General features: G+C 37.5%; 1 protein-coding gene across 4 annotated transcripts; it reads right to left on the bottom strand.

Moving 5' to 3' along the window:
- Positions 1-45,288: 45,288 nt before the first annotated feature.
- Positions 45,289-110,878, bottom strand: LOC131042698 (uncharacterized). 4 transcript variants are annotated; one of them, XM_057976021.2, is made up of 3 exons: positions 110,465-110,877; positions 109,556-109,714; positions 45,289-45,530 (listed from the first exon to the last, which is right to left on the bottom strand). In XM_057976021.2, exons 1-3 carry the CDS (start codon positions 110,696-110,698, stop codon positions 45,492-45,494), a joined length of 432 nt encoding a protein of 143 aa, XP_057832004.2. In that variant the 5' UTR covers positions 110,699-110,877; the 3' UTR covers positions 45,289-45,491. The 4 variants fall into 4 exon arrangements, with proteins under 4 accessions (XP_057832004.2, XP_057832007.2, XP_057832002.2 ...); XM_057976024.2 differs by lacking the exon at positions 45,289-45,530 and adding an exon at positions 75,247-75,609 and having other exon boundaries at positions 110,465-110,875; XM_057976019.2 differs by lacking the exon at positions 45,289-45,530 and adding an exon at positions 109,103-109,210 and having other exon boundaries at positions 110,465-110,878.
- Positions 110,879-144,179: the final 33,301 nt, after the last annotated feature.

Consider the following 144,179-nt stretch of genomic DNA (forward strand, 5'->3'; position numbering starts at 1 on the left):
TCGAACTTAGTAGCTTAGAGTTACCTTGTTAAAGGATTTCCAACAAGCCGGTTAAAGCTACCCTGTTAAGGGATTTTCCAACTGTTGAGGTGGTTAGAGATCAATAGGTATTACAATGATCTGGTAACATCACTCAATGCCAATGTAGATCCACTTAAGCTCCTCTTTTCCTTCTGCAGGTATCACTTTTCTCCTTTTGGTCTGGCAAGAATCACGTATCCCTTCTCTTGGATACTCACACACAACTTTTTCCAACAACCCTAGAAAGAGTCACAACATCGACCTTATAGAAAACAGTTAGGTCGGTAGCATAAACCCTAAACCCTAAACCTACTAGGTTAAGGAATTCAAACGGTTCAATCCTGACCATTGAGCATGCTGCATTAATCTCCATCGTTCGTTTTCTACCGTTTTCATGGTGGCTGATAACCCATCACATGTTATCACCTTTTTACAGTCTTCTCATTTTCCCGAGGTAGATAGGCAAGATCTTCTTCATGCACGATCCTTCATGTACACAGGGCTTATGTGGCAACATGATCTTGTTCTTTGTTTTCATGCTAACTCATCGCACAAAGTCACCAGTTGAGCCACACAGGCTTGAAGCACTTCAACCGAAAACCCTAAAGTTGAGACTATGAACCAGTAGTCATTTAATGCTTCCATGTGCCGGTTCCCATAACCATATATCGGTTCACCTTTGAACAAGCACATCGCTTCACTTTGGCACAAATGCCGGTTCACAGTGTTATACCAGTTCTCACATATGCCGGTTCACACCTCTACAACATATTGACATCAATGACAACATACAATGTCATTATGTCCTCATACCGGTTCACATAATGCCAACAATCTCCCCCTTTGGCATTGATGGCAATATATAAAGATATCTCTCTGCTTCACTTCTTCTCCCCAAATTTCTACACATATCTTCGTTTTGTAGATATCTTCTCTACTTCACATCTTCTCCCCCTTTGATAACAATGCCAAAGTGGAGGCACAAGCTTCCCTGTTCCATTATACTGCTCCCCCTGAGGAGTAACATCCTTCAACACATCAATCCAAAATAAATTTGACTATGCAATACCTGACCGATGTGGATCATATGCTTTTAGTTCACCTCTTGAAGGGGCAGTACCCCTTATTCACCTCTTAAGTATGTAAATGTAGTCTTTGGGAGAGGCTTGGTGAATATGTCTGCTAACTGCTCCTTACTGGACACATGCTCCAGTGCAATCTCTTTGTTCTAAACCTTTTCCCTCAAGAAATGATACTTAAGCTCAAAGTTCTTGGTTCTAGAATGTAAAACTGGATTCTTGGAGATATTAATTGCACTAGTATTGTCACAAAATATACTTACCGGTTCAGATACAGGAACTTTGAAGCCATTCAATACATGCTTCATCCAAATTGTCTGAGTGCAGTTTATGAAAGCTACAACATACTCCGCTTCCGCTGTAGACTGAGAGATACAACTCTGCTTTTTATTCATCCAGGAGACTAGTCTACCACCAAGGAAGAATGCACCACTAGTTATGCTCTTCCGGTCATCTACATTACCAGCCCAATCAGCATCTGTGAACACTTTCAAGTTGAAATCCTTTCTATATGGATACCACAATCCATAGTCAACAATTCCGTTCAGATACCTAAGAATCTGCTTGACTGCAACCAAGTGGGATTCTCTTGGACTTTTCTAGAACCTTGTAGTAACGCCAACTGCATGTGCAATATCCAGTCTGCTATGCACTACATACTGTAATTTACAAATCATTGATCGGTATTCCTTCTCATCAACCAATACTGAGTCATCCTCTTTGGACAGTTTACAACCGGTCACCATCGGTGTACCAACCGGTTTTCTATCTTCCATGCCAAAGGTCTTCAACACCTCTTTGACATACTTGGACTGAGTGATAAAGATTCCATCTCTCATCTGCTGGATCTGCAGTCCAATGAAGAACTTAATCTCCCCTATGAGTGACATCTCAAACTCTTTCTTCATCTTATCTGCAAACTCATGACTCATCTTGTCATCTCCACCAAAGATAATGTCATCAACAAATACCTCACAGATCAAGATCTGATCTCCTTCAGACTTCAAGTAGATATTGTTATCTTCACTTGTTCTCTCAAATCTAATCTTCAAAAGATGGGAATGCAGGCGTTCATACCATGCTCTAGGTGCTTGTTTTAGATCATATAAGGCTTTATGTAGCCTACACACCATGTCACTATCTTCAGATAGGGCAAACCCATCTGGTTGCTCTATATACACTTCCTCTTCAAGTACACCATTGAGGAATGCAAATTTTACATCCATTTGATATACTTTGAAGCCTTTAAAAGCTGCATATGCTAGAAGCATATGAACTCCTTCCAGTCTGGCTACAAGAGCAAAGGTTTCACCATAGTCTTCTCCTTCTTCTTGAGCATATCCTTTGCACACCAGTTTGGCTTTGTTTCTAATCACTGTGCCATCCTCATTCAGCTTATTTCTGAAGACCCATTTGGTACCAATGACATTTTTGTGCTCTGGTCTGGGTACCAAGGACCATGTACCATTTTTCTCTATCTGGTCAAGTTCCTCTTCCATTGCCTTGATCCAGTCTTCATCTTTATGTGCCTCTTTGAATGTTTTAGGCTCAAATTCAGAGATCATGCATGAGTTTTCTTTGACTTTTCTTCTTGTAAGGATTCCTGCATCCTTATCTCCTATGATCTTCTTAGGATCATGATTCAGCTTGACATACCGAGGAATGGTCTTGATAGATTCCTCTTGCTTTTTTTCTTCATCCTCATCTCCATTAGTATCAGCATCTACATCTGCCGGTGTAGGAACACTGTTACTGGTACTCAGTTGACTGACAACCGGTTCCCAGAAGGTTACAACCGGTTCACTTACCGCTTGCTCATTATCGATTTCCTCAGTTTTCTCAGAGGTTTCATCAACTCTTACATTGATGCTTTCCACAATTCTCTGAGTCCTGTTGTTGAAACACTTGAGAGCTTTGCTCTTGGTGGAATATCCTAGGAATATTCCCTCATCACATTTTGCATCAAATTTTCTCTGGTGTTCACTTCTCTTGATGTAACATTTGCTACCAAACATTCTAAAGTAGCTAACCACAGGTGACTTATTGGTCCAATACTCATAAGGAGTTTTATCCTTACCTTTCTTGATGAGTACCCGGTTCATTGTGTAGACTGCAGTGCTCACCGCTACTCTCCAAAAGGTGTGAGCTACCCTTCCTTGAATCAACATGGTTCTAACTGCTTCAACCACAGTTTGGTTATTCCTCTCTGCTAGGCCATTCTGCTATGGAGTCCGGGGGGCAGACAATGGCCTCTTGATGCCATGTTCTTCACAATACTTGTTGAATTCACCGGAAGTGAATTCCCCTCCTTGATTAGTTTTCAGGGACTTGATCCTTTTACTGCTTTCCTTCTCCACTAGTGCTCTGAAAGCTTTAAACTTTACAAAGGCTTTAGACTTGTCTGTCAAGAATGTGACCCACATCATTCTTGAGTAGTCATCAGTGAGAATCATGAAGTACCTATCACCCTACACATTTCTAGTTTTCATAGGACCACACAAATCAATATGCACAAGATCAAGCAAGTTGTTAGCATTGAAAGATTTACCTTTAAAGGTTGAGGAAGACATTTTCCCCAATTGACACTCTTTGCATAAGGTATTATCCGGTTTTCTTAGCACCAGCAACCCTCTAACTGCCTTGATCTTACTGGCCTTTACAATGTTATCAAAGTTTACATGGTAGAGTCTCCTATGCCATATCCAGCTATCATCAAATTTAGCCATAAGACATGTACTTATATTTGCATTCAGATAAAATAGGTTACCTTTGGTCTTCATGCCGGTCTGCATGCCGGTGGCCACCAACTCACCATCTTTTCCTTTGATTCTGTAGACTCCATTCTTGAATTCTAGAGTGAGGCCACTGTCATTTAGCTGGGCAACACTCAGAAGGTTGTGTCTGAGACCATCAACCTAATACACATTGTCAGCACTACTCTTTCCATTCAGAGAGATGGACCCTCTGCCTTTGACCATGCATGGTGCATCATACTCCTCCAAGGATAGAAACTTTCTCTGGTCACCAGTCATATGGTGAGAGTAGTCACTGTCAATGATCCACTCATTGGAACTATCAAACCGGGAGACAAGAGCCTTCTTGTCTGACACATCTTCTTTGACAACAACAAACACAATATCTTCATTTTCTTCATCCTCTGACTCTTCGTCTGTGACACCTTCATCAACTGCCACAAAATAATTTCTCTAGTTTCCTCCTTTGAATTTCTTGAACCTTTCTGGTTTGTCCTTGTTGTCGCCATTAAGACAGTTTACAGCAATATGTCCTATCCGGTTGCAAGAAAAGCATTTCAAAGGAAGCTTACCTTTGTATTTGTTGGTTCCTTTAGGAAGTTTCCTAGCAAGGAGAGCTTCAAATGCCATCAAAATCTCCTCATCATCCATTTCTCTGATCTGTCTTGGTTCACCACTAGTGATAGCTTCTTTTCCTTTTTTGGATGGTATAGTAGAGGCTTTAAAAGCTGATTCAGTCTTTTGAACACTACCATCAAAACTATTTAACTCATAGGCTGTCAACTTGGCTATGATGGAGTCCAAGGATACCTTAGTCTTGTTTATTGATCTCAGCTCCTGAATAGCAGCAACCCTTATTGCATAGACCGACAATAGGGATCTCAGGACTTTGCTTACCACAGTGGAATCTTCTGTTTTACCACCTGCACTCTTGATATCTCCAACAACGGTTTTGATTCTTATTCCATACTGTTGAATGGTCTCACCTTCAACCATTCACATATCTTCAAACTTCCCTCTCAAGCTTTCTTCCTTAGCCTATTTTACATGTTCATCACCGCCATAGATATTTTCAAGAGCATCCCATACCTCTTTGGGATTTACCTTGTCCTGAACATTAATAAACTCAATGTCAGATAAACTACTAATTAGGGCTTCCATGACTTGCCCATTTTCTTGTATCTCTCTCTTTTGGTCATCGGTGAGAGTACCGATAGGGGCAACATAGACATTCTCAACATAGCTCTAGTGTTGAGAACCCATGCTTCTGATGAATATCTTCATCTTGTCTTTCCAAATATTGAAATTTTCCCTGTTAAACTTTGGACCTTCCCTCTTCATCATTTGACTGGGATCTTCACCTCAAGCGGTTAAGCTTATAACATAGAGGACCTAGAGGATGCTCTGATACCAATTGATAACTCAATGATGAGCAGATAGTACCAAACCGGTACTGAGAGGGGGGGGGGGGGTGAATCAGTACAGGCAAAAAAAATAGTCTTAAGCCGGTTTGACAACAAACACTTCAAAAGACTGGCAGACAGAGATACCGGTTTGAAATAGAGTGCAACCAGTAAAGCTAAGAATGTTTGAGATAAACATTAACCAGTTACTCACTTAGCCTTTCACTCAACTTGATGCTACACTACCATTTCATCCTTATGCATAAACAGGTGATCTATCATCAGATCATAATAACAGCTAGTTTAACATGTTTTATTGACAGGCATAAAACACAGAACCATCATATGCTTGACAAACAATAGCAAAGCATCACAAAATAAAAGCATCACACATGACACACATATTTTTCATGTGGAAACTCAACTGGGAAAAACCACGGTGGGGATGAAAACCCACAAGCTGTTTTTGAACTCTTTGGAAGTTCACTTTGTTAGGAGCCTTGTCCGGTTAGAGACATTACAATAGGTTCTGCTAGGAACCGATCCTGTTAGAGATCACCCGGTTAAGGGATGGCTACAATACCCGATTAAGGGTTAAACCCTATTAAAGGTTACCTTATTAGAGGATTTCAAGAACTCAATAGCTAAAGGACTTCGAACTCCGTAGCTTAGAGTTACCCTATTAAAGGATTTTCAGCAAGCCAGTTAAAGCTACCCTATTAAGGGATTTTCCAACTGTTGAGGTGGTTAGAGATCAACAGGTATTACAATAATCTGGTAACATCACTCAATGCCAATGCAGATCCAATTAAGCTCCTCTTTTCCTTCTGCACTTTCACTCTGCAGGTATCACTTTTCTCCTTTTGGTCTTGCAAGAATCACATATCCCTTCTCTTGGATACTCACACACAACTTTTGCCAACAACCCTAGAAAGAGTCACAACATCGACCTTATAGAAAATAGTTAGGTTGGTAGCATAAACCCTAAACCCTAAACCTACTAGGTTAAGGAATTCCAACGGTTCAATCATGACCGTTGAGCATGCTGCATTAATCTCCATCGTTCATTTTCCGCCATTTTCATGGCGGCTGATAACCCATCACACGTTATCACTATTTTACAGTCTTCTCATATTCCCGAGGTAGATAGGCAAGATCTTCTTCATGCATGATCTTTCATGTACACAGGGCTTACGTGGCAATATGATCTTGTTCTTTGTTTTCATGCTAACTCATCGCACAAAGTCACCAGTTGAGCTACACATGCTTGAAGCACTTCAACTGGAAACTCTAAAGTTGAGACTACGAACTGGTAGTCATTCAATGCTTCCATGTGCCAGTTCCCATAACCATATGCCGGTTCACCTTTGAACCAGCACACCGCTTCACTTTGGCACAAATATCAGTTCACAGTGTTATACCAGTTCTCACATATGCCGGTTCACACCTCTGCGACATATTGACATCAATGACAACATACAATGTCATTATGTCTTCATACCGATTCACATAATGCCAACAATAAATTTAGTGGGGTGGTGAATAAATGGGTAGAAAAGAATACAAATTTCTTCATTTTCTGATAGTGGTTTTTCAGTAGCAAAGAAGATGGTGTTTTAATAGGATCGTGCACAGAGTTTCTTCATATTTTTTGACACTGGATGTATGTTCTTTCTCTGGTATGAGGTTGCTCATTGTCAGAGGGGTGGTGAAAGTTTGTAGGATTGTTAGAGGGGGCGTGAAAGCCTTTTATTATCAGAAAAAGCCACCCATGACACATTTTGTGCTCTTACTCTACCAATAGCTGGCAGGGTGTTTGAGGAAGGAGCCCGCAGGGAACTAAAAGAAGGATTTGTTCGAGTAAGGAGTGGTAGCCAACCGTCTCTGCAATGACATGGAAGATGCAACGCCTTCTCAACATATTATGTTTTCCCTTAAGCTCCTCTTTCCACTTCCTTTGGTCATGGGCATAAAGGTTGGAGATCTCCCTCTAGCTTGGGGGCGATTTTACTTCTTGCCAGGATCCAGTTTCCTTTCCGAGAAGAGAAACACTGTGTAGAATAGAATGGGTATCTCAAGGTCCATCCAGAGACATTAGGGTGATAAAGGCAAGACTCAAGCACTTTTTTTTTCTACCAATGATTAGTTGAAGATTATGATTCCACTTCATCACGGGTATTGACATATGGATAAGGAATATTTTGTAACAGAATTGCGTATGGCCTCCTTGGCTTAATTTTTCTGGTGACATGTGTCCTTAGGCTTGAAGCTTGTTGCTCCCTTATTTTCTATAAAAGGAAAATCAAGGCCATAAGAAGGGGTTCCAATCTTTGAATAGGGTCTCTTTATGTAGGATTAGGTTCTAGTTTTGGAAAGTCATGAGTAAATAACAAAAATTGTAATGTCATTTTGTAGAGCAAAAATACAAGATAGTTACCAGTTTCAGATTTCAAATGGGTTATTTCGTAAATGAAATTTACTCTGTTATCTGATAGAAGATAGTATTTGAAATTAATACAAATACAATTTCAAGTCCTTACTCTCCTATGTGTGACTTCATTTTCTTTTGAGTTAATGGAATCAAGGGTTTCATTTACTTGTTGCATTGCTATCATGTATGTAATTTTCCATTCCATGCTTTAATCCAAGGGGTTAATTAAAATGCTTGAATGAAATTACAGAGAGATAATGCTTGTACTAGGATTTGATCAGTTGTTCGAGTAAAAAAAAACAAATAGAATGATATTGTAAGGCAATATCGTTTAAGATTCAATCAGATGTTAGATAAAATTTCTGTCAAGTTTCAGTGATATTTAAGAGACTCTGTAGCCCAATGGAATTAGGCACTTGTATATGCTAGCGGGTGTCGTTAGGTTATCAATTTCTTGAAAATTTCATTTATGGTTTGTCATAAATCATTTAAAATCAAGACATATTTCCAATATTTATGTATGTTTGAATTGTCCCACCCATCTCATGCTCCAGTTAGGTTGAGGATGACTGAAGGATTTTCCATCCTTGAGCATTCTCCTTATTGTTTAGCCGGCTTATGAGATCATTTGGTTTGTTTTACTGAATCTTTGAGTGTGGTGCAAAGATCAAGAAATTCACCAAAGGGATTACCCTCTTGAGTTTTGCAGAGCCCGAAGTGCAGAAGTTGGTCCAAGTTCTTGAAGATTTTAATAGTTGGAGTTGGCATCTCCATGAGTATTTGAATAATCAACTTGGTTTCTGCCTCTCACATTGTAAACCCATTTTCAAGAACCAATAGTTTGCACCTAGATTGAAGTTTTATCTTACCTACCTATAAAAGCACAAAACATCAATAGGATTACCCAAAGCATGCACATGATCCTATCCTAATTAGCTTCCTAAGTGAAGAGTGAAGGTTAGAATTCTTGTAAGATGGCAAGAGGAACTGAGATTAGGTCACAAATGACATCCAAAGAGGCTTTAACACAATCACCTACACTAAGAAAAAACCAATGAAGATGTATTCAAACAAAAAGGTAAGCAAATTACACAATTTGTCCAAACTGAATGAAGGAAAATTAGGTAAATTCTATTCATGTAAAGGCAAGACAATTTTTTACCATTGTAGAAAACATGTATCTTGTAATAGAAAAAGAAAAGAAGATCCCTGTAACAGGGATGCAAAATTGCCTTCATATTTTAGACAAAACTCTAATTGAATTACAATTAAGAAACCCTAACCCTAGCTAGGGTTAGGTTAAAAAATATCAGAGAAGGTATCATCAAGATGATTTGATCTTCATTTATTATAGTCTTTGAGAATGTCCCTATTCACTAGGAAGAAGCAAAAATATATGCAGAAAAGTGTAAATCTTTGCATTCAATGCATCTCTATGGCGTTTGTAGGTCAAGAAACTCCCCATTCTACATTAAATAGGCACAATTGCCATCTGGAACCAACCCTAGGGTCACTTCTAGAGTAATGGTAGAATTTCTTGATAGTTGGACTAAAATTTTGATCGAATTTGGGGCCCCGACTAGGTAAAAAATTGATTTCAACTATCTAGTCCATAGAGAATTTAAATTTTCACCCGCCTGTCAAGTTTGAATTTTGGTCATTGGATTGTCCCTGGTGTGTGTAGATGGACGCCTTAGATCATTCCACGAAGCCCTCTAAAGGGCTCAAAAAGAGTTTAAAACACCACCAATCAATCAAGCTCTTATGAAATCTGATGGCTAAAAAATGCGCCACGTATCAAGCAGAGTCCACCCTCCATATAACCTTTATCATAATAAATCTGGGAGAAAATGACCTCTCCACCTAATCACCGTGGTAGCATGGTCAACAACAAAGTGATCATTGCCATAGGGTGGGGAGGGAAATAAAATGGACCCTAACCACTGTGGTAGTGTGGTGAACAAAACACTGTTACCGCAGTGCCACAAGGGGAAACGAAGCCTTCATTCATGTAGCTGCGGTAACTTGGTAACCGAAATGATTCAAGTGACTACAGAAAAAGGGGGGAATCGGCCCCACCATGACTTAAGATCCTCTAGCCGGTGGAAAGTTAAGTGATTTGACTGGTGCAGCTGGTCGACTTCAAAATAGATTTTAAAGCCCCAAATGGATTGTAAAGGCATGAAATCCCCTTAGGGTTTAGGGTTTTATGGCTTTAATATGAGGTTTATAGTAGGGTTTTAGCCAGTGAAATGATCTCAGACTAGATTTCTTCAAGGCTGAAGTTGACACAGAAAATGTCAATAGTATCATTGTACAAAGCCTTCATAAAGATATCTACAACTTGCTCTTTTGTAGGTACATATTCAAGTTTTACTTTATTTTCCAACACTTTCTCCCTTAATAAATGATACCGAATAGAAACATGCTTTGTTCTGGAATGCAGTATCAGATTCTTAGAGATATTGATTGCACTTGTATTGTCACACATGATTGAGATTTGTTCATCAAATATCACACCAATATCCTTCAATATCTGTTTCATCCAAAGTACCTGAGTGCAACATTAAGTAGATGCAATAGAATCAAATTATGTGGTTGATAAAGATACAAAATCCCGCTTCTTGCTTAACCATGCAACTAATGGGGAGCTAAGGAAAAATGTTCCACCACTGATACTCTTTCTATCATCAACATTTCCTGCCCAATCTGCATCAATATAAGCTTTCCAAGTAAAGTCCTATCCTTTGGGATACCACAATCCAAAATCTTTTCTTCCTTTCAAATATCTGAATATCCTTTTTACTACAATAATATGAGATTCCTTCGATTCTTTTTGAAATATGGCTGCAAGACAAATAATGTGCACGATACCTGATCTAGTAGCATTTAGGTATAACAATCCTCCAATCATGGATTTGTACTTGCTTGCATAAGCTTTAAGATATCTATCATCATTAGTCAACTTACATACGGTAGTCATAGGAGCACATACTAGTTGGGAGTTCTCCAATCCAAACTTCTTCAATAGCTCTCTAACATAGTTTGAAAGAGAAATGAAATACCTTTAAAGTTATGATTCACTTGCAATCCAAGAAATAAATTTAACTCACCGATCATAGACATTTCAAATTCCTTTTGCATTTCACTAGAAAATTTCTTGCACATGTCATCATTATCTCCAATGATTATATCGTCCACATACACAATAACAATTAAACTCTTACTTGGTTCAACTTTAAAGTAAAGATTGTTGTCAGCATACCCTTTTTGAAAACCTTGATTTAATAGATATGTGTCTAACCTTCCATACCAAGATCTAGGTGCTTGTTTGAACCCATACACTGCCTTCTTCAATCCACAAACAACATCCATATCATTTGGTAACTTGAATCCATTCAAAAATGCCAATTTGATATCCATTTGATAAAATTTGAAATTCTTAAATGTTGCAAAAACTTAAAATATCCTGATAGATTCTATTCTAGAAACATGAGTGTATGTTTCTTCAAAATCAATTCTTTCAGCCCATGTGTATCCTTTGCATACCAACCTTGCTTTATTTCTCACTACATGACCATATTCATCTAGCTTATATCAGAACATCCATTTTGTTCCAATAACATTCTTATCTGTCGGTCTAGGGACTAGTTCCCAAGTTTGATTCTTCTCAATTTGATCTAGCTCTTCCTTCATAGCCTTCATCCAATTTTGATCTTTACAAGCTTGTTCAGCTGTCTTAGGTTCAACTTCAGAAAGTAAATATAAAAGAACTTGTTCTTCAACTGCTTTGCTTCTTGTGATAACTCCTCTTTTATCTCCTATAATTTGAATCAGAATAATTTTTTTCACACACCTCGTGGTTTTTGATATAGTTTCTAGAGCAACTTGAGTTTCTTTCTGCTTATCTTCATCCATGTTCTTCTCTTCTTGCAGACTCATCAGATTCATAACCTGTTTGAATACTAGTTTCTTTTGAAATATTTTCATCAACCTTCACATTTTCACTTTCAATGATTTTGTTCAACCTCTTCTTATAACATTTGTAAGCTTTGATCTTTGTAGAGTATCCATAAATATACCTTCATCATCTCTTCTATCAAACTTTCCAAGATTTCCTTCATCGCTCCGGATATAGCACTTCCAAAAAACTTTGTGAAATACTTTACTAAGGGAATTCTTCGATGCCATAACTCATATGATGTCTTCTCATAGTTCTTCCTATATAGAACTCTATTAAGGGTATATAAACAGTATGTATTTCTTCTCTCTAGTAAGCTTTCGATATATTTGGTTCTTTGATCATAGTTCTTGCCGCCTTTTGAATAGTTGTATTCATTCTTTCAACTACTCCATTTTTTTGAGGTGTCCTTGGAGCAGATAAATGTCTTCTAATTCCATATTTCTCATACAAAGTATCAAACTCATCAAAAATAAATTCTCCCCCTCTATCAAATCTTAAACATTTAATCCTTATATCAATTTCATTCTCAACTCTAGCTTTGAATATCTTAACTTTTCCAGTGCCTCTGAATTTTCTCTTAGAAATGCAACTCAAGTCATTCTAGAATGATCATCAATTAAGAGAATGAAATACCTCTCACCTTCTAAACTCATTGTTTTGGTCAGACTGCAAATATTTGTGTGTACCAAATCCAATAATCCAATAGAAGATTGTTCTTTTCCTTTGTATATTCCTTTTGTTTGCTTTCCCACTTGACATTCTTTAAAAATACTATTATTTGATTTAGTCAGTTTTGATAAATCTCTCATATCTCCTGTCATGCTAACCTTCACAAAATTATCAAATTTATGTGTCACATCCTCTGGTGCTATAGGCAACTTTCATTAATTTGAGACAATAGGCAATGTCTAGTAGAAGCTTCCAATTGATACATGTTTCCACCCGTCTTTTTCCTCGCAACAATAACAATTTTGAATATCTTTTGGATCTCATAAATACCATCCTAAAAAATAACATTGTAACCATTTTCACATATCTTCCCAACACTCAAGATATTATTGTGTGCGGGGAAAAGTGGTGCAAAGAAATGGAAATTTTGGTTTCAAAAAGGTCCACACACCAATGGGACTCTTGGTGCAAGTTACAGAGCTATATTGAATAGCTCAACTCCCCAAGGAACGTTCCATTGTTCTCTATCTCACAGGATCCCTCAAGTCAATGACTTTTCTCTAGATCACTGAGCAAAGTCACTTCAGGAATGACAACTCCAAGAGTGAGGGATGCTTAATCAACTTAATATGAATGCATTCCTAGTTATGCATGATATTAAATCTAATATGATTTTAACTAGCATGGATATGATGATAAGATAAAAGATTAGTAAAACCTATCCTAACATGATATACTAGTCTAATATGAGAGTTCTATGATAATGGAAATGCTTCTTAAAATGCTTATTAAGATGATTTCTATTCAAAGAGAGGCTAAATGCTTGATTTAAAAATGATTATGGATTAGATGCATGAAACTTAAACACTTAATAAAATGTCTATAAGTTTGATACTAAAGACTTGGATATAAAAATGAGAGAATGAGAGCTCTATTTATAGGAAAAATAGGGCAATGGATGGTCAAGATTGGATAATCATAACAAGGGCCAGGATTGAAAGTTATCAAATCCATGTTCACAATTTTCACCAATGAAATAGTGAAAATTGTCAACAAAAGACTGCTTGAGAGGAGATGTAAGAAGCATTAAATGCTTGAGAAGACATGATGGTTACCCTAGGAGGTAAGGGTTAAGGTTAGGTTAGGTTAGGGTTATCCATTGGATAAAGCTTTTACCCAAAGGATAAACTCTTGTGCAAGGGTTAAAGGAATAACCATGGTCAAAGCAATGAATGCTTGATGAGACCCTTGGGCTAAATGAAATATGAGTTAGAGAGAAAGTCTCTAATCATGCAAGAGGGTTGAGTTAACCATTAATGGTTATGAAGACTTAAAAGGTTAACTTGTTGAGGACATAAAGCCTTTAATGGTTTTCAAATACTTTGAGGGTTTGAGAAGTGGCTTCCCTTTGCTTAGGGATGTGACAATATTTAGGAGATGGATTAGGCTAAATTAGAAGTGATTAGAAGAATCTAGAAGGGGTTTTAGAGAGGCAAGTGGGAGATGTAGGATTTTGCAAGTGGATGGAGGGGAATTTTAATTAAAATAAATTACTTTATTTCAACAAAAATAGATGCAACTTGCATAAATACAAATGTGGGGATTTAAATAAATAAATTAGATTTATTTTCTTGCAAGGATTAATTTAATTAAATGTAAATTTAATCAAAAAGGGGAGAAGGGGAAATTAATTAAATAAAGTGATTTATTTAATTAAAGGCTATGAAAGGCTTAGGTGAACTTAATCAAATAAATTGAGTAGTTCATTTAATTAAATAGATGAATGTGAATAATTTAATAAATATAATTTAATTAAATAGAAGAATGAGGTTAAAATGAATATTAAATATTCATGTAGGAAAGTGGTCATTTTTATACGTCTACATTTTACCACTCTTTGAAGTGACGTGTGTGCATATGTTGATTCAAAGAAAATTTTGCCGGATATGATTTTGTGTTGAGATGTTGATATGATGCCCCAGATTTGATGAATGATATTGATGATGCCCCCTCGGGAGATGAATCAAAGATTTTGAAAATTTTGTTGAGTTGATGCGCACTGCTGATTTAATTGCATTTTGAATTTTTGACTGTGTTGAGTGTAGTGTAATTGATTCATCTCTCGAAAATGATGTTTGATAAGGTTAAAAGTGAGAAAATGAGCAAAATACATGCCCCACCTACTAGCCCTTTTTGACTTTTACCCTATAAAAAGGTAAAAAGTGATCTATTATTATAATTTGCACATTTGTCTCCTTGTGATTGTGACACCTTAGCTTTGCCGTAAATGTCGGTTCCTTATGCTTCCACCAATTTGAGCATGTTTGTCGATACTCAAGGCCTGCCGCGTATGGTCCACTTGTAAGTCACCTAAATTTTGTCACTTTTTTATTTATTTTGTTTATTTTAGTCACGTTTTTCATTTTTTGCTTTTAATTTCATCATTTTAGTGCCTAGGGAGTCTAGAATAGCGTATACGATAAGAATCATAGTGCGTAGGGTAACCTAGTTAGGTCAACATCTTAGGTGCATTCTGCAGCACATCATAGGTGTAAGATAGCGCGTTTAGTCTTTTAGCGCATCGGGTTGACATGTAAGTGCGTAGAGGGTGTAGTATAGTGTGTAGGGTGAACTAGCGCATAGGGTAAGTAGGTTAGCATGATGGCAACCACAGTTAGCACATAGGTTAGTTTAGCACATAGAATAAAGATTATAGCGCATAGGTGCGAAAAGATAGCACTTAGTTAACAGTTTAGCACATGGGAGGGATGTTATGGTGCCTGGGTAAGAAAAATGGGTAGAAAAGACTTGGAAGAATGTACTGCAGGGGAATAGATGAGGTAGATGACTTAGGAGTGGATAGGTGCCTGCTGAGTGTTTTTGGGATGGGTTTTTAGCCAATGTTTTGCCTGTTGTGATGATATCCGAGTCTTGATATGATGATTGAAAGTCTACTCAAATTGCTTTCATTTATGAAGTGCCAAGCTGATTGAGTGTTTGAATGAGGATCCTGATTTTCTGTTGATGTGGATCTTTGATTTTTGCTTTGCAAATGAATTTGATGTCCGATATGAGTTTCGATTCTTGATTTCCGATATGATTCCCGATATGATGCTTGCGATATGGATTTTTGAGTTACTTGCGTTATGGGTCTTTGATGTGATTTCTCGATATGATGCTTGCGTTATGGGTCTTTGATTTGATTTCTTGATATGATGCTTGCGTTATGGGTCATTGATTTGATTTCTCGATATGATGCTTGCATTATGGGTCTTTAATTTTTGATATGGTGCTTGTTTTGATTGGATATATCAGATAGATGTGGGAACTGATGATGAACATTTGTTGTGTTGCAGGGACAACTTGGTGTACTTTAGTCACGACAGTGATTTCCGCGACCGTGGTCATTGATTCTGTGATTATCACAGGCTGATAGAGATGTGATTGAGAGATGTAGTTTGAATTCATTATTAGACATGCCTCGATATATCATTAACTAGGGTTTGTTGACAACTTTGGTGGAGAGGTGGCACAATGACACGAACACCTTCCATTTGGCTATTGGCGAGATAACAGTCACACCTGAGGACTGTTACCATATTCTGCAAATTCTGATTGTGGGGGCCTTGCTGCCATATGAGCAGATTAAGGAGGGTGGGACAGAGGCTCTCTATCGCATCTTCTAGATGATCAGATTTGCAGATATGAGATCCCATGGTAGGAGTTTGTGAATCTTGATTATGCTCCTTTATTCTCTGTTTTAGCAGGCTTCATTGGTGGATTCTTGTGTCCCAACCGCAGGTCGAAGGGACTAGCTGTGGGATGGGGATCGGTGTTGGAGGACATGGTTACACAGGGATGCAGGTTTGCATGGGGGTCTTGCATGTTAGCACACCTTTACAAGGAGTTACACAAGGTAGTGTGTCTAGGATACATGAGTTTGTCAACGGGGGTGACCTTATTATAGGTGTGGGCCTGGGAGCACATTCCTGCAACGAGGCCACTTGCAGATAGGGATAGGTCGATTGGACGAGCACATGCATATGGGTATATAGGTATAGTTGTCCAGCGTAAGCTGGGCAAACTAGAGCACTGGCAGAGAGTATTGGATGATATTGATACGATCATCTAGACACCGTATATGGATTGTGAGGTGTGGGCTGAGGACGGGCTAGAGATGCCCTATGTTTATATGTCTAGATATTTGATCTGGCAGATGCCCTTTATTATCGAGTGAATTTTGCATAGCCGTGTGCAGCGACAGTATGAGAGACAATAGGGGATACCACATAGAGCATATTTATATGCTTGCCAGAGACAGGATGTGCCCGAGTGGGGGCACACAATGGATAGTGTAGTGGCAGTAAATGAGTATATGACATTGGCAGGCCAGATCCGGGATTACGGAGATGGGGTTGTTGATGTGAGGATGACAGAGGAGTTCTCAACCTACTTCATGGCACATGCAGTGGCACAGATATCAGATCCAACAAAGATGTTACCTGTGTTTGACGATGAGGAGGATGAGGAACTAGAGAGGTGAGGGGGAGTTAGACAGAGAAATGAGGAGGGAGAGGAGGTCGGATAGGGAGGTGGGGATGATGGAGGAGGTGATGGAGGAGGAGGAGGAGGAGGTGATGGAGGAGGAGATGAGGGAGGAGGATTTGGAGGAGGTAGAGGTGATAGAGGACGTTTGCAGAGAGATAGCGGATGGGGGGGTGATGGAGGGAGAGGAGGACGAGGAGGGGATGGAGGGAGAGTAGGAATTCTCCTTGGTGTTGGTGGTATTGGTAGGGTAGGTGCAGTGTTAGTGGTGACGGGGGGTATAGAGGATGATAGGCAACCTGCCCAGAGGAGAAGATCAGATGTTCTACCTCCACCGATGCCTCAGATAGGGATAGGTATAGGTGGGACCATGACACAAGTACCCATTTATATTAGGGTACCCACCCATTGACAAGACTCACAAATTAGATCCCTACAGGTCATAGTGCAACAACTACAGGCACAAGTGCTAGCACAACAGTGCCAGATTACACATATTACGACAGAGTGGGATACAGAGAGAGAGCGTCGGGGTCGGGCAGAGGAGCTTATAGGGAGATTGCAGAGAGTGACAGGTGGTGCTGCAATGCGGGACACATTGAGGGAGATACGGTACATGACCATGGCAGCTGAGTACTATAGGCGGTTATATGATGATCTATTCCCTAGAGAGTAGAGAGATCCTAGCTATGCAACCAGTCGATCTGCTCGGAGTCAAACGAGGATAGAGAGAAAGGGTGTTACAGGGCCTATCTCGATGTGATCCACCTGGGGGAGATCTAGGAGCTGGGACATCTGCTGTAAGACCTTCAGCCTCAGGAGATAGTCATACCTTAGAGACTTATCTCTGTTATATTTTGAACATTTTGTTGTATTTTGATAGACATTATACCCCTTGTACATTTTTACCATTTTGAGATGTATATATATATATATATATATATATATATATATATATATATATATATATATATATATATATATATATATATATATATATATATATATATATATATATATATATATATATATATATATATATATATATATATAGCACCGATTTCTCTAATTCACATGTGATTTGTTATGGATGATGATTTATGATATGCATTGATATGATGTTTCTATGATAATGATGTAATGCTTAGATAGTGATGCTTTTGATTTTGATTATGATGTATGAGCGACAATGATAAAAATATGACGATGCTTTGTTTATCTTGATTTCGTTGATGTATGATATGATATGTTGTGAGATATATCTTGAAAATGAGATGTATGATAATGACAATGATGTGAGATGTATCTTGAAAATGAGATGTATGATAATGATAATGACGTGAGATGTATCTTGAAAATGAGATGTATGATAATGATAATGATGTGTAACTAAATGCAAGATGATATGCAACTAATGCAATATTAAGATGATAATGATGTGTAGCTAAAATGCAAGTGTAAAATGATATGCAACTAATTGATCACCCTCTTTTTCTTGTTGTCATTCCTGTGTAGTCACTTGTTTTTGCTCTGTTTTTGTTTGTCATCATTGAGCTTTCAAAATGTTGGAAGTTTATACAAGCATAATGGTATATTTGAACCATAATGACCTAAGTAAAACGTACATAGATTTTGATATTGCAAGATGACACAAGCGTCGAGGTATAATTAGACCAAGACGACCTGAGTGTTGCTTGCGTAAAATAGACAAGATTTAACCATTTGTATGTCCAAAGTGGAACAATATCTTCAATGATATGTTTCCAATCATGTCTCAAGACAAAATTTGAACCAAAAAGGGATCGCCTCACAAACAAAATCAAAAAAATATCACTCCCCCGCTACTTTCTCTAGCTCGATGCATCGTTGAGAAATTTAGGAGATCCAATGATTCAAAATTTTGAAGTGCAAAATAGTCAACTTCATGTGAGATGTAAACAAATTATAATTCAGAAAATCATCCATCGTGTGTGTGTTGAAGTTGTTAATTCCAGATCAGTGTCTTGCTTTCTCAGTTGATGAGTTGTTGTTGACATGATTTCCTTAGCGTGTTGCGATTCTTGTTTACTCGTTGTTGGAATGTTTGAAGTCAGAGGAATGCTGCCCCTATCTATAGATACCGATCGATATGGATATTTATAGTGATTACCAAGCCTTGTTGGGATATGATGAACTGATCTTTAGATAATCTAGGACAATGACTACGCTAAGTATGTCTGGGATAATGTTGCGTAAAAAGTGTTGGGTGATGGCCATTAGCTTTGAATTTGGATGCAAAAGATGTGAGTAATGATAGATAGAGGAGCTATTCCCTCACAAATAGCATCTGTTGCTAGGTTTTCACCACTTGTTTTTATTGCACCTTTTTGTTGTTTTCTGATTTTATTGTATTTTTTACTTTTTGTGTGGATTAGACTACTCAAGTGTAGAATTTTTTCAAATGGATGTTGTTGGTTGGTTCGTCAAGCACATCGCCCTCTGAAGTTGTTAGCTGATAGGTGCCTGATCGATAGGCTGATATGATAACATAGGGACCTAACCAGTTAGGTTCAAACTTCCCCTTCTTTTCTTGATCCTATTGATTTCTGGGATTTTTTTTGAGTACAAGATCATAGACTTTAAAAATCCTAGGGATGACTCTGTGGTTGTAGCTTCTGCACATGCGCTATTGGTATGCTTTGAGATGATCATAGGCATGTCATCGTTTTTCATCCAGAAGCTCTAGTTCTTGCAATCTGTTGACCTGATACTCCTCATCTGGTATGAGACCTTTTAAAGATACTCTGAGGGATGGAATTTCTATCTCAAGAGGTAAAATTGCATCTAATCCATACACCAATGAATATGGCATAGCCCCTGTAGGTGTCCTGATGCTATTCCTGTATGTCCAGAGTGTCAGATTGAGTTGTATATGCCAATCCTTACCTGCATCATTTATTGTCTTCTTTAGGATTTTCAAGATTGTTTTATTTGATGCCTCTGCTTGACCATTCCCTTGTGGGTAGTAATGTAAAGAAACAATGTTGGATTTTGAATCGTTCACATAGTTCTTGTACATCCTAATTTTTGAAGGGATGCTTGTTGTCTGTGATGATGAAACTGGGAATGTCGTATCTACAAATTAGATAATTGAGAATAAATGAGGCAATTTGCTTGCCAGTTACTGTGGTCATTAGGACTGCTTCAATCCATTTTGTGAAATACTCTATAGCAGTGATAATGAACTTGGGTCCATTTGAAGAGGAAGGATGGATTTTCCCTACTAAATCAAGTCCCCACTAACACAAAGGCCATGATGTTGTAAATGGCTGCAACTCCTGTGCTAGTGCATGGATAAGATTGCCATGAATTTGGCACTTAGGATATTTCTTTGCAAATTGATAAGAGTCTTTTTCCATTGTCGGCCAGTAATATCCCAGTCTCAAAAGTTTTTTAGTAAGAGTAGGACCACTTAAATGCGTGCCACAGATACCCTCATGAAGCTCATGTAAAGAAAGTCGGATTCATTACGATCAAGGCAATGAGAAGAGTACCATCTAGACCTCGACGGTAAAGTGTGTCAGCGATTAAGGTATAACGGACGGCTTGCCAGATAAAGTTGCGTTTTTAATTACGAGACAGGTCAATGGGTAGGGTATTGGTTTTAAGATATTCATAGATTGTCTCATATAGAGGAGAGTTTGAACCGGTTAAGGCATAGATGACGTGGGGAGCAGAATTGTCATAGGTTGGGCAAAACAGTTGCTCTACCAGGAACTCATAACGACTTTGTTGCTCTGGAATTTATAGCAGTGAAGTGATAGTGGTCATTGCATTGGCCACTCTATTGTCCAACCTTGGTATTTTCTCAAAGGTGATGTGTACAAAGTACTATTTGAAGTCATCTACCATTCTTTTGTATGGCAGCAACTTGTCATCTTTTGTCTGATATTCATTGTTGATCTGATTTATAACCAGTTGGGAATCTCCATAGACTTTCAATTCCATGATTCTCTATTCCACGGCCATTTTGATTCTTGTGACCAGGGCTTCATACTCGACGATGTTATTGGTGCAGGGAAACATGAATCTATACGATCTTGAAATGGTGTGTCCTTCAGGGGTGATGAACAAGATGCTGACACCTGAGCCATGTTGAGTGTAGGAACCATCAAAGTACAGGGTCCATTGCTTGAGTGTAATAGTAAGGACATCCATGTCTGGAAACTCCACCTGTATTGGTTGCTTATCTGGTAGTGGTGCTTCAGCTAATTGATCTGCAATTACTTGTCCCTTGATAGCTCAAGGCTTTGTGTATTGGATATCAAACTCATTGAGAATCATGACCCATTTAGCCAGTCAGCTTGTAAGAGCTGCTTTGGTGAGTAAATAATTGAGAGGATCAATTTTTTTAACTAGCTTGATTGTGTGAGCCACCATGTAATGACATAACTTTTGAGAAGCGAATACCACAGCTAAACAAGCCTTCTCTATGAATGTGTAATTTAGCTCATATCCGTTTAATGTTTGACCGATGTAATATAAAGCTCATTCCTTGCCTTCTTGATCTTCTTATGATAACAATGCCCCCAATAATACTTTCATTGTTGATATGTAGAGAATGAGCGGCTTTCCTGCTATTGGTGGTACCCGAACTAGTGGATTCATTAGATATTGCTTGATTTGATAGAATGGTTCCGCACACTTGGCTTCCCATCTGAATGGTATGTTCTTATGTAGCAGATGATTGAATGGTATACTTTTATTTGCTAGTTGGGCTATGATCGCTCAATTGACCGCAATCATCCCTGTAGAGATCTGAGTTGGCTAATGTTCTTGGGAGGTGGCATCTCCATGATGGCCTATACCTTTGCTGGATCTACTTCAATGCCCTTCGCTGACACAATGTAGCCTAATAATTTGCCCGATGTTACCCCGAAGACACACTTCTTAGGGTTTAGTATGACTTGGAATTTCTCCAATCTTTGAAAGATTTTATCTAATATGCCCAGATGTTTTGCTCGGGTGAATGACTTAGCCAATAAATCATCCACATAGTCTTCCATGAAGGTATGCATCATATCATGAAAGATTGTCATCATTGCTCTTTGATAAGTTGCCCCAGCATTCTTCAAGCCAAAAGGCATGACGTTCCAACAATACGTTCCCCAGGGACAAGTGAATGCAGTTTTATCTTGAACCTCTGGAGCTATTTTGATTTGATTATATCCAGAGAAACCGTCCATTAATGATAGCATTGCATGGCCTGCTGTGAGGTCCACAATTATGTCGATGCTGGGCAAAGGAAAGTCATCCTTTGGACAAGCTTTGTTGACATCTCTAAAATCTGTGCATATTCTGATGCTTCCATCTGGTTTTGAAATTTGTACAATGTTTGAAATACATTCAGCATAGTCTATAGGTCGAATGAATCCAATGTCTAATAACTTCTTTAGTTCAACTTTGACCATTAATGCTACATGCAGATTCATCTTTCTTAACTTCTGTTTGACTGGCTTACCTCCTGGAGCAATAGATAAATGATGTATGATTAAGTTTGGATCTATTCCGGGCATATCAGCATAGGACCAAGCAAATTTGATTTGCTTTTCTTTGAAGAACTTGATAAACTCTGGTTTTTCCTCTTTTGTCAGTGATTCTGCTAGATGTATGTTTTTAGCTATTGCTTCCGTACCAATGTTGATTGATTGAGTCAACTCAATCATTATGGGTGATCTCTCTTGATAGTGTTCAGGAAGAGTGTCAAGTCTCCCATCCTTAGGTGCCTTAAAAAAGTTTTCACCCTCAGATGTGTCCTTTATTTTGACTTTTTTATGATCTAGTGTTGCCATTGTTTAGTTTTCAGCATTAGATCCTTTGTTCTTTCATTTTTGCGACTGAGAGACTTGACACCCTCCCGATTGCAGATATCATTATTTTGTTCACTGGTAGAGCCTGTTTTCAAGTTAATTATACATAGGTAATGGACAATGGATTCATCATTTGGGAAAATAGGTATATCATGGTGTTCAGGTTTGTCCTAGTCTATCAAATCAGGAAATATGAGTGGTAAAGAGTCATTTGGTGGGTCAAGGTCGGCTGTGGTAAGTGTCATGATAAAGGTATTGTTAAGGTTGTCTGGGATGTTGGTTAGGTTAATGATATTGTCAAGGTCTTTGATGGTATCATCTTCCATGTAGACTTGTTCGTAGTGCCACTGCTTGTTTTCCTTATCTTCGTAGTCGAGACTCTATGCCTTGTCCCTCCTAAGAAAGGGGTGTGTGTAAATGTATAGAAACTTCGGGGACATCCTCAGTAATATTTGAACAACTACCCCATTTGTAGTCATTAGAATCAGTTTCAAAAGTACTGTCCTAGACTCTTTCAGTGCTGCTGATAGGTACGTTGTAGGGTGAAAAGAGATCTCTAATAATTGCTGCCAGTCTTGTAGTTTTTTCTGATTCTGAATCAGAGCTTGTTTGTACCCTTTGCATTTGTTCATACATTGTTCCTCCTTGCGGAGTAGTGATGTCCTCAAGAGGTGACTCTGCCTTGTTTTGAATAGGTTCCTGAACATGGTGTACTTTCTCATAAGATGCTTCTTCCCTTTGAATGGCTAGTTCCTCTTGCCATTTCTCTTTGTCCTGGTGTTCTCGCTCTTTCCTTGTTGTTTATGCTGCTTGGTGTAGTGCCTCGTTCCATGAGTCCTTGTTGTATTTCTTCTTTGCTTTCCATAGAGGTTTTTGATACATATATTTTTTTTGCCTTGGGGGTATGCTGTGTCCATATCCCAGTCCTGTTTTGTCTCGAGAAAATTGTGAAGGAGGGTCTAGTGGTTCTGTAATGCCTTCTTGACGCTTCCCTATGGGTCCTTTGCCGTTGTATCCCATCTGTTGCATGATCAGGAATCATTTTCCATACTGTTGTGTTGGTATGGCTACCTCCAAAGTAGTAGCTTTGACTTCTTCCTCATCCTTGTATAGCCAACTAAGGATGTCTTTCTCTTCTGATTCATGTGCTAGTGTGCCCAATTGGATAAATTTGCCATCAAACTTGGTGATGGGTTGCGTTGCTTGATGTGTTGATGCAAAAGGTTGTCCATGAGATTTTGGTGATGTTGGAAATTTGGATAGACACATGGGTTCGAAAGAGTATTCGCCCATGCCTTTCTCTTTGATTTTCATCTTTTGTTTGAAATCCATGGATAAAGATTTGAGCTTTTCTTGATGATGATGTAGTGTTGAAGAAGTTGGAGCTTCCCTGTTGTGTGGAACCAGGTTATCTTTAGCTGCCCCCATAGCATTGCAATGTTGAAAGGGATTATTGTCAGCAGAGATGGACATCTCCTGTCCATTATATGAGAATTTGATACACTGATGGTAGGTTGACGATACTGCTTGCATTTCATGTATCCAAGGATGACCCAATAAAATATTGTATGTTAAGTCTATGTCCAAGACTTGGCACATAGCGTCCCTTTGTATCGATCCTACTTGAATAGGTAGTATCACTATTCCTTTGGATGATATTTATTCATCATCATATGCCTTGATGGTGATCTTTTTGTGTGGATCAATAGACTGTTCAGAGAAGCCTAATGCATGGATAAGTTTTAAGGTACATATATTGAGACCAACTCCTCCATCTATTAATACTCTTTAACTCGATGTTTGTAGACCAAGACTTCAATATGAAGGGGAGTATTATGTGGATGACTCAAAGAGATATTATCATGTTCGGAAAAGGTGAGATTATGAGGCCTTGTCATATGAGCCACCATGGCTTGAAATTTATCAATGTTCAGATCTTGAGGCACATTTGTTTCAACAAGTGTCTTTTCCAAGATGTCCTTATGTTTCTATGAGAGTTTGAGTAACTAAAGTATGGATATCTAAGTAGGAGTTCTTCGTAGTTGATTTACCAAATCATATTGAGTCTTGGGGATAGTGGTTGATGTTGATGTATGCCCTTTCAAGGCATATTTTTTAGCTCTGGTTGTCACATTGATTGATGTATGGTCTTGTTTGTCTTTGATCTTTATGACATTTATTTGGTTGTCATTTGTTGATATGTGATTGATAGTGTTGTTGTACAGATGATTTATGTGAGCTCCCCATGTATCGTTTGAGGATGAAGCTCCTTCCTTGTTGTAATTTGGAAGAGGATTTTTAAAGGCGTCATAATCAGCATTTGTTTTAAGACCATCAACCGTTAAATCACCTCTATCAATCATATCTTGAACAATATTCTTAAGCCTCATGCAATCATTTGTATCATGTCCTTTGTTTCGATGAAAATCACATAAATGTGAGTCATTCCACCAAGGTGGTTTGATTTGGGGTTCAAAGTTGTTTATGGCTAGCAATGTGATAATCTTGTTTGCCAGGAGTTCACGAAATGCTGATTCTAAGGATTTCCCCAATGGTGTATAGATGCGTCTATTTGGGAAAGTGTTGGTGTTACCTCTTTGATTTGTATTATTCCCTCGATTAGTATTGTTCCCTTGGGTATTTTTGTTGGTGTTTGAATTTGAAGGTCCCTAATTGGTATTTTGTGGATAAGTGTTAGTCCCTTGGTTAATACTTTTTGATTCTTGTTGGATTGTGGATTACCTGATAAAGCCAATACTAGTTGTTTGGACTTCATATCATTAGCATCAATTCTTCCCTCATTAACAACGTTTTTGTTTCTGGTCCAGAATTTGGATTTGTCTAAAGTGTTGTTGTTGTTTTGGTTCTTAAAGTAGTGTTAGATGAATTAGTTCCTTCCTTAAAGAACTTCAATGTTCCTTTCTTGACGCAGGCTTCCTTGTGAGATTTTGCCAAGATCAAGGGCACAATGAAAAGTATAAAAATAGAGACAATAGAATGACAAGAACAAACTGTATTCTCATCAATATGAAAATGATCAACTAGATTTTCCAATACAATGAATATAGGCCTTCTTATATAGGCAAGGCCATATGGATGTACGAGCACACAATCATGACATGTGGCTCAATGAGAAACAAGGGTAGGTAAGAAATACTAGGGGTAGGTAGGAGAAATAATATAATATTCCACAAGAGGTGGATGACCCACCGAATGTGGAGTGTAACAACAAAACAAGACACAAAAGGTGGAATTTCTCCTACAAGCTCTATCCCTATGTGCACACTTCCCTAAGTGTCTCAAATCCAAACTACGAAGAAATGCATTATCCTAAGTTAACTTAAGTAAAGTGTAATAATATCCATAATGAATATTTATTTACACCAACACCCCCCCTTAAGTGCAACTTACGGGAATGAAGACTCAAGTCAAAAATGCAAGATGGGTCCCGGCTACTAGGCCATGATAGGTACCCATGTACAATATGCAAATGCAAGCAAAACCATGCAATACAATCTCTCACAAACGGAGAAAAGGAGAAAACCCAGTGGGAAAAAACTCCCCCCCAAAAGAGATGAAAGTACAAAAGACTCTCAAAGAAGAAGGACAAAACCTCAAAGAGGAAAAAGTCCCCCCCCATAAGAGAGGAAAGAGAAGTCAGCTGACCCCCCCTAATAACACATCCTGCACCCCCAAGAGAGCTCGCAACTGCTGGAACTTACTCTCGGTGAAAGGTTTGGTGAATATGTCAGCAATCTGCTCCGTTGTAGGACAATACTGCAAATCAATGACCTGCTCCTGAATGGGCTCTCGGATATAGTGCATATGAATCTCGATGTGTTTGGTCCACTGGTGCTGGACCGGGTTCTTCGAGATTGCAATAGCACTCTGATTGTCACAATGTAGAACCGTCGGCCATGGAGTGGTGAACCCAAACTCTGTGAGAATCTGCTGGAGCTAAATGGTCTCAGTCGCTATGTTAACAACGCCTCGATACTCAGCCTCAGTCGAAGAAAGAGCAATAGCATGTTGCTTCTTGCTCTGCCAACAAATGGGGCCTGAACCAAGGTGAAAACTGTAACCGGAAGTAGACTTATGATCATCAAGATCGCCAGCCCAATCAGAGTCTGTGTAACCAACCAAGCAAAGTCCTATGCTTGCTGCATAGTGAATCCCATAGTGATGTGCACCCTGGATGTAATGAAGGATGCGTTTGGCGGCTTTCCAATGAAGCTCATGTGGTTCCTGCATGAAGCGGGAAACCATGCCAACTGCAAATGAAATATCAGGGCGTGTATGGGTCAAGTAGACAAGACTACCCACAAGCTGACGATACAAAGTGACATCAACTGGTGGAGAAGGCCATATGAAAGCGTGCAAGTAGATCAAGAGCATACTTGGGCTGCGATAGTGTAATTCCGGAAGGTGACTGTGAAATCTCTATCCCGAGAAAGTAGTGCAACAGACCCAAGTTAGTCATAGCAAATCTGTCATGCAAAGCAGATTTGACCTGCTAATGATGGATGTGGTACTCCCTATAATGATCAAATCATCAACATACAACACAAGTATCAAGTGAGAGAATCCTGTCGCAAAATATAGACATTTGGATCAGAATGACACCTGGTGAACCCTGCTGAGAGAAGAAAGGAATCCATCTTGGCATACCAAGCCCTGGGGGCGTGCTTAAGGCCATAGAGAGATTTCCTTAGTCTGCAAACCAAGGAAGTATCCTGGATGAAACCCTGCGGCTGCTCCATATAAATCTCCTCATCAAGGTCACCATGAAGAAAAGCACTCTTCACATCCATCTGATGTACAACCCAACCATGAGCTGCAGCAATAGCAAGTGTTAAGTGAATGGAGTTCATCTTGGCTATGGGCACAAAGGTCTCAGTATAGTCAACACCTGCAACTTGAGAAAAACCTTTCACAACAAGCCGAGCCTTATACTTATCCACACTACCGATCGCAGCATACTTGGTCCGATAGATCCACTTACATCGAACCATCTTTCTCCCCTTAGGGAGATGGACTAAATCCCATGTGTTGTTCCTCATCAAGGAACTATACTCCTCCTCCATAGCTTGGTCCCACTCAGGAACCCCTGATGCTTCCCTAAATGTCGGTGGATCGGAAGCGGTAGCAATGAATACATGTGGAAGATCCTGATGTTGTGATTGAGTTCTCCATGTATCTGAAGGATCCCCAACAAGAGAACCCATAGACTCAAGTGTCTGTCGAGCCCAACAAGGTCTAGGTGGAGGTGGAGAACGAGGCTCCTCAACTGCAAGTGGACCCTGCGGAGGTGTAACCCCGCGAGTCGAAGTTGAAAGAGTCTCATCATCTGAATCACTAGCATCACTATCCACAATGGAGGAAGGTGGAGGAGGTAGAGAGGCTAAGCTAGGAGAGCTTTCCTCAAAGTGAACACTCCTCTCAATGAACACCTCATGTGTCTCAAGATCCATCAATCTATATGCCTTAACACCCTCAGGATATCCAACAAATTTGCAAGGCCGACTCTAAGGTTCCAATGCCTTGCATTTCTGTGGAGCTATGCGAGCCCATGCTGGACACCCAAAGACTCTGAAATGTCTCATAATCAATTTCCTACCAGCCCAAGCCTCAAAAGGAGTAATACCTTGCAAAGCTTTGTGAGGAACCCGATTCTGGATGTGTGTGGCACAACTGATAGCCTCTGCCCAAAAGGCGGGATCAAGAGAACGTGCATGTATCATACAACTAGCCATTTCTTTGAGAGTTCTATTCTTGCGTTCTGCAACTCCGTTCTGTTGTGGAGTGTATACGACCGAATGCTGAAGATCAATCCCCTCAAATGTACAAAAATCCTCAAGTCTCTTGTTCACATATTCCCTTCCATTATCTGTACGAAGAATCTTCACCACTTTCCCGGATTGCTTCTCCACACGAGTCTTGAAGTCCTGAAATCTGTCAAATACTTCACTCTTATGAATGAGAAAGTAGACCCAAGTGAAGCGGGAGTAGTCATCAATGAAGGTGAGGACATAGCGGGCCTTACTAGATGAAGCTGCTAGAAATGGACCTGCTACATCTCTGTGAACAAGTTGAAGAACTTCCAAAGCTCTCCAAGCTTTCCCTTTATCAAACTTTTCCTCGGGATGCTTTCCCATGGAACAACCTGAACATACACCCTCTGAAAAACTGATTCGAGGTAGACCTGTGACCATGTCTTTAGTGCTGAGCTGCTGAAGATAGCGGTAGTTGAGGTGACCAAACCGCTCATGCCATAGCTTACTTTCTGAATTTGAATGAGTAAGCAAGGCCCTAGAAGGTGAACTTGGCACAAAGTGGGAGAATGAATAAAGCCTTGAGTTGTCATTGACTTGTCCCACTGCTACCAAGGCATCATCATCAAGTTCCTTTACCACAACTGAATCTGGTTTAAACTCAACCTTTTTTCCATTCCCATAGTGAGTGATTTGGTAGATAGAGAGAAGGTTGGTAGACAAGTTAGGAACATAGAGAACATTCTCAAATGTTCCATCATCCATGTCAACTGAACCTTTCCCTTCAACCTCTACTTGTGTATCATCACCTATGTAAATGTGAGGTACCTTAGATGGCTCAAATGAAGAAAACTACTCCTTTGTAGAACCCATGTGATATGAGGCACCTGAGTCAAGTATCCACTGCTGTGAAGAACTTGTTGTAGCCACAAATGCTTGCCCTTTCCCTTAGACTGTGAGGAAGAGGAAGGAGATGAATCCTTCTTTGTGTAGGCGGATGGCAAGTTGATGTTGTTTTTCTTAAGAAGATTAGTTAACTCATCAACTTGCTTTGTGTGGCATCGATGCTCATCATGACCATACTTCTTGCAATATGCACAAGTTGGCTTATCCTTCTTAGGTGGTGTCCCCTTCTTGGAAGAGGATGAAAAATCGCCTTGTGATGGAGAGGATGATTGTCCTTTTTCCTGTTGTAGCTGTGACTTAGACTGCTTCTTTTTCTTGTTGGAATCTTTGCCTTGACTTCCTTGATTCCCTTGATTAGCCACCAAAGCCTTGGACTTTGAAGACTTGAGAAACCCCATGTTCAACAACTTAGATTGTTCCAATATCAACATTTTTGTGAAAGCATCAAATGAAGGCATAACATAGGAACTCCCTACTGTCAAACGATGACTTTGGAAGCTAGACACAAATGTTGCATATTCTGGTGCAAACTTGTCCAACAAGTTGAATATCAACTGAGCATCCTTTTTGTCAATTCCACAATCCTTAAGCTTTGCTCTTAGCTCATTTGCTTTGGTGACATAATCTTGGATTGTATCAAAACTCTTGGGATCCAAGTTGGTGAGCTCATTGTCAATCTTATAACCTCTGATTTCATCAACTTGACCATACAATTTTTGAAACATATCCCAAGCATCTTTGATTGTAGTACACTTTTCAATATGAAAGATGAGGTCATCTGATACATACTTGTGCAAAGTTCCAAGAGCCATGCAATTCTTAGTGAGCCACTCTAACTGAGCATTAGGATCAGCTTTAGGATCATGTGGTGCTGCTATTGTTCCATCTATGTAATGCGTGAGACCTTTTTCCATTAATTTGCTCCATACTTTAATTTTCCATGATGCATAATTATGTGGAGTTAAAGGTGGAAATTTATGACGACTCATTGCAACAAAAATGAAAGAGCACAAGGAAAGAGAGACACAATCACACAAGACACCCCCCCAAATTCACTCAATCAAAGAACCCCCCCAAAAGTGATGATTTGACACTTTATACTTAGTGCGCGTACAATGGGCCACTTGCGAAAAATGACAAAGTGGATTTCTGATTTCAATTTTACAATTGCCTCAATAAGGCCAAAAGAGACTCAAACTAATAGTGCAAGAGATCTAAACTAAGATCCAAGCAATTTACAAATACCAAATAGGCCAAATAAGACCAATATCTGAAAATACAACTTCTACTCAAAATCTCTAAAATCTGATCATAGATTATGAAATAGATTAAAAAACATGCACTTTCAAAAAAAATGGCACCTGAAAAAAGGTCATATGAGCTCAAACGAGGCCTTTGAAGTTGCAGAATTGAGGATTGGACAAGTACAACAGAGAGAATATGAAAATTCTGAAAAACCTGTGCACCAAAACCAGAAAATAACCCCACCACTGCAAAGAGCACGAAAAATTAGCCCAAATAAAAAAAAATTGCACCCAAAAAAGAGAAAAATTGAGCAAGTTATGGGCCTCCAAAGTTGACCCAAAAAACCAAACTGCTCAACGGAGAGGGGTCTAAAAATTTCCAAAGAAAATGCTGACTAGGCACTGATTGTGCACTGATTGTGCGCTGCTGATTGGGCAGAAGGTATGGATCCCAATAATAATTTTCAAATTTTTATTTATTTATTTATTTTTTTCAAAAAAAAATTTCAAACTGAAAAATAATTTTCAGAAAAAAAATAATTTTTTTTTTTTTTTGAAAAAAATTTGAAAATTTCGTACCGTACCGCTCGAATTGGGCAAAAAATTTCCTCCACACCCAAAAATCGATTTTCGCCAAAATAGGTCGAATTTATACTCGATTTTTATGAAAATGACCTCCCGAATGCAATTGTGAGGTCGAAAATGCTCCAAGATGCCTCCAAAAAACATAGTTCCTCAGATCCGAAAATAGAAGCCTTCCACGATGTCTCCAAAAATCAATCAATAAAGCCCCAATGACTCTGATACCATGTGGGATTTTGCCAAGATCAAAGGCACAATGAAAAGTATAAAAATAGAGACAATAGAATGACAAGAACAAACTGTATTCTCATCAATATGAAAATGATCAACTAGATTTTTCATTACAATGAATATAGGCCTTCTTATATAGGCAAGGCCATATGGATGTATGAGCACACAATCATGACATGTGGCTCAATGAGAAACAAGGGTAGGTAAGAAATACTAGGGGTAGGTAGGAGAAATAATATAATATTCTACAAGAGGTGGATGACCCACCGAATGTGGAGTGTAACAACAAAAGAAGACCACAAAAGGTGGAGTTTCTCCTACAAGCTCTATCCTTATGTGCACACTTCCCTAAGTGTCTCAAATCCAAACTACGAAGAAATGCATTATCCTAAGTTAACTTAAGTAAAGTGTAATAATATCCATAATGAATATTTATTTACATCAACATTCCTCTACTTGGATTCCATTTTCAATCAACTTGGTAAAATATGGTATGCACTAGATTTTGAGTCGATAACTCATCTCACTATTTAGATTGTCGATGAAGATCTCCATCTTGTCCTTTTCAGGCACATCTCGAGGATATCTTGAAACCATGCATCTCTAACGTTGAAGAAACACCATGAATGTTTCATTGTTTTTCTGTTTGGTATTACACACATCCAACATGGTGATTGCATGTTGAATATTATAGGAGTATTGTGTGATAAATTTGTTTACCAACTCATCAAAGGATCTGATGGGAGGTGTAAGTTTATACAATCACTCCATTGTTTGCCCTCCCAAACTTCTTGGGAATAGCCTCATTAAGTAAGTGTCATCGTGAGCAAATTCTAGGCTTATGGTACAAAATTCCTGAGCATGATCGGGGGGATCACTTTTACCATCATATTTGTCGTATTTTGGTATATCCGAATTCAGGGGAAAGGGTATCATGTTTAATCTCTTATCAAAGGGGTAAGGACAAATTTCATCCAAGGAGTATCACACTGTGGTCCCCTGTTGTAGGTCCTGCATTTGTCTTTGCAACATTTGTATTTGTTGTGTAAGAGCGACCATGGGTGCATTTGTTCGTCGAGGGAAAGCTTCTTCCCTTTCATTATCCCTAGTTCGGGCATGGTTGTGTTCAGGTATGACATGTTGTTCACATATGATTTCAAGGTCATATATTCCTTCTTCTCTCTGTTGTTCTTGATAGGTGTAATTTCGAGTCCTTGTCCTAAAAATTTGTTCGTCGACCTTTCTTAAGTTTTCAGTATCGAAATATTCGGTAAGTCTAACTCCTTTGCTAGTTAGCATGAGCCTATATTTTTCCTTGTCAGCTTCAATGAGTCTTTCCATGAGATTTTGGAATGAGGGGTTTTCTCGACATTCTTGGAGAAGTTCCTTAATGATCTTTGTATCTCCCAGATCAGTATAATCAAAAGGGTTTGATAATCTACGACCCATACTTGACTCTGGTTGCGGTTCGCTTTGCTTGTTTCTTGGAGAGCAAGTGACAATGGACATCTAGTAAAAGCTTTCTGTGACAAAGGGGATAAAATATTCTTCTTCTTGTTCAGGGGTTGGTGGTTCGAGTCGAGCTACTTTATAAGTGATGCAGAATTGTGGGAATAAAGTGGGATTAATTTAAGCGTTGGTTGAATGCCGCTTTCTGAATGTAGGCTCTGCTTCTTAAGGGTTCTTTGTCAAACTCATTTGATTTACCTTGAAGACATAATCGCATATGACGCAAGAATGCATGATGTGATTTAAAAAGTTGGTGATTTATATAGAGAAACTTATTCCGTTTGGCAAGTTTTTCAAAACTAGGTTGTCTCTTCTTGTGACGAAGACTTGTTCTTCTTAAAATATGAGGAGTGGTCATACACGAATGATCAATGGTTTCCTTCGATGTTTGGATCGAGATACTTCGTTTGAAAAACTCAAGCTTACTCCATCAAGTAGAGGTTTAGATTTGCCCCCACGACAAAGTATATGGATAAGGTTCTCTCAATATGGAAACTCAATTTGAGAACTTAAGGTTTAAACTCGATATTTTGTTTGTTTGATAGAATCTGTTAGATGGTGGACCTTTTGATCAATGTGATGGTACTACCTGATTTTGATTGGATGAAGTTTTTATCTCTAGCTAGTTTAAGATTTCGACAAATTTTGTTCTAAGGATGCTTGCTTGATTTTGGAAATGTTTTCTCTGATGATCTAGTTTGGATTTTGACTGGTGAGTTTGACAAAAGGCCCAAAAGGGTATTTAGGGCTGGTGATAAAATTTTCCAAAAATGCCTATTTTACTCTCTATTTTTCTGTGTTTTTACCATGCGCTAAAATAGAGATTGGATACGCTATCTGATGATCTATATGCGCTATAGAAAATTCCCTATGTGCTAAGCTGCCTATGTTATGCGCTAACTCAGAGTTTTGAAAACTGTTTCTGTTTGGGAAGATTATGCCCTAATATGTCCTTATTAAGCGCTATACTTTAGACTGAGAACGCTAAGTTAAGCCTCTGATGTGCTATGCTGATGCTCAAAAGCGCTAATATGGTTTCACAAAGCGCTACTGAAATGTTTTACCAGTATGACAACTGTTTATGTGCTATTTTGACTGATGAAAGTGCTATGTTCTGGTTTGGATGCACTATAAAATGGTTGAGACACGCTAGGAGGTTGCTCTTATGCACTAAATTGTCTTGATTGTTTTGTTGTTGGCTGTTTTTAGAAATCTTTAACACTTGTTTGTTTAGATGGATGATTTTCTAAAATAACTTGAAAACACAGCATAAAAGAAATAACCAATTTTGCCTATACTAAATAGATAGTGTATGTTCTGCGAGGATGTGTTCAAATCCCCAATGTTTTCACAAGTTTGGATACAAGTAAGACAAAACAAATAGACTCTTTATTCAAGGGTCATCAACAATACCATAGCCCACTAGTTTTGATACTTTGTCAGCTCAAACAACCGTGTCACCCCTTAGAGGGCGCTCTTTTTTTTGTCTTTTGCTAGAAATTAACTCAAAGTGAATTGCTTCACAAATGAGTAGTTATCTTGGGAGATATATGGTGAGTGATCTTGGGGGCGGATTCTTCCCCACCCTTGCACTATGATATTGAAGATGTTTGGATACTGAATCGACTCAAAGTTTCCATTTTAAAAGTTTTTAATTAGGCTTTCATTTGGTTTTCAGTGATAAACTCCCTCGGGAGGTTTCCCAACCTTTAGAACAAAGGCTTTATGTATCGTAAAGATACTGGGGGAAGACTAATCGCTGAGCAAAACTGTTGAAGAAGACTTTTGTCAGCCTCCACTTTTGATTATAGTGGGTTGGAACACTTGGCGATAAAGACGTTTCCCACTTAGGTCGTTCCCCTCTCACCGACCATTTAAATGGCACTCTAAGAGAAACTCGGGAGGGCAAGCTTGCTAAAGGATGCAAATGCTTGAAATGAAGAAAGCATAAGAGTGGTTTGGCTTTTTGATCACCCAGTTAAGGGGAGAGCATATACCTTTCACTTTCGAGACAAAACAAACAATGGGTCTTTTTAGCCTTCAAGACAATGATTTTCTAACTTCTAGTTGGAGATTTTGCTCAAAAAATCATGGTGTCTTTTTTAACCTTTTATAGATCAGTGTGTATTTCAAAACCTTTGAAAAATAGGCCTGTTTAACAAAGTAAATAGTGATTTGGTCAACAAAATTAAAGTCGATAGGAGAAAGCTTTCCCTCTTTGCTTTGCATAAAATGAAAAAATGAGGTTTTTTTCCCTTTGCAAAAATAACATTGATCCTTTTAGGCACCAAAGGAAGGTGAAGTTTGTTTTAACCTTGCTGTAAGTAAATTTGTTTTATTCTTTTTAGAGCCCCAAAATGAAGTGTTTTTCCTTTTTTAACTTGCAAGAAATCAAAAGTGAATTTTGTTGTTCTTTTTACCTTGCAATAAAGAAAGATGAATTTTCGTTTTAAACACTAAAAAGAAGTCTGAGGTTCATTTTAAGCATCCAAAATGAGAATATGAAATTTATTTTAACTTTTACAAAAAGGGAGAGTGAATTCTTTTTAACTAACTTCTTTTGAAAGAAAGTAAAAAGATAAAACTTCTAAATTAACTCCTTCCCCTACACAAAAAGATTAGAACCTGCATGAAATCCGTTAGCAATCAAATGTTAGTGTGGGCTTACACAAGCCTAAAATGATTTTCCTCGGTTACAAATTTTTCTTCTTTCCTAACTCTATGCGCTACCCTGTTGCACCAATGCGCTACTATTGACATTCTACACTCTAATGAGAAATGATGGTGTTGTCATTGATGTCAACCTTCTTGCAACCACTTGACATTCATCTGGTAAAGCCACCGGCAAGCACCGACACCGGCATAGACATCTATATACATCGGCAGACACTTTACCGACAACGACTACAATGCATACCGACACTCCAGCCGACAGGGAATAAACTTTTGTTTATTGTATTTAATGTAATTATCTTTTGTAAAGCCGACATGGAATATTGTTAAAGACATATATATGTATGAGATCTTATAGGTCATTTTGTAAGAGAGTAGTTGCGAATTATGTATAAGGAGATATAAGTGACAACAAAGGTTTTTGGTTATAGTATGAGCTTAAACCGGTACTGAACTTGACATAGTTGATGCTGATTTGAAGCAGTACATTGTATTGGATTTTTATAATCCATTTTGTAAGTCAATGAGACTTCTATCTTGTAAATTGAGCAGTGAGCTCTAGGCAGTTGGCCTTCCTGCATGTGCAGACACCTCATTGTAAGTAATATTTATTCATTGGCCAGTGAGTGAATATTGTGGGTCACAAATCCCACCGAGGTTTTTCCCACACCGGGTTTCCTCATTAAACATCTTGTGTTATGGTATGTTTTCTATGTTGTTTTTATTATTCATGTTTATTGCATTAATTCTTCTTTACCGGTACACTGTTTTGTAATGCAAAATACATAATAAGGTTAAATACTGATTCACCCCCCCCTCTCAGTATCTTTGGGACTAGCAGTAATTCTAACAATTGGTATCAAAGCTTGGTCCTCTATTTTCAAAAGCCTAACAACTTGAGGAAGATTCTGACAATGATATAGATGGAGAAATTAAGAAAGCAATTGAAAGGAGCTCTTGTAGACTATGATTTAGAGAAGTTGAAGAATATCAAATTTGAAGATGATCTAAGGACTGCACAAGAATTCATTCAAGGACTTCAGGAGAATCTTACCATTGCTAGAAATAAAAGAAAAGAACTTCATGAGAAGATGCAGAATGATAATGATGAAAATGAAACTCTTAATGAACTTGTGAACAAGATGAGACAAGAAAACCTTACTATGAGGAATGAAATGCAAGATATGACTATGAGATTTTGTAAAGACATTCAAGACATGAAGAAGAATGAAGATGACTTGACTAGAAGACTCAATGATGTTGGAAATAAAAATCTAAGACTCAGTCATGAAAATGATATGTTAAAGACAAATCTGATTCACATGCAACATGATAAAACTGAACTTATGAGACAAATGAGAATTCTGGAAAATGAGTTGGCTACTACAAATCAACACAAAGAGAAATTCAAGAAAAGTTAAGAAGAACTTGATGATATGCTGAAAAGTTAGAAACCTAATGGAGATACAAATGGACTTGGATTTGAAGTTGGTGAAAGTTCCGGTACTACAAACAATCATGATCACAGTAAACCGATAAGACAACCTAATGCTTACAAATTTAATGGGAAATGCTTTAACTGTAACAAGTATGGTCATAGAGAAAATCAGTGTAGATCTAGAAACAATCAGAACATTAATGCACCCACCGGTCAATGTTCCAAATGCAACAAAGTTGGTCATAATTCAGAGTGAATGTAAGATGTTATGTTTGTGAAAAATTTGGGCACTTATCTAATTAATGCAGAACACAAACCGGCATAGGATATGGAAAGACTATTCAGAAGAATAATGTGACTTGTTATGCTTGTAACAAAATTGGACATATTGCAAAATTTTGTAGAAGCAAGACTTCATCGGCAAATAATAAAGGACCTAGTTTGAAAGGCAAGGAAAAGGTTGATGAGGTAAAACAAGAATTTTCAAAACAATGGATTAGAAAGACAGATCAAAATGTTGATGAGACTATTCCCTCACCGGTAGAATAGAGTATTACTCCACTGACAGGAAATTCTTCATCCAACTGAGAAGTAACCCTTTGGGGGTATTGCAGCAAATTGAATATCTTGTAGTTTACTCTCAGTCGATGGTGAGAAGATAGATTTCTTCTCTACCAGCAGATGTGTTAAGTTTTCACTTAACTGGCGAGCATTTAATGCGATTGTTGAAAGAAATTTCATTATAAATCATTGGTTTTCCTTCATTTTTGATTCATCGAGCATTCACATTAGTAGAGAGCGCGAAATCCGAGCGAAGGCATTCAAGGCAAAGGTGTGAAGCGATTGACCTTAACCGGAGCAACATCTGATAGTAGATCTCTGAGAGTAAATGACATCAAGGAAATTAATGTGAGATTCATAAGTATGATTTTAGGCTATAAAACTGCACATGCAAACAGACTCAATTCAGTTTCTAGTCTTTGCATTAATAGTTCTTATGAAATGGTAAACAGTAATGCAAAAATAGATGTATGTGAATGGCTGAAGGATGAACTAATTGATAACTTGGAGAAGATAAAAGGTGATAAGAAAGGGACATTTCGTTTTGGCAATCTCTTAGTATGCCTTATGTTGTATTTCTCAAAGGAAATCTCTGATATTGGACATAAAGACTTTGGATATGACATACCGGTAGGCAAACAACTGCAAGAAGATTTCACTAGCATGGGTACTGCTTAGGAAAACAATATAACTGAGTATTTCAAAACTTTCCAAACCAAAATGAAAATCAGAGAGAGACTACCACAGAGTGTAGTAGATAAGTATGATAAGGAAATATGTTTTGTAATTAAGAAAGATGAAACATGGATGGAAGTTGTATTACCTATAACTGTATGGGTAACAAAAATGGGTTATGAGGTAGATATCAACATTGTTGAAACTTATGCAAAAACCTTATTAGATGCACCTAGAGATCCATGAGAAGAAGTTTTTGGTAGTGCTCAAACAATTGAAAGTGGTGTACAAACAATGAAACAAAGGAAGAGAAGAGAAAAGTATATAAGAAATGCTTCTAAACAGGTAAAAGAAATAAAAGAAAATGTTATGAACCTTATTGGTATAAAGGAAAGTGAACTGGAAGGACTGTAACCGGAGGCACACATTTCACCGGTTGGCACATCATCTGACAGTGAGATACTTGTAGAATTCAAAAGAGTTGATAGGAAGAGAAAACCCTCTCCTCCACCCAAGAAAACAAGAACCTTGAGAAAGAAATAACAAGCAGTAAGGCAACCAACAAAGAAACTTACACTCAAGAAGAAACAAAAACAGGTTATACAACCATTGGATAATTTGCTAAATGAAATAACTGATGATGGTAACTTGGGAAATGTGAGCAAATTGTATAACACATTCACTGATTTAGAAAAGGAAAGTATTGAAAACGGTATAATTCTACATCTGGACATATACAAGAAAGTGTTAATTGAAGTTGTAGGTGACTTGCCAAATGAACTGTATAGAAGGTTAGATGCAAAGAGGATTGCAGTAATGGAGTTGGACAATAAACTTAAAATTGAAAAACTTCTAGTTGTGCATCCAATTAACTCTAAAGAAGAAATTGATGACCTAATTTGTGAAGCTAACATATCAGTTTTTGCTAGTGGTCACCGGCAAGTGAGTTTTATGGCTGGTAGAGTTAATGAAATTGCAGAGGAAATGACTGATAAATGGGATATCTTTTTTGTAGAAAAAGAAAAACAAGAGGAATTGAACATGTCAAAGAAAATATTTAAGGTTTATCAGAAGGATAAGGACAAAGGGAAAGGTAAAGTTGGTGGAATACCAAACATCAAAATAACTGACAACTTACCACCACCCTTGGACATTGCACTGGTACATTCTGTTGATACACCGGCTACTGATACTGTAGGTACAACACATGATGACACCAACCCTAAATCAGAAATTCTATTCACCATGAATGTGGATACTCGGGAAGTGAACATTGTTGTGGATAAGGACAATACAAAAGTAAAGAATGATATTAGTGACAGTGGAAACATTGTTGAGCAACCGACAAAGAATGTCGAGGTCGAAATGCAAACAGAGCAACCTTTGGACAGTGGAATGAATACTGGTAGTATAGATGCTAACACTGAGAAACCTACAAAGACAAAGAAACCAACAGAGGCACAGGTACATATTGAGACAGTGAAACCGGTAATCACTGAGAAATCCAAACCATTACAGGTTGTAACACAAACTCAGACTGATCCACCGAAGGATAATACAAGCAAATTGGTAACCAATGTTGGAAGCACTAAGGTAGTAAAGGCAGTTGGTCAGACATCCGGTACTTCTTTAAGTGAATTCAGGGCTTCCAATGTGACAGAGGTACTCCTGGACTCTATTAAGAAGATAACCAACTGTAATGCATTGGCTTATAAAGCAATTGATGATACAATACCTATTCTTAAGATGATTGCACCAAAATGTAATATAGATTATGTAAAGGATTCTTTAGGTCAGTTGGACACATTGTCTAAATTTATGGCTGGAAATGTAATAACAGTTGATAAGGTGAATGAGGATACATTCAAAAAGAAAATGGAAAAAGAAAAGGAAAAATTCTTTGAGGATACAATAAAGAAGTGCACTGAACAAATTAGCACACTTTTACCGACACTGAATACAACAATTTTGGAATATAACGAACTGTACAGAGAAACATGCAAGCCACATCTGTTGACATAGGACATTGAAAAGGAAATAAGTAGAGTACAGAAGGAGATAGATGATATAGCTGATAACATTATTGGTTCATCTGAACCTATATCAGTTATTGAACAAGAAATAACAGGATTTGAGGAAAAGTTGGAGAAATTTGAGAAGGAAAAAGCAAGGATCAAGGCAAATGCTAGAGAGCTTAAGTATAAACTTAGTCCTAAATTGGATAATCTTATCCCTCTGAGAAATGAGATATCTAAGGCATTAATTCAAGGAGAAAGATCACCGGAGGAGCATATGCATCATCTCACTGACATGATCCAACGAACTGAGGCAACCATGAATGACAACAACAGATTCATGCGGAGTTTAAACTTGGTTTTGGCAAACATATTTCAGATTGTAACCAACCGGTTACAAACCTTAAGGTGAAATTTTGCACTCGTTTGGCAATTTTTGACAACCTTTGTCATTGATGTCAAAGGGGGAGTAGACAGAGAAAAATGATCATTCAAAGGAGATCATCTTCTCAGGGGGGGCACATCTTTTTGGCAAATTTTTGGACTTCACTTTTTGGTATAGTTTTTGGATTTTTCTCATGAGTGTTGTCATCAATGCCAAAGGGGGAGATTATTGGCATTCTACACTCTAATGAGAAATGATGGTGTTGTCATTGATGGCAACCTTCTGGCAACCACCTGACATTCATCTAGTAAAGCCACCGGCAGGCACCGACACCGGCATAGACATCTACATACACCGACAGACACTTCACCGACAACAACTACAATGCATACCAGCACTCCAACCGATAGGGAATAAACTTTTGTTTATTGTATTTAATGTAATTATCTTTTGTAAAGCCGACATGGCATATTGTAAAAGACTCATATATATGTATGAGATCTTATAGGTCATTTTGTAAGAGAGTAGTTGCAAATTATGTATAAGGAGATATAAGTGACAACAAAGGTTTTTGGTTATAGTATGAGCTTAAACGGGTACTGAACCTGACATAGTTGATGTTGATTTGAAGCAGTACATTGTATTGGATTTTCATAATCCATTTTATAAGTCAGATATTGTAAATTGAGCAGTGAGCTCTAGGCAGTTGGCCTTCCTGCATGTGCAGGCCCCTCATTGTAAGTAATATTTATTCATTGGCCAGTGAGTGAATACTGTGGGTCACAAATCCCACCGAGGTTTTTCCCACACCGGGTTTCCTCGTTAAACATCCTATGTTATGGTGTGTTTTCTATGCTGTTTTTATTATTCCTGTTTACTGCATTAATTCTTGTTTACCGGTACACTATTTTGGAATGCAAAATACTAAATAAGGTTAAATATTCTGTTAACCAGTTAGATACTGATTTACCCCCCCCCTCAGTATCTTTGGGACTATCATTAATCATAATAGCTACATGAATGCACATATGTGCTACAAAATAAGCCCTATGCGATAAGCTGATAACCAAATGCACCAAATTGGTTTCTTAATGCGTTGTGATTTTACAGTTGTCAGTCAGAGTGTTATGCACTAACCTAATTTCTTAATGCGCTAATGTTAAGGTCTAATGCGCTTAACAGTGATCGAGATGCGCTATCAAACAATTTCTAAGCGCTAAAAGAAGGCTCAAATGCGCTAACTCATCTTTTCCGCGTACTTGCAATATCAATCCTGCATTAAAAATGATATTTTTTATGGGGTTATGCGCGCCATAAATGTGTGCAGGAAAAGTGGTGCAAAGAAATGGAAATTTTGGTTTCAAAAAGGTCCACACACCAATGGGACTCTTGGTGCAAGTTACAGAGCTATATTGAATAGCTCAACTCCCCAAAGAATGTTCCATTGTTCTCTATCTCACAGGATCCCTCAAGTCAATGCCTTTTCTCTCAGATCATTGAGAAAAGTGACTTCAGGAATGACAACTCCAATAATGAGGGAAGCTTGATCAACTTAATATGAATGCATTTCTACTTATGCATGATATTAAATCTAATATAATTTTAACTAGCATGGATGTGATGATAAGATAAAAGATTAGTAAAACCTATCGTAACATGATATACTAGTTTAATATGAGAGTGCTATGATAATGAAAATGCTTCTTAAAATGCTTATTAAGATTATTTCTATTCAAAGAGAGGATAAATGCTTGATTTAAAAATTATTATGGATTAGATGCATGAAACTTAGATACTTAATAAAATGTCTATAAATTTGATACTAAAAACTTGGATATAAAAATGAGAGAATGAGAGCTCTATTTATAGGAAAAATAGGACAATGGATGGTCAAGATTGGATAATCTTAACAAGGGCTTGGATTGAAAGTTATCAAATCCATGTTCACAATTCTCACCAATGAAATGGTGACAACTATCAACAAAAGACTGCTTGAGAGGAGATGTAAGAAGCATTAAATGCTTGAGAAGACATGATGGTTACCCCAGGAGGTAAGGGTTAAGGTTAGGTTAGGGTTATCCATTGGATAAAACTTTTACCCAAAGGATAAACTCTTGTGCAAGGGTTAAAGGAATAACCATGGTCAAAGCAATGAATGCTTGATGAGACCCTTGGGTTAGATGAATGATGAGTTAGAGAGGAAGTCTCTAATCATGCAAGAGGGTTGAGTTAACCATTAATGATTATGAAGACTTAAGACGTTATCTTGTTGAGGACATAAAGCGTTTAATGGTTTTCAAAGACTTTGAGGGTTTGAAAAGTGACTTCCCTTTGCTTAGGGATGTGACAATAATTAGGCGATGGATTAGGCTAAATTAGAAGTGATTAGAAAAATCTAGAAAGGGTTTTAGAGAGGCAAGTGGGAGATGTAAGATTTTGAAAGTGGGTGGAGGGGAATTTTAATTAAAATAAATTACTTTATTTCAACAAAAATAGATGCAACTTACATAAATACAAGTGGGGGGATTTAAATGAATAAATTAGATTTATTTACTTGCAAGGATCAATTTTATTAAATGTAAATTTAATTAAAAATGGGAGAAAGGGAAATTAATTAAATAAAGTGATTTATTTAATTAAAGACTATGAAAGGTTTAGTGAACTCAATCAAATAAATTGAGTAATTTATTTAATTAAATAGATGAATGTGAATAATTTAATTAAATAGAGGAATGAGGTTAAAATGAATATTAAATATTCACCTAGGAAAGTGGCCATTTTTATACGTCTACAATTATAATGTAACCTTTTTGCATAGTAAACATTATCATTGTTATGCTTTCCATCTAAAGTAATAGAACCAATTCCAACAATCTTAGCAGTATGATCATATCCAAATCTAACAGAACCACCAACATACTTTTCAAGTTTTACAAATTTACTTTTGTCACTAGTCATATGATTTGAACATCCACTATCAATCAACCATTCATTTCTAGCTTTTCTAACATGCAATGCTGAAGCAACAGTCTCAACAACCTTAGAACTATTATTTGATTTAGGTCCATCATTTTCTACCAAGGATAAACAACCACCATCCTCATAATTTGACTCATCATCTAAAATACCAACATCATCTCTAACATAGTAGACTTTCTTATTGAACTTTCCTTTGTTTTATTAAATTTTGTTTCTATCCTCTTTCTAGACATCTAGATGCATAATTACCAATCTTCCCACACTTAAAACATTTAAGGGGTAACATACCTTTATACTCGCTAGTTTTTCTCTTTAGCTTTCTCACAAAGTTCACTTTCGTTTCATCCAAGCTCTCGTCATTTGAATCTTCATCTACTACCTTTGATGCTTTAAATGTTAACTCTGTTTTTAATTTTTCTTTACCAAACTTCCTCATCTTGAATGCTATTAAGGTGGCATACAATTGTTCTTTGGTAAACTTTGACGAATCATAGGTTTCTTCAATAGATGAAATTTTGTCATTGTAACATTCCGGTAAAGTCCTCATGATCTTCTCTATCACATCCTTATAATCCAAGGTACCACCAAGATCTTTGATCTCATTCATTGCACTATCAACCTTTTGAAAATAACTTGTTATATCTTCACCTTCTTCCACTTTAAATTCTCATATCTACCTTTAGCGGTTTGCATCTTAGCTAGCTTAACTCTATCATTTCCTTCATAGATGTTCTTCAATATTTCCCAAACTTCATAAGTAGTATCTAATGCAACAACCTTCGCCAATTCAGTTTTACATAATTGACTAAAGATAGCATACATTTATTTCTCATTCTCTTCATATGCTTCAATCTCATCTAGTGTAGTGAATCCATTCGCTGGTTACACATACTTAGTCTCCATAGCTTTCCAAGTCTTGTAACTCAAGGAAATCAAATATCCTTGCATCTTCACTCTCTAGAAACTATAGTTGGATCCTTCAAAAGTAGGAATAGTCAATTTATGCACCATCAGATCTCCTCAAGCGATTAGTCTCACTTTCTAGGAACCAAAGCTCTGATACCAATTGTTGAATATTCCAAACAACTTAGAGGGGGGGGATCACTTGTACATAAAAAAATTAACTTTTCCCATAGAAATAGATCTAATAAACAAATCTTAGACTTCTTAACCATAAGTAGACATAAACATGAAAGATCATACACATGAAACACCAGATATGACGTGGAAAACCCAAGAAGGGGAAAAACACAAAGAATGTTAGTTCTCAATATAAAAGACTTGTTAGGGTGACACTAGTTAAGGTGATTTTTACAAGATGGATCACTACCAAAAATGCTCACTGCACGTGGGGTCACTACTTAACTAAAACTACCATAAAAAGAAAGAAGGGCTCATTGCCCAGAAGAAGAAGAAGAAGAAGGAAAGAATCCATCATTGAAGCACACAACTGACTTGCTAGAAGAAACCTTAGGCTCATTGCCGCCGGTACCAAAAACATCAACACACAACCATACTAATCATCCACAACCAAACATAACTTTGCACAAATGAACAAAAATAGATCTTTTCAATCCAATTCCTCTATATATCTTTCTATCTTTTTCTATATATTCCTCATTACAATCATTCTTCATTTATACTAATCATCAAAACATAACTCTCAAGTCAGCCAAGGAGATAATTCAAAATAGGTCTTCACTAAGTATTCTCACGGTGGGAAGGCATGAGAAGTGGACCACACCATGATGCAACAAAACGTTATCCAAACGTCGCAATCACCAGAGCAGAAGATAGAACATCCAGGGTTAATCAAACTCGAACTGATCATATCGAAAACCACAACTCTGAAGCACACCAACACGTGCTAGATTAAAAAATCAAAGATAGACATATGAATGACATAAATCCAAAACTTTCATCAACAAAACTGGAAATGCGGAGCACTACAACTTCTACCAGAAAAAATCATTACTGCATAAACTTTTGGAGCACAACTTATGGACCTCCAAAACATGATAGAAATATCTCAAGGAAATATCCAACACCATATCAACACATCATGAACACATCTGCAACATATCAACAATGGAGCAAAACCAAACACTAAAAACACAAAATCAGCATGTTGACATCAATGACAACCATATTGACACATAAAAAATCTTCACATTTGCAACAACCATTGTTTAACCACTGTGGTTGTAAGATATAACACGAAATATGCCCCGATTCTATTATCCCCCAAGTCGAGAAACCTTGATGCATGTAATAAAATAAATTTTATTCCAAGTGACAAGATTGAGTGAAAATCATAGAAATAATCATAGCATAATGTACATGTAACATGTAAAGAGAGATATGTATGATATTAACTATTGAAGTTTTTACAATTGAGTGTAGATGTATCTTTAGAAGATGTATGAATTTAATCCATGTTCCCCAAAATACTATCCCTCACAATACCATACTTTCATGTTTTAGGTGAGTGCAAGCCAATGGGGGCTGGAAATAACAACAAAGGGGCAACTTTTCACAAAAAAGGAAGTTAGTTTTGCATGGATAATGATTTAAAGATAATCTATTTATTGAATATGAACATAGTGTAAAATATAAAATGAATTATGTTTCTAGTTTTCAAATATGTAATAGATTCTAACACTTAGATGATAAATTTTCTAAGGGAAATGCAATTAATATTGAGGATTATATATATAAAAGGAAAGAAAATGCAATTCTTGGAATAATGTATCCAACAAGAAGTAACTTCCTAGTTTGTGTTCAACTCTACAACTTGTGCTATACACACAACAATAAGGATCATACTGTGTGCGGGAAATGTGGGCAACATAAACATAAAACTCTAGTTTCAAAGTGTCCAAACACCAATGAGACTCTTAGTGTAAGTTATAGGAGCTATATTGAATAACTCAATTTCCCAAGGGGTGTTCCATTGTTTTCTATTTCACAGGATCCCTGAAGTCAATGTCTTTGCTCTCAGATCACTGAGCAAAGTGATTTAAGAATGACAACTCCAAGAACGAGTGATGTTTGCTTATAAGTATGAATGCATTCTTACAAGATGTATAATATTGAAACTAGAATGATGTAAACTAGTATGAATATGATGTTATGATAAAGATTAGTAATCCCATCCTAACAAGATATACTAATCTAACATGGATATTATGATATTAAAAATGTTTCTAAATGTTTAATGTGTTTTAACAAAGACTATAAATTAGATGCATGAAAACTTGGATTCTTTCAAATGAAGAATAAGAGCTCTATTTATAGGGAAAATAGGGCAATGGATGGTCAAGATTGAATAATCTTAACAAGGGCCACGATTGAAAGTTAATCAATCCATGTTTATAATTCTCACCAATGAAATGGTGACAATTGTCAACAAGAGACTGCTTGAGAGGAGATGTAAGAAGCATTAAATGCTTGAGAAGACATGAAGGTTACCTTAGGAGGTAAGAGTTAAGGTTAGGTTAGGGCCATCCATTGGATAAAGCTTTTATCCAAGGGATAAACTCTTGTGCAAGGGTTAAAGAGATAATCAAGGTTAAAGCCATGAATGCTTGATGAGACCCTTGAGTTAGATGAGGGTTGAGTTAGAGAGAAAGTCTCTAATCATGCAAGAAGGTTGAGTTAACCATTAATGGTTATGTAAGAGCCTTGAATGGTTTATAAGACTTTGAGGATTAACTTGTTGAGGACATAAAGCCTTTAATGGCTTTCAAAGACTTTGAAGGCTTTGAGAAGTGACTTCTCTTTGCTTAGGGATGTGACAATATTTAGGAGATGGATTAAGCTAAATTAGAATTGATTAGAAGAATTTAGAAGGGGGTTAAGGAGGCAAGTGGGAGATGTAGGAGAATGCAAGTGTAGGGAAAAGGAATTTAATTAAAATAAAATTACTTTATTTCAATCAAATAGATGCAACTTGCATTTGTAGGGTTTTTCAAGTGGGGGGATTTTAAATAAATAAATTAGATTTATTTATTTGCAACGATCAATTTAATTAAAAGGGAAGGAAGGGAAATTAATTAAATAAAGTGATTTATTTAATTACAAGTTAGAGAAGTCCAAGGGGTTGAGCTTAACTGGTTAAAACACTGGGTTCTCACTGTGGAGACCCAAGTTCAATTCTCAATAGGGACATCTAAAATGAATTCTAAGTTGTGACTCTTGGCCTTCCATAAAAATGGGGAAGGTCTAAGGTCAATCTAATCAAACATAATAATAATAATAATAATAATAATAATAATTCAAAATACAGCGGCTTCGGCCTATTACCTACCAACCAAAAATAAATAAATAAATAAATAAAAAATTAAAGGTTAGAGAAGGCTTAGGTGAACTTAATTAAATAAATTGAGTAACTTATTTAATTTAATAGATGAATGCGAAGAAATTAATTAAATAGAGGAATGAAGTAAAAATGAATATTAAATATTCATTTAGGAAAATGGTCAGATTTATACGTCTACATTTTGCCCCTCTTTGAAGTGGCGTGTGTGCACATGTTGATTAAAAGAAAAATTATCGGATATGTTGTTAAAATTTGATCAATATGATGTCGTGTGTTGAGATGTCGATATGAGGCCCTAGATTTGATGAACGATATTGATGATGCCCCCTCGGGAGATCAATCAAGGTTTCAAAAAATTTGTTGATTTGATGAGCGTTTTTAAATTAATTGCATTTTGAATATTTTGACTGTGTTGAATGCATTTTAATTGATTCATCTCCTGAAAATGATGTTGATAAGATTAAAAAATGAAAAATTGAGGAAAATAGATGCCCCACTTATTAACCTTGTTGACTTTTACCATATAAAAAGGTAAAAAGTGATTTGATTCTTATCATTTGCACATTTGTCTCCTTGTGATTATGACACTTGAGCTCTGACGAAGATGTCGGTTCCATATGCTTCGCACCGATTTGAGTGTGTTCATTGATATCAGAGGCCCGTCGCATATGACCCACCTGTAAGTGATCAAAAACTTTCCACGTTTTTCATTGATTTTGCTTGTTTTGATCACATTTTTGATTTTTTGGTTAAAAATTTGTCATTTTAGTGCGCATATGTATTTTCCTAGTGCATACGATAGACAAGATAGTGCGTAGGGTAAACCTAGGTAGGTTAGCGTCCAATTAGCTTTTTGTAGTGCGTCAGTAGGTTAGATTAGCACGTAGATCATTTTAGCGCATAGGGTTGATAGGAAGGCGCATGGGGTAGATAGAGTAGCGCGTCGGGTAGATTAACACATACGGTTAGCAAGGTAGTGTAGTGGCGGAACTAGTTAGTGCATCGGGGGTTTTAGCGTGTAGGGTAAAGTTCCTAGTGCATTGGAGGAAAAGGATAGCGCATAAGTAGCAGCTTAGCACGTAGAAGCCCTAGTTTAGCGCATAGGGTCGAAAAATGGGTGAAAAAGGCTTAGAAGATTGCGTCGAGGGTTGAATAGATTAGGTGGATGACTTAGGGGTTGATACGCCCCTGCTGAGTGTTTTGAGATGGGTCTTGAGCCAATGTTTTTGCCTGTTGTGATGATGTCCAATTTCTAATATGATGACGTGGTGTCTTTTGAAATTGCTTTCGATATGGAGTGCCAAGCTGATTGATTGTTTTGATGAGTATCCTGATTTTCTTTTGATGTGGATCTATGATTTTTGCCTTGCGATATGAATTTGATGTCTGATATGAGTTTCGATTCTTGATTTCCGATATGATTCCTAATTTGAGGCTTGCGATATGGGTCTTTTGATTTTCGATATGGGTCCTTTGATTTGCGATATGGATCTTGATTTTCAATATGGGTCTTTATTTGATGCTTGCGTTATGAGTCTTTGATTTTCGATATGGTTTTTAATTTTTGATATGGGTCCTGCTTTGATGCTTGCATTATGAGTCTTTGATTTGCGATATGGTTCCTGATTTTCGATATGGGTCCTGATTTGATGCTTGCGTTATGAGTCTTTGATTTGCGATATGGTTCCTGATTTTCGATATGGGTCCTGATTGATGTTGTGTGCTTGACATGCTTCGTTGTTTCAAGTTGATTTTGTTTCGATTGGATATATCAGATAGATGTGGGAACTGATGATGGACATTTGTTGTTTTGCATGCACAACTTGGCATGCTTTAGTCTCGAGAGTGGTTTCCGAGACCATGGTCATTGATTCCTCGCTTATCACAAGGCGATAGAGATGTGATTGAGAGATGCGGTTTATCATCTTTATTAGACATGCCTTGGTATATCATTAACTAGGGTTTGGTGACAGCTTTGGCAGAGAGGTGGCACACTGACATGAACACCTTCCACTTGGCTACGGGCGAGATAACAGTCACACCAGAGGACTGTTATCACATTCTACAAATTCCTATCATTAGGGCCTTGTTGCGATATGAGCAGACTGAGGAGGGTGGGGCAGAGGCTCTTCGTCGAATCCTCCAGGATGATCAGATCAGTGAATATGAGACCCCCTGGCAGGATTTCATGAATTTTGATTATGCTTCGTTGCCCTTGGTACTAGCAGGTTTCATTAGTAGATTTTTGTGTCCCAACTGTAGGTCGAAGAGACTAGCCATGTGATGGGGATTGGTGTTGGAGGATATGGTCACGTAGGGATGTAGGTTCGCATGGGGGTCCTATATGTTATCCCACCTTTAGAGAGAGCTTCACTAGGTGGTGTATCTAAGATACACGAGTTTATCAGCTGGGGTGACATTACTACAGATGTGGGCATGGGAGCACATTCCTGCAACAAGGCCACTTGAAGATAGGGATAGGCCAGTTGGGCGAGCATATGCTTATGGTTATACAGGTATAGTTGTCCAGCAGAAGTTGGGCAAACTAGAGCATTGGCGGAGGGTATTGGATGACATCGATACAATCATTTGGAGACTGTATATGGATTGTGAGGTGTCTACTTAGGACGAGCTAGAGATGCCCTATGTTTATATGTCGAGATACCTGATCAAGCGGATGCCCTTTATCATTGAGCGATTCTTGCACAAGTGTGTTCAGTGACAGTTTGGGAGACAATAGGGGATGCCACAGGGAGCTTGCTTGTATGCTCGTCAGAGACAGGGTGTGTCAGAGTGGGGACCCACTATAGATAGTGTAGTGGTGGTAGAGGAGTATATGACACTGGCAGGTCAGGTTTGGGATTATGGAGCTGGGGTCGTTGATGCTGGGATGACAGAGGAGTTTGCAGCATACTTCATGGCACATGTAGTGGCACGAATATTGGATCCGACAGAGATGCTACCTGCCTTTGATGATGATGAGGATGAGTAGCCAGAGAGGTGAGGGGGAGTCAGACAGAGAGATGAGGAGGGAGAGGAGGTAGGAGATGGAGGTGGAGATGGTGGAGGAGGTGGTGGAGGGAGAGGGAGAGGAGGAGATAGAGGGAGAAGAGGAGATAGAGGAGGTGGCGGATTAGATAGGGGATGAGGGGGAGATGGAGGGAGAGGAGGAGGACTTGTTCTTGGTGCTGGTGGGTTAGTAGGCTAGGTGCAGTGCTAGTGGCGGTGGGTGGTATAGAGGGTGTTAGGCGACCTGCCCAAAGGAGGAGATTTGATGTTTTACCTCCACCGAGGCCTCAGACAGGGACAGGTATGGGTGGGACCACAACACAGGTACCCATTCAGATTAGGGTACCCACCCATTGACAATATTCACATATTAGAGCCCTACAGGTCACAGTGCAGAAGCTACAGGCACAGGTGCTAGCACAACAACGCCAGATTACACAGATTATGGTAGAGCGGAATACAAAGAGAGAGCACCGGGGCCGGACAGAGGATCTTGCTGAGAGATTGGAGAGAGCGACGACTAGTGCCCCGATGCGGGACATGTTGAGGGAGATACAGTAAATGGCCAAGGAGGTTGAGTACTACAAGCGTTTATACGAGGACGTGGTCCCTAGAGATCACAGAGCTCCTAGCTATGCAACCAGTCGATTTGCTCGCTGTCATACAGGGACAGAGAGTAGAAGTGTTACAGGGCCTGCCCAATGTGATCCACCTGGTGGAGATCCAGGGACTGAGACTTCTGCTGCGAGACCGTCAGCCTCAGGAGATAGTCATACCTGAGAGACTTGTCTCTGTTGTATTTTGATAGACATGATACCCCTTGTACATTTCGACCATATTTGATATATATATATATATATATATATATATATATATATACATATATATATATATATATATATATACATATATATATATATATATATAGTACTGATTTTCTCTGATCCACAAGTGTTATTGATGATGATTGATGAGATGCATTGATATGATGATTCTATGATGATGATGTGATGCTTAGATAATAATGTTCTTGATTTTGATGATGACGTATGATTTATGATGAGATGAGTTTGTGATGATGTATTGATTACTGTGATTTATGAGATGTATGATAATGATGCGATACTAATGCAAGATTTAAAATGATATGCAGCTAATGCAAGCTTAAGAATAATATACAGCTAAAATGCAAGCTTAAGAATGATATGCAGCTAAAATGATCACTTTAATTCTATTGTTGTCATTCTTGTTAGTCACTTGTTTGTGTTTGTCATCATTGAGCTTTGATATGTTGGAAGTTTATACAAGCATAATGGTATAATTGAACCATAATGACCTGAGTAAAACTTACATGGATGTTTGATATTGCAAGACGACACAAACATCAAGGTATAATTGAACCAAGATGACCTGAGTGTTGCTTGCATAAAACAAACAAGAGTTAACCATTTGTATGCACAAAGAGGAAAAATGTCTTCAATGATATGTTTCCAATTATGTCTTGAGATAATATTTTCACTGTACGAATGATTGCTTCACAGACAAAAAACTAAAAAAAATATTAGATTCCTTCGTTGCTTTCTCTAGCTCGATGCATCCTCGAGTAGCTCAGAAGATCTAATAATGTAAAATTTATGATATAAAAATAGTCAAAAATTCATGCTAGATGTAAACAAATTATAATTCATAAAATCATCCATCATGTGTGTGTTAAAGTTGTAGTTGGATAATGGTCTTGTTTTCTAGCCTGATGAGTAGTTGTTGACATTGTTTCCTTAGCATGTCGCGATCCTTGTTGTTTGTTGTTGGAATGATTAAAGCGAGAGGAATATTTCCCCTAATCATAGATATCTATCGATGTGGATATACATGTTGATCACCAAGCCATGGTGGGATACGATATGGATAACTGTGTTTGGATAATCAAGGACAATGACTATGCTAAGTATGTCCAGGATAATGTTGCGTGAATAAGTGTTGGGTGATAGCCATTAGCTTTGACTTGGATGGATGTAAAAGATGAGCACTGATAGATAGAGGATCCGGTCTCTCACAAATAGCGTCTGTTGCCAGGTTTTCACTACTTGGTTTTATTGCACTTTTTTTTGTATTTTTTTGATTTTTTTTTTTTTGTATTTTTTTCGCTTTTTCCATGCATTAGATGACTCAAGTGTAGAATTTCTTCAGATGGATGTTGTTGGTTGGTTCGTCAAGCACGTCCCCTTTTGAAGTTGTTAACTAATAGGCACCTAATTCATTGGATGAGAGGATGACAAAAGGACCCAACTAGTTAGGTTCAAACTTCCCCTTCTTTTCTCAATCCTATTGATTTCTAGGATTTTTCTTTAGTACAAGATCACCAACTTTGAAAGCTCTAGGGATGACTCTGTGATTGTAACTTCTGCACATTCACTTCTGGTATGCTTTGAGATGATCATAGGCATGTTGTCATTTTTCATCCAGAAGCTCTAGTTCATGCAGTCTGTTTACTCGATATTCCTCATCTGGTATGAGGCCTTTCAAAGATACTCTGAGAGATGGAATTTCTGCCTCAAGAGGCAGAATTGCTTCTGATCCATACACTAATGAATATGGCATAGTCCCTGTAGGTGTCCGAATGCTAGTCCTGTATGCACAAAGTGCCAGATTGAGTTGTACATGCCAATGTTTTCCCGAATCATTTACTGTTTTCTTGAGGATTTTCAGAATTGTTTTATTTGATACCTCCGCTTGACCATTCCCCTATGGGTAGTAAGGTGTACATGCCATATCTGCAAATGAGATAATTGAGAATAAATGAGGCAATTTGTTTTCCAGTTACTGTGGTCATCAAGACTGCTTCAATCCACTTTGTGAAATACTCTATTGCAGTGATAATGAACTTGTGCCCATTTGAAGAGGAGGGATGGATTTTCCCTACTAAATCAAGTCCCCATAGACAGAAAGGCCAAGATGTTGTAAATGGCTGCAGATCTTGTGCTAGTGTATGAATAAGATTGCCATGAATTTGGCACTTAGGGCATTTCTGTACAAATTGATAAGAGTCTTTCTCCATTGTCGGCCAATAATATCCCTTTCTCAAAAGTTTCTTGGTGAGAGTAGGACCACTTGAATGCATGCCACAGATACCCTCATGAAGCTCGTGTAAGGAAGAGTCGCATTCATTATAGTCAAGGCAATGAAGAAGAGTACCATCTAGACCTCGACGGTAAAGTGTGTCAATAGTTAAGATATAACGGGCAGCTTGCTGGATGAAGCTACGTTTTTTGTTACGAGATAGGTCGAGTGGTAGGGTATTGTTCTTAAGATATTTATAGGTTGTCTCGTATAGAGGGGAGTCTGAACTGGTTAAGGCATAGATGACGAGATGCAAAATTGTCATAGGTTGGGGAAAACAATTGCTCTACCAGGAACTCGTAACGACTCTGTTTCTCTGAAATTCGCAGCAGTGAAGCGATAGTGGCCATTGCATTGGCCGCTCTGTTGTCCAACCTTGGTATTTGCTCGAAGGTGATGTGTACAAAGTACTATTTGAAATCATCAACCATTCTCTTAGAGGGCATTCATTTATCATCCTTTGTCTGATATTCATCGTTGATTTGATTGATGACTAATTGAGAATCCCCATAGGCTCTCAATTCCGTGATTCTCCATTCCACAACCATTTTGATTCCTATGACCAGGGCTTCATATTCAGCGATGTTGGTGGTGTATGGAAACATCAGTCTATAAGATCGTGGAATTGTGTGTCCTTCTAGAGTGACGAAAAAGATGTCGGTACCCGATCCATGTGTGTAGGAACCGTCAAAGTACAGGGTCCATTGCTTGGGTGTGACAGTGAGGACATCCATGTCTGGAAATTCTATCTGCATTGGTTGTTTATTGGGCAGTGGTGCTTCAACCAGTTGATCTGCAATGACCCATCTTTCGATAGCTCGACACTCTATGTACTGGATATCAAACTCATTGAGAATCATGACCCATTTAGCTAATCGTCCTGTAAGAGATTCTTTGTTGAGTAAATACTTGAGAGGATTAATTTTTGCTACCAACTTGATTGTGTGAGCTAGCATGTAGTGGGGGAACTTTTGAGAGACGAATACCACAACTAAGCAAGCCTTCTCAATGAATGTAAAATTTAGCTCATATCCATTTAATGTTTTGCTGATATAATATATAGCTCGTTCCTTGCCTTCTTGATCTTCTTGTGCTAGCAGTGCCCCCAATGATACTTTCGTTGTTGAGATGTAGAGGATGAGTGACTTCCCTGCTATTGGTGGTACTAGAACTTACTGATTCATTAGATATTGCTTGAGTTGGTAGAATGATTCCACACACTTGGCTTCCCATCTGAAAGGTATGTTTTTATGTAGCAGATGATTGAATGGTAGACTTTTATCTGCTAGTTGGGCTATGAATCACCTAATAGACTGCAACTGTCCTTGTAGAGATCTGAGTTGGCCAATGCTTTTGGGAGGTGGCATCTCCATGATAGCTTGTACCTTTGCTGGATCTACTTCAATGCTCTTTCTGAACACAATGTAGCCTAATATTTTGCCTGATGTGACCCCAAATACACACTTCTTAGGGTTTAGTCTGATCTTGAACTGTTCCAATCTTTGAAATATTTTATCTAATATGCCCAGATGTTCTGCCCGGGTGAATGATTTAGCCAGTAAATCATCCACATAGTCCTCCATGAAGGTATGCATCATATCATGGAAGATTGTCGTCATGGCTCTTTGATAAGTTGCCCCAACATTCTTCAAGCCAAAAAGCATGACGTTCCAACAATATGTTCCCCATGGACAAGTGAACGCAGTTTTATCTTGATCCTCTGGGGCAATTTTGATTTGATTATATCTAGAGAAACCGCCCATTAATGATAACATTGTGTTGCCCGTTGTTAGATCCACAATTATGTCGATGCTGGGCAAAGGAAAGTCATCCTTTGGATAGGCTTTGTTGACATCTCTAAAATCTGTGCATATTTTGATGCTTCCGTTAGGTTTTGAAACTGGTACAATGTTTGAAATCCATTCAACACAATCTATAGGTCGAATGAATCCGATGTCTAATAACTTCTTTAGTTTAGCTTTGACCAACAATGCCACATGCGGATTCATCTTTCTTAGTTTCTATTTGACTGGTTTAGGTTCTGGAGCGATGGATAAATGATGCATGATCAGGTTCAGATCTATTCCAGACATATTTGCATAGGACCAAGCAAAATTGATTTGCTTTTCTTTAAAGAATTTGATAAAATCTGGTTGCTCTTCTTCTATCAGTGATTATGCTAGGTGTATGGCTTTGACTACTATTTCTATACCGATGTTTACTGATTGAGTGGGCTCGATCAATATGGGTGACCTCTCTTGGTAGTGTTCAGGAAGAGTGTCGAGTCTCCCATCCTCAGGTGCCTTAAAAAGGTTTTCACTTGCAGATGCATCCTTTATTTTTACTTTCTTGTGATCTAATACTGCCATTGACTAGTTTTCATTATTAGACCCTTTGTTTCTTTCATTTTTGCAACTGAGAGACTTGGCACTCCCTTGATTGCAGATATCGCTATTTTGTTCGCTGGTAGAGCATGTTTCCGGATTGACTGTACATAGATACCAGACAATGGATTCATCATCTGGGAAAATGGGTATATCATGGTGTTCAAGTTCTTCCCAGTCTATCAAATCAGGAAATACGAGTGGTAGAGAGTCATTTGGTGGGTTGAGATCGGCTGTGGTAAGTGTCATGATAGAGATAGTGTTATAGTTTTTTGGGATGCTGGTTAGATTAATGATATTGTCAAGGTCTTTGATGGTATCATCTTCAATGTAGACTTGTTCATATTGCTGCTTCTCATTCTCCTTAGCCTTGTAGATATGTCGTGGTCCGAATTCAAGTGATCGAGACTTTGTGCCTTGTCCCTCCTAAGAAAGGGGTGTGTATGAATGGATAGTACCTTCCTCGATATCCTCAGTATTATTTGAATAGCTACCCCATTCATATTCATTAGAATTGGTTTCAGAATTACTGTCCCAAAGTCTCTCACTGCTTCTAACAGGTACGTTATAGGGTGAGAAAAGATCTTTGATAATTGATACCAGACTTGTAGTTTTTTTTAATTCAGAATCAGAGCTTGTTTGTATCCTTTGCATTTGTTCATACACTATCTCCCCTTGGGGAGTAGGAATTTCTTCGGGTGGTGACTCTGCCTTGGTTTGAACAGGTTCTTGCACATGATGCACTTTCTTATAAGAGGCTTCTTCCGTTTGAATGGCCAGTTCCTCTTTTCATTTCTCTATTTCTTGGTGTTCTTTCTCTTTCCTTGTTATTTCAGCTGCTTGGTGTAGTGCCTCTTGCAATGAGTTTTCATTACATTTCTTATTTGCTTTCCATTGAGGTTTCTGATACTTATTTTGTTTTTGCCTAGGTGGTATATTGTGTCCATATCCCAGTCCTGTTTTGTCTCATGAAAATTGTGAAGGAGGTTCTAGAGGTTTTGTAATGCCTTCCTGACGCTTGCCTATAGATCCTTTGCCATTGTATCCCATCTATTGCATGATCCAGAATCCTTTTCCATATTGTTGTGTCAATATGGCCACCTCTAGGGTAGCAACTCTGACCACTTCCTCATCCTTGTATAGCCAACTAAGGATGTCTTTCTCTTCTGATTAATTTGCTAGTGTGCCCAATTGGATATATTTGCCATCAAACTTGGTGATGGGTTGGGTTGCTTGATGTGTTGATGTCGAAGGTTGTCCATAAGATTTTGGCGATGTTGGCAATTTTGATAGACACATGGATTAAGCCTTAAAGTACAGATATTGAGACCCAGCCTCATGCAATCGTTTGTGTGATGTCCTTTGTTTCGATGAAAATCATAGAAATGCACATCGTTCCACCAAGGTGGTTGACCTGTGGTTCAAAGTTGTTTACGACTAGCAATGTGATGATCTTGTTTGCCAGGAGTTCTCGAAACGCTGATTATAAGGTTTGCCCCAATGGTGTGTAGATGTGTCTATACGGTAAAGTGTTGGTGTTACCTCTCTGGTTTGTATTATTCCCTTGGTCAGTGTTGTTGCCTTGGTTATTGTTGTTGGTGTTTGAAATTGAAGGTCTTTGATTGGTATTTTGTGGATAAGTGTTAGTGCCTTGATTAACCCTTTTTTAATTTTTGTTAGATTGTGGATTGCCTGATAAAGCCAATACTGGTTGTTTGGACTTCACATCATTAGCATCAACTACCCCATCATTAATAGTGTTTTTGTTTCTTGTCCAAAATCTGGATTTGTCTAAAGAAGTGTTGTTGTTTTGATTGTTAAAGGGGTGAGTGTTTGATGAGTTAGCTCCTTCCTTAAAGAACTTCAATGTTCCTATCTTGATGCAGGCGTCCTCCACTTGGATTCTGTTTTCTATCAATTTGGCAAAATATGGTATGCATTCGAGCTTGAGTTGATAACTCATCTCACTATTTAGATTATCGATAAAGATCTCCATCTTTTCCTTTTCAGGCACGTCTCGAGGATATCTCGAAACCTTGCATCTCCAACGTCGAAGAGACACCATGAATGTTTCATTGTTCTTTTGTTTGGTGTTAACACACATCCAACATGGTGATGGCGTGTTGAATATTATAGGAGTATTGTGTGATAAATTTGTTTACCAACTCATCAAATGATCTGATGGGAGGTGTGAGTTTAGACAACCACTCCATTGTTTGTCCTCCCAAACTTCTTGGGAATAGTCTCATTAAGTAAGAGTCATGGTGAGCAAACTCTAGGCTTATGGTACAAAATTCTCGAACGTGATCACGGGGATCACTTTTACCATCATACTTGTCGTACTTTGGTATATCTAAATTTAGGGGAAAAGGTACCATGTTCAATCTCCTGTCAAAAGGATAAGGACAGATCTTGTCCAAGGAGTACCGTACTGTGGTTCCTTGTTGTATGTCATGCATTTGCCTTTGTAGCATTTGGATTTATTGTGTAAGAGCAATCATGGGTGAATTTGTACATCGAGGGAGAGCTTCCTCCCTTTCATTAAGTTTGTCCTGATTGCAGGCATGGTTGTGTTCAGGGGTGTTGTTTTGATCTTGTTTGTTTTTCGGATCATGTATTTCTTCTTCTCTTTGTTTGTCTTGATAGGCGTAATTTCTAGACCTCCTTCTAAAAATTCTTTCGTTTACATTCCTTAAATTTTCGGTATCAAAATCTTTAGGAAGTCTGACTCCTTTGCTAGTTAGCATGAATATATATTTTTCCTCGTCTACTTCAATAAGTCTTTCCATGAGCCTTTGGAATGATGGGTTTTCTTGACACTCTTGGAGAAGCTCCTCGGTGATCTCTGTTTCGCCCATATTGACATACTCATGAAAAGGGTTGGATAGTTTACGACCCATACTTGATTCTGGTTGTGATTCTCTTTGTTTGTTTCTCTGAGATCGAGTGACAATGAGCATTTAGTAAATTTCTACCGTGACTAGGCATCAAACTACCAATTCAATGTTAAGGACAAGTAAAGTCCTAATGGAGGTCGAATTTCCACTCCAGGATTTAATTTACAAGTAAATGAAGGTGCTATTGTGAAAATCCTGATGACTAAGGATCCTACACTTAGGACAAAACAATGGAAATTAAGAGTCCCGATGACCCACAATTTTCCACTTAAGGGAAAAGTGACCAAAGCAAGGTAAGTCAAGCAAGAAATGTGTCCTGATGGAGGTCGATTCTCCACTTGGGGCTGAATTACAAGGATTTGACTAAAATTAAGTGTCCCAATAGGCATTGACTTTCAACCAAGGGCCTGGAGATTAAAATGTCATGAGATTTTTAAGGACAATCAGTCCTAATGCAAGGCAGATTTCCACTCGAGGGAATATGCAAGGAAATTTCCGCTCAAGAGGGAATATGCAAGGAAAAGTGAATTCATGATGAAAAATAAAGTCTTTATGCCAATCGATTTTCCCCTTGCAAAATTGAATGAACTTTCAAAAGCAAAATGAAAACGATATTGGAGTGCATACAGTTCAGATGGAGATCGATTCTCCACCATTTCATTTGGTGGACAAAAACAAAGGGGAAATAAGGCTGAATTTTAATGTCTTTATACATTTCGATTTTCCTACCTTGCTGATTTGCCATTTTATCCCACATGTGCTGTGTGGTGAAAAAAAAAGGTAAAACACCTGAATAAAGTACATGTCAAAGCATTAAAACAGCCATTAAGTTACATGGTTTGATTCCAAGTCAGCTAGAAGGGAGATGGATTGAGATTGCCTAAAACATCAAGGGAGAGGACGCCACCATTGGAGATGTCTTGCAGCACATAAAGAAAGACGACATTGCCAACTGAAGATGCACTTCCTTCAGGTAAAATCGCATCATTTCCAGCCAATACAAATGCAAATTGCAACAGCCATATGAGTCGCACAAGGAAAAGAATAACATTTGACTAATAAGGGACAATTTTCAGACTGTTTTTCAGACCTTCATACTCAGAAATTGGACCCAGACAACTGAGTTTTGCAGATTTATCATCCCACATTCTGAGTTAAGGAGGCAAATTCCAGATTTCTCAGACATTCCCAGACATTTTTCAGACCTTTTGCACTCAGAAATCAGGTAAATTACTTGTTAAAACGTAAGTTAATTCTGGAAAATTACTTGTTCAAATTTGCTGACTTCTAGTTTCATACACATACCAAGTCAAAAGCGGGGATAGCTGCAAGGAAGATCCAGTTGAAGAAGGTACTTGAGGGATACTACCCGGAATCTCAGATATCTTCCAAGTAGAAGGTTGGAGACACCAACATGGAGTACCTGGATAGGAAAAAGATGAAACAAAGGATGTAAGGAATGAAGAACCAGCTACCCTTTCCCTTGGCACTCAACATAATGAAGAGTGGAATCTACCATGCAGCTGGATTCCCATCAACAATACAATGCAATGAGCTCATGGTTGAGTGTGCCAAGCACTATGACCCACAATCAAGAACAATCTAAACACCCAAGGGGTTGGTGCTTGCATTTCTCACCGACGAGGCAGTAAGAGAGGCGTTTAAGATTCCCAATTACCAAGGGATGCAAACAAGAACTAAAGAGGATGCCCAAGCTATGTTCGAGAAAGGACCAGATGCATGTATGACTCTCATTAACAATGAGTGGGTCCTTGAAACAAGGCGTCACCATTCCAACCTGCCGAAGAAACTCCTAAGTTCAGATTTTAAAGAAGATTTTAGTGATATGATCTTCCTACTCAACAGGATCTTGGGGGCACCTCAACGAGCTTTATTTGAGTCACGAATGTTTTATTTCATTGAGGAGATATTAGCTGGAACAGTAATGAGAAATTGGGCAAAGACCGTAAGCGATAACTTGGATATTCAGTTGAGGAACTTGGAGAGAACAAAGTCATTCTACATGACTTCTTATTTAGTCTACATGCTAGCAAGAAACATCAAATACAAAAGACTAATATGCAAGGGTGAATTTGGGAACAAGCAGGGACAACATAAGGTGTATGAATGCTATCCACAACTCCAACTACATGAGAAAGAACAATATAGAAGGGTGAATGATACATTCACCATGTACCACATACGGTTGCTACAGGGTTGAGTACATAAGAGGTTGTCCAAGGAGGCAATGTCATTAGTAGAAAAATATGGATCATGGTTTATTCAATTCCCTACCTTCACATACATAAGAATCCAAGGATTCAATTCTGAACCTTACAAGCTTCCCAGGTATCCAACTGACAAGATGGTGTTGCTTGAGGTAGTGAGGCAGCTATCAAAGTTCGATTGCATCCAAAAAGAGAAGTATAGGCAAGGTATAACTTTTCCTATCACACTTGGGAAAATGATGGAGATATGCCCCACTGCGATAGCGGCAGATATAGTTAATGCAAACTTGCAATTTTCCATCTTGGAATATACAAGGCTAGGAACCATTTTGATCCATTCCAAAGGATTTCAACAGCCAAGGGAGAGAATTTTACGCACAAGGTTGACATCGAGGACTACTGGGCAAATCTTACAGATGAGTTCGAAGTTAGGAGAAAGATGTGATCTCGAATGTCAGTAGACTTCATGAGGAAGTGTAACTTCTTCTCAATTCCCGATAAAGTAAAGGATGATGGGAATCATATTCATCCTCAATATGGGCAGGAGAAAGACAAGTTAGTTCCATCACCCGATTGGTCACAGCCCGAGGTGGTAGAATTGAACATTTTGATGAGGGAAGTGAATTATTGCTCCAGAGAATGGGTAGGCAAACAAATCAAGAACCTAAGGAGGCAGAGTACCACTTTGACCTATGAGAAAATGAAAAACGAAAAGTCTTCTCTTAACGATGATGAGAGAACTATAAGTGATGTGAGAACAAACAATGATGAATAGGGTCAACCTCCTATGAGAAGAAAGGGCATAGTTAAGTGAACACAAGCAAAGGGTAAGGAGATTGTCAGTCAAGAATCCAAATGCAAGAAGCACAAGTCCAACACTCCTCAGTCTACCATGAGTTCCTCATCCATTAAGGGGAATGACATACCAGAAGAAGACGATGAATCAGCACAAGGTTCCAATACGGAGATCCTACTGGATGATGATTAGAGTGAGCATGTATCAGTTCAATCAGCAACACATGAAGATGAAGAACAGCAACTAGGCTCTCCAACCATTCAACTTGAGGTCCATTTGGGAGATGATGTGGAGGACCTCAGTGAAAGGGAAGTACATAAAGAGATAATTTCCGCCTTGAGAAGAATTGATGTCAATCATCAGCTCAAGGATGGAATGGAATTTTCTACAATTCCTGATTGGTTGATAAACAGTATGGAAAAGAAGAAAGTTGTAGAAATGCAGCTCATTGAAGATATAGATGACTTCTTAGCCCAGATTGGTAAGGCTAAAGAAAAGAAGAAGGTGAAGAAGTTCTCTAAAATTACTAGAGACGGTTTAGGATCTCGCATTTTTCAGGTGGTTGTCCGAGCAATTGACAAGCCTAGAGATGAGATCACTCCCATGGACTATCAGGTTACAACAATTGATCTTGGACCATCCACAAAACAACAAGAATTTCAGGAGTTGAATGATTCCACCAAGGCCATTGAGGCACACTTAAACAAAGTTGAAGAGAAGGAAATATTAGAGATAGAGAACAAGAAACTCAAGGAATACATTGAGGGGTCGTTGAATCCCCTAAGGTGTGAGGATCCTACATTTGTTCCAGCCATCACTATTGCTCAAGGGTCACTTAATGGTCATGAGGCAATGAGGAGTACATATGAAGAGGTTGGAAAATGGATAGAAGATATTTTGAAGCAAGAAGAGGACTTTCTAGTCCAATTTGTAATTTGTAATTTTCATTGTGTAATGACACTTTCAGACTTGCATCTTTTCATTTTTGCAAATTATGTATAAGAGTTATTTCAATATTCTATTTATTAGCAATTACGAGTATCGCTGTTCTTATAATTTATAATTTTGAATATATATAAAAAAAAATTCCGCTATACTGAGATACGGTACCCATACACAAACCGGCCTCTCTATGTGTGTGTGTGCATATGTGTACGTGTGTGTGTATGTGTGTGTGTGCATGTGTGCGTGCGTGTCAGTTAGTGGTTTTTTTAAGGCTTTGTTTCATTAAAAATTTGACCTTTTATTACTTTTTTGGGTGGGTTCTCCCTCAGTTTGGTCTGGTTTTGCTCAGGGTTCTGCCCCATGCTTTTGGAACCTGCTTGGGTAAACCCTAGCTGGACTTGGATTGGGATGCAGACAGGGTCAACTAGTTTGAATTCACCTAAAGCTCTGGTTGAACCTAGTAACAGAGATTATTATTGAATAAACTTGAACAAAATTGTAAAAATCCGAATTCAGACTAGAAAGCAAGTGAACTGATTTATGTCAACAAGTTGATATCTCTGCAAATATTGTTAATTTTTTTAATAGTTAATACGCTTCAAAATAATATAGAAAATGTATTCATAGCATTAATAGATTCAACAACAACAACTATAACTTACTGCTGCAACAGCTCCTTAGAGTTTAGGAAAGCAAATGTAGAAAAATTAAAAATATCTTCATGAAAATCATAATCTAAAGAAAACATTATTGATACAAAGAGAACGCTTCCTGATGAGGCCCACATATTTGAAGCAAATCTCCATTGACACAAAGAAACTTTCATTGGCTTTTTGGCCTGCACAACAGTTTCCATCAAAAAGAGTCTCCCATCGGATGAAACAACCCTCTTGTAGTAGTAGTCACAATAAAACAACCTATTTATTACATATATACCAAATCCTACCAAACACTGTGTATACATTGAATCTGGTCACATGGATTAAAATGTTGGAGAGTTAACTTAATGCTTTAGAGCTGGTGGACCTGTTAACCCGAAAACTACTATTTATGGTACACAGAAAAGGTAGTCCAGGCCTATTATCTAATATTGTCACTATTGGTGGCATAGAAGGAAAAATGTTTATAAGAAATTATAACAACTTCCCTTTTTCCCATGGATAGTCATAAGGAACTCAGTGCAAGGTTTCAACAAGCTTAAAATCACTTCTGTTTGTGTGGTACCATTCAGATTGAACACACACTCTTCGTCTGCTGAATTATTTCATATTGAGCTTCCTTCTATGAAACGAAAAGTCAAATCCTTATCTATAGCTTCAGGAATCCCTTACTCAATCTTTTCAACAAAATTAATACTCATCTTTGCATATTGTTCAGATTGTTGTGGAAAAATGAGCATCATTAATGATATGCATTGCAACTCACATTCTCCCTAAGAGCTGTTGCACTGACAATGATAGCTTCAAAAAATAAAAATGGTCTGATGGGACTGTCATGCAGAAAATTAATGCTAAAATGATATATAAAACTCTTTGTAACAATTCTGATTTAATTGAATATCTCAATCAGATCTTACAGGTAACCTGGCCAAGCAAGAGATGGCAGGACATACTCAGTAAGCTTTGAAACAATACTATGGAGCCCAAAAGGGCCTGTTTTAAATGTTTAACACTAATGATAAATTATGCCGTGTGTGTAGAAAGCCATAAAATATTAAGCATATTTTCTTTGATTGTTTTATAGCTAAGGAAACCTGGAACTACAATAAAATTGTTTTTTCAGACATTCTGAGTGGTAATATTTCTGGGTTGAACAAAGAGTGCAATCTATTTGGCCAATCTTTTCTACTGAAATTTTATGGCATATTTGGCTATAAAGGAATGAGGAAAAGTTTCAAAGAACTAAGAGGCCACTTACTGAGTCTTGTAAGAGACCCATATCTGTCAATATTGCTTTGCAAGTAACTGTGACCCTGGATATCTCAAGGTTTGAGTTCATGAAATTACTAGAGGATGGCACAGTCAAAGAGAATTCATCTGAAGTTCTTTATGGGCACACTTGGGCATATGCTAAAGAGGAAAACAGACCTTTTGTGCAAGGATAAAGGGAGTTTGTTAAAACTTAAAATGTATAAGGAAGGCAAGCTGGAAGATGACAAAGACACTGATAAGAAGCCCAAAAAGACTGAGAAGGAGAACAAGAAAAGCAATGTCAGATACCACATCAACCAAGGAGAATATTCTACGATTGAAGTGGTCAACTCTAACGAAGAGATCTCAGAGATAGATCCCCCCGTTGGATGGAGTGATCTGGATAAGTACAGTGAGAGCAGGAACATCTGATGACAAAGGATACCATGACACCTTATTGATGGTTTTCCAGCTTATAGCCCACGCAATCTAAGAGTCCAGAATGAATATAAGAAGGATATACCACTGTCACAGGATGATATGCAGCAAGATAATTAAAAGGAATGGAATGCAAATATGGCAATTATGTGCCCCACTTTTTGTGCTTTATATTTTCAAACTGATATATTTGCAATAGTTATATAGGTGAAATGATGCCCTATGTAGCCAACTCAGTTTTACTTTGATATGCTGTGGCAGTTATAAGCTGTCCTAAACATCAGACAGTTTTATATTTGTAAGCTTTACACTCTATCTTTAAAACATAAAAAAAGTTATAACTTAGGGTAATTTTGGACAACTTAATAATTTAATATTATATTATTTCCCTACAAATCTTCCCTTCAGCCTAGGGGGGGGAATAAAAATAGGCTTTGAGTCCTCCAATTTGACAAGGCCATTAAGTCCACTACAAATCAGGAGGTTTGATAGGGGCCAGGTTCTAAAAAGTAGATAGTTCTCTCCTTCTCTGGGATAGAAGATATCTATTTCTATAGCCAATCCCTGGCGATAAAGATGTCTCTTCTCACTGCCCTTAAAATAGTAGGGGCTCAGCTTCCGGGGTATGATAGGTTGAGTTGTGTGGTTCCTCCCTCTTCTCCCCTGCCTTCTATGGATGGCAAGGCCACTGTACGGTTCAATCTTTGTTATAACATACTATCCACTTACTAAGTGGCATAGGAATCTAGGATTACCTATGCTACGTTGTAGGTTATTTATATTGAAGATTTCTTTCAAACCAGTTTAAGAGAAAGATAAAATTATACTTTCCTTGTTATCGACAGTTGCATCTTTATGCAATCACTTTGATTAGCTTTACATTGTATGGGGTCAATAAAACTCCACCTATAATTTTTGCTACAGTACAAGGTTGCCACAACAATTTGAGTAGAAGGGCAAAGGGCGACAGTTCGAGTCAAAGTGAGAACAAGTTAGGTCCTAATGCTGTGTAGTAGTAGGGCAAAATGGAGTGAATCGTCACCACTCCATCCCCCGATCGAAATAGACTTCATAGCTATTATTAGAGGAAAGCCTCTCTCCTTAGATAGACTGCAAATATTAGTGCATGTGTGTGGAATCTACTCTGGTCATGGCTGCTCAAATTTGTCATCATCTACCTTCATATTTTATTGAAGTATATATTTATTTCTCAATTGCAAGGTGTTATATAAATAGATTTCACACTTCGGTTTTTCTCATGAAAATAAATTATTGTAGAGTTTGTTTCTGACTATCATGCAAGTGTTTCAAGTATAGTAGAATTCATAAGAGAAAGCAGTGAGAATACCCAACATTTTGGCTTATTGAGACATCCTATGGAGATTTCTTCCCAAGAGCTTTTCTATCGTGGATAAATTAAGTTTCATCAAGAAATTCAAAGGTTGAGATTTTCATCATGGCAAATATAGATGTGGTTACACCTAACAAAAAATAATTTGTAAAGGTTAATAGTGGATTAGTAGTGAATAGAAAGTAGAAGTAGAGTAGGAGGAGGAAGCTCAAAGTTGTTGCCAAGACTTGCTGAAATTAATACATGATTTTCATTGAAGCATGGTGAATCTTTATGTGTTGTTTCAACATTCGCATGGTTGCTTGTTACTTCTCAAATTTAGTTGAAGTTCATTGATTATAATGGAAAAACCTGATGATACTTATGGAATTCCAGTTCATACCATGTGTAATTTGTTGACTGCAAGTTGTAGTGCATGGTTAGTCTGAACCTCATTAAGCATTAATTTGATTATGGATGTTCACTTGAATTGCACCAATATTGGGTATTTGATGGATGTTTACAATATGAAAATCCTTCATTATCCTTTGGAGATTGCATCAGTTTTGTGTAGTCATTTCCTCATGGTGAAGGAAGGCTTGATTATGGAATCCATCTATCAAATCATCATTGTCCTTAGGATTAGATTAGATTCCCCTAACCTTTCATCCTTTTGTCTTTCATTTTCCAAGTGAATTAATTTAGATTCCACGTTCTAGTTGTTTTGCAAAGCATAAGGCCCTTTGTAATTACCAACATTATCACATTAAATCACTAAGTCTATCTAGAATATAAAGTCGATTGTTCACATTGTAAACCTTGGAGTTGCCTTATTTGATCATATTATTTAGCATATGAAGTTTCTTTGTTTAAGAGAGGATAAAATACTTCGTATTTTATTCTGTGTTCAAAGTGCATAAAAAGCACATCAACATTAACCTAACTCAATGTCACCAATTGATGCAAATGAAATTGCCAAGGGGAATATCAAAAATCAAAAAGTGTTGGAGACTATTGGCCTTAGCTTGTTTAAAGCACCATGTGGAGTTCACAAAGTTTGCAAAAGAGATTTGGGAGACATTAAACAAGTTTTTTGGATCTAATGCAAAAAGTGCAAAGATGACATTGAATCAAATATTGTATGGATTGAAGATGGGTAAATGTGCAAAAATGGCAAATTATATAAGTTTCACTTCCTACTAAATTAGTTAGCTAGCATTAACAAAAAAATGAATGATGATGATGCAAAAGTAATACTTCTAAAAAGTATGCCTAAAAGTATATCTGGTATTTACATTAAGCAAGGTAAACATTATTCTGAAAAGAGTAATCTCTACTCTATTTGACCAAAATGAATACTCAAAACCAAAAGAAATATTAAATGTTATAAAAAGGGCAAGTACAAATCAAAGCATGTTCCTCCAAGAGAAAAAATCATATGTTACTATAGTGAAGAAGGACATTTAATTTTGAATTGTATGAAGAAGGCACAAGATCTACTAGATGATAAACTAGATCAAAATGCTTACTTTGTTGAAGAAACAAATTGGGAAGAATATGCAAATGATGAAAAACTATCTTGCCCAAGTGATGTAGACTCTATATTTTAGATAAACTCAAAATGGACGTCAAAGGCATTGGAGGAAGGAGGCTGAATGGCACCTCTTGTTAGCCACTAATGATGTGATCAGTCAGCGATACGTTCACTTGAGTAAAAGCTGGATAACTTCTCATATGTAGGTGATTATGTGCAGCAAGATCCAAATAGCAATACACAAACCTAAAATTATATATAGGCATACTACTTCTACTATCACCAATCTATGTGGTTAGGTTGGCTAACTACATGATTTTCATTGAAGCATGGTGGATCTTATGTGTTGTTTCAACATTTCGCATGGTTGCTTGTTACTTCTCAAATTTAGTTGAAGTTCATTGATTATAATGGAAAAACCTGATGATACTTGTGGAATTCCAGTTCATACCATTTGTAATTTGTTGACTGCAAGTTGTAGTGCATGGTTAGTCTATACCTCATTAAGCATTAATTTGATTGTGGATGTTCACTTGAATTGCACCAATATTGGGTATTTGATGGATGTTTACAATATGAAAATCCTTCATTATCCTTTGGAGATTGCATCAGTTTTGTATAGTCATTTCCTAATGGTGAAGCAAGGCTTGATTATGGAATCCATCTATCAAATCATCATCCTTTATCATCATTGTCCTTAGGATTAGATTAGATTCCCCTAACCTTTCATCCTTTTGTCTTTCATTTTCCAAGTGAATTAATTTAGATTCCACGTTCCAGTTGTTTTGCAAAGCATAAGGCCCTTTGTAATTACCAACATTATCACATTAAATAACTAAGTCTATCTAGAATATAATGTCGATTGTTCACATTGTAAACCTTGGAGTTGCCTTATTTGATCATATTATTTAGCATATGAAGTTTCTTTGTTTAAGAGAGGATAAAATACTTAGTATTTTATTCTGTGTTCAAAGTGCATAAAAAGCACATCAACATTAACCTAACTCAATCTCACCAATTGATGCAAATGAAACTGCCAAGGGAAATATCAAAAATCAAAAAGTGTTGGAGACTATTGGCCTTAGCTTATTTAAAGCACCATGTGGAGTTCACAAAGTTTGCAAAAGAGATTTGGGAGACATTAAATAAGTTTTTTGGATCTAATGCAAAAAGTGCAACGATGACATTGAATCAAATATTGTATGGATTGAAGATAGGTAAATGTGCAAAAATGGCAAATTATATAAGTTTCACTTCCTACTAAATTAGTTAGCTAGCATTAACGAAAAAATGAATGATGATGATGCAAAAGTAATACTTCTAAAAAGTATGCCGAAAAGTATATCTGGTATTTACATTAAGCAAGGTAAACATTATTCTGAAAAGAGTAATCTCTACTCTATTTGACCAAAATGAATACTCAAAACCAAAAGAAATATTAAATGTTATAAAAAGGGCAAGTACAAATCAAAGCATGTTCCTCCGAGAGAAAAATCATATGTTACTATAGTAAAGAAGGACATTTAATTTTGAATTGTATGAAGGCGGCACAAGATCTACTAGATGATAAACTAGATCAAAATGCTTACTTTGTTGAAGAAACAAATTGGGAAGAATATGCAAATGATGAAAAACTATCTTGCCCAAGTGATGAAGACTCTATATTTTAGATAAATTCAAAATGGAGGTCAAAGGCATTGGAGGAAGGAGGCTGAATGGCACCTCTTGTTAGCCACTAATGATGTGATCAGTCAGCGATATGTTCACTTGAGTAAAAGTTGATAAGTTCTCATATGTAGGTGATTATGTGCAGCAAGATCCAAATAGCAATACACAAACCTAAAATTATATATAGGCATACTACTTCTACTGTCACCAATCTATGGTTAGGTTGGCTAGCAAATATTAAACAAATAATAAATTTAAATTATAAAAAAATGTTAAATATTATTTATTTTAATTAAATCACCTCTAGAGGTAGACTTCTTGCATTGTTACTATTCTCAATAATTTGCCTTGAAGGCTGACCTATTCCTTGTGTTAGTTTGTTTTTGGGTCGATTTACCTTTGGTGGCCAGCCTACTTGGAGGCAATTACGTAGGAGTATTCTTGGTTGCTTTAATTATGGAAGTGTTTTATTTGTTCTAGTATTAAACAAATGCACAAGGTATTCAAACGCAAACCCGGTAGGACGTAGCCCTTGCCATTACCAGTATCAAACATTTTATTGTTTATCTTTGATTAATTATACATTTTTGCATTAGGAACATTGATCCTCACCTAAGTCACATTACTACATAGGAGTTAAAGGAAATCGCCTAGGACAGACCTCCAATATTCATGCAAAAGTCGGGTTTTGACACAAAGACAAGGGTCTGAGGTACTACCTATAGTGGTGAAGCCGATTCCTCCTATGTTGTTGTTTAGTGACACAACAAAGTAGGTTTATTGAGTGAATAAGGAAGGTAAAACACTACATGAGTTTGATATCAGCAACTACATCCTATAGAGTGTGATACTAGAAAAAGCTATATACGATACACTCGGATATAGGCTCCAGCCCATGAGTGGGAGCAATCAAGCACCACTCTAAGGCACTCATAATCAACATTCCACTCAAGCTTGCTCAAGCATATGAGCAGGTTCCTGTAAGATTTGAATGCAATTGAGAGTTGTTATGTGTCATGTAATGTCTCCTACTAGGAGGTTGCCAATTCTCGTAACTTAATAATAGTTCTAATCTGATTTGATTGATGGTCATGTCACAGGATGTTTTTGATTCCTTTCCTTTATATCTCTCAATGTGAGGGAGAGGTCACACCTCGTCATTATGGATGCCCTTTGGCAAGAGACACACCCTTTCACCATTAGCACCCTTTGAAAGAGTGCAACTCTTCATTACTTCTACCCTTTGAAAGGGACACAACCTTTCACAATCAGATCTGCACTTCTGATTCCCAAATTATCCCCTTTCAAATGAAGTTCTCTTCTCCCTTTTATATCTCATGTTTGAGGGAGTCACGACTTTTCATCTTATGCCTTTTGACCATTCATGAAACTTCACTAAATTTTAGTTATGGTTATATTTAATTTTATTCTTTCATATTTATTATTATTTTTATTATTGTTTATTATTAAATCCTAATTTGAAAAGGGGACATTACAGTTCGCCCTTCCCAAAATTGCTTGTCCTCAAGCAATGTTCATGGGATCTTAATAGTAATTCACCTTCTGCTGCGCTACTCTAATATTACCCAAGACATTGAGAATTTGCAAGGTTTGCAATTTTAAGACAAGTTTTCTCTTATCACTTCGAGAGAAGGAACCAGGTCATCTTGTAATAGCATCAAAACTGCTTTGGGTTGACCCAACGTTTGCGCGATAGTATGACTCACATCTGTGACTTCAAATGTAATAAATTCCTATCTTTTGATTCACTCTAGTTATTCTTATATTCTAGATTAACTAAAAATATAGAACCAAACACAAAGCATACACTTGAAAACACAAAGTATACATACATATGAATGCATGAACACACAAAGCATACACTTGAAAACACAAAGTATACATACATATGAATGCATGAACACACAAAGAATACACAAAGTAAGCACATGAATGTATCCAGACACAAAGCATACAAGTGAATATATGCAGACATAGTTCACCTAGCCCACAAGAGGCGGGAAAGTCCATCCAAGACCCAATCCATCTCTTGGAGCAACTAATCCACAAGAGGTAGAAGAATCCAACTAGGACCAGATCTATCTCTTGGGCCAATCAATTCATCACTTTACCCACAAGAGGTAGGAATGTCCAACTAGGACTAGATCCATCTCTTGGTGCCTTTGTATGATACTATGATGTAACACATGCCCATTCCACAGCAAGCCTTTTTACATTGCCTTTGTATGATGTAACATATGCCCATTCCACCGCAAGTCTTATCCATTGCCTAAATATGATGTAGCACATGCCCATTTCACTGCGGGTCTTATCCATTGCCTTTGTATGATACATATGCCCATTCCACCTTAGGTCTTATCCATTGCCTAAGTATGACGTAGCACATGCCCATTCCACCACCAGTCTTATCCATTGCCTTTGTATGATGTAACGTATGCCCATTCCACCTTAGGCATTATCCATTGCCTAGGTATGATATAGCACATTCCCATTCCACCATAGATCTTATCCATTGCCTTTGTATGATGTAACATATACCCATTCAACCGCAGACCTTATCCATTGCCTAGGTATGACGCAGCACATGCCCACTCCACTGCAAGTCTTATCCATTGCCTAAGTATGATGTAGAACATGCCCATTCCACCTTAGGTCTTCATATAATATTTTCTCTTAATCTGGAGTAAATATTATATACTTCGTTGTCTTCTTCACGTGATGTTAGATCTCCTTTTGGGATTTACCTTAATTTCGTCTTGAGACAACAATTCCAACTTGGGATTAGAATGGCCATACATTTTATAAATATAATTTTTAAAAAACATGAAGATATTTCATTATAATATTCAACTTAAAATTCTAAGGATAATTTACAAAATAGAACTTATCTTGGTTTAGAGCCACAATATTTAGATAATTATATAACTGCTGGGTCTGCACGCTTTTTTATTTGAATGCTCGGTTATTCCACTTCTTCCATTGATTTCTCCTCAAATGATCTTAATTATTTCTTCAATGGTCTTTAAACTTAATCAATATAAATGAATACTAAGTGAACAATGTCTTTAAACTTTTCCTTTCACTCAAAGGGTCTAGACTGAAAGATAGCTGTCTCTGATGTAGTCTTTGGTAAATATGCTGATGATGATCTTCCAATCTGCAAATTGCTCCAATTGCTCTTCCAAGTGTGATGACAAATTATGCAATAATCCTGTTGTCATTGTTGCTATGTCTGATAGAATCAATGATATCTGTAAATCTGAAAGTGCTGCTCCTGATTTATCTTTTTACCCTACACGATGGCAGGATCATGCTCTAATACCACTATAATGTCCCCTACTAGGAGGCTGCCAATTCCTGTAACTTAATAATAGTTCTGATCTGATCTGATCGATGGTCATGTCACTGAATGCTTTTGATTCCTTTCCTTTATATCTCTCAATGTCAGGGAGAGGTCACACCTCTTCATTATGGATGCCCTTTGGCAAGAGACGCACCCTTTCACCATTAGAACCCTTTGATAGAGTGCAACTCTTCATTACTTCTGCCCTTTGAAAGGGACACAACTTTTCACAATCAGATCTGCTCTTCTGATTCCCAAATTATCCCCCTTTAAAATGAAGTTCTCTTCTCCCTTTTATATCTCATGTTTGAGGGAGTCACAACTTTTCATCTTATGCCTTTTGACCATTCATTAAACTTAACTAAATTTTAGTTATGGTTATGTTTAATTTTATTCTTTTATATTTATAATTTTGTTATTATTGTTTATTATTAAATCCTAATTTGAAAAGGGCACATTACATGTCCATTTGCAATTAGTATAATACTATTATTATCGACTGAGATGAAATCTGTAAAACTGACTGCTATTCTATTTTGAATATGAAATATGGTCATAGAGTTGTTGATAAGCAATTTTCTGTCTAAATCTTCAAAAGTCTCAGTTTATGACAATAGTAATCTATATTCAATCAGTTGATATCTTACTGTTCACTTGAAGCATGTTAATAGCTTAAGTCTATGAAAAGTGTGAAATTCAATTGTTATTGTGTCTTGCAAGTTTTTACCAACTGGTACATTTCACTATTCTATTTCCAATTCATGTGATGTGCTTTCTCCCCATGTTAACACTAAAGTGGGGTGCTAGGAAATCGTATTAGTGTTCACATGGTTTAGAATAATAATGTGTGTTAAAAGGTGAAGTGAGTTGTTGTAAATCGTAACAACTCATGTAACTATTCTTGGTGTGAAAATAATTATTTGTTGAAAGTTTGTTTTATGAGTTGTTAGAACAACTCATAATTAAGGAGTGGTTCCTATGATGTACGAAATGGAACTCCTATAAGCATGTAACGTGTATTGAGTAGAATGATTGAATAAGGAATAAGTAATATTTTTTTTTGTGTAGCTTTATTAAAAATTTAAAACCAATAACTTAAAAATGATATAAGTAGAACCTCAGGCCATCTGGAGGCTGAAACAACCATCAACAATAAAGAGGAAGTCAAAAAAGTAGGGATCTAGAATGCCAAAACACTTGCACAATTGTACAGGAAAAAGTTCGCCACTTTATCAAAGAAAACGTTTGCCAATGCAAACAAGTGTTCACCATTTGTCATATTCCCGTGTAGACAGGAGGCAATGATTAGAAACATTAAACAATACATGTACATAAATATATATATTTTCAATACATAAATTATTTTTACCGCTTAAAATACGTTTTATTTTAACTAGTGCGAGTAATGAAAGGACGCGTCCATTCCCAAGCCACCTCCGGAATAGACGCCATGTTTCAAGGGGAATCACGTGGTTTCAAAGAGGTATAAACCCATACCCCAACGAAACATGGAAGAGGAGGTGACAAGGAGAGAAGGGCAAGGAGAAGCATCCAACAGGTAACTTCATTACTCAGTAATAAATTAATAATATTTATTTCAGTTTTCATAATTTATGATGCCTAGACAACCATGAGGACTGCCTTGGGAATGCATCAGTCAGCAGACGATGTGAAAGGGCTAGGTGCTGGTTCTTCCCAGCGATGAAGGACCAGTGCCTAGTAAGCATCCCTCCCCATCGCCAACAGGCTGGTATGTACCCAGGCCAATCCGCTTAAATGTCGAAATGATGAAGTATGTCTTTGTGCAAGTTGTATTAAATCTGCTTTCATTCCTCAAATAACAGTAATGAATATAATTTAACTAGTGGCCTAGATTAATTGCTAAATCGGTTCCATGCCTAAAAAATGTCTTGCCAAATGAACTAAGCACATTTGTAATGTACAAAGGGGTAAAATGAACTTAATCTTCACGCCAGATAGGTAACCTACAATATCAGGTTTAGTATGCTGCATTAAAATACACTTTAGTGACAGATAGAAGAATAAAAATAATTCATTCATTCTCAGACACAACTAATAAGTAAAGAAAAGGAATGCTAATTAATGATAGTCATGTTTCTACAACTAGGCACAAATATAATGAATTAACCCCTACAAATTTATATATAATGGATAAATGTTAACCAAGTAAAATAGTCATGAATCTATGTTTTCTGTATGCATTTGTTATCTTCCTGATATCCTCTGTTGTTAGTACATTCAAGATAATGAGTGCAAGCCAGGGGTATGCTGGACCCATCCTCAGGTGGCCCTATTAGCCCTAAGAGACAGGATGGGTCTGGATGGGTAGCCCAGCCAACCTGGAAAATCCTCAAAATCTAGAATGGGTCGTGTATGTATTTTGTGCTGCAATAATTATGCCACTGATCTAATATTATTGCTGACATATAAAATAAAATATCTAAATGTTGCAGGAAACCGTAATTTCCTTTTGTGGCCCTAAATCCAACCTTCGGTGGATAGATCAAGCCCTAATTATCAGGAAGGCGAGGCAGGTATAGCAAAGGTTCATTACACCACTTCACATGACGAAGTCCCCTTGGCAAACAAAGAAAATCACCACTTTAACGACCTTATTTGACCCATTTCTTCCAGAAGCCATAACTTTTGGATACAGACTTAAAATAAGGTATTGTTCTTTTTTTAATTGCCCAAGCTTTTGAGAGGAATCCAAATATGCAATCATATTCAACTTTTGATTTCTTCTTCACACTGATTTTGCCACTACAACACAAATGCATTTATGAGGCCAAAAAATGAGCAGAATCATCCTCAAAGAGATGTCTCCTCTACCAAAAAATGTCCCATACCATCCCTAAACCTCCTCAAGCATCAAAGAAATGGGCCACTATCCGGAAACATGCCATGAAGTACATAAATTGGATCCATTTTCTCATCAAAGGTAACTTAAAAAAAAATCATGAGAAGCTGCTTCAATAACTTGACCAAATTGTCCCCACATGTTAGGCATATAGAAAAGTAAAGAAGTGTGAAATGTCTAAGGAATGAAAGGGGAGGAATATTAACATGGGTAACCAAGGTTAGTTGACACTTGGAAGAAAGTCGAAATACATGGAAATAAACTAGGAAAATAGTTTAGACATTTAATAGGGAATACCACATAAGAGGAGCATAATTTAATTAATTTATCAAAAGTACCAAACAAATAGCTAGATTCGTTTTTGGTGATGTACCCATGCATTTTCAAAATTGCTATGTAAATTACTGTAATAAGATAATCAAAATTACTTTCCAAACATGTTTGGTGGCAATGAGTATGTGTTTCAATGTTTGGCTAAGATACAATTTACAAGAATTTGGAAATCCCTTTCTACATTTTTTAGCTATCCTAATTAGAGGTGCTTAACTCTTCACCTCCAAGAAGCAAACATCTTCAAGCAACAAGTTATGGTATGGATAATGTTTAAAATAACCTGTAATGTCCCCTTTTAAGATAACATATTGGGACAATTACTTCAACTTCTTAAACTTACTCTATCTGATTATTGCAATTAAATGATGTAATGGATAATATGAAGATAAATATGTATTATAATGAACAATGTCACTTGCTGTCTCAGATATATACAATTATATGTATGCCAAAATGAATCGAAATACGCTTGCACTTAATGCAATGATTGCTAGCAGATTAAATATCAATTAATAAACAAGAATCTCAGTATTTGATAAAGATGAAGATCTGCAATACTTGAGTAATGCTGTGCCTGATTTGATACTTGAATACATGCAAGTATAGGTCTGTTGCTACTTATGAATTCCAGATGATGAAGGGTCTTGCTCTTCCTGGTTTTCTGATGTTGATTGTGCAATGATCCTCCTTGAGAATGCTGCAATGTCTGATCCACGATATATATATGAGTTCTGTTTTGGTCCCCACTCCTCTGCAGTTGATTGTACTGGTCTATGATTTTGACGGTGAGTTTGCAAATGCCTAGATATAAATGTTGTGCATAGGTATTTTGTAATGCCCCTACTGTTTGATTTTCCGTATTTCATACTTTTGTACATGGAATTGGCTTTGTGACTTGGATTGTATCTCTTGCAGTTTGGATGTGGATCTTTTTGTGGTGCTTGATCTTGCTTTGGACTCTTCATTGTTGTAGTGTATGTGATTTCGAGTGTTTATCTTATGCTCAATTTTGATATATGTTCATGATCATTCTAGACCAATGATGTGATTGAATTGCTCCATTATGATTTGGTTATGTTGTTGCATTGAGATGTCTGCTTTGCAAGGTAACTTAAAACCACTCTCTGAATTCTATGATAAGTTTGATGATGCCGGTCAGAGAACTCTAGAAGAAGCCACTATCAAATATTTGAACAAATTCAATAGGGCCCTTGTAGAGATAATGTCAGAAACTCCCAAAAGTTTATATGATGTTTTGGAGATGAGAAGAGCCAATGCTCAAGCTGAGGATGATAGACTAAGAGACTTTATCTTAGTCAATCTATGTCTGGTGATATTTGTGGAAGAAATAAATAAAATTCTTAAAGAGGCCAAAAAGGAATTTAGAAGCAAGACAAGGATTAATAAGCTTATGATTGGGCAATCAGAGGAAGAGATCAAAGATACAGAGAAGATCTTAAGGTCAGTCCTGCTTAGGAACAATTTTGATGTTGTCTCAAAAGAAGCTCCTGTTGGTGGTGAGTCATCTGTTCTAGAAGCTCATGGAATGCAATCAAAAGATGAACGGGTTGAGGTAAATGTTTCTTCTGTTTCAGGAGAAGAAGAGTTGAATAAAGGTGGTAATGTATCTTTCTATATATATATGCAGATTTAGATGATCGTATCTGATGATATGTTGCTGCTCCTGGTATGGACTTATATGCTTGCAATGATATGTGAGGATGCGGTTTTTGATATGACTATGAAAACATGCAGATTTGGTGCCTTCTCTGATTGCTACCCCTGTTCCTTATGCAACCGATATTGTGCCTTTGGCAATTGCTCTTAAGAATGATCCAAATTGGATTAAACAATAAGATAGAAACTCCACAATGATTGCTGAAATGGAAAGGAGTGCCTTCATATATCTTCCAATTGGAATGATGAATTGCATCCCGAAGGACATGTCTTAAATTGCAACACTTCATTACCATTTTGGTTATCAATTAGACTTTCCTAATTGTTGCATTCCTAATCGAACTGATCCTTAATGTTAATCGGAGCCTCCATATGTAATCGACGTTGTAATAGTTAGCGATCAGCAATTAGCAATTAGCAATAGTAATCAAATGATGCTAATTGGTATTTTGCTTATCAATCCTAATGTTCACAATCATGGATGTGTCGGGGAGAATACTTTTCCGACCATCGAACTGTGTATTGTTTCATCTTTCCTTTTGATCATCAATCCTTTGATTCAATCCTTATAAGTGGCTACATATTTTTATTATCACTTTATCATTAATTGATATTAACATTGATGATAAGCGATTGGCACCATCCGTATAGTTACTAAGATAATATGTGTTCCCTTCATGTTGTCTCGGTGATGATATCATTTTGTGGATACACTCCTTCAAATCAAATGTAGACTATTGCTGAGTTCTTTGAATTATTCTCTGATATATATATATATATATATATATATATATATGTGCATCACGTCCATGTTGTCATGATGAAGATGTTGACTACCATCTCAGATCTATTAGATTGAGCATCTAGCATTAGTTGTATTGACCACATTTGATCAATATAATTAATGGTAGAGAAATGATCTTGCATGTGCAAGATGGTTAATTAGCAAGGTCATCTTTATGACAATATAAGCTGGGATGCTTGCAAGTCTTTATGCCCTTGTTTAACCTCTGGGTGAACAGTTTAGAACATAGAGATAGAACACTTAATACAGAATAATAATGCCATAGATATCAAATAAAACATAAGAAATGCTATTCCATTCATAATCATGTGTGTCCGTACAAGTTACCTTCCAAGGTATATAAAGATACCGAGGGGGTGCGAGGGCCAACCGTCGCACCCGTAACTACCATCCCTCGCTTACCAAACTAACAAAGACAAATACAACTTAATTAACTAGTTTTATTCTCGTACAATATTGCCGCCAACATCATCCCCCCCAAAAAAGAAAGGTCGTCTCTAGACGACTTACAACAAAATGGGGAATACATTGCTTACTACAGAACCCAAAATCAAAAACTAAGGGGGTGCAGAGGGCGTCCCTGATGAAGAAGGCGTTGGTGGTGGTGTAGTGGTGGACGCCAATCGCCCACGCAACTCGTACACCTGCTCAGTCCTCCTCTTCAAATCCCGTTCTGCCACCATCTGCCTCTCCATTGTAGTCTTAACCATATAGGTTGCCTCCAACACCTCCTTATCCTTCTTGTCCACGCTCTCTAGTGCACTGACCAATCGAGTCTCTAACCGAGCTTTGGATGCCCTTTCCTCTTCCAGCTGCATAACCAAGGCAGACTTATCTGCTACCAGAATGTCCATTGCTGTCTGAGTTTGTGCCATGGTAGCCTCAACCTCTCGAAACCTGGCAATCAGCTCCTCCTGAGCCGTCACTGCTGCTATGCGCAAGGCCTCAGCTATGGATGCCATGTGTTGTGTCCTCTGGAGCTCAAGATAGCCTTCGCGGAAGGCCTACTCCACCTCTCTCAACAAGGACTACATCTGGGTCTCACCAACCCCCTCAATGAGGTGCCAAGCCTCCAGCATCCCTAGGTTCTTTGTCTCAGGCCACTCGGCAAACTCAAAACACCTCCCAAACTCTTCTCTGCATCCTGTGCGGGCAAAAGTCAACAACCTCTCCATCCGCTCGACCATGGTGGCATCCTCCTGGAGTCTCGCAGATGTCACAAGCCGCTGTGCTCCTAGAGTCATCTCGGCAATGAACTGCTCAAACTGTCCCACACCCTACTGCACTCCCACAGGCACCCCCTCCTCTCTGTAAGGATTGGTTACTACCTCCGCCAGGGGTGAAGCAGCCCTCTGAAGCGCTCTACTACAGGGAGAAATCCCTTCCTCGAGGTCAATGATATCCAGGGAATGCATCTCCCTGCCTGGAGATAGAGTGGCCTCCCCTATAGGTGCCACGAGTGTGAGATGGTAACGGCTCAACCAGGCATTGAGGTCATCATGGAGAGCGCCTGCTTCCATCACTACCTCCTACATATAACCTGGCACACCTGACACATCCTGCTCTATGGAAGCCCCTACACTCGCCAAGATACCCGGCCCATCCTACTGGACTGAGGCCACCCCAGAGTCGATCCTTGCTGTGGTCTCGACCCTCGGTGGTGTCATAGCTATCGTCACCCGAGGCTGCCCAAAGCTAGGTATTGGCACCGTGGTGACTATGCTGACTGTCTCGAATGACCGTGGCACCGCCAACTGACAAGTCTCCGGTAAGCGTGCTGGTGTAAACTGGACCCAAGCCTGGTGCGATGCTAGAATAGTACTGGCTGGTGCGGACCCTTCCGTTCTTGCCGATTCCATTACCTCCTCTTCAGGCAACTGGTCACCCCCTCTACCTGCCAACCGAAAACTCCCTCCACTCACCTGGGAAGTGTCGGCAGATTTCTCCCTCCGCTATCAGCATCCTCCTTTGCGTCAGACTCCGTGTCGGGCTTCTTCCTTTTAGTGCCTAGACGTGCCTCCGCACCATGTGCCAAGACATCCAAATGCGACCAGTACAATATAGGCGGCTGGTCCGGTGCAACATGACCCTGTGGCTCCAATGGCTGTGAGCCTAGGGTGATTTGTGTGCGGACTGCATCGAGAAATAACCCAATGGCGTGATGTGGCATGTAAAATTTCTTGTATTTGAGGGTCATGAATTCGTCCATCCTATCCGCCAGCAGTGATGCCCAATCATACACCACTCCATTGTGCAGCCCATTCATCAGCACAATTTGTGCGATAGCTATACCGAACGCGCAGCTGGCACCTGTAAGGCGACTCTTTACTACAGACAACAAGCATCGCCATACTCCCTTCGCCAAAAATGTTTTCTTGACCCCCCTACTCTTTCCGACACTTTTGAGGCTATCTTTTTTTGCCTGTGTGAGGTTATCCCGCAACATCAACTGTAGCAAGGTGGCACGGTTTTTGGGAGTGATTTTCTACGAAGTATCGATTTTTTTCCTTTCAACCCAGGTATGCCAAACACCCTGCTGGACTCGCTTGTCGTGAAAGAAACAGTTATCCGCTGGTGCTGATAGTCAAATACAGATTGGTGGCGGTGTCTATCATAGGTGCCAATCATGGCATGCAAAACTACCTCGAAATCTTTTATGCAGAAAACTGGCATTTGGACAGCCCAATGTACTTGTGCCTAGCGAAGATTTTTTTTTATTGGGTTGTTGTGAGGTGTCTTCGCTCACCAATTCCTGCAGTCTATTCCATTAAGACCCTCAAATACAATATTGTCCATTGTTACCTCTTCCTTGTCCTTTGTCGACTAGGTTTTTGGATGATGTTTCCTACTTTTCTGAGTGCTACTCATCCCAAGGCTGCCTGCAATACACACACCAGATGGCAAAACTCACTTGCCTGTGTCTGCACTTGATTCTGAAGTTCTTCGCCCTCCCTGTAACTTGTCTTCTAACGGCTGCAACCGTTTTCTCCAATCTGCCTTATTCCTGTTTGTGTCCATTGATTCACGATTAATTCTCTTAATTTGCTTTTATAGCGTTTTTAACCTTCTTGCACGTGCCACTCCCTTCCTTCCAAATGTTATCGTATGGTGTACACTGTGGCGTGCGGTGTATGACGTGCGTGGGCGATCTTCAGCTCTCCTTCCGCGATTCCTTTCCTGCCGTACAGTTGTGCTGCTAGTGGGTTTCGGAGTTAAGTTTTCCTGAGCGCCGCGGTATATATGGCGTGCGGGGGCACCTGCCTCACCGCACGGTGGGCACGCGGTGCCACCGCACGATGGGCATGCGGGCTCCACCGCACGGTGGACGCGTGGCCCCACCGTACGGCCTCTCCATTGTACGGTGCACTTCTTTTTTCTTTTTCTTTTTTTGAGGCCGTACGGGCTCATACGACCGTACGGTTTTTTTTTTTAAATGATTATTTCTTCGGGAGGATTCGGGATAGGTCACCCGTCTCTGTTCGTGGTATTGTTTTAATTTCGACCCATTGACGGCGTCTGGCATCTCCTTCCCGTCGAGCGTCTACAACTTAATCGCCCCGTTGGCATTGACCTCGCGTACCTTGAAGGGGCCTAGCCATTATACTTTAAATTTTTCGGGTTTGATTTCGTTCCTCCCATTGAGTTTCAACACTAATTGCCCCAGAGTAAACTTCATTCGCCTAAGATGCTTGTCATGCCAGACCTTCCGTCTTTGTTGGGCTGCTTTTGTGGGCCATTGTGCCATCATTCTTTTTTCGTCCAGCTTGCTCAAGGCATACAATCTCTCCCTCAGGCTCTCCATATCCCCGAGTCTATTCTCCACTGCAATGCGAAGGCTTGGCACCATGAATTCCGCTGGCATGACAGCTTCTTGCCCCTACATGAGTTGGAACGGGGTCTGGCCAGTGGTCACCTTGTAGGTTGTGTGGTAGGCCCACAAGACTGAAGGTAATTTTTCTTCCCAGTCTTCTCCCTCGACACCGCATGACTTGTAGATTACGCCCATGAGAATCTTGTTGGTAGCCTCGGCCTGCCCATTGGCTCGTGGGTAATAGGGGTTAGACAGTGAATGGGAAATCTTAAATTCCGTAGTGAGGAGTTTAATAACGTGGTTCACAAAATGTCCACCCATGTCTCTCGTCAACTACATAGGGATCCCATACCGTGTAATAATTTGCTAATAGATGAATCTTGCTGTACTTATGGTCGAGTTGTCAGGTAGGGCCTGCGCTTCAACCCACTTGGTTAAATATTCGGTGGCTACCACAATGTAGCGACACCTCCTAGCACGGCTCACCTTGAGTGGCCCAATAAAATCTAGCCCCCAGTGCTCGAATAGTTCTTGAGCACGCGAAGGGTTGAGGGGCATGAAATCCCTTTTCAGTGGCCTCCCCACTCTTTGACAGGTATCACAACCTACTACCCATTCTCTCGCATCATTATACAATGTGGGCCACCAGAGGGTTGCTAGCAATACCTTCCTTGCTATAGTGTCCGGTCCCATATGGCCTCCCGTGGGCCCCTCATGACGCTTGGCACCTCTTCCTCCATCACACACCAACGTAACACCTCGTTGGGCCCCATTTTATACAATAAACCATTAATCAGTTGGAACGTGGGGCTTCTCAACACAAGTTTTCTTCGTTCTCTTGATGGCATGCCTTAGGGGAATACGGAGGTGGAGAGATATTCCCTGATGGCAGTATACCATGGTGGTAGTACTGCGATCTTGAATAGGTGGGCATCTGGAAAGTCGTCATTTACCCCCTTTGGCAGCTCTCCCGACCTGATCCGAGACAATTGGTTAGCAATGACATGGCTTTTGCCTGGCCGTACAATTATTGTGAACGTGAACTCTCGAAGTAGCAGTAGCCACCTACTTATCCTGCCTTGGATTATGGGTTTGTTTACCAGGTACATCAAGGCCTGATGGTCCACATAGAAGGTGAAGGGTGTCACCAGCAAGTAGTGTCGAAATTTTTGTATGCCATAGACCATTCTGAGGGCCTCCCTCTCGGTGGTACTGTAGTTCTTCTTGGCTTTCGACATCAACCTACTCGCAAAATAGATGGCGTGATCCAACTCGTGTGCCCCTTCTGAGCCAGCGTAGCCCCAATGGCATAGTTCTAGGCGTCCACGTGTACGTGGAATTCTCGGTCCTAGTTTGGATAGGCCAGAATGGGTGTTGCCACCAGTCTCGTCTTGAGTTCCTGGAATGTTTCCCCTTGTGCCGATTCCCATATGTATGGTTCGCCCTTTCGAGTTAGTTTGTCGAGTGGAAATGAAAGTTGGGCAAAGTTCTTGATGAACTTTCGGTAATATCCAATGTGTCCCAAAAAGGACTTGACTCCTGTCACATCAATGAGCAACTCCATTTCCATAATTACTCGTACTTTATCCAGGTCAATTTTCAGTCCAGCTTTACAAACGATATGGCCCAGCAACTTCCCTTGTGGTACCATAAATCGGCATTTCTGTGGGTTTAAGGCGAGCCTGGCCCTTCGGCATCGCTCCATGCACTCTCTCAGCGCCACCAAGTGAGTGTCTTCGCTACTAAAATCGACCAGTCATCCAAAAAGGCTTTAAAATTTCCCATCGACATCTTGTCAAAGATGTGAAGGACTATCCTCTGGAAGATTGCAGGAGCGTTGCACAACCCTAATGGCATCCGGTTGTACGCATAGATTCCATCTTCCACCACAAAGGTGGTCTTCAGCTTGTCCTCCTCAACTATCGAAATCTGGTTGTATCTTGAGAAGCCGTCGAGAAATGAGTACATTTCATGGCCAGCCACCTCCTCCAGGATACTGTCTATGAAGGGTATGGGAAATGGGTCCTTGATGGTGACTGCGTTGAGGCACCGAAAATCCACGCAAATGCGGATCTGGTTGGCCTCCTTGAGTGAAATCACAATCGGCGAGACCCACTCACTTGTCTCCACCCAAAATATGATGCCGGCCTCCAGCATCTGTTCGATCTCCTCGTTCACCTTGGCAGCATAGATTTTATTCATTCGGTACGGCCTCTTCCATACCGGTTGGGCTCCCAGGACCAATGGTATCCGATGGACACACATTTTTGGCAGGACCCCCTTCAAATCCTTGTAGGACCACGTGAATACGCCTTTGTATTCCAGGAAGATTTTGAATGCTGCAGCCTTCAGCACCAGGCTCCAATCTTCGCCTACCTAGATATTTCAGGGATTGGCAGTCTCTCCCAAGTTTGTCTCCTTCAGAGTGGAGTCTTTGTACCGCATTGGCTTATCCTCTGAAAATTCATATGTCGAAACATCATTTACTTTGGCGTCTCCCTCCTTGTACTCTGTGTATTCTGGCGGAAACTCCTTCTCGCCTGGCTCGTCCTCAATCTGTAGCATGTGACAAGTAGGGTGAAAAACTTCATAGTCTTCCATTTGCCAGTGGAAGAGTCCATTCAATGAGGAAGTGTCATCTTCTGAACATCCACCAAGTTCAAGCACTCCTTCCTCGTTTGGTTCCCTCTCATCTTTACCTTCATAGGAGTCCCACTCCCATCTGTTTGAATCCTCCAAATCCGAGTCAGATGACGCAAGTTCCTTGCCGACCACCTGGGTCCTCAGATCAATGGTGTACTTCCGCCCCCCTTTCTCCATGGAAAGGGTGTTCTTCTTCCAGTCGTGGTTCACCTTTGCTGTAACCATCCGCCCTCTCCCTAATATGTCATTGTACCCCTTCTTCTTGAGTGGGATTACCACAAAATCTACTAGGAAGGGTTGTGTGCCGATTGTCACCGGCTGGGCCATCAGGGTGCTAAGTGGCTTGATGTCGTGCTGATATGCACCTACCAAGTTGAACGTGGGTGGCCATAGTGTTGGCTTCCCGAGCTTCTTCCACGTATCCTCTGGCAGTACATTCACCCCCGAACCTCTGTCCATGATGGTGTCTTTGAGGATAGCCCCGAGAATTCCCATCTCTACTACAGCAGGATGCCAACCACTATTTAAGGCCAACAACATTGGGTCAACCGAGGGGCTGACTGAAACTTCCGCCCGTGCCGCACGTGAAGGTGCCTGTGCAATGGTTTGTATGGAACTAAAAATTGCAGTTCTCAACTGTGGCATTGTCTCTAGAAGGTCCTTTACCCTTATAGGCACTTCCATCTTTGCCCAATTATGTTATTCTCGACTTCTATACGGGATGATGTAATCACCACCTCGTTGTTCCGTCGTTTGGCCATCATCTCCCGCTCAATATTGGCTTTTGCTTCCCGTAATCTCTCCTTCTCCGTACGGGGGTCCGGATAAGTGGCCTTTTTGGTTTGAGCATGGGTGATTGCCAGTACTTCTTTCTCACCAATCTTCTCAATGTTGAGGAGGTTAACCCTTGGCTTGGGGCAATTTGTCTCATCGTGGTCTCCAGGACCACACCATTTGCACAAGTGTTGTGATGCCTCCTCTTTCTGGGAGTCCCACGCAAAGTGTCCCCACTGGTTGCATGCCCAACACTGAATCATCGACCGTCCCTTGGCATCATATTGCATTCGACTCCGATTATTGCTATTATTATTGTTGCCTCTTCCTCCCCTTCGGTTACCTCTATAACCACCAGATGATGTCGTGGTGTTGGCTTGGGGCTGCGATGTGCCTGTTGTTGCTAATGGCTGCTCCTAGGTGAAGAGCACTTGGTTCCCGCATGTCTTCATGTTGTAGGGACATTCTTTGGTAGAATGTCCCAACACTTGGCAAATATCGCAGAAGGCCTTTTTTGGGCAAGAGCCTTTTGTGTGACCTTCCTCCTTACATTCTGCGCACCATACTTCCTCATTTTTGCTGGTGCTTCCCTTCATGCTCTTGAATTCCTTCACCATGCGGTGCATATCTTTTTGAAGGGCTTACACCTTTTTACTTGACCCCTCGTCACTGCTACTTTCGTCGGAGGAGTCCTCTTTAGAGGATCTGTCTTTCTTTTTCCTGGATGTCTTCCCTTCACTCTCTAGGTCCATTGCCCGGTTATAGGCATCGTCGTAGGATGTGGGGGGTACAATTTTCATTTTTCTTGTGAGCGATGATTTTAGGCCCTCCACGAACCATCTTTTCTTTAACCCATCTCCGGGCTGATTATCTCCCCAATAATTCCTTGAGGCGTCGGCTATATGCGCGGATGGTCTCACTTTCCCTTGCTTGGTGCTCAGGATTTCTGCTATAATTTCATTATCATCTCTGAGGAGTCGAAACTCCTTTTCGAAGGCTTTGTGCAATGCATCCCAAGTTTTCAGTTGAGTTTTGTCAGCATCTAAGTACCAATCGATGGCTACTCCTCGTAGGGTGGCGGGAAATTGCACCACCCATTCGGCCCTGTCAACCACGCCATTGGCCGACCAGATTGTCTCACATGTATGGTAGTTCCATACAGGGTCTTCTTTCCCATCTCCGGTGAACTTCGGTAATTTTTGCCGATTCGCCATTACGTTTCTTGGCGGCGGCCCGATTTGCCCTCCGGAACTCGAACTTAACCCTCCAGGGACTCCTCCTCCAGGCACTTGTCCTCCCGAAGGTACTCCGCCGAGATTTGGTTTGTTGGGTCCCACCAAGTTGCTCTGACTACCAGGGTTTGATGAGCCTGTCCCGAACGGATTGCTTCTACTACCGTGACCTTGTGTCCTCCGACACCTTCGGTCGCACCGGTATCCTCGGCCTCTTTGTCCTCGGTCTCTGTCTCGTCTTCCCTCTTGGTCTTAGCACCTCTGTATGGTGTGTACGGCTCTATCGTACTCCCGTCACTGATCTCCTCTAATGTTAGGGAAAGGTCCCCCAAACGTTTCCTGGTGGTTTCTATTAGTGTGGAAACTTGGCCCTCACCAAAGCCATTGCTGCCATTTCCATCGCTTCCTTCCTCGGCAATCCTCTTAAATCTTCTTCTTCGTTCTACTTGTTGCTCGAGAATTAATGCTCGTTGGGCGGCTTCAGAGTCCCCAATGTATTCCCTCTTATTTTTGTCTTTATTTAGCAGATTGGGCATTAATTCTAAATTCTCTTTATGCAATAGAACAAGGCATCATATTGAAAATAACACTTTTATTAATTCATCCTTGGTATACAATGTATGTCACTACAGTGGGGGTGTTCATGTTTTATTCTTCTCCGCCCGTACACATTCACGGATTATTCATCCCTTAGTTGGTTACATTGTGCTCCTCCTGGCGCTCGTGAAACTCCCGTAGGATTTGCTAGTGTTGGTTCTCCCGATAGGTCTCTTCCCTGCGGCTTTGGAAAGCCAAAAATGTCTATGCCAAAAGGCTAGGCAAATTGCTCATCAACCGATTTACCGTCAAGCTTACACCAAGCGCACTCCACACAACGTCCTCTGGAACATCCTCGGTGGTGGCTTCCCTTCGCATGTGTGTTTCAATCACCACTTGGAGGATGCAGGAAAAATCCTTCGTGAGTGCTAGTTCTCCGTCAAATAGTTCTTCAGGTTCTTCGTCCGGGTTACTGCTCGTCCCTTCGGCCAATGGTTGTCCCATTATCTGTGTGCCATGTAGTATACTCCCGTGCTCCGGATAAATTTTGGCAACGGTGCCAGATGTTTACCCTCTGGGTGAACAGTTTAGAACATAGAGATAGAACACTTAATATAGAATAATAATGCCATAGATATCAGATAAAACATAAGAAATGCTATTCCATTCATAATCATGTGTGTCCGTACAAATTACCTTCCAAGGTATATAAAGGCACCGAGGGGGTGCGAGGGCCAACTGTCGCACCTGTAACTACCATCCCTTAGTTACCAAACTAACAAAGACAAATACAACTTAATTAACTAGTTTTATTCTCGTACAATATTGCCGCCAACAGCCCTGATGACTTATGTATTCATTTCTTACTTGTCTTTATCCTTATCATTCTTTGGATACGATTATTTTCCCTATTTTACAATAGACAACTACGCAACCTACTATTGATACTAAGCATACTTTATTACTTTCCACTCTCAACTAAAACTTTTGTTATCAAGGCTGTCACCCTTGATCACATAACTGTACATTGCATGTTACTTTCTAGGTCAAGGATGGGGACATTACATAGCCTCACTAACTGCCTCGTTTCATCCTATTCTAGTGGTTTGAGGTATTAAGCATCCCTCGGAGGTTATTCAACCTCGAATAAAAGGAAATACATCCACCATATTAGTCTTGCTAAGTTTAGACAAATGCAGATAACTGAGGTGTCCATACTTCTCATGCCAAAGTACATTGATATTTCAATTGCTGCTAGTGCATGCACTTTTGTTGCATGGGATAAACCAATATAAACAACCTCTTTTCACCGATTCCTACAACAATCAAATTGTTATCTTGGTACAATACATTTGTTTCCTAGAAACTTTACACAAAGACTAGGGTTTTAATATATCTCACTAATAAACAGGAGGTTTGTTCATGTCAAGGACATACCAAACATTCTTAAATGTATAACTAACATCATTTTCATACCTAAATTTCCCCACATCATCAAACAAAATGAGTCCGACCATCAGCCAAGGAAACAAATTCACTACTCATACCTCAACAAAACTTACATGCATATCTTTGTGACAAACATAGTGTTGGGTGCTCTGGAGTTAAAGTTCCAAGTTTTTTGACTTGGTAGACTAGTTCTCTAACACCACAAATGCAAACCCACACATTACTCCTTGTTCATCCTTAATAATAATTTGCATACTATAACCTCTTTTGACTGCTTGCCAGGTCCCGTCCTCACTTCCACTTGGATCTTTATGATGAATAACCACCTTTTGAAGCTTCACCTAATAAACCAATTGCATTATTTTCTCTCCTTTGCTTTTGAGCCATGCACCAAATGTGCTCTTTGTCATGTTCGAAGTTGTTGCTTCTCATTGTTCTTGCCTCCATCCTTTTTGTAAAATAAGTGTTGACAACTACTCAAAATCAAGCTCTTAAGTCTTTACAAACAAGTGCAGGGACTCCACAAAGGACTCAAATAACAATATCAAAAGTGTGATGGTTACATACAAACATTTGTATGTCTCTAGCTTTAGCACTGCTATCTTCACCCAATTTATTTTGCCAATGTCTTCAAATCATGTACATAGCATGGAGTCCAAAAAATATGTGTGTAAGCACTCTCAACCATCGAACCAGCTTTGTGACCTTTTCACACATCGCCCCATTGCAAATGGGGACCCCCTCTTTCTTGCTTTCCAGTTTTGTTGGTCTAGGGTTTTGGCAATCAAGTGACATTTTTTAGCTTTAATGTCCAAGTCTCCTCCTTGGGTATGGTCATGTTTCCAAGTCTTCACGATGCAAATACTGTTGAATCTTTAAGTTTTGAAGTCGATAGGCTCAAGATGTTGAAAAGATGTTAAAATGTTAAAATAATCCTAGATGTCAATTTATTTTTCTAAGTGTTGAAGTTGCAGCTTGTCTTAAAATGTGAGCGAGAAATGATGAAAATGTTGCAAATTGATGAGAATTTTGTGCAAAAGTGTTGAAAGTCCCTATTGGAGTCATTTTTCCAATCCGAGGTGAAATGAACCCAAAAATGCACAAAGTCCCGATTGAATTCTATTTTCCACCCTTCAAATCTTGGGAAAATGTTAAAAGTCCCAATGGAAATAGAATTTTCAATGCAGAAATTAATGAAATTGGGTAAGTGTGGGCTTTTAAAGTGTGAAAATCAACTTAGTCTAGATGGAAAACGTTTTTCCACCAAGCAGTTAAGTCACAAAACACAAAGTCTAGATGGGAGGCGTTTTTCTATTGAGCAATAAAGGTGAAAATTGATAAAGTCCCAATGGAGGTCGTTTTTCCACTCCATTTTGAGCATGAAGGTATCAATTTAATATCAAGGACCATGAAAGTCCTGATGGAGGTTGAATTTCCACTCCAAGACTAAGTTTGCAAGTGATATTGTGGAAAGTCCCGATGACTAGAAAATTTCCACTCAAGACAAAATAAAGGACAAAGTGAGTCCTAATGGAGGTCATTTTTTCACCAGGCTTAAAAGAGTGAAAATGCATAAGGAAACTTAGTCCCAATGACCCACATTTTTCCACTTGATGATAAAATGACCAAGTTAAGATGAAATTTAAGTGTCCTTATGAGGCTTGATTTTCCACTTGAAGGGAAAATGACTAAGTACTGCAAAAAACAACCAAATTTATGAATCCTGATGAAGGTTGATTTTCCACTCGAGGTTGGTTTGCAAGATTTGAATGAATTTAAATGTCCAGATGACCATCAATTTTCCACCAGGAGGTATTGGACTAAATATTGTGAGGATTTTAAAAGGACAATCAGTCCCAATGTAAGGTGAATATCCACTTGGGAGAAAATATGTAAAGGAAAGTGAATTAATAATGTCTAGATGGCCACCGATTTTCCACAAGGGGCTGGAAATCAACATTACTTGAGATTTTTTGGGGACAAATTAGTCCCAATGGGAATCTATTTTCCACCATTTGGTGTATAAGTAAGAGGTAAAATAAAGCTAAATGTTAAAATCCCAACGCAAATCGATTTTCCACCTTGCTGGTTAACACATTTTTTTATCCCACATTCGCTGTGTGGTGAAAGTGAAAGGCAAAGTGCTGAATGAAAATGTAAGCCACCAAGCATTATTATATTATCAAGTGACTGATTGGACCCTTAGTGAGCTGGAAGAAGTAAGATTGAGGATCGCCATAGCTGGGAGAGGTGTGATTTTGTCTAAGGCCTTAGTGGTGCCATCATTGGGAGATCTTTTGAGCATTGAAGGGGGGCGCGATTGCTGGTTGAAGACGTCAATGCCAGCTGAGAAAACATTTCCAGCCACCAATCCCAAAGGAAAAACGCAATTGTTCAAGCTAAAGTCTATCATTTTCAACTTCAGCGAACACCAATCGCATCAACTACATGAATTGTGCCATGAAAAATATCACTTTCAGCCATTAAAACACGATTTTCAGAGGGGTTTTCAGACATTTGAACTCAGAAATCAGACCTGAGACAGCGAGTTTTATTTAAAATTCATTCATTTTCTGAGTTTTAAAGGGCATATTCAAACTTAAGTATCAAAATTAGACCTATTCTAAGTCTAAAAATCAGGTTTCTTGAGGGCAAATTTTCCAGAATTTAATCAAATCACTTGTATTTTCCAAAATTATATTACATGATGTTGAATTTCTGATTTTAGAAAGCTCCTAATCTGAAAATCATTTTAAATCAGAACTTAGGACAATTCTGGAAAATTAATTATTAGAGTTATCTTTACAAATTTATTGACTTCTAGCTTCGTATAGGTACCATGTCTAAGGAGAGGATAGCTGCAAGGAAGACTTAGCTGAAGAATGTGCTTGAAGGATACTATCCAGAGTCGCAGATATCTTCCAAGTGGAAGGAAGTTGGAGACACTAACATGGAGTACCCGGATAGGAAGAGGATGAAGCAGAGGATGTATGGAACGAAGAACCAGCTACCCTCCCTTTGGCAATCAATATAATGAAGAGTAGAATCTACCAAGCAGCTGGCTTCCCACCATCAATATAATGCAATGAGCTTATGGTTGAATGTGCAAGGCACTACGATCCACAACCAAGAACAATCCGAACACCTAAGGGATTGGTGCTTGCATACCTAGCCGAGGAGTCAATAAGCGAGGCGTTTGAATTCCTAGCCGCCAAGACATGAAAGTAAGAACTAAGGAGGATGCCCAAGCTGTGTTCGAAAAAGGATCCGAGGCATGTATGACGCTCATCAATAACAAGTGGGTCCTTGAGACAAACCGTCACCACTCCAAATCACCCAAGAGACCTCCTATGTTCAGATTTCAAAGAAAAATATACTAACATGATATTTCTACTCAACAAGATTATGGGAACACCTCAAGGAGCTTTATTCGAAATGTGGATGTTTTATTTCATTGAAGAGTGTACAATCCCTTAATTGACTATTCATCAAATATCTAATTCATCAAATATTTTGTAGTTTTAAGACATAAGTATGGAGTTGTTGACTGGAAAATGAACACTATTCAAACTGTGATATTCTTCTTTCCCACTAGATATAATCATTTACTGGCAGAACAATATTTATTTAATTCAAGGAATATACAAGTTTATTTATTGGTGCACCTAATATTCGTGCTGAACTATAGATGCTTTGTCACTTCCACCTCGGTTTGATACTACTGCTATTCCGGTTTAATTCACAGCACCAATCTGGAGTTTATCCTCCCTACCCCGCACTATGTACAACCAGCATATAGCACAACCCACGCGCAGTCATCCCATACACAGACACTTTGTCCTTTCTATTTTATCACGCACCATTGACCACACTATACGTTCCATGCAATGCTTCTGTATTCTTCGTGAATGTCGAATATACAGGTATAGTCCCGATATCGGGTTCCCCTGGGTTATGTTAATCGGATAGTTTCACTCCCATGTTACATATTACGGCAATGGAAACTCCCGCAACATTCATCTCCTTATCCCGTCACTCCATGAGGGCATTCGTGCATGTAGAATCTCACGCGTGATGACTATTCTTGGTTCTCTTCATCGCATCGGAAATGGAATTAACATGCACTTCGGCCATGACTACAAAGTGACTTCTGCTTCTCTGAGTGGACTGTAAATATCGGCCGGTCTCCACAACCAGTCCGAAAAGATTATGCCGTTGGGTCCCTATATCCAGAACACTCCCCGCACGAGCAATATAAATCTGGAGGTGTGCTTGAAACTCCGTTCAATGCTGAACTTCCGCATCCATATACCTGCACGATGGGTCTTCTAATGCACGTTGCCACCCATTGTTTACTTCCACCAATAGGCCTGTTTCTCACTGACGAAAGGGGGATGAATTCAGATAATTCTTCGTCTCACCAGACTGTAAATTCTATTCTCCACCATGATGTCTTCAATATCCCCGCTATGCCTCTTTATTCTTCTCGAGGTAGTTTCATCAACTGCTTTCGTTGCATTAATAATATTAATTATTTATATTAATCCCAAGGTAAAGTATTAATATAAAAATAATTAATATCGTGAGCTTTATTTCTATGGTTTATATCTTTATTTGGGGAACATTACAGTCTCCCCTGCCCAATGTTGCTTGCCCACAAGCAACTGTACTCCAGGATACTGAAGAATCTACTCATTTTCCCGAGTAGCATCATCCAATGGTAAATTTTGCCATTTAATGAGGTATTCCCTAATTGTCTTGTTCCTCAATTGTCGATCTCGAGTGTCCATAATCACTTCGGGAATCATTTCTAGTTTCCCTTCTTCATTCAGTGGGGGTAAGTTCTCTGCTATTGACACCTGCTGTCCCAAAGCCTTTTTGAGACAAGATACATGGAATACATTATGTATTCTACTTCCTTCAGGTAATTCCAATTCATATGCCACTGCGCCAACTTTTCAAATCACTGGGTATGGCCCATAAAATCGAGGCTTCAATTTCTATGCCCCACTTCGTTTGAGAGTTGACTGCCTATAGGGTTGTAGTTTGAGGTATACCAATTCACCAACTTCAAAATGACGTTCAACACGCTTCTTGTCTGCATAAACTTTCTGTTGATTCTGAGCACATTGTAAGTTTTCTTTAAGTGCGTTCAATATATCTTGGCAATCCTGAAGCATGTCCTGGTATTTGGGAACATTACTCCGAACGAAAGCCAAATCAATAAAAGAAAGTGCATCATACCCATAAGTGCTTTGAAAGGAGTCATACCGATAGATACATGATGAGTAGTGTTATAGTAGTATTCACCCAAATATAGCCAACGGACCCATGCTTTCTGATGACCCGACACATAATTACGAAGGTAACCCTCAATCCATTTGTTTACTATTTCCGTCTGTCCATCGGTTTGTGGATGATAACTTGTGCTGTGATTTAACTTAGTACCTGTCAATCTGAAAAGTTGCCCCCAAAATATACTCAAAAATCTGCTATCCCGGTCACTGATGATATTTTTTGGTAAACCATGTAAACGGAACACCTCTCGGAAGAAAAGTTCTGTGAGCTGAACAGCTGTGAATTCTGTAGTAATAGAGAAGAAGTGTGCAAATTTAGTCAATCTATCAACTACAACAAAAATGCAATCTTTACCTTGAGATCGTGGTAAGCCTGTAATGAAATCCATAGATATACTTTCCCATTTCTGTTCCGGAATAGGCAAAGGCTGTAATAGACCTGCTGGAAATGTATGCTCTGCTTTGTTTTGTTGACAGGTGATGCATTCTTTAACATAACGAAGAACATCATTCTTAAGTCCTTTCCAGGTGAATCTTTCTCTTATCTGCCGGTAAATTTTGAAGTAACTGGGGTGCCCTGCTAAAGGAACATCATGCACAGACTGGAGGATTTTCTCTTTCAACTTCAAACCTGGAGACAAGTAAATTCTGTCTTTGTAATAGATCATATACAACCTTATATTTGTCATCTTGTATATTACCATCTAGCAAATCATAGGCAAAAGAATCCTTTGAGTATTCTACTAGCAATAAAGATTTCCAATCTGCTGTTACTACCGAGAGTGCATTGATTTCAGGCCTTCTAGATAAAGCATCTGCAACAATATTATTTTTTCCTTTTACATACTCAATCTCGAAATCATAAGCTTGGATCTTACTAATCCATTTTGTTGCCTGTCATTTAAATCTTTTTGTCCCAAGAAATATTTTAGACTGTTATGGTCAGTTTTCACCACAAACCTGCTACCAACCAAATATTGTCTAAATTTTGTCAAAGCATGCATGATTGCCAACATCTCTTTATCATAGATAGAATACAATTTTTCAAGTTTATTAAGCTTCCTGCTTTCATAAGCTATAGGGTGCTTGTTTTGCATTAAAACTGCCCCTATTCCATCACCCAAAGCATCACATTCCAACACAAAAAGCTGATTAAAATCTAGGAGAGCAAGTACTGGACAAGAACTCATTACCTCTTTAAGCTTCTCAAATACCCGTTGAGCTTCCTCAATCCACCTGAATGCCCCCTTTTTGGTAAGATCTGTCAAGGGTGCCCCGAGTTGTGAAAAACCTTTGACAAACCTCCTGTAATAACTGCATAAACCAAAGAATCCCCTTAGCTCCGTAAGGTTCCGAGGTGGTGGCCAATCCAAAATGGCTTTTATTTTTTCTTGATGAACCTGTACCCTTGTTGCACTGATCATATGCCCTAAATACAAAATTTCAGTCATTCCAAATTCACATTTAGACGCCTTTGCATATAGTGATTGTGATTCCATAATACCCAGGACTATATCAATATGTTTCAAATGCTCTTCCCAAGTTTTGCTATAAATCAGTATGTCATCAAAAAATACTAGCAAAAATTTTCTTAATTGTTTGTTAAAAATATGATTCATACAGGACTGAAATGTTGCTGGAGCATTTGTTAGACCAAACGACATTACCAGGAATTCATAAAGACCATAATGACAACGGAAAGCGGTCTTATGAATGTCTTGTTCTCTTAATTTAATCTGATGATACCCTGATCTCAAATCAATTTTAGAAAAATAGATAGCACCATGCAATTCATCTAACAATTCATCAATTTGAGGAATTGGATACCTGTTTTTGATTGTTTTCTTATTAAGAGCTCTGTAATCAATACACATCCGAAGTGTTCCATCCTTCTTTTTGACCAACACTACAGATGAAGCAAAAGGACTCGAACTAGGTCTGATATGTCCCATATCTAATAACTCCTTAATTGCTTTTTCTATTTCATCCCTGAATGTTTTAGGGTGTCTATAAGGAGTAGTAATCATTGGTTTAGCACCTTCTTCTAATTCAATAGTATGTTCAAAACCTCTATCAGGTGGGACTCCTGGAGGAATATCACTAGAAACCATATGATGTGAATCTAATACAGTTAACAAATCATTTCCATAAGGTTTGGATTCAAAACCTGATGCCTTGTTGGAGATTAAACATTGTGCTGACCATGCCACCTCACCATGTTTGAAAATAGCTTCCATTCTTTTCGCACTAACGATCCTGGGCCCACTGTTAGACATACCACGAAGGACTACTTTCTTGTCATCAATTTTAAAAGAAAATTCCATTCTTTTAAAACTCTGTGTATATTCATCTAATGTTTCCATCCACTGTATGCCCAAGACAACATTAGTGTCAGCCAGATCAATCACATAGAAATCATCAGTAATAGTGTAATTGCCAAGAGTGATATTCAATTTAGGAACTTTATGAGTGCTAGACAAATTAGTTCCTCCTGCTACTCTAACATCAAATCCTTCATGTTTTTCACTCTATAAACCACGTTTTTCCACGAGTGCTACATCTATAAAATTATGTGTAGAACCACTATCAAGCATAACAATTACACGCTGTCCATTCAAAACCCCTCTAACTCTGAAAATATTATAATGTGGGGTTCCTGTCATGGATGCTATTACTCCTTCTCTTTGTTTGGTACTTGTTTCTGACTCAGTGTTTTGGGGTGCTCATTCTATGTTAGGATCAACATTCTCCTCATCGTCGCTGTCAGACATAACCTCAATATAATGAATTTTCCCCTTCCCTAAACATCTGTGTCCAGGCTGCCATGCTTCCCTACAATTGAAACATAGTTTTTTCCTTCTGAGCTCTTCTCTTTCCTCTTTATCTAACCTGTTTTTAGGGACATCATCTTTGTTGTAAATTTGTTTGTCTTTCTCCGGTTTAGGAGGTCCTTTGTTAAAAAAGTTTCCTTTTGAAGATGGTTCCAATTCTCTTGCTCTTTTGACAGCTGTTTGTAAAGTAAGGGGGTTTAAGGATTTAACCCACCCTTTGAGGGAATCAGACAATCCATCTATAAATATCACAATCTTATGTCTTTCTGAAATTTCAGTCACTAAAACAGCCAATTTTTCAAATTCAGAGATATATTGTTCAACAGTTCCAGTTTGCTTAAGCTGAGTCAATTCTTTAAGATGTAATTCGGGGTCTTTAGAATCAAATCTATCAATAAGTTTCTCAGTGAACTCAACATAAGTACCTATCAAATTATGACCCAAGGTTATTTGTCCATGATGCCACCATTCATGTGCTACACTGTCAAGATGTAGCGCAGCATATTTAATTGCCTCTTCTTCCAACATAGGATTTAATTGGAAGTATGTATCTAATTTTTGCACCCAAACCCGAGCAGTTGTCTTACCTGAACCATCAAAATAAGGAATGGACATTTTTCCAATTCTCCTTTGCAATTCGCTGTTATTTCCCCACTGTCCTCTTGGCCTATGTTTCATTCTGACATCTAAATATTCTCTAAATGTCATTGTTGATCGGAATTCTTCATAGGAATCTAACCAATCCTGATGTATTTCTGCCTGTACTTCTCTTATTGTTGGTTCATTTTCTGGTAGCTGGTTTCTAGCAGTAAATGTGGGCATAAATGGTCTAGCTGTTCCTGTTCTTTCTGGCTGATTATTAACTGATTGTTCATCTCTACCCCCATTATTTCCCCCATTATTTTGATGTTGGTTATTCTGCCTTCCATTATTCTAGTGCTGATTTATATTATTGGCCATAAACTGGGTCATCAAATTGGTCATTCGGTTAACATTATCTTATATATCTTGCTGACTTCTGATTAATGCAGCCAACAAATCACTATTGTTATCTGGGTCTCCCATATTGGTTTCAAAGATAATTTCTTCGTCAGTTTCTATGTGGCTATTCTCAATTTCAAATGGAATAGATGAACTATTTTGTGCTGAAGGAGAGTTTGTAAATCTGTTTTGACGGGCCCTAGTATTTCGGAAGTTATAATTTCCCGGGTGCATACTCAATTGTGCAGTAAATTTTCATTAAGTCTCAATACCCTACAGGCTGGCAGGATACAAAAAAGCTCTGATACCACCGTAAAATCCCCTTAATTGACTATTCGTTAAATATCTAATTCATCAGAAATTTTGTAGTTTTAAGACATAAGTATGGAGTTGTTGACTGGAAAATGAACACTATTCAAACTGTGATATTCTTCTTTCCCACTAGATATAATCATTTACTGGCAGAACAATATTTATTTAATTCAAGGAATATACAAGTTTATTTATTGGTGCACCTGATATTCGTGCTGAACTGTAGATGCTTTGTCACTTCCACCTCGGTTTGATACTACTGCTATTTCGGTTTAATTCACAGCACCAATCTGGAGTTTATCCTTCCTACCCCGCACTATGTACAGCCAGCATGTAGCACAACCCACGCGTAGTCATCCCATACACAGACACTTTGTCCTTTCTATTTTATCACACACCATTGACCACACTATACGTTCCATGCAATGCTTCTGTATTCTTCGTGAATGTCGAATATACAGGGATAGTCCCGATATCGGGTTCCCCTGGGTTATGTTAATCGGATAGTTTCACTCCCATGTTACATATTACGGCAATGGAAACTCCCGCAACATTCATCTCCTTATCCCGTCACTCCACGAGGGCATTCGTACATGCAAAATCTCACGCGTGATGACTATTCTTGGTTCTCTTCGTCGCATCGGAAATGGAATTAACATGCACTTCAGCTATGACTACGAAGTGACTTCTGCTTCTCTGAACGGACTATAAATATCAGTCGGTCTCCACAACCAGTCCGAAAAGATTATGCCGTTGGGTCCCTATATCCAGAACACTCCCCGCACGAGCAATATAAATCTGGAGGTGTGCTTGAAACTCCGTTCAATGCTGGACTTCCGCGTCCATATACCTGCACGATGGGTCTTCTAATGCACGTTGCCACCCATTGTTTACTTCCACCAAAAGGCCAATTTCTCATTGACGAAAGGGGGATGAATTCAGATAATTCTTCGTCTCACCAGACTGTAAATTCTATTCTCCACCATGATGTCTTCAATATCCCTGCTATGCCTCTTTATTCTTCTCGAGGTAGTTTCATCAACTGCTTTCGTTGCATTAATAATACAAATTAATATACAAATTAATAATATTAATTATTTATATTAAACCCAAGGTAAAGTATTAATATAAGAATAATTAATATCGTGAGCTTTATTTCTATGATTTATATCTTTATTTGGGGAACATTACAAAGAGATATCAGATGGAACAATGATGATCAATTGGGCTAAGATTATAAGCGACAACCTTTCATCCAGTTGAGGAGTTTGGATAGAATGAAGACTTTAAACATGACTTCCAACCTAGTCTACATGCTAGCAAGGCATATTGTATACAAAGGACTTGTGTGCAAGGGGTGAAGTTGGAAACAGGCTTGGACAATATAAGGTGTATGAATGTTATCCACAACTCCACCTACATGAGAAAGAACAATATAGAAGGGTGAATGATACCTTCACCATGTATATCACGTGGTTGGTACAAGGTGGACTACATAAGAGGTTGTCCAAGGAGGCGATGTCATTAGTAGAGAAGTACAGATCATGGTATATTCAGTTCCCTACCTTCACATACCTAAGGATTCAAAGATTCACCTCCGAACCATACAAGCTTCCTAGGTATCCGACCGACAAGATAGTGTTACTTGAGGTAGTGAGGCAGCTATCAGAGTTTGATTTGCCTTCAGAAAGAGAAGCATAGGCAAGGTATTACTTTTCCTATCACACTTGGGAAGATGATGGAGATATTCCCCACCGTAGCAGCACTAGAGACAATTAATGAAGAACTAGAATTCTTCCATCTTGGGATATACAAGGCAAGGAATTGCTTTGATCCATTTCAGAGAATTTCAATAGCTAAAGGAGAAAATTTTACACACAAAAATGACATCGAGGATTATTGGGCGAATCTTACGAATGAGTTCGGAGTTAGGAGAAAGATGTGGTCTCGAATGTCAACAGACTTCATGAGGAAGTATAACTTCTTCTCAATTCCTGATCAAGTGAAAGATGATGGGAATCATATTCATCCTGAATATGCGAAGGAGAAGGACAAGCCAGTTCCATTACCTGATTGGTCACAACCTGAGATGGTAGATTTGAACATTTTAATGAGAGAAGTGAATGATTGCTCAAGAGAATGGGTAGATAAACAAATAAACAAGCTAAGGAGGCAGAATGCCACCTTAACCTATGAGACAATGAAGAGTGAGGAGTCTTCTCTCAATGATGATGAAAGAACTATAAGCAATGTAAGAACACACAATAATGAGGAGAGTCAAGCTCCTAAAAGAAGAAAGGGTATGCTTGGAGAAATGCAAGCGAAAGGTAAGGAGATTGTTAGTCAAGAAGCCAGATAAAAGAAGTACAAGTCTAGCACTCCTCAATCTACCATGAGCTCCTCATTCATGAAGGAGAATGATATGCTAGGAGAAGACAATGACATCAAGCAAGGTTCCGATATAGAGATCCTACCAAAGAATGATCAAGATGAACATGCATCAGCACAATCAGCACCACATGAAGATGAAGAACAGCAACCATGATCTCCTACCATTCAGCTTGAGGTCCATTTGGGTGATGATGTGGTGGATTTAAGTAAGAAGAGAGTGGAGGATGAGGTAATTTCAGCCTTGGGAGGACTTGATGATCATCATCAACTCAAGGATGGGATGGAATTTTCTACAATTCCTTATTGGTTGATGAATAGTATAAAGAAAAAGAAAGTAATAGAGGTACAACCCATTGAAGATATAGACAACTTCTTAGCCCAGATTGGTAAGGCTAAAGAAAATAAGAAGGCAAAGAAGTTCTCTAGGATTACTAGAGATGATTCAGGAGCACGCATTGTGTAGGTGGTTGTCCTAACTATTGATAAGCCTAGAGATGTGATCACTCCCATGGACTATCAAGTTACCACAATTGATAATGGGCCATCCATGAAGCAATAAGAGTTTCGGGAACTGAATGATTCCGCTGAGGCTCTTGAGGCACGATTGAATAGAGTTGAAGAGAAGAAAGAAATGTTAGAGATGGAGAACAAGAGACTCAAGGAATACATTGAGGGGTTGAACCCCCTAAGGCATGAGGATCCTACATTTGTTTCGCCTATTGCTATTGCTCATGGGTCACCTAATGATCATGAAGCAATGAGTAACACATACTAGGACATTGGAAGATGGATAGGAGATATTTCAAAGCAAGCAGATGACTTCCTAGTCTAGTTCATCCAAGCCTATGATAAAACAACGCTGCTCATAAGTAGGATACAATACTTGGAAGGAGTGTGGGAAGAGTTCCAGCCCATGCAAGACAAGACTATTCCTTGCCTCAAGGTATTGAAGCGGATTCCTACATCTACATTGATCCAAGAGGGAAATGTGTATGACTTCCATGAATAGTATTGTTCCTTGGCAATGAAAAGGTCAATATTTGATCATGGAAAAGATGAGTGCATGGATATGGAAGGATCGATCCAAGACATACAATCTAAGATCCTCACATCAATTGAAGAATTATTGGGACAAGATGACCACACTTCCAGCACTTTGAATGTGGAAGGATTGAAAGAAAAGATGAAGTTTGTTTACTTCAAAGAGTTGGAGTCCATTAGGAAGAATCAGCTAAACAATTTGGTTTCCCTCATAATTCACATCAGCAACTTGCAAATGCTTACACCAAATTGGGAAAGCATTTTCAATGCTTGCTCAGATGCCTTGGATGTGATCGAATTGCAGCTTGATGGTTTGCCAAGTGTCACCATGGAGGAGCTCAATTCAGTTATGTCTAGATTTGTTGAATATGCAACTAGAGAGAGGAATGGATGAAGGAATCTTCTAGAAGATATCTTGCTTGATGACTAGGCGGCATTTCATTGGACCTCATTCCTCAAGTTTTGTGATATGGATAAGATTCCACTTTTTGATGTAAACCCTAATTAGGGCAGTGTTGGCATGACCTTGGCCCTTGATTCTAAATGAATCTTGGCCCTTCATTTCATTTTGAGACTCTATATAAACTCCTTCTCCTCTCATTTGTAAGGGAGAGGATTTTTAGAATTGTCACTTAGATGCTGCCAAAATCAAATTGAATCATTAAACTTGGTGATTTTTATAAGATCTTGGAGTATTGTGTGGTTCTCTAACCTCCAATTTAGTTTACAAATTTGCTTTAAGTATTTTTAGTTGAATGAAAGAAATTGTTCAATTAATCTATATGAAATTCGTTTTATCCATACCATTAGCTATTTGCTAATTGTAAATTTGCCTTTTGCGGTCAAAAGGAATTTAATCTAAGCTTAACTTCAATTTTTAATTGCACATTGACATTGATCAAATGGATGGTGTTAGTGTTGTGGGTGTGAATTTGAATATCTATTGATTACCTTAGAAGATTCCACTAAGTTTGTGTGGAGTTGTTCATAGTTCATAGTTGAATTTCATTGAATCATTCACCATCTCTTGCATTCTAGGATTAGAATATAACTCTCTAAACCCAACCCTTCTGCATTTTATTTTAAATCTTTGTTATAAACAGATCAAGTGCTCATCTTGCAAAATCATGTCATTTGAAAACCATGGCAAACCTACCTCTACTCATAAAAGTCTTCAGAACAATTGTGTAAGTCCCTTTGTGCATACTACAAATCACATTAGCCATTGACATACCCACATGTCAAGAACTAACATTAGGAACCTTGGAGTCATCTTAGTTGATCATATATTTACCATCTGAGGCGATTTTATTCAAGAGAGGGTAAAATACTTTGGTGTTTGTTTCCTGTGTTAGAGGTGTTAAAAAACACATCAACACCAAATTACAAACACAAGCTGAATATTTCACAACTTGCATAACATTAGAAGATCCAACCTCCTCTATGGTCTCCTTCAAAATGGAAAACTAGCAATCAGCATCCTTTTGTTTCCCAAAACAATCAATAGCACTAAGAAAGTATGAACCACCAAGACATGTAACAATAATAATAATGAGTGGTCCATGTCAAATATTAGTCCACCCATCCACAATATTGGAGCAACCAGTCCTAATCCATGTTTGTCTTATCTCCTCCCTCAATATGTTCACCTTTGAATATTGTTTGTCAAGGAGGGAAGTATGCAATCTATGTTCTCTACTGGGAATAAAAGAGGGTCCAACTACCAATAAATCTATCAACATACCTTTGAAATAAGACGACCTTGTCAAATAAAATGGGAAAGCACGGGTATTAAAAATTTGGACACTAAATCACTGGTTTGCTCACATTTTTGCAAATTCATTAACCCTACAATTGTTTTTCTTTTCATTTGTAGTAGAAGGGGCCTTCCTCTTCCCTCTATCACAAAGCTCTCCAACTAATACATTGAAATAGTCATATTGATCAATAGATTGCAATGTTATGAATGACTGTTCTTACTCTTAGTAGTACTAGTAATTTTTTCCTCACTCATGTAATGTCCCCTAATGGGACCCTCTTATATTCTATCCTAGAATCACAATTTTAGTACATAGAGAGAACAATAGAAGGACACTAATGTCAACTAAAGCTTGGTCTGGAACCTGCACAACAAATTAGACAACATTTCTATTATGTCATGATGGAACATATATTCGTCATTCTTAATATATTGCAAGGTGTATATGAAGGATTCAACAACCCTTTATCTCCCTACACCTGTCCTCATATGGAGCTCAAGGAGAATCACACAAGGTGCCTCGAGTCTATCCCTCTCCAACAAGCCCAAGAGCACCCAGGACCTCGTCAACTTGCCCTCTTGGCCCACACTCGGGGTTGGCGTACCTGTTGGAGCCTAGTGCTCTTGCTTCCTTGTATTCTCCCTCCATAATTGGGTGGTGAGATTGAAAGGTATTACAGACTCCATCATATAATTTACTTAATCATCATATGAACAATTAGTGATAGAAAGGCATATTTACAGTGTCTCACATATTGCAGTCTATATTAATATTACTATTAAATACTGCATAAGAACATTATCAGGTGTCATATATTAAACATACATATTAAGCACATCCCCATGCATACCACCAAGAACAAGGATGTTACTGCCTGTAACTTAATAAGAGTTCTGATCTGATCTGATCTCATCGATGGTGATCTCCTTGGAGGCTTTTGATTCCTCTCCTTTATATCTCTCGAAGTGGGGGAGAGGTCACACCCCTTTATTATATATGCCTTTTCGCAAGAGACACACCCTTTCACATTTAGCACCCTTTGAAAGAGTGCATTATTGATGCCCTTTGAAAGGGATACAACCTTTCACAATTAGATCATCACTTCTTGTTTAAATCAAATCTGCACTTCCGATTGCCAAAACTATCCCCCCTTCAAATGAGGTCTCTTCTCCTTTTTATACCTCATATTTGGGGAAGTCACAACTTATCATTTCATGCCTTTTGGCCATTCATTAAATTTAGTTAAATTTTAATCATATTTAATTATATTATTTATATTTTAATTTAATTTTTTTATTATTCTTTTGTATTTTTATTTTATTATTATTATTTACCATTAAATTCTATTTCGAAGTGGGGACATTAAAACTCACTCCAACCAACCTCACTAATTCAACCTGTTGTTCCAATGTTATTGTTATCACAAAAGCTCGCACCCTTGTTGAGCTATCAACTCAGCAACCTTGTGAAACATGGAAACAACCTCGTAGTGTGGGACCTTCCGCAAGGGGGTTGAATCTCTGGAGAAGGCCGACTTCCTTCTCAATCCAGGTGCAGGTGTTGAACCAACTCAACACTGCAAAACTAACTCCTAGGGCTATCCTAACAAATTGCAGAGGAAAAGGGAAGAGAGAAATGCTTAAAATGAAAGGAGGTGATGCACCAAGATAAGAGATTGTTCCTCTCCCCACCCAAAATGGCACAAGGAATCAACTGAAATACCCAAGAGATGCACAAACTTCAGGAGTATGAGTGACCCAAACGCATGTATGGAGGTTAGAATTGCTAAGTGTCAAGAGGGGAGAAGGATTCCCACAAGTCACACTCAGAAAAACAAGTTAACACGGCATATATGGAGAGAAGAGCCACAAAACATACACTTATGATTAAGGTAAGGGAACATACATAGCATGCATAAGTTGAAGGAAGGCAAGAATGTAATTTCAATTCATTCAAAGGCCAAAGGCCAAACTTACAATTGCAGAAATGCGAAAAATAATTACAAGTCTTCGAGAGAAGAGGAAGATCATAGGAAAGCTCAAGGCAGCAGGGAGAGAACCCTTTACAATGAGGCTTAACAACCTTTAAATAGAAAAATGGTTACAAGAGTGATCATGACCCCTGCATGTCAGTCTGGGAGTGTAGGGAAGTGCATGCACTTGACTTCAGTCTTTGCAAGCAACCTAGCCATAACCACAAAAGGCAACCCTTAGAAGGTGGATTGACTGACCTTCCAAAGTCAAAGTATGCAGACATGACATAAGTCACCACAACAAGCATGGATCCGTACCTCCTTTGATAGAAATCCTGCCAAAAACATTAAATGCACCCCTATGGCTTCACAAAAGAAGGTGCATAAGTCACGAAAACTGTAGGAGCATTTAAAGACTTGAGTGTCGATCACACCATCCGGAAGTATCGCCACTCGGAAGGAAGTCCGGGGACTTCGGAAACTCAAGTTCCCGAAGTGGGGAAGACAAGGAAAGAACTTTGGAACCTCGGGGTTTTAGAGTTCCGGGGAAGAGGAAAGAGACGCAACAGGGAACTTCGGAACCTCGAGGTTTCGGAGTTCCGGAGAACTAGAAAAAGGCTAAGGAAGGAACTTCAAAACCTCAGGGTTCCAAAGTTCCGGGGAAAACTAGAGAGAAAAGGCAAGGAGGGAAGGAACTTCGGAACCTGGGGATTCCAAAGTTTCGGAGAAAACTAGAGAGAAAAGGCAAGGAGGGAAGGAACTTCGGAACCTTGGGGTTTCGGAGTTTCGAAGAGAAGAAAGGGAAGCAAAGGAAGAGAACTTCGGAACCTCAGGGTTCCAGAGTTCCGGGGGAACTAGAAGGAGGCAAGGAAAAGGCGGAACTGCGCAAAGGAACTTTGGAACCTTGGGGTTCCGGAGTTCCGAAGAAGGGAAGAAGAAAAGAAAGGAACTTCGGAACTTCGGGTTTCTAGAGTTCCAGAGAAAAGAAGAGAAAGGGAAAGGAGAGGAACTTCGGAAACTCGGGGTTCTAAAGTTCCAAAGAAGGAAAAGCGAGAGAAGGCAAAGAGAAGGAACTTCGGAACCTCGAGGTTCCTGAGTTCCAGAGAAGGAGAACAGGAGAAGGCAAAGGGAAAGAACCTTGGAACCTTGGGGTTCCGGGAAAGGAAGAAAAGGCCAAGGGAGAAACTTCCTCCAGACAAGGCAACACTTCCCTCAAACCCCATCCTTGTAGGTTTTAAGTCTAAAAACTAAACACTATTAGTGATATAAATATTTTTCCAAACTCCAACAACAATGGCATAGCATCCAACAGTAGCAATCAATAAAAAGTTAAAAATAAAATGTTTATTTCCCTTTTACTTTTGGATTATTAGGGCATATAAGGGGCATGAGAGGGTTTGTGGGACCCCCATAGCCCTTTACAATCCAATATGCATTGGCCACATGTTTTCTTTTTAAATATTGAAATGTTATTGCTTTACTATGAGGGACGTCTAAGATGTCCTTGGCAGCCTTGAGGATGGCCAAGCGTCCCCTTTACATTTTCAAACGTCCCCGATTTTCAAGACTTGTTCCGAAACGTTGCCTGTTTTTGGCAAATCAGGGAGGGCGGTAAGGGAACATCCCCTTGTGTTCTGGCCTCAAGGAACAAGGATAGGTTTCTGAGGGGTGGGGACATATCCTCAGATCATGGTTTTTAGCACCACACTTCTGTTGCTACCTATACAAAATTATTCTTGCAACAGACACAAAAAAGCTTCCTAACACTTTCCTTTTGCAAAAAGAACAACAAACTTCCCAGGCTTGGGAATCCACCACCATAGCTATTACAAGGACAACTGGCTTATTATATACGCCAAAGAATTTTACTAAATCCCCTATAATTGAGGAACAACCTACATACAACAATTGCTAATGATAGCACAAGTAAAACAACACCTAAATAATAGTGAAAACATAAAGCCAATGTAGGAAGTATTACAGTTGTCAATGACACTTAATTGATCTAATATCCATGGTCATGTAGGCTTACGGATTCAACCGGCAAACATTCAAACATACCCAAGCCAAATTCACAGGCCCGGAGCAAGATCTTGAATAAAACCTACAAGAACTAGCCTAGGACAAAAAGAAAGTGCAAGAGAACGCATTTTGCTGCTACAAATGGTCACTTGCATAGTGCAGCTAATGCGAGTGGCACCGATGCTGCTTGTGTTCCCACAAACCAATAGATGGTATTGATGCTCTTGATGAAGAACATGGTGATTTTTATTGATTCTCCATTTGCAGTTGTAATTCATTTATCTCCAACATTTTTACAATTGCAATTGATATATCAAATATCACCTATGTTCTGTATTTAAATTTGTATATTTTCTGCATGTAATTTACATATGTGTGTGTGTGGGTAGTGTACACACATACATATATATGTCTGTCTGTATGTGTGCATGTTATGTATGGCTGAACTTGGCTCTACCAAACTTGGGAAAATTTGGCAAACCACCAAACCTGAACCAGAAACACAGTCTTTAATGAGATCATACATCATAATCAACAATGAGTATTATACTCCTTGATCAGTCGTCCCACACTTGCTACAGTTAATTGAAGCATTCTATAGAGACAAGACTGGGCATCGAATACCTTATTTTAGCACAAGTGGAAATAAACATATGCCCTATTCCATGAAAATGAAATTTCATAGAAATCTTTTCAAGATACAAGAGCATTAAAATTCAAATAGCATAATCTCTTAAGGAACTGAATACTCTTCTTAATTGTGTCTAAAACAAGGATTCTCGGTCAAATAATATTGAACTTAAGTTCAAAAACCTGAAGAGTAGCCCCCGTTCCAGGCTGCAAAATATGCCATGCACTCAGGTCTTTAGCATAAAACATTTAATAGATTCTGGATTCTTCCTTCATATGGTTAAATCTTGGTCACAAAAAACAGGTATATTATGGAAATAAAACATTCTAAACATGTATAATGTAATAACACAATCCATAAATGTCTAAGATAAAAAAAATAATAGCACTTAAAAAATTTATTGTTTTTAATCATAATATGAGAAGATCCAAAGGACTTATCAGATACAGCAGGAATTAAATTCAATGAGGCACAGTAGACTTGCTTTACATAATCTAGAACCAAATATAATTACAAGATGTATTAGATCAAAAGCGAAAAATATTGATCACCTCTACCGCATTCTTGAGCACCAAATCATCTTCTGCTGTCCAAATGCTGAACTCAGGAGGACAGATATCTGACATAGTATGATGTGGTGGAACTAGTTGAGCAGATTCATTGTAAGGAATTGATAATACTGCCTCATTTCTGTTGCACTTACCTACAATCTGAACATTTCAATGAAGTTAAATATTTCATCATGCAACTTCTTTTGGCAGAGTGATTGCTTAACCATATGCATGATTTTTGAACAAGGTTTATAGGGATGATAGATACAATTACACATTTGTATGTTCATAATCAATATGACATACTGATTCACTGGATACCAGATAAACAACAAAACCAAATGATATCAAATGATGAAAAAAGACGAAAAAAAATATATTACTTATAAAATTACATCCACAGATGACCAAAAACCATCCAAAGGGACTGGAACATTATACACATGTTACGTATAATCAGAACTTAAAGCATTGATGAGAAAGAAAATAACCACGGATAATAGATGACAGAATATAACCAATACTTGTTGTTAATGCCAAGCAGACACTTACTACACATATTTACATACAATTCAAAGTAGAAATAAATGGCAATTACTGGCAGAATATGCCAGCAAATGAGACAGCAAAAAAGGCACTCAAATTCAATAGATTAGAGCTAGAATCCTCCATTGCATCAATATTGCCAAAAATAATGTCACTGTTAAGAAGCATCCTCAATCAAAATGTCACAATGTTCGCCGAATTTTCGGCTTCAAGTTCAAAATTTAGCGAACTTATCAAGTATTCATAAAATTCGTTAAAATTCATCAGAAAATTCAGTTAAAAGTGCAGTTTAGTTTTTATTAAATAAATTTTAATAAAGCATTCTTTTAAGGGTTTTTTGATAGTATTTTTTTTAAATTGTACCCCAACCTCGCCGAAAGAGCGTATCAGTCTGTTGATGCTGCATTTTCTTTTGCTGACGGCAGGGCACAGCGAATTCGCAAAGGTTTGAAGGCGTCCAAGTGATAGAGATTGAGGTCTGAAGGCACAGCTTGCGACTGCAGATGGGCAGAGGCATTTCGTGACAGGGAAGAAACTTGTCGAAGGCCATAAAATGATATTATTGCTATCAGGATGTAGTTTTCCAGTCAAATTCATTGACCTATGATTCACGAGTCACAAGAACCCATCTCTAAGGATATGGTTTTCGACTCAAATTCATTGACCTATGATTCACGCGTCACAAGAACCTATTTCTAATGAGAATGAATGGTACACTTGGCACTCATTGCATCTAGGTGATGGTATATTACTTCAGTTCTAGCGTGTTAAATATCTTTCAAGGTTAAACCCACTCAGCGTGCAACCCCATTTGCAAAACTTCCAACAAGTGTTGTGTCTTATGAACCATTCATTATAGAGACCCTTTAGCTCATCAAGTGATAAGCAAGAGATATTTTCGAGAGCAAGTCAAATAATGATAGTGCTATCAAGATATCAGTGATATTCGTCTTTTTATGACAATAGTAAATCTTTGCCAATGATAAGCCCTGATGAAGAGGAATTGAACACATTCCATCGCCAATGCAATTTTATTAATGTTAATTTTCTATTAAAAATTTAAAATTTAATATATTTAAATTTACTATTATTTTGATTTACTTATTAACCATATATTTTTAAAATAGAATAAAATTTAGGATTTTTTATTTTGTTTTTAGAGTTGGAATAAAAAATTAATATATATTTTTTGTTATCAAAAGATCATGGTCTTAAAAAAAAAAAAGGAGCGAAGAAGGGGGCTAGGGTTTTAGAGAATCTTTTGATCTGGAATTTCTAAACCAGAAGAAAGACAAAAGACAATGCAAGCGGAAGAAATTCCTTTGCTAGATTTGTCAGAAGAAATAGAAGAAGACATCTCATTATGGCAGAAGTTGGCGATCATAGGAAGATTCATTGGTAGACGGTTGTAGAGGGTCAAAATTAAACATTGGGTTTCAACACATTGGACTACTCAATCTGTGATAAAATTCATCCCTAAAGGTTTTTTTGTGGTTATTTTTGTAGAGGAGGAAGCTAGAAATAGAATTTTATCCCAACAGAATTGGTATTATGAGGGAATGCCTCTGTATTTGCAACCCTGACATACTAATTTCGACCCAATTCCATTAGCAGTCTATAACAAACCGATTTGGATCAGATTATACAATCTCCCAATCGAATATTGGGGAGACTCTCGTTTAGAAAGGATCGGTCGATCACTGGGCACGCTTCTTGCTATTAATGAGAAAATTATGGAAGGAGACTCATACTTATACGCAAGATTGAAGTTAGCGGCAGTGAAAAAGATTCCTTCGCAGATTTGGTTATCGTCTACAGATCGTAAATGGCTGCAAGAAGTAGAAGTTGAATTTGTGTCCACAGAGTGTGATAGATGTAGAATTAATAACCATTCAACAGATCATTATAGGATTTTTGTTAGAAGAGCCTTCAGGAAAGGTGAAGGCAACGAAAGATCCATTTGGAAAAAGAAAGGAGCGGAGGAGGTTTCTCAAGGAAATCATCTTATGATTCAAGCACCCTATGTCGGTGAATCCTCCAAGAAAGACTAGGAAGTAAATGCTTCCAAAATAGAGGGTTTGGCCCCAATCCAAGATCCTCTAAGTTCTAATTCAAGGGAGACAAAGGATTGTCATTTGAGTGGCTTCAAATTAGTTGTTCATAAGGGCCTATTAGACACGGAGATAGCATATGGCTTTGGATCGGAAGAGGACTACACCCCTGACGATGAATTGGATAATGTAAATCCGCGTAGCATCAACCAATCAACAAACACTCTTCTGGGTAAAGGCAAAGGTTCTAGAGGCAGAAGGAGTCATAAACAACTCAGAGAGGAAAGAGCCAAGGAAAAAGGAATCATTAGTGTTTTAGATTTCATGAAGAAGGCCAAGGGAGGTAAAACCTCCCTCCCTTGGAGGGCAATGAAGTTATCCTCTTGGAATGTCAGGGCCTGTCGGTCCCTGACAAGAGGCGCTTGGTCAAACGTACATTAGAAAACATTTCAAGTAATGTGATACTTTTACAAGAGACCAAGCTTAGTTTAGACAAAGTGCTAAGCTTCCTGCATAAATGTCGTAAATGGGAAGGTTTTTTTCAAGAAGAAAGGGTAACGGCGGGTGGTCTAGGAATATTGTGGAATCCTCGTTTCGTTAGTGTATCTCTAATTGAAAAATCAGAACACTGGGTGATATGTTATGTGCAAATCTTGCACGAGAACTTTTCATTCCTCTTGGTAAATGTTTATGGGCCAATAAACCTTGAAGAAAGATGCAAAGTCTGGAGAGAGATATCGGATAAAGTTGAACATCTGGACATGATCTGGATCATTGTTGCAGGAGACTTCAATTCTATCCTTGACCATAAAGAAAAACAAGGAGGCATTATGAGATTAAACAGAAGCATGGAGGACTTCTCAGATTTTGTTGCTTCAAATCATTTGTTTGATGTGGCCCCCAAAAATGGTGTGTTTACCTGGACAAATAGGAGGAAGGACTTTTCTAGAATTTCGGAATGGTTTGATAGATTTTTGGTAGGAGTTCATTGGTTGGATGACAAGTTTGGTCTTGAATCGAGTATCCTCCCATACTCTCTTTTGGACCATTTTCCTATTCAGTTGTCTTTGGACAGAGGATCGAGTAAACATAAAGGAAATTTTAGATTCCAGAGCATGTGGTGGAGGGATAAGGGTTTCAAAAATTTACTGAAGCAGTAGTGGTCAAAAAGTGAGGTGTTCTCTGGGAGTCCAAGTTTTTTTTTTATGAAAAGGCTTCACTTTATCAAAATGAAGATCAAAATATGGAACAAGGTTTCCTTCGACAATATTTTTGTGGAAAAACTTTAAGTGAAAGAGGATCTCAGATCTTTGAATGAAAAAGTTATTGAATATGGTATGACAAACGTAGAATTTAAGGCTGAAAAATATTTGAAGAGTAAACTTGTTGAACTTCTTAGCAGAGAGGAGATTTATTGGAGGGACAAGTCCAGAGAGTTGTGGCTGGAAGTTGGAAATTCTAACACTAATTTTTTTCACTCCTCAGTAAAAGCAAGAAGATCTCAAAATATAATTTCTTTGATTAAAAACATGGTAGGAGCCATTTGTGTGAAGGAAGAAGAGATAGAGTAGGTAGCTATCGACCACTTTCAAAATATGTTGAGAGCATCTCCTTGCACTATCACTCACTGGAATGAGGATTTGTTGGAAGTCATACAGTCTATAGTGACCACATAAGATAATGAGAAGTTGATTGGCCCGTTTTCTATGCAAGAAATAAGAAATGCAACTTTCGACATCCATCCCACTAAAGCACCAAGTCCGGATGGTTTCACGATATATTTTTTCAATAGTGTTGGCACTTCATTGGAGAAGACTTGTGCCGAGTGACATAAGATTTTAGGAAGAAAGGTAAATTTGTAAAAGAAATGAACAACACTATAATAGCTTTGATCCCAAAAAAGCAAGTGTGTGAAACCATGGTAGACTTCCGCCCATTTTCTTTGTGCAACGCTATCTACAAAATTTTGTCCAAGGCTTTGGCTAGTAGGCTTAAGGAAATTTTAAACAAGCTAATATCAGAAGAGAAGTATGGCTTCACTCCAAGCAGGGAGATCTCTGATAGCATAATTCTGGCCTCGGAGATCATTCACACATTGCATAGTGAAAAGAAGAAATGTGTGATAGTCAAATTAGATGTAAGTAAAGCATATGACAAGGTGGTTTGAAATTTTTTGTTAAATGTCCTCAAGAGATTTGGTTTTAGTGGTAGATGGACAAATTGTATTAGTCATTGTATTTCTTCAGTTAGTTTCTCTTTGCTTGTCAATGGTGTTATTTGTGGCTTCTTTAAGGCCACAAATGGGTTAAGACATGGTGATCCCCTGTCCCCTTCTCTTTTTGTTCTTTCAGCGAAAGTCCTGGGAAGAAATATAAAAAAGAGGTGTACTCAAGGCATGTGGAAAGGTATTGTGATACATAAAGATCTACAACTTGTATCTAATTCACAATTTGCAAGCCTCAGAGAATGAAACATCTACTATCAAAAGAGTGTTGGAGGAATATGAAGAGGGGTCTTGACAAAGTATGAAAAAGGAGAAGTCACAAGTTTTCTTCCTCAATACAAGAAAAATTAGACAAGTGAAGATAGAAAGGATTCTATATTTCCCAATTGGTTCCTTTCCATTAAAGTATCTTGGCATTCCCTTATATGTTGGGAGGAATTACACTCAAATGTGGGAGGATATTGGTGCAAGAGCACCTAGTTTTGAGTCCAATTTCTTCTTTTTAGTGTGTTTGTTCATAGGTTGGTTTGGAGTGGTGAATAAGAGTCTTCTCTTAGGTCTTCATGTGTTTTTGAAATGCTTTGGTAGGTTGAATGTCCTTAGGACAATGCATTTAGTCAATTTTGGCTCGTAAGCCTTTGTAAGCCTAAAATGGCTAAATCTTGCATTTAGATGAAAAATGCCTTGAATAGCCTTGTTTGGCATTGGGACATGTTAATTTAATGTTTTTTATTCATCCTAGATGATTTGGAGGAGAAAACAAAGCATGTAAGGCAAAAATGCACTTTTTGGCAAAAGTTGTCAAAGTTGTTTGACAACTTTTTGCAACGTTGAGCAACTTTTTGCATTTTTGAGCAAAGGTTGGTTAGGAAACTGATGGAGAGTTAGTTAGTCCAAAAATGGCATATAAAATCCTCGTGAATGAATTTAATAAGGTTGTTGAACGCCTGGAGTTGATTGGAATACAATTTGAGACCAATTTTGAAGTTTTACATTGCATTTTTTTCAAGAATTAGAGCAGCAATCTGTACTTAATGGATTGATTGCATTGTTGTACCTTGCTTGTTGTTTTGTACATGTTATTTTAGTTCTTAGGAAGCAATTTGATTATTTTATTTGCAAGTTTGAATTGAGTTTTCAATTTTGCAAGCTCTCGGCCTGAGTAAGGGTTTGAGAGGCCCAAACATGGTTCCAGCTTGAAGTCCTTTGAGTTCTTTTCAATAACCCTTGAGACTCGAGCCATGGAACCTTTGTACAATTTATATAGATTTTATTTTCCTTTGGAGGTCATTGAAAGGCCAATGAGCATCGTTTCCTAGGTGAGCTTAGTCATAGCCCGGTTAGGAAATGAACGAGATTATGCAAGTGTTTGCAGAAATGAGTAGGGTTGGAGTTGCAAAGTGTTTAGAATGAACAATTGATGTGTGGCAGAGCATATGTGTGAGTTTGGAGGTGTGGTAGATCAAGGAAGACACCTAACCCTTGGAAAAGACCAAAACAAGCCTAAAACCCTCTAAAACAAGTTTTTCTCGGGTTTTGTACCTGTATGGTCAGATTGAAATTCCTTACTTCATAAATTGGAAAGTACTTACAAAAGGGTATCCTGATCATCAAAGAGTTTGTGTGGGTCTTTGGGGAAATTGTGAGCAAATCCATAAAAACTGGTTAAGTAGGGCTAATTGGGGCTCTAGGGCTACTAGGCCCAGAAAATAGGAAAAGGAAGGAGCGATGGGAAAATGAATCAAACCCCCAATCAAAGCTAGTTGATTACCCTTGGAAAACATCATGAACACTTACTACAACCTCTGCAAGAATTTGTTAGGAGTTTGAGAGTGTAAGGTTGGATTTACCCTTGTGAATCTCAACCATGCTTGAGCAACCAGTGAGCACATCTTGATTGGGAGCACTCTTAGAAAGTTGAGGTGTCTAAATTGATTAGTAGACCAGATGAACAATGAATGAATCCCACTAAGATAACATCTGACTGCCCTTAAACAAGGAATTAACTCTCTTTGGGTATACCTCCCCATCATATATCATTTGCAAATGTCAAGCTAAAGTTGCCCTTTGGAAAAATAAATGGCTATCGTAGGTAGGCAGAATCCTAGTGATAAAAGTGTACGTTAGGAAATAGGAAATCATCACAAGCATTATAAAAACTAATCTAGCCCAATCACGAAAGCACAATTGCAATGATCTATCCTAAACACATTTAATAAAGACATAAAGATAAAACATTCAAAGTAAATACTATGCAAACCAGATGTGGATATGAATGCTTCCTTCATGTGGCTCCATTGTTCTTCTTTCCTCTCCAAATAGTTTTTGTTGTGGATCTCACCTACAAGTGCACATACATGATTGAAAGCAAGTAGACAAGATTATTGATCAAGAGTACTCAAAATGTGATTGATTAGAAATTCGATAATCTGATTAGGGGTTTGATTGAAGAAATTCATCCAATTTATAGAGAAATTGGAGAAAAAGATCAAGTTAGCATGAAATGGATATTAGAAGCAATTAATTTCAAAAATGGCACAATTGAGTGGAAAGAAGAAGGTTATGACACCTTCTATGTCATGAATTATGACATATTGCCAATGCAAAGCTTAGAGAACTAAAACCTTATGACATCTTGCTATGTCAAGAGTATGATGCATGAAGCACAAAACTAGGGAGAACTAGAGACAAGTTAATTAGGTGGAAATTAAAATTAGGAAATTAGAAAATAGGTGGAAATTAGGAATTGGGAAATTTAGAAAATTAGAAAAATTAGAAAATAGGAAAATTAGAAATAACGAAATTAGGAATTAAGAAATTGATGGAAATTAGAAAATTAATGAATTAATTAATACTTTATCATTTATTAATTAATTCACAAAGAGGAATAATTAGCCAATTAAATGAACATTTAATTGTGATGAGAAGACTTAGGATAAATAAATAATTTATTAATCCTAAAGGAAGAAATGACACACAAGGTTAAATGATTAAATCATGAAACCCTAGAAGATGAATTAGCAATGCGAGAATGACAATTAGGTCTTGATTGAAGATAATTGATATCGATCATGATTTTGAATTGATAAATGACCAATGTGATAAATGATTTGATTGATAAATGCGCCAATTGACGAGGAACAATGAAAAATTGATCCAAATTGACACAATTGAGAAGGACGACGATCGATGACAAATCGATCGCAAAATGACAAGATCGAACATGACAACGACCGATGACAAATCGATTGTTAAACAACAAGATTGAAAATGATAAGGATTGATGACAAATCAACAAGATTGATAAGAGGACAAAACCCTAATTAGGATTGACGATGTCCAAAATGATGACAAATTAGCACGTGCATTGATGCGACAGGATAAAATCGATCAAAATCATGACTGGATAGTGTTGTCAACAAGACCAAATTCGAAAGCGAGACGAATGAAGAATGTAGAAGAATGACTCAATGCTCGCAAATGATAAAGACCAAGTACGAATCATAGGAGAAATGTTAATGCGACGCAAAAACCTAAAATGAGGCAATGCGCAAATGTTAAAGTATGACTCCGCAAGCGTTGACCATTTTTAGGTGTCTACAAAAAGCAGTGTTGTTGACAGTCCCCATTTACTATATGTCTTGCTTTCGACTATCAACTAGAGCAATAGGAGCTTTGGATGGTCTTTTGAATAAATTCTTGTGGGAAGGATCAAAGGATGCAAAGAGGATCCCTCTTATCAGTTGGGATATAGCATGCCTTGTTAAGGAAGACGAGGGTGTCGACCTAAGGAAGATGGATTTACAGAATTTGGCGTTGGGTGCAAAGCTATCTTAGAAAATGTACAAAAATCCTAATAGGTTGTGGTGCAGGATTCTAAGCCACAAATACTTAGACTCCAGTAGGCTAGAGAGGATTTTTACTATGGCAGGCTCAAAACAGGGCTCACCAACATGGAATTTCATTTGGGAAAGTAGGCGGTTGATAACAGATCATTTGTCATGGAGAATTGGGAATGGAAGGAGAGCTAAGTTCTAGTTGGACTCTTGGAATGAGGGAGAAGTAATAACAGACCTTGTAGAAGACAGAGAATGGATAAGGAAAGTGGAAGAATCTATGGGGGGTATGGTAAATGATTACATAGAGGCTTTCTTGCAAAAGAATCAGCGGGTTATATGAAAGCAAATATTGATGGGTAGTAAGGAGAATAAGAGTAGATTGGCTGACATTTTGAGTTCCAAAAGAGTATGCTTCAATGGAGAAGAGGATAGTCTTGTTTGGAGTGCAGCAAAATCCGGAGAGTACAAGGTAAACTTGGGGTACGCTTCTCAGAGGAGAAGAGTATTAGATAGTAAGTGGCCCCCTATGCTTTGTTGGCATAAGAGCATTCTTCCTAAAGCAGGGGCTTTCCTATGGATCACTCTATATGGAATAATTTTGACCGGTGATAGACTGAGAACCATCAGGATTGTAGGACTCAGCTAGTGTGTGCTTTGTAGAAGGGAGGAAGAGTCAGTAGACTATCTCTTGCTTTGGTGTCCTTTCACACAAGCTTGTTGGGATTGGCTACATGATATGTTACAATGGTAGGCACTGAGGAGTGTGAAGCTTATTGATTTCCTATTGTCATGGCCCACTCACAACAGTAAATCTAAATGGGGAGACATTTGGATTGTTGGACCATCCATGCTAGTGTGGCATGTGTGGAGGGAAAGAAATAGAAGAACTTTTTCTGAGGAGACGGTGGGAATAGAAGAAGTAATCAGTAAGTTGAAGGATGAGATTCAAGAAGTAGTCAATGTCAATATGAAGACAAAGAAGATTAGGATGTTGACTAATTGGGATAAAGAGATGGAGAAAAGATGGGTATTGGAAGATGTGAGTGGAGGCATCATAGTGGACAAGAGGAAAAAAATAAGTGAAGTAGTTTGGGATTGTCCTCCTCTTAGTTGGGTAAAATTAAACTTTGATGGGGCCAACAAAGGTAACCCAAACAAAGTAGGATATGAAGCGACTGTTAGGGATGACAGAGGCAAGTTGCTTTTGTGTGTTTCGGGTTTCCTTGGCATACCATCCAACAATGAGGTAGAGTTAAAAGGATTAGAAGTGGGACTGCCATTGTGTGTGGATAAAGGTTTCAAAAAGGTGGTCATCGAAAGGGATTCACAAGTAATTATAAATGGAATTTGTAAAGGATGCTTCCCCAATTAGAAACTTAATATATGGACACCAAGAATAAGAGAGCTATTAGATAAAATCAATGATTATAGAATCCAACATTTTTACCGAGAAGTAAATTAATCAATAGATTGGTTGGCAAATAAGGGTGTTGAAGATGTTGTGGAATCGTTTAATAGTAGTGCATCTAATATGGAGAAATATTTCCAAGACATTTTGATCAAGGAAATAGTACTATTGGATAGAGTAGGCACAGGTAAAACATAATGAGTGCAATAGATTGATGAGAGAGGGTTGTCATTTTGGGAAGTGATGTAGTAAAGAGTGCAAAACTGTAAGGGACAAATGCTAATCTTTAACCAAAGGAGTATAGAAGTAGCATGATAGTATAGTGGGGAGAACGATACAAAAAAAGAATAAAATCTTGCATGTGTTTGGTTCAGAGCTAATAGAAAGGAGAGCTTAATTTGTCTAATAGAAGACGAGACGTGTCTATAGAGGAGTGTGAGACAACTCTATGGGAAGGCTTGTCTCAATTTGGAAGTATATATAGATATGGATGCACATTCTAGGGAAGGACAACATGAATGTGTAAAGAAAGAAGAAAATGGGAGGTAAAGACAAGCTTGTAATCATCAAACTAGCAACATCGAATCCATCTCAATATTTAAAGGATTTCGATTAGAGAGGAGAGGTTGGCTCTTTTTGAAAGGCTTTTCCATAATGTTGAGGCTATATAAACCAAACTGATCTAGCAATTGGGAGTAGGATGTTTACTGGACTAAGAGATTGCAGAGCAGAAGGAGTAGGGAGAAAGTAGAGAAAGGATGTGGAGAGGGGGGTTATGTTTGAGTAATGTCTTTGTTGTAGTATGGTTCTAGTACGGAGTGATTAGGGTGGTGTGTGTAGCCAACACAGATTGAGTCGGAAACATTATGGTCCTATATTCCTTCTATGTAAATTTGCTATTAAATAAATAAAGGGTGCTATCCCCATAAAGATAGTATATATATATATATATTAGTTTACTGTTTTTATTTTGTTTTTAAAGTTTAATGTTTTTTAAATAGAATAAATTTAAGATTTTTTATTTTATTTTTCAAGTTAGAATAAAAACTTAATATATATTTTGTATAGCCTTAGTTGGCCTAGTGGTGGAGAACTTGTTCTCTTCAAAGAGAGGTTACACGTTCAAATCCCAAAGGGGGTTAAGTTTGTACATCTTATCAGCTTCGACCCATTACCAATCAAAAAAAAAAACTTAATATATTTTTATTTTATGTTATTAAAAATTAGTTTAGTTTTTTTTTTTTAAAGTTTAATATTTATTAAATAGAATTTAATATTTTTATTTTATATTTTAGAATTAAAAAAAAATGAATATTTGATTTATATTTTATAATTGCATGTCACATGTTTTATAATGATTTCAATTTCATTTAATAATATTAAAGTGTTTAGATAATTTTGTAGATGTGTTATTTATATATATTTTTAAATGAAATAAGTCGAATTTGATGTCAAATTTTTGAAAGTTTTTATCCTTATCAAACTTTATTGCTTTCAAACAAGAACTCGAATTTGAACCTTGTGACTTGGGACTCACTTCAACTTATCAAATTACCCCTCACTTTGAAACATCAAACTACAAGCCCAAGTACCAAATATATTACAAAAACCAAGCTATTATAAAATGATAGGCAATTTTCCTAATGCAAGCTTGCACTAGATAAAGACTAAGAACAAATTTAAGAAACTACCAAAATGAATAAATATGGCTTTAATTTGACAATCTTACTAAATGAACATTTCAAAACAATCACATATTGTTTTGGTGTCATAACCTACTTTTTAAGATCTATTATTCATTAATTAAATTTTGATAATAATTAAGTTATTAAATAATGATAATTATTTAAACAATGATAATTATTTAAACAATGATAATTATTTAAACAATGATATTTGTTAGTTTAATTTGATAATTAGTGATTATTGAGAAGATTTATTTTCTTTCAGATAATTAATTTAGATTAGATTTATAAATTTATTTTGTATATGACTAATAAATTAATTTTGTTATTCAAATCATATATAATAAATTAAAATACTACAACTAATTCCATATTATAGTTTAATTGTTTATATCACATAAGCATTAGATTAAGATATTGAAATAACAAATCATAAATAAAACAATTCAAACCATGCATGCATCAACTTATATTATTGGAATACATAGAATGTTTTGTTATTAAATTGAAATTAAAATAAGAATATGTTTATATCTATGAATATATTTTTAATTAATTATATAAAACTTGAAAAAGAATAAATTAAGAAAATTATATTTGATAAGTTTTAAGTTTATGGTTCAACTTCTTATGTTAATTTTAATATTTTATTTGAGTATATTATTCTATGACAACTATTGATTAAGAGTTACACATGGATATTCATGACATATTTTGTGACAAGAGAATAATGGATAGTTATAAAGAGATTTTATAATAAATTTCTTTCAAAAGAAACATTAGAAGTGGAGCTACTTTTAGAAAGAGTATCTTTAACTCTTTAACTTTTATAAAAATAAAGACACTTGTATGCATTGGAGAGGGTTGGAAGTTTGGAGAGGGTTGGAAGTTTTCCTTTTAAGATTTTATAAGTTGATAGAAGGAAGAACTTGTTGAACTTCTATTGAGATAGTGGATGAAATTGATTTGATCATGACTTTTATTTGAGTATAGTGGTTAGCTTAATTTTTGGATATGTTCTTCTTCAAACTCTTTAAATATTATCTTTCAATTTTATGCTTATAATTATAATTGTCTATGATTAAATAAAGTGAAATGTTGTAAAGTTGATCAATTTCACAGTTTGAAATAGTAAACAAATTCAATTGGAGTATAAATTTTATTTTATCATATAGGTTGGCCTAATGTTAGATATGTTATTCATAGCTATATAGTAGAAAAATACTTTAAATTTTACCATCCACTTTTGTATTATAATTTTATACATATGATTAAAGATAAAATATTATTTTAATTGAACAATTCATAATTTTGAGATAGTAAAAAAGATTGATTTCCATATAACTTTTATTTTAAAGTTTGGGTTGGTTTAATTTTTGATATATTATTATTCACTTCATACTAAGAAAATCTTTTAATTATTATATTTAAATATTTTGTTTATAACTCTCTATAATTAAAATTAGTTTACTATTTTACTATTATTTGTCTTTCATGCAGTTTTTTGAACATTTTTGTCTATCCTATATTTAAAGTTTGTCAAATTAGTCCCGAGTTTTATATTTGTTTTATCTTCTTTTTCATATTATAAGTTAGGAAAAATTTGTTTTGAAAAAGTTATGTCAATTTTAGTCTAGAATATAATTGTGAAACTAATGCCATTTTTATGTAAAGAGAGTAATTTATAAATTATCAATTTTGAGTTTTAGGAAGGCTTATGAGATTTTTATTTTTTATAGTGTTTAGTACTTAATATTTAAAAAGAAAATAAGCAAGTTATTGACTAATTTAGAGCTAATAGAGTAAATAGATGGCTTATATGAATAAAGTTGAATAGTATCACAAAAGAATCTTGATCGTTATTGTGTTAAAAAGATTCCTCTATAATCACTCTAATATTCTAGTAGGTTAAGAAGGGATAGAATAAGATTATATCATGCATAAAATAATTGATTAACTTGTTCGATGGTAAAATATTTACATTAAATGGTTAGGAATTATATTATATACTCGCTTAGTGGATTTATTTCATTGATTGTTAAATGTAATATTATGTTATTATATTCATTTATCATGAAAATATAAGCTTGGGTATTTTAGAGATTCATATACCCTTACCTTCCTATTAAGCGTTTATTGTTGTAAACATAAACATTGGATAAATTATACTAACTATTCATCTCCTTTTCTTATAAAAAATGTTGTGTATAGATATAAAATGAATAAACCTTATAAAAATCAATAGACAAATCTTTCTTGGAGTTTGATAGATTTATAAAGAAATAATAATCATAAAATTATATATGTTAGCTTAATTAAAAGACAACATAGAACTTTATCTTATTGATGTTGTCCTCTTGTGGTTGTAATGATTTAAAACCTATACACATTAGATCATTATTTTATTTCAAAATTTATAGGAGAATGTGAATTGGTAAAATATACCCTGTAAGAAGATTATATACACATTGTACCTCTTGAAAACCTTGATTACAAGTATACAATTTAGATTTCTAGTATAAATAACAAATTAATGGTTGCAATAAAGATGTGTTTGGTCGAGATTCTTTTAATACAATAACTTGGTGAGGCTTATGCTAGGTTCTCAATGTAGCTGCAATTTTAGGTTGAAATGCATGCACTAGTTGGATGTCTCCTTGAGAGGAGAAAACCCCCTTTCTACTCATTGTATAATATAAATAAAACATTTCATGTAAAATAAGTCACAACTCCAAGAAAAATCAAAAGAAAAAGGCTAGGAGCATGTTAAATTCCTATTCATAGATGCCATGCATATAGATGTGTAATAGATTAGTAATACATATAGATACGGTGTAGAGGAGCCTACATATTGCATAAACAACCATTGGTCTTAGTGATGTAGAAGTTCCTAGTTTTTAGAAGTCATTTTTATTTTAGGTTGTGGGGTTCTCTCAAATCTCAGCCAATTAAAAATGGGTTAGGTATTTACATGGACAACATAATAGAGTTGAATTCTATACACACACACACACACACACACACACACAGAGAGAGAGAGAGAGAGAGAGAGAGAGAGAGAGAGAGAGAGAGAGAGAGAGAGAGAGAGAGAGAGAGAGAGAGAGAGGTACATACATGCATACATACATACATAGACACACACACACACACACACACACACACACACATACACACATAGATATATGTATGTATACATACATATATCTATGTATATATATATGTATATATATATATACATATGTATGTATATATACATACATATATGTATATATACATATACATACATATATATATATATATACATATATATATATATATATATATATATACACACACACATATATATATACACACACACATATATATATGTATATATATATATATGTATGTATATATATGTGTGTGTATATATATATATATACATATATACATATATATACATATATATATATATACACACATATATATACATACATATATGTATATATATATATATATATGTATATATATATGTATATATATATGTGTGTGTGTGTATATATATATGTATATATATATCTGTGTATATATATATGTGTGTGTGTGTGTGTGTGTGTGTGTGTGTGTGTGTGTGTGTGTGTACACGGACATGTATGTATGTATGTATGTGTGTATGTGTATATGTACATGCATATGTATATGAATATGTATATGTATATGTATATTGGTGCAGGAGCACCTGGAATATGTTAATTAGGTGTTTTGAGTCTTAGGAGTTAGGGTTAGGTTTATTTTCATTCAATAAGGTTCGTTGGGACCATTTGTAATGTTATTTCATGTTTCAGGGTCTGTTTGTCAAAATTGGAGTCATGATTTTTAAATTTGTAAAATTGCTCAAAATGTTGTCATTATTGTCATCAGGATAAGTTATATTGATAAAATGTCATTGTTGTAAAGGAAAATATGCCAATGTTGTCATCAAGATAGTTAACCTGATAAAGCATCAGGGTTGTAAAAGTTGTCATTGGAATAGTTAATCCGATAAGGTTGTCATCGAGATAGTTTATACTATCGGGATTGCACAAATCTATTCGACCGACCTTGCATGGCTATTCTGATAGACCCTCAAGTGTCTTGTTCGACATAAGATATACCAAAATCAGACATCGGGGTAGTTTGTTATGTCAGGATTACTGGAAATTGTTGCTCCACCTTTATGAGTTATTGTGATGGGTGAACAAGAGGTCATGATCGGAGTTGCTATTCCGACATCAATTCCCAACGTTGATTTAGCAGCTTGACATTGTTATTCCGACAACAATGTCTAGTGTTGATTTATCAGTTCGGCATTGCTATTCTGACACCTGGGTCCAGCAATGATTTACCATATTTGGAATTTAAACAGTCATGCAGTCCAACCGTCACCACAGGAAAGTTAAAATTTGGTATAAATTGTATGAGCAACGATGGGAGATAGGGGAGAACTGAGGGAAATTCTACAATGTAAACTCTGTAACTATTTTTTTTTTCAAATTTGAAATCATTGGCACTGTTTCTATAATTCGCTTTGTTTCTGCAATTTGCTCTAATTCTGTGTTTACATATTGTTGTTTGGATTGAAATTGTTTAAGTGAGCACATGTGGGTGTAGAGTTGAGGGTTATCTTCCATTTTCCGATGGTTGAAATTCTGAACAGCTAAGACCTTGTAGATCTTCATGAGATTGCCTGATAACTAGGGTTCTAACAAGAATTTTGATAGTTTCTCCCTAATTCGATTGTTAGAACACCCTGAAACTTGGTGTGAGGACCCAAGAGGGCTAGAGGATAGATATAGTTATAATTATGGTTGCTATTTGACAAGAAAATAAGTTTATGTTTTGTTGCAATCTGACTGTTTATTTTGTAGTTGAGAGTCTCTGCAAGGGTATTTTGTGTTTTGAAATTTGTAAGCTTGAAGGGAAGAGTCTATGTATTGCATCAAATGGTATCAGAGCAAGGGAGTATATTCCTTGAAGGAGATACTTGAAGTTTGAGAGAAGAGTGAGTAAGTGATTACAGACAAGATGCCTCCTAAGAACGTTGGAAGTGCCAGAGAGTTGCAGGAGTTAAGAGAGAAGAATACAAGGTTGCAGGAGTCCTATAATGTTGTGTTGGAAAGGCTTGAAGCCTTAGAGTCTAATCAGAAAAGGAATGCTGATTTGGGAGATGTGAGTGAAGAGAAAGAAGAAGAAGAGTTCCAGGAAGCAGAAGGAGAAGAGCAATTGGACCCAGAGAAATAGAGGATAGTTAGACTTCTAAAAGTAGTTCAAGGTGACAAACATAAGGTAAAAGTTGAATTGCCTATGTATGGAGGTAATTTGGATGATGAAGATATTCTAGATTGAATTGCAGCTATGAACAATCACTTTGAATGTGAAGATGTTCCTGATGAGTAGTAGGTGAAGATAGAAAAGACAAAGCTGAAAGGACATGAATTATTATGGTGGGACTATGAACAAGCTGAAAGGAGGAAGAGAGGTAAATCAAAAATAGTTTCTTGGGACATAATGGTTGCTAAACTTAAGGGTTAGTTTCTTCATAGAGATTATGAAGTTCAATTGTATGAGAAACTCCAAGGTTTGGAATAAAAAGAGTTGGATGTCAAAACTTATACTGATGAATTTTACAAGTTGAGCATAAGATTAGGTAGGATGGAAGATGAGGTTGAAAAGGTTGCTAGATACCTTGGTGGACTTATATTTAACATTTAGGATGAACTAATTGTGGCAAATCCAAGGACAGTGGAAGAGTGTTTTCAATTGGCAATTAGAGTAGAAGAAAAGATGAAAATAAGACAAGATAAGTCAAGTAGGGGTAGAGGCAGCACCCTTAGGGGAAGAGGAATATTTTCTATGTCAAGACAATCAAATGAAAGCCAATAAGATGCAAATAAAAGTCAATAGCAAGGTGCAGATTTTAGAGGTAGAGGCACAAGAGGCAAATTTGGTGGAGGTAGGAATTCCAATATGTTTTCAGGTAGATTCTATAATTGTCAAGAGTTTGGACACCCAACATTCAACTATCCTGAGAGATAGGGATCTACATCAAGTGGTGAAAGAAGGGGTGAAAAGAGAGTCCAAATTGTGCAAGAAGAGGACGGTGAAAGTGTCAGCTCCCTAAATTATGTTGCTGCTCCAGAAGTAGGTGAATCATTGATGCTGAGAAGAACACTCTTCAAGGAATCTAAGGAGATGGAGATGACTAAAAGAAGCATCCTGTTAAGGACCACATGCAAATGTAAAGGTAAAGTATGCAAGGTAGTATTAGATTCATGTTCCACTGAAAATATGGTGTCTAGAGAGATGGTAGACAAATTGAAACTAGAAATAATTCCTCATGAGGCACCATATAAATAATCTTGGGTAAATGATAATCAATCACTTTTGGTAAATTAACAAGCCTATGTTGAGTTTCAGATTGGAGGATATAAAGATAGGGTACTTTGTGATATTTCACACATGGATTGTTGTCATCTACTTCTTGGAAGGCCATGACAATTTGATAGGAAAGAACTTTATGATGGTAGAGAGAATACCTACACCATTAAGAAGGATGGAAAAACTTTTGTATTAACCCCATTGCAGGAGAATGAAGAAGCAAGAGTCAAGGTGGCAAAAATCAGCTTGGTTGGAAAGGAGTCAATGAAGGTAAGTGAAGATGAGTCAAGAAAATTTGTAGTCACTCCTATGTTTGGAGATCCCAAATTAGAAGGTTTGTAGATTATTTTAGTCAGAGATGACATAGGTAAGGTGATGATAGCTAAAGGAGACCGAACAAAGGCCAAAAATCAAATGTATTTGTAGCCACAAGGTGGGTGGAAGGAGGATAAAGCAATCCTAGTTGGGACTCTAATTTATCCTATAGTGGGAAGAGAAGTTGATAAGAAGTCATGTACTACAATAAAAGAGCATTTTGGGTTTGATAAACATGATGGATCAGGGGTTCTAATGACAGGGAACCTGAGGCATAAAGGACAAGTGATTGGACAAGGATTTGGGAGTGTTTGGTGAGAGTCAAAGGTTAGATATGGCAAGCATGAAGCAACTATGATGGAGAAACCAATTCAAGGCACCCAAGCAAGGATGACACCTCGGAAGGTCAGAGATGGACAAGGGCAACTCGATTTCCAAGGGACTTAAGGAAAATTTTCAAGCCCAGGTGTTTTGGGTGTAGGAGCACCTGGAATATGTTAATTAGGTGTTTTGAGACTTAGGAGTTAGGGTTAGGTTTATTTTCATTCAATAAGGTCTGTTGGGACCATTTGTAATGTTATTTCATGTTTTTGGGTCTGTTTGTCAAAATTGGAGTCATGATTTTTAAATTTGTAAAATTGCTCAAAATGTTGTCATTACTGTCATCGGGATAAGTTATATCGATAAAATGTCATTGTTGTAAAGGAAAAGATGTCAATGTTGTCATTGGGATAGTTAACCCAATAAAGCATCGGGGTTGTAAAAGTTGTCATTGGAATAGTTAATCCGATAAGGTTGTCACTGGGATAGTTTATACTATCGGGATTGCATAAATCTATTCAGTCGACTTTGCATGGCTATTCTGATAGACCCTGAAGTGTCTTTTTCGGCATAAGCTATATTGAAATCAGACATTGGGGTAGTTTGTTCTGTCGGGATTACTGGAAATTATTGCTCCACCTTTATGAGTTATTTTGATGGGTGAACAAGAGGTCATGATCGGAGTTGCTATTCTGACATCGGTACCCAACATTGATTTAGTAGCTCAGCATTGTTATTTTGACGATGGTGTTCAGCATTGATTTATTAGTTCGACATTGCTATTTCGACACCTGGGTCCAATAACAATTTATCATAATTAGAATTTAAACAGTCATGCAGTCCAACGGTCACCGCAGGAAAGTTCAAATTTGGTATAAATTGTATGAGAAACGGTGGGAGACGGGGGAGGACTGGGGGAAATTCTACAATGTAAACTTTGTAATTGTTTTTTTTTAAAATTTGAAATCATTGGCACTATTTCTATAATTCACTCTATTTCTACAATTTGCTCTAATTATGTGTTTACATATTGATGTTTGGATTCAAACTGTTTAAGTGAGCACATGCGGGTGTAGATTTGAGGGTTATCTTCCATTTGCCGATGGGTGAAATTATGAACAGTTAAGGTCTTGTAGATCTTCATGAGATTGCCTGATAACTAGGGTTCTAACAAGAATTTTGAGAGTTTCTCCCTAATTCGATTGTCAGAACACCCTGAAACTTGGTGTGAGGACCCAAGAGGGCTAGATGATAGCTATAGTTACAATTATGGTTGCTAATTTGATGAGCAAATAAGTTTATGTTTTGTTGCAATCTGATTGTTTATTTTATAGCCGAGAGTCTCTGCAAGGGTATTTTGTGTTTCGAATTTTGTAAGCTTGAAGGGAAGAGTATTTGTATTGTATCATATATGTACAGATACACATACACATACACATACACATACAAATACAAATACACATACACATTCACATACACATACACATACACATACACATACACATACACATACACATACACATACACATACACATACACATACACATACACATACACATACACATACACATACACATACATACACATACACATACACATACACATACACATACACATACACATACACATACACATACACATACACATACACATACACATACACATACACATGCATACACATACACATACATACACATACACATGCATATACACATACACATACACATACATACACATACACATACACATACACATGCATACACATACACATACACATGCATACACATACACATGCATACACATACACATACATACACATACACATACACATACATACACATACACATACACATACATATACACATACACATGCATACACATACACATACATGTGTATGTGTATATGTATGTGTATGTGTATGTGTATGTATGTGTATGTGTATGTGTATATGCATGTGTATGTGTATGTATGTGTATGTGTATGTGTATGTATGTGTATGTGTATGTGTATGTGTATGTGTATGTGTATGTGTATGTGTATGTGCATACATATACATATACATATACATATACATATACATATACATATACATATATGTATGTATGTATGCATGTGCACATATAGATATGAATTTTAAAGTAGGTCTATTAGGGAAAGAATAATTTCTTTAAGTCTCTAATATTGTCTTGTGGTGAAAGGATAAAGCATATGTACTAGGCTTTCTTAGGATAAAAAATTATAAAAAAGAGAACAAAATGGTGATTTGAATCTTCAATATCACCTTTTAGAGCAAGGAGAGGTAATAAAAACCAATTTGTTTCATAACACATGATAAAAAAATTAGATGTGCAACTAACTATAGTGAAAATTATGGATCCTTTGACATAAATATATAATAAAGGATAATAGTAGCTCCTCAAAGCAGTCTTCAATAATGATTTAGATAGACAAAAGAAAGTAACTTAGGTTATAAATGATGATTAGTTAAAAACTAAAACACAAATAAAATGATGAAAAACCATTTTAAAGTAGATACATTGATAGAGAAGCATATGCATTCCAACACAAGGCAAATGCAGTGAGACATAATGCATATGTCAAAAGGAATTTTTAGTTCTAATCATTTTTTACCTACAAACAAATTGGAGCATAGAGTGGATATGTCAAAGTAGAGTAGATGTGGGAAATCAAGAAGAATATGTAGAAAAGTAGAGGCTTGTGTAATAACATAATAGAAGTAAGTGAAATTGCTCAAAAAAAGAAAAAAGAAATACAAAACTAAGAATGATTAGAGTTGAAATAATAGGAACTTAGTGTGTTAAAAAAAATAAATAGATAAGAAATAAAAGACTAAAAATGATGAAAATGGAGGATTTCTTCAAATACTGGAGATGTCAAAATACACAGTACATAGATGTGATAGGAAAATTGATGGCATGTCACTTCGAAGTAATCATGTCAAAACTAGATGCATCAATGTGCAAAGTGAATGGAATGTAAAAAAAAAAAGGAAAATGTGATGAAGTAGGATATGAACGTTTCAAACTTTTCTTCTAGCCAAAATATAAGTGATATGTATGAAAAACAAGTTAACCTACATTAAATCTATTAGAGAAAGATGAAAATTAGTTAAACTATTATAAATCCTTAAATATATAAAAAATATCAATAAAAAGGGAAAAAATGAGAGTTGTAGGGTCGAATCATCCTTACATATCACAAGTACATACACAAAGGTAGAGAAGATGTAGAAAAGAATATTGAAATAGATGTTAAAGCTGGGGTAGATTCAATCAATTGATCCCTACAACTAGAAACTCACAAAAACAATAGATTAGTTTTTAAGATGTGTGTCCCATTAGATGTGCCAAAGTATGAATAATAGGAAGAAAAGTGAGAAAAAACTCAAATATTTGAAAATGAACCTTTACCGAGCCTTCAAATGCACCTCTAATTGAGATTAGGAGGTAAAGAAACCAAGTTGATAAGTCTTCTAAAAGACCTCTCAAAACCTCTTGTTATATGCATGCAATTAAAGTTGGTATGTGGGTTTCTCTTTAAACCAACAATATTAGTTTGAATGCATGAGCTTTGTATTTCAAATATATCAGGGATGGTTTAGTTTATAGATTGAGTGGATGAATGATCAAGGGTTGATAATGATCCAAAAGATCAATGATTGAGGTTGATTGAGAGAATTGGAGAGATGAGAATCCTCCAAGTGGCATCTAAGTGATTGATGCATTTGAAGATGAAAAAGATCAACTGGATATTAATGGTCAAGATTATGTTAATTTGATTAAAGGGTGGAGATTAAAATTTCTTAGATGTATTTGAGGTTTCTACATATGTGTGATTGTGGCATTTGTTTTATATCATACTTGTGAGAATCATATGGGGATTTTGGATTCAAAAGTTAAGTTGTCTCACACACATATGAGATGTGTAAAAATAAAGGGTGTAGAACTTCCAAAAGAAATAAATTCTTGAGATTTTAGGGGAGGAATTTTTAAGAAGTGAGATGGATGTGATAGATGATTAATTAAATTAATCATCCTTTGAATTTTCCAAGTGGATTAAATAGTTAACTAATTAGTTTTAAACAACTAATTCATTTAGAGAGATTTCTGAAAAAATAAATATAGTTGTATTTATTTAGTTTTTAGGGGATACAAATGTGAAAGGTGAACTTAATTGAATAAATGTGAATTTACTTAACCAATTCTAAGAAGGGAGTTATGAAGGATAATTAAATAATTAGTTTTATTTAATTAACACTACAAGAGGATAAAATTGGGTGTGGTTAAGATGTGGATGCTTTTAGGTATATATAGGTTTTAATAGAGCACTAAATACACAAATATTTCAATAATTATATTTGCAATACACGAAGTCAACATCCTTTTATTATTTAAAAAATATTTACTTTTACATGCGCTTACCTAGTAGTTCACATGCACATCAAATTGGGGGAAAAATATTCAATGATAGAAATTACATACCAATACCCTTTTCTTTTAAGTTTGGTCTTGTTTTGATTGGATTGTTAAAATTATAATAACTATGTTAAAAGTGACATAATTGTGCATGAAACTAGATAATGACATCACACACCTTGATCCCTTCACCATAGATCCCTATATCCATTGTCCTTCACCATAAACATATTTTTTACCACCTTGATTAGATCTACGAGTGCATACTTGAGCTTGATTAGTTCCATAGTTGTAGATTTGAACCTTCCATATTTAGTATTTAGTATTTGAATTTATTTGTTGTCAACTAAACCATTTCATGTGAGCTGATTTAGCATACAATTTGCATTGATATGTGTCCTTTATTCTTGTATTTGAGGATGCCACTTCACATATAATTCTAGAATGTGAGAACATCTAGATCAAAGAGATTAGAAGGAGAATTTTATTTTACATTGTCTTTTTGTGACATTATTCTAGAACTTGCATATTTTCCTACTATCAAAGATCCTTTCACCTAGACCCGTAAAACTTGGTCCATCCATGACTTTAGCCTAGAAGAACACGAGTCTTTTTGGTCTAACAAGTTCCTCAAAGTGTTTATAAACATTGTATATATCCTTACACAACTTAGATGACATGATCAAGGTGAGTAAATATAATCAATTCAAATGTTGTCATATTAAAGTTGCATACACCGAATCAAGTCCATGCAAAAGATCGAGTTTTTACTCATGGTGGTTAGATCCACAAAGTTTACCACCTACATTTATATATAACAAATTATCAAATTTCAAGTATGAATTTAAATTTTTATATTCAATTCCAATAATGTAATTTATTCTTATTTTATTAACTTTTTAACTAAATAATACATACACTTTGACCTAATAACAAATACACATTTTATTTTGATAAGTTTGATATTTTTTGAAAAGGTTTGTGCAAATTTAAAGTTAAAAGATAATACTTCATTATTGTTTAATTCAACTTTTCTTCCAACTATATTTAAAGATGCATAGCTTAAAAAGAAAATCTATATACCAAAGGGCTCTAGTTCAATTGGTTGAGCACAATTTGTGAAAGGCTGTGCTATGTTACTTGTTTATGCCCTCGAACAAGATTCAAATCTACGATATAAGAGATGAGATTAGAATTGTATGCGATGTAATTTTGGTGAAATAGCTATCAACATAGATTCATAAGCCAATATTAGATATCAAAACAAACTCATGCAAAGTTTTAAAAAAACACATATACACCTGCTTTTTTATTTCATAATTGGAATTGTTTGAGTTTAAAGGATCAATTTGTAATTAAAAAAATTCAGTGTTATTGCTTCTATGTTAAGAATTAAGGAAAATAGTAAAAACAAGATGGAATGAGCGCCTGCACACTGAAATTAGGGTTTCACAATTAAAGATTTGTTTGTTTGGGCATTATTAAGAAAAGCTGTTTGCAGACGGATAAAAATGCTGGACAGTGAAAGCGAGTGCAGGGATTACTGTAAAGTATTTTAAATTGATAGAAATACCGTTTTTTGTTCTCAGGAGTATTCTGATTTTGAAAGGCTTGTTTTTAGAAAGCCGGTTTCGATCAGGTAAGTTTACCAAACAAATCATCTACCCGTATTTTAGGCTTTCAATGTGTTGTGCATTCCAGCGATTGCACCGAATCTTTCTGGAGAAAACTTTTATCTATACAAAAATCAGAATGCACCATTGACCAGAATATTTTAATAGGGAGACTGTTTGATGAGAGTACCATCTAAGTTCCATTACAAGCTTAAAGCAGGCTGTAAAAGATGGAAAACTCAAATAGAGAATACCTAATTCTATCAAAAGAATTGGATATGTTTCATAAGCCACGCATTCGACAAAGTGGAAATTTCATTGACCCATTTCACAGTAGTACGTAATTTCTTTCTGCAATGAGAAACTTGTTTTCATGGGTGAATTCTCCCTTCATGTATATGAATTTTTTGCGAATGTTTACGAGTTTTTGACGTGGATTCCTCAATTTAGACAGCAGTTGAGATGGCGACTGAACTGGACGTATTGAGGAGGATGGTAATGGTAGCTTTATTTGGCAAGATTTATATCTTTGGGTGTGAGGAAGTGATGGAGTACAACTGCGCAGAAAACGAGAGGACTATAGTGGGATTTTATCCTCCAAATCTTATCGACTGTTCTGTGGAAGTTCTTGCGTATGGGGAAAAGATTTTTGTGACAACGACAAGACGTTTCGTAGACGTATGAGCTCGCAGAAAAGTGGGCAGCCATTGAAAGGCCAAGAAAAGTCCGACCTAATGCTAGTGGCATCATTGAAATGTTTTGGAAAACATAGATTTTATATAAGGGATTTGTTTTTTTGAAATATCTGGCTGTCTTGTGGATGGGGGCCCATCTTATATTAATAACAAAGCAGCTTTAGAGAAAATGTACAAGCTTGTTTTATTTTAGCTATATTTACAGAAATTTAAGATATGCAGTGTCAAAACGAGCCAGAAAATCATAGCGGGAATGAAAAAGCAAACTAAAGTAATTGTAGACAGAGATAATGAATTCATCAAAATGAATGAATCGAATTCTTCAAAAATGAGATTCAAATTTCTAACAAAGTGAGAGATAACTGCTTTGAAAGATACTACCTCATCAACTACTTAGCCAATTAACTAGTGGTTACCTTTAATAAAATATGTGATGTAAATAATAGTGAATCAAGATTTTACACCAACACTCTCTCTCAAGTATAATTTGGGAGAGAAAAAATAGTGGGTTTGATATCAAAGTCTAAGTACATAAGTTCAATGCATCTCATTAGGAAGAGGAGAAAAACTAGTAGAAAAGAAGAGTTTCTCCCCCAAATGAGGGAAAAGGAAGAGGACTAGAAAGTTCCCCCAAAGAGGATGTTGCCGTTGAAGTGGAGCACACCTCAAGAAGAGCTCATAGATGAACTTTCTCACAATGAAGGTTTTAGTAAAGATATCAACAATCTAATATGAAGACTGGAAGAAGACTAAGTCAATGATTTGACTATGGATGAGCACCCTAATGAAATGCATAGAATTTCAATGTGTTGGTTTGTTGATGCTAGAATAGACTCCTCCATATCTAAATAGTACTTTGATTGTCACAATAGATGATTGTAGGATGTTTGAAGGAAATGCCAAGTTCCGTGAGGATACCCCGAAGCTAAATAACCCCATCAATTATACTAACAACTTCTCAATACTAGGCCTATGTGGAAGATAAAACAATAACATGTTGCTTCTTGCCAAACCAATCAATATGACTAGAACCAAGTGAGAAATTGTAACCTAAAATGGACTTACAAATTTGTGAATCATCAACCTTGTCTGAATCTATATAGGCAACCGAATCAACCTCTATACCAGCTCTATAGTGAATCCTTGATTTGATATTGCTTTGAAGGTAATGAAGAATCCTCTTAGTTACTTTTCAACGTAGATCATGAGGCTCCTACATAAACCTTGAAACCATGCTAACCACATGTGAAATGTTGAGTCTGCCACGAGTCAAATAAATGAGACTTCCCACAAGTTGGCAATACAAAGTAGCATCAACAATGGTGATGAGCAGTCAACCTCAAGCTTGACTCTAAAAAGAAAGGGAGTTAGAGATGGCTTGCAATTTACCATCTAAAATTTCAAGCAAGAAGATTGGTGGTGTACTTTGGTCGAGCAACAATCATCCCTAAATCAGACTTTGAAATCTCAATGCCAAGGAAGTAGTGGAGTAATCCCAACTCACTCATATCAAATCTCTATTGTAGAGTTTTATTAACTGCTACAATAGCAGAAGAAGAGCTCCTTATAATTAGAAAATCATCAAGATAGAGTACCAATATCAACAATGAACCATCCTTCTATAAGAATTACATATTATGATCATAATGAAGTCAAGAGAAACCAAAAACTAGAAGGAAGGAATCCATTTTGGCATACCAAGTGCTAGGGCTTGTTTGAGTTCATAAAGGGATTTCTTATGTACACACAAAGAATGAATCCTAAACAAACTCTAGTGGTTATTCCATGTAGATCTCCTCCTTAAGATCTCCATGAAGAAAGACACTCTTCATATCCATTTGACACACATCCTAGCCATATGGTATGGTAATAGCAACTGTGAGTTAAATAGAAGTCATATTGACCATGGGGGAAAAGGTCTCTATGTAGTCATGATACTCGAAAACTGAGAAAAAATGTTAGCAACTGATCCACCTTATGAATTGGCCAATTTTCTATAAAATTGGTCTAATAGACCCACTTATATCAAACCACCTTCCTTCCCTTAGGAAGTGGAGTAAATACCAAGTGAAATTACGAAGTAAGAAACCATGTTCCTCATGCATAGCCCTATCCCACTTGAAAGTATGTTAAAACCTCTCAAAAGGTTTGTGGATTGGAAGAAAAGACAAGAAAAACATTTGGCCCAATCTGGTAATATGATTGTGTACATCTAACATATGTTGGATCCCCTAACAAAGTACCTACACTATTTATGTCTTTCTAATCTAAATAGGTTGAGAAGTGGGCGGGACAAGTGTTGAATTATCCTCTAAAGCATGCGGCGAAGAAGAGGAAGAAGGATCCTCATCACTATGCTCAATGTCAAAAGGAGAAGATTATAAGTTATAGGAATTGGTGGTGGATGGTCGAAGTCATCCAAAGTATCATTAGAATCAAGTGAATCCATATTGAAGGGAGAAATGTCAAGAGGGGAGTTAGTTGGACTTTCCTAAAACTTAACACTTCTCTCAGTGAACAACTCATGTATGTTGATAGAATCCAATATCGTTTGATATTATCTAGATTGTTGGTTGAAAATTTTGTCAACTCGAGAAGAGTTTACAAAATTGTGGTTTCAACTACAACAACGCGAGATTAAATCTCTCCTAATTATTAAGGGAAGGCTCTCCCTATGATTTACTACTCTATTCTACTAAAATAAGATACACATTTCTAACTCCTATTCTTACATGGGCGGTACATCATCTTATCCTCTTTTTTTAAGAAAAATGTTATTCTTTTCCTCTTTTTTTAGGAAATAGTTTTTACATAGAGAATAAATAATTCTTACAATTTCTTTGTTACAATTAACTTGGAAAACAAGAACAATATACTATAGATAAGAAAAGAAGCAAAGTGTCTGTAAAGGTGTAGAGTCTTCTGTTACTTCTCCGGGACGGGAAAGTATGCTCAAGCTCAAAGTCTTGAATTCACTATTGTCCTATCAACCTTTTTGTTATTTCTTTTGTAATCCAAAGAGCTAACTAAGAGAATCAAAAGAAAGCTCAAAGTCTTCAAAATGATGCCTAGCTTCACCTTTGATAATGCTTTTTGTTGAAGTAGTAATATGAAACGCAAAGTCTTCAAGTTACCATTTCTTTTCCGAGATAACACAATCAAGCACAAAGTCTTCAAAGTGATACCTTAACATATATGTATCAAGCTATTTCTATTTAAAATATCAAAATGAAGCACAAAGTCTTCAAAATGATAATAAGATCACCAGTTCCTAATTCTAACAATAGTCAAGATATGACACAAAGTTCACAAGTTAACAATTGCTTCTACACTTAAATGATATTCTCTCGATACACCTTTACTTGAGTAAATAATACTTTACAATCAAAATGGCATAGTAACACTCTCACCATAAACACAAATGAATCCAACACAAAGTTTGGATGCCAAAAGCTTTCTTCTTATTTGTTCAAATTTGTAAAATCACAAGAGGAACACCAAGTTTCACTTTTTCTCTTCACTTCGACAGAGTTTCGACATATAGATTAAAGATAATAGATATAAATTACATAGAGCAACCTCATATTTATAGAAGTGAGGTGCAACATGAAACTAGGAACGTTACAACTAATTTGTGACCAAGTCAAAGGTAGAGTCCTATTTGACTTAGGACACATGCATTGCCTAAGTGCATTAACTAAATACAAAATTGACACTAAAGGTGTCAACATCTCATTAAAAAATGCATCTACTTATGAAAACTACTAAGTGTCATGAGACACTCGATTCCGATCTTGCTTCATGAAATCCTTGAACTTTTGCAGAGGTGCTTTCATCTGTTCCTAGTCACGTCCTTTAGTATAACCTGTGATAACCTTGACCTTCATGATAGAATCCTTGAGGCTCACGTAGCATTTCTTGTGTTTCTTCAGAAGTAAGGTTAGATCATCGAGATTCACTTGGATATCTACCAGCTTATCAATAGAAGATAGTGAGAAAGTTTTTTTGTCAACCTCTTCGCCAATTAGCAAATTGAATTCCTCGATGATGATGTCTTCATGAAGAGGCTTCTGATTCTCATCAAGGAAAGTACAAGGAATAGTTTATATTTCTTCAATGACATCCTTCCCTTTGTCATTACATTCCTTTAGTGCCTTTCTCTAATCTGTGATAAGGACCTCTGTTGTGTTCATTTGGTGTTCTTGAATTTCTCTTTGTTCTATATACATATCCCTTGAAGGGATCACTCCATTATCAACTACAACATCCAGCTGAAAATCTTCTAACTTCAACCAAGAGTCGAAGTCCTTCTCATGTGCTTCTAATTTATTAGAATACAAATTCAAAGTTTTATCAATTTCAATCTTTACCTCCTCCATATCACTGACAAGAGTAACTGTTGAACATAAGAGATGTGTTCCTTGACTCAACAGTCTATCCATACATTCATCAATCGTTCTCCCATGAGAATTCACCTATTCAACTTGTTTGACAATTTGTTCATCCATTGAAGAAGTGACTAGCTCGACTACCTCTGATGATTTGGTAATCTTAATTAGGACCTCTGTGAGCTGATCTACCCGTTTCTTCTGCTTATCTATCTAATCTTTCTCCTCAATGAACATTGCTACAAGATGTTGAAATGAGGTTTGAGCATATTAAATTGTACCTTGATGTGTTTTCTTTCCCAAATCAATCCTCTTGATGAGATAATTAGTATCCCGTACTTTGTCAAAATCTGTGTTAGAAGGATGAATGACCATTTATATTTACTTGCCTTTGGATGGGTCTATATCCTCAACTTGGATAAAGTCTTAGCTTTCTTTGTGACCTTGGGCTTAACTGGTACCAGCTGACTAAAATCAAAGTCATCAGGATAGATGGCTTTCTTCTTTCTCTTAGGAGAATTGGACACTATCCAAGGTAGAAAATAAGCAACTTCATCCACTCCAGAAGTCATAACTTGAGTCGCCAACTCCTGAGACTGTATGTTGGTAGTAACAATAGGTAGAGTTGAAGTGACAATAGTTAGTGGATTGGAAACATTAGAAATCTGAGGAAGAACTTGGGTTTCTGATATAAACTTATCAAAATATTCCAACATTGAAGATGCGACCTCAGGTAAACTAGGAAGGAAAACAATATCTAGGTTGTCATGAGGTGTATCAAGGGCTATCTCACTTGTGGAAGTAGAAGTATTAACATGTACTTCAATAACTTGTGAAGGAGTTGACATAGTTTTACTCAAAGGAATAGCATCAAAGACAAAGACCAAAAAAGTACCTATGATATCACATGATGAAGGAGGAATACCTTCATGTGTCTCTTGAGACTAGGAAGTACTTGGAATTTTAGGCAATCCCTCCTCATCAAATTCCCCTTCTTCTTTCTCTTGTTCATTGTTTGGCTCATCTTCTTCTTGAAGTTGTTCATCTTCATTTACTTCTTCTTCTCCCTCAACTTCATCAGAAGCTTGAGTCTCTTGTGTTGAAGACTCACCTTGAGCTTTACCTTTTCCAATGATAAATTTGAATTTAGGACCCTTGGGAGTTGCAAGTTCTTTCCTATTCTTGGTCCTTAATTAAGAAGTCTTTCCCTTGGGACTTGCAACATCTTCTTCAAATGAATCTGTTTGGAAAGGCTTCATCTACACACCATGTAGGTTTAACCACGCAGTGGTATTATCAATTTTTTTTTTGGCATCTATCCCTTATTGAAGTGTTCTCCTTTTGGGACCATTGTATTAGAGGCAAAGGTAATCCAACAACCTTTTTTCTTTCATATGTTGGATCAAGGATGTCGCCATATTCTTCAAGATCTTCAAGAACATCGGGAAGATCAAGGTTCTCAAATTTTTCTACTGTCAAACGACACTAATCCATTCTATGGATATCCTCTTCAGTCCTACAATCTACCCACACATCTTCAATTCGATGGCTATGTGTGTAGTTCTTCTCAATCTTATTCTTCATGCCCATATAATCAAATTAATTCCCAACCTTGAATAATTTCATGGTCACTCTTCTCATTTCCTCCTCCATGGTGTGGGGCTTGTAGACGAAATTGATAGAATATCTCCCTATAGAAATGGAAAATTTCAAACCCGTCTTATGAGCTCCAGATTGATGTTCATGAATGGAAATCATTTGGCGAGCCATCTCCATAAGGATGATCTTATCAAATGTATATCTCCGGAGCATGAATGGTTCTCTATCAAAACACCCAATTCTGATGTATGTGAAGGTCGAAAACTAAATAAAAATGCAACCATACTTGCTCACCACCTTCCATGCTTCATCTGACACTCTTTTGTTTTGAAGCTCCTTGTCAAATAAACACATGTAATGAGAAAAGAAAGCATCATTTTCCCTCCTAAAATGATGTAAACTCTCTAAGAGAGTTAATTGAGAGAAGTAATTATAAACATGAACTTGACTCCTATCACCTGTAGTTGATAATGTTGGAATTAATGAACACAGAGGGGGGGGGGGTTGAATCAGTGTTGTGTAATTTACATTCACTGATCCAGATGAGGAGGAAAAACCTCAATAAAGTACTGAGGACTTAATCAAGAAACTCCAAGAAAAGATGAGCAAGTTTGAATTGTTAAAGAAGGCAGCAGACTTGGGAGTGACAGATGGATTGGGAGTGGTACCACTTGCCAAAGTTCTCCCACCAAGGACGACTATAGGGCAGACTCCAGGAGAGGGTACCCAAGAGTAAGAAGAAGATATAGAAATTACTGAGGATATACCTACTCAACCACCTTCAACAGATGCCACACATGCTCCAGGCACCAATGCCCCTGTACCACCACAAGTCAATATACCCGCAGGGTAGCCTGGAGTGCAAGGCTTCAGGTCTACCATTGAAGGAATAAAAGTTAGAAACATCGAGTCGGATTTAGATCAGGAGGAAGAAGACCCTGAGCAACACCAACCACTAGAAGGCGAGAAAGAAGGGGATGAGGCAACAGACCTATTGAATGAAAGACTAGTGCTAACCCCTCAAGATCAAGAGGACCTCCTCAAGAATATAGTAGTCGAGCAAGGTGAAATAGAGGCAGGTGGGAAAGAGAGCATTTAATGAGGAGGTCAGTGGAAAACTAGGAGAGTTACAGAAGCAACATGCTCTCCAAACCAATCTAGCCCATCAAATTATCTCACATCAAGATTCTGGGCAAACAAAAACAAAAGTGAGAGATGAAGCAGAGGAGCAGGCATATGTCCATGTTATGACTGCGGATATAGTGTCACATCAAGGTGACAAGGATGCAGATATACCACAATGATTGGAGTTTACCTTTGAGAATAAAAAGAGAAAAGAAGAGCTCCCTAAGGTCACTCTACAACAAGTAATCACCGAGGAGCCACCAAAGGTTAAGAAGCTGAAAATTGTTCATCATATATCAAAAACTGGTTCTGGTGAAGTGATTGCAGATGTGGAAGTTCCATCCCAAGCTGAGGGACAAGCTTCCCCTAAATATCAAATATCCTGAATAAATTTGGGCAAATAAACCAAGTGGGGGGATCTAGATACTTTGGAGTTAGCCACGAGCGTCGTCAGAGGGCATGTAGAGAAGGAGCATACTTCCAACATGGAGCTCAAAGTGCAACTAGTGCAATATAAGAAGCTGCTAATTGAAATGAGCAAACCCCTAGACTCGTGCAGAGTTGATGACTTGCCTTCTACCTTATCGCTGCCAGAGGAAGAAGTAAAAGCATTAATGGAGGTGAGACGGGTGGCCGTTGCAGCCAAGTCATGGGCCCAAGTAAATGCAGCCAGGATAAGATTATTTTTGCAAAATATTGTGGAGAAATATCGTAAGGCGGTACAGGCAAGTGAAGCTTTGGCTTCCTGTTCCACGCAATGGGAACAAAAGTTAAACATTTTCAATAAACAATTTTGAATTTTGAAAAAGATATTGCAGCTAGGGGAAGAGATAGTAATGGAGGAGGACCTTTTAGGGGGTGATAGTTATGAAAACTTGCAGTCATATGTGTACATATTGGAGCTGAAGATTGGAATGCTTCAGCAGTATATCAAGGATATGACAGAGATTCGGGACCCTCTCCTCAAGGAAATTTTTTTGTATGAGAGTTTTGTAAAGGATATGCTAGGACCCTTTGGCCTCAGATTAGCTAATACAGGAATAATGGAGTAGCAACAAGTTTTGGATCAGTGGGATGCATATGAGGTACAACACCTAGGACCCTCGACCCAGTTTGATGTCACCCTCATGGACAGGTATACATATCTGATTACTCGGTGTCAGGAGGTGATAGGCATGGTGAAGGAGTTAGAGGAGGGGAGAACGCATGCAGATGAAGTTTGAAGAAATATAAATTTAGAGTTAAGCACGTAGCTAATCCTCCAGTTCAAGCAGTTGCATGTATAGTTGATAATTATAGAGCTTTTACCAAGAAATAAGGAATAAACACATAATTGCTAAAGATGGCAAAGCTTTTTCATAAAGCCTCAATCTTGTATTTTCAGTTGTAGCTCCTACTCAAGTTCCAATCTTGAGAGAAATTCTGCATGACTACGAAAACGTGGCTCACCCAGCGTGGTCTTCGTAGTGCTCATGCAGTCCCCATTTCGTAGTTGTTAAGTGGAGTGTCAAGGCAGAAACTTGCAAGTTAACTGCGACTCCTAGTTTCAGTTCTTAATTTAGGGTAGGTTTATTTCCTAGATAATAGGGTAGATGACTTCTATAAATTGAGAAGTTGGATTCATTTGTAAGGGTCCCAAATTGATGATTTGTGGCCCACTTAGAGATTTTAGAATATTTTGCAGATTCTTAAGAAGTTTGAGTTATTTTTGTTATACATTCGTTGAGATTAATATGAGAAGCAACTTGTAGATTGCCTGATCTACGTCTATATTCTACCAAACTATTCTATGTAATCTAGTAACGTCTATTATTTGGAGTTACCAACATGGTTTAATCTTTTTGTTTATCACTTTATGAATCATATTGCGCACATCAGTGGTGTATGATAATTATTGTGATTGGCCATATTGTTGAAGATTTTATTTTCATAAATTTTTGAAATTGACGATTTTGCAGGTTTTCAGGAGGTCCGTTGTTGAA

This window comes from Cryptomeria japonica, chromosome 4 (assembly GCF_030272615.1).
Source record: "Cryptomeria japonica chromosome 4, Sugi_1.0, whole genome shotgun sequence".
Taxonomy (NCBI): domain Eukaryota; kingdom Viridiplantae; phylum Streptophyta; class Pinopsida; order Cupressales; family Cupressaceae; genus Cryptomeria; species Cryptomeria japonica.

Coding starts and splice junctions, on each gene's coding strand:
- LOC131042698 (XM_057976019.2), bottom strand. CDS start 110,698: ATGAATTTGACTGGAAAACTACATCCTGATAGCAATAATATCATTTTA. Junction 109,715..110,464: donor GCTCTTTCGGCGAGGTTGGG/GTACAATTTAAA, acceptor TGAAATGTTCAG/ATTGTAGGTAAGTGCAACAG. Junction 109,211..109,555: donor TGCTCAAGAATGCGGTAGAG/GTGATCAATATT, acceptor CATATTTTGCAG/CCTGGAACGGGGGCTACTCT.